This window comes from Dioscorea cayenensis, chromosome 19, assembly GCF_009730915.1.
Source record: "Dioscorea cayenensis subsp. rotundata cultivar TDr96_F1 chromosome 19, TDr96_F1_v2_PseudoChromosome.rev07_lg8_w22 25.fasta, whole genome shotgun sequence".
NCBI classification, from domain to species: domain Eukaryota; kingdom Viridiplantae; phylum Streptophyta; class Magnoliopsida; order Dioscoreales; family Dioscoreaceae; genus Dioscorea; species Dioscorea cayenensis.
This window is the reverse complement of record NC_052489.1, coordinates 31236793-31345178: the sequence shown is the minus strand read 5'-3', so window position 1 is coordinate 31345178 and position 108386 is coordinate 31236793. Positions and strand designations below refer to the sequence as shown.

The window sequence follows — 108386 nt, the reverse complement described above, 5'->3', positions numbered from 1 at the left end:
GATTACCAAGTTGGGTAATCATACGATTTTTTCCAATTATACCCCCACCATTTAATCTAATTCTTATTTAACTCCATAGTTTTTATTTTCCTTTATTATTTTTAATATTATAATTTAATTATTTATTTATCTAAATACTTTTAAATTAAGTTTTTCAAATTTTTATAATGAGGATATTTTGATAAATACAAATATATATTTTAAAAATTGTGAAAAAATTATCTTTTATATTTATAAATCTAATTATTTATTTATCTAAAATACCTTTAAATTAAGTCAAATTTTTATATGTAGGGGGTATTTTGGTAAATACAGATGGTATTTAAAATTGTATAATTTTGATATTATAATTTAAATTATTTATTTTATCCTAAATACTTGAAATTAAGTTGTTCAAATTTTTATACATAGGGGTATTTTGGTAAATACAAAGGTATTTAAAAATTGTACTAATTTTGATATTGTAATTTAAATTATTTATTTAGTTTAAATACTTTAAATTATATTTTTAAAAATTTTATACATAGGGGTATTTTTGATAAAATACAAAGGTATTTTTTAAAAATGTGAAAAATAATTTTTAATATTATAATTTAATTATTTATTTATCTAAAATACTTTAAATTATATTTTTCAAAATTTTATATGTAAGGGCGTATTTTGGTAAATTTGACATATTACATCGAGCGTGATTACTACTGACTAACCAAACATAGGTAATGAAGATTACCAGTAATATAAATTGTCAGCCAAACATGGTGAATCCTACATTTACTATAATCATTCCCAGAACGTATAATATTCCGATCATATTACTATGGTAATCTCATTACTACTAGTAATATATCATTACTGTGAACCAAACGCCCCCTTATAGTTAAGCGTCTTGACCACTTAACTGTTACCAAGGTGACTGCTGTAATTAATCACTAACCAATAACTTTTAGTAGTTAATACTGGTTTTTCTTTTCTTTCTCTTTGTTTTAATAAAATTTCTTTAGTGGTGTTGCATGATGTTTCTTTTAATATATTCATGATTTTATTATTATAAATATCAGTATTCATAAATTAAGTCTTATTAGTGAATCCAGGTCATTAGTTTGAGTACTCATGCATGGTGGTTTGTGCTCAGTGCTGGATAAAGTATGAACAGTTACTGCAAGTGCTGGGGACCATCTTTGGTGTTCCCAACCATATATAGTAGTATTTTTATTTACTATAACAAAGGTCTTGGGAAAGGATAACCCCACATGTGATTGGATTTGCTACTTTATGGCAGTGCCTAGCAGAAAGTCTCAAATTGGTGACTGTCTAATCGAGACCTTGGACGGATTAATGGAATAATAATGTGATAACATGCGCTTATCTTCCCGCCAATATATATATATATATATAAAAAGGTAGTAAATACAAAGGACGTAAGCTTGATAATATATATATATATATATATATATATATATATATATATCAATATTGTATGAGCGGGAGACACGGCGGTGATATGTCTCAATCAGGTCAGTAAAAATATAAATGTTTTTGGAAAAACAGAATAATTAAGCAGAAAAGATAAAATGAAAATGAAAAATGAAAATGGAGATGGAAGTGGTGTCGCGGTGTGAGTCGGTGGTCTGATGATGTGTAGTGTACTTGGGAGGGGTCGTGATGGAAATGATAGTGATGGGAGTAGAGAGCTGACGGGGCATATGGTTTGCACGTGAACAGCAGTCCTTTTTATCCTAAATGGCCTGGCATGCTTGTGATCCCATCTGCTGCTACTCGTCTACCTGTTCCTTTTTATCATTAACCTCTATGGGCCTCCTCCAGGCCCTCTTCCTTTTCCTGCATCATGCTGAATTTCTCAGTCAGTTAATAATCTCTCCTATCAAAAGACAAAAAAATAAATAAATAAATAAATAATTAATTAAAAATACTAATATGAATTTCTCGTGTACATGCAGAATAATGAAGGTTCAAATTATTGTTAAAAATTAACTCATAAGTAATTATATTCACCTCTCTTGACAGGTTCATTCGATACATTAATTCACACGAAATAGAAATACTAACAATTTTGATTGTTGTTTTTATATTTACTTTGTTTCCTGGATACTACTGTTGCTCAACGGATTAATCTTGTTATCCTGATTTTCTTTTCGGAACTACCTGTCGGTCTCGTTGGCCCATCTTTTTTTCGTTCGTAAAAATATTACATGGCAGTCGTCCTTGTATGCTCTGTGTGTGTGTGTGTGTGTGTGTGTGTGTGTGGCTACCATGTCCAATGATCTCACTTTCATCTCCTGTCTTTCTTTTTGTTTCAGCTCTCGTTCTCCCTCCTCAAGCTGTCATCAACAGCTCCAACAAGTACAAGAAGCAATAGCGGAAGAATTGAAGTGGGTGGATTAATTTATAATTATCAATCAATCGAGGCGAGGGGCCTGGGAAAATAAATCGCATCCTCAAGTGGGCTTTGTTTTTAATTGGTGCAGAGTATTATATTGTTGGTGTTGGTGTTGGTGGTGGTGCTGGCATAAAACTGCTGTTTTGTGATGGATTTTGTCGGCTGGGCAGTGAATTCATCGGGCACGGAGGAGGAGGTGCCTGTTTGCTCCACTCCTCTGCGCTCAGCGCCAGCGCCAGCGCCCTCACCCACACCTTCCACAATTCGCCAGGCCATACCTGTGGTCCTGACATCCTTTTCGCCGATCGAATGCTTTGCGAGGGCTTTGACGGTGTTTGATCTTGTTTCCTTTAGTATCACGGTTCCTATTTCCTAATTTAATTTTCTCAAGGAGGCAAGAGTGGGGTCAGGGATTCATTCTAAACTGTCTCCTTTTTACTCTCTTTCTCATACACTAGAGTTTCGTAGCTTTGCACCTGCTCTTTCTCTTTCTTTTTGATCCACCACTCCATTCCGTCTATCTTTGTTTTGGCCTTTGCTGCAAAAACCAGTGTTTTGTTTTCTAGAATGGAATTTCAGGTGGCTCTTTAAGATTGTTTGCCCTTTGAAAAGCTCTTTCGAACTTGTGGTGGGTTGTGTCGTTCTTCGGTTCTGCCTCTACTGGACTCTTTTTGAGGTATTTGTGTTTCTTCTCATCTTGGCTTTCTCTGCGTTTTAGGATTTAGACTACTTTTTCATTCTTGTACTTGCGCTGTTGATGAAAAAGGTGGTTTTTGACGCACAGGTCTTCCAACGATTGAAGTTCCTTACACCCTTTGCATCAAAAAGCTCTAACCTTTCTGTGATTAGCTCTTCCACAGTCGTTGATCGAGCGTTATCTTGCTCTGACCGGTGAGTTGTTGTTGTTGTAATCATGCTTCTCTTTTTCTTTTTATATGCCAGCCCTTTTGATTGATCATATGTTTGCAATTTCTGCTTTCAGTATACTTCTTAACATTTCTGATTTTCATGTACACCATTCGCAGTTGATGATGCTTGGTGTGTGTCAGTGCACTCTGATCCTGTGGAAATATATGAATTCTAACTTTGCTGCTCCTTTTATTCTATTCCTCGAGCTGCAGCCTCTCCTCTTTTGGCCTTTTTGTTCAAATTGTCTCCTTGCTAACTTCCTTCATTAGCTTTCTGATTCTATTGTTTATCCCGGCTGTTGCCACTTCTTCTTAGTGTGAAATAAAACTTGTTTCAAAACATCATCTCTTTCCTAGTTCCAGTATTTCAGTTTTCTTTGATTGTCCTCAACAAACAATGTCTTCCTCTCGACCTGCAAAATTCTTCATGCTAGTTCCAACAGAAGTAGACACAGCGCTAGAATCATAGCCCAGACAACGGTAGATGCCAAACTTGATGCAGAGTTTGAAGAGTTCGGCACCTCGTTTGATTATTCCCAGTCAATTGTGGCACACTAAGGGATCATCTCCTGACCCCAAGAAGTCGGAGAAAAGTCACTGCATACCTACAGCACATTCAGAAAGGGAAGCTAATCCAGCCGTTTGGCTGCTTTGTTAGCCCTTGATGAGAAGACATTTAAGGTCATAGCTTACTCTGAGAATTCCCCGAGATGCTCACCATGGTCAGTCATGCTGTGCCAAGCGTAGGAGAACACCCTTACGCTTGGTATCGGAACTGATGTGAGGAGCATTTTTACTTCTCCTAGTACTGCAGCACTGCAGAAGGCCTTAGGTTACCCGGAGGTCTCTCTTCTCAATCCTATTTTTAGTCCACTGTAAAAACATCTGGTAAGCCCTTCTATGCAATCATACATCGGGTGACTGCTTGTTTGATTGTTGATTTTGAGCCAGTGAAGCCTTCTGAGTTGCCCATGACCGCTGTGGGGGGCCCTTCAATCATATAAGCTCGCTGCTAAGCAATAGCCCGGTTGCAATCATTGCCTGGTGGTAGTATAGAGAGACTTTGTGAAACAGTGATTGAAGAAGTCTTTGAACTCACTGGCTAGTGACAGGGTAATGGTTTATAGGTTCCATGAAGATGACCATGGAGAGGTCTTCGAGAAATCACAAAGCCGGGATTGAGTCTTACCAAGGCCTGTATTATCCAGCTACAGATATTCCCCAGGCTGCTAGATTCCTTTTCCTGAAGAGCAAGATCCGGATGATTTGTGATTGTCGTGCGAGGCCTCATAAAGATTTATCAAGACGAGAAGCTGCCTTCTGATCTGACCTTCTGTGGTTCTACACTTAGAGCCCCCTCACAGTTGTCACTTGCAGTATATGGAGAACATGAACTCTATAGCATCTCTGGTTATGGCAGTGGTGGTGGAATGAAGGGGAGGAGGAATGTGAGAACTTGGAGTCTGGACAGTCCCAGCAGCAAAAAGAGGAAGAGACTTTGGGGGCCTTGTTGTTTGCCATCATGAAAGCCCAAGGTTTGTTCCTTCCCCTTAAGGTATGCCTGTGAATTCTTGATGCAGGTGTTTGCCATCCATGTCAACAAGGAATTTGATTTAGAGAATCAGCTCCGCGAGAAGAACATCCTGAAAAACCCAGACACTGCTGTGTGACATGTTGCTCAGAGATGCTACACCTGTAGGCATCATGACACAGAGTCCAAATGTTATGGATCTAGTGAAATGTGATGGTGCTGCCCTTTTGTACGAAAATGAGATTTTGGAGGCTTGGCTGGACCCCAACTGAAACTGAGATTAGAGACATTGCCTCACTGGCTTGAAGAGAATCATATGGATTCTACAGGTTTTGAGCACCGACAGTCTGCGTGATGCTGGATATCCTGCTGCTCTAACCCTTGGTGATGTAGTTTGTGGGATGGCAGCTGCCAGAATTACTTCCAAAAGACATCATGTTTTGTTTAGATCTCATACCGCTGCTGAAATCCGATGGGAGGTGCAAAAGCATGATCCCTTGGATAAAGATGATGGGAAGAGAATGCACCCAAGGTCTTCATTCAAAGCGTTCCTTGAAGCCGTAAAGATGAGGAGTGTTCCCTGGAAGGACTATGAGATGGATGCTATTCATTCCTTGCAGCTTATACTGCGAGGGACTTTTCAATGATTCTGAGAATTCCAAGAGGAAGGCATCACTGGATGCCTCGAATCAGTGACCTTAGAATTGAAGAAAATGGTAGAATTGCAAGCGGTGACCAATGAAATGGTACGGTTGATTGAGACAGCGACCGTGCCAATCTTTGGCGGTGGATGTCAATGGATTCATAAATGGGTGGAACCTGAAAATTGCTGAATTAACTGGGTCTCTCGGTAGATGAAGCCATGAGGGAAGCATTTTTGCTGTCCCTTGTAGAAGATTCTTCAGTGGAAGTTGTCAAGGAGATGCTTTTTGGCATTGCAGGGTAAGTATTGTGCTCCATCTCCATTTACTTGGTTCCTTGACTTCCAATTTCTATTTTGTGGTCCTTCATTCATTTATTTTTACAATTTACATGATATAGGGGCTGAGCTTAATTCAATTTTACAAACTTGTAAATTTAAGCTGGTACCTAATTATCTTATGTATCATACATGGTTAGGGAAGGAAAAGCAGAATGTGCAATTTCAGATGAAAACTCATGGCCTTCGGAGAGATGATGGTCCTGTTATCTTGATTGTCAATGCTTGTGCAAGCCGCGACATCAATGAGGAATGCAGTTGGAGTGTGCTTTGTGGCTCAAGATATGACTGGTCAAAAGATGGTCATGGACAAATTTATTCGGATTGAAGGAGATTACAAAGCTATAGTACAAAATCCTAGCCCGCTGATCCCACCTATATTTGGTGCAGATGAGTTTTGATTGGTGTTCTGAGTGGAATCCAGCCATGGCTAAGTTGTCTGGATGGAAGAGGGATGAAGTGATAGATAGGATGCTGTTGGGTGAGGTTTTCGGGAGCAGTGCAGCCTGTTGTCGTTTAAAGAACCAAGATGCATTTGTGAATCTTAGTGTGGTCATTAACAATGCCATAGCAGGGCCAAGAAAACAGAAAAAGACTCCCTTTGATTTTTATCAGTCGTAGTGGTAAGCATGTGGAATGCCTTCTCTCGGTGACCAAGAAAGTGGATGCAGAAGGTATAGTCACCGGAGTGTTTTGCTTCTTGCATACTGCTAGTCAGGAGCTGCAACAGGTTCTCCATGTCCAGCAGCTGTCAGAGCAAACGGCCATGAAGAAACTGAAAGCTTTGTTGTATATCAGGCATGAAATAAGAAATCCTCTTTCTGGAATACATTATTTCCGAAAAATGATTGAGGGCACTGATTTATCTGAGGAGCAAAAAGAGCTATTGACTTCCGAGGGGAGGTGCCACCAGCAGGTTAACAGAATTCTTGATGACCTGGAGCTTGAAAACATTACAGACAGGTATCGTATCCTCTTACTCAAAACTGATCACACTACATAAACTGATCCGAAATCTGAGAATAAGAGCCCTTGGTGCATCGAGCTTGCACTGAAACAGTGGATAGTCTGATCCGAAGGTGGTTTCGTTGATTGATTAGAGTGCTGGAGGTCCTTCTTTATGATAATCTCATATCTTCCTTCTCATAAAAATTTTTCTGGCAATTTGCTCTGCTGGTCCTTCAATCAATGTGCTTTCAGCATGTTTATGGAAGTCATTTCTGTTACTTGATTTTATTCCATACAAAACCAGAAGAATTCAATTAACCTATATTCTTCTATTTTCGGGTACTCTGTTTTATGCCAGAATTACATCCATGTGATCAAGTTTGTAGATGTTACTGATCCTTTACCATGCCAATTTTCTTCCAACAGATGTTCTTATTTCGTTTAACTTTAAAAATGATCATTATTTTTTGTATGCTGATAACGTTCTCTTGTCTATTATCTGCAGCTGTTTGGGTTTAGAAATGGTGGAGTTCATTCCACAGGATGTCTTGATTACTGCTGTGAGTCAAGTCATGATTGCGAGCAATGAAAAGGGTGTTCGAATAGTTAACAGTCTATCAGATAAATTCATGACTGAAGGCCTTTATGGGGATAATCTGAGGCTTCAACAGATCCTTGCTGATTTCCTGGTGGTGTCTGTGAAGTACTCTCCAAATGGAGGTCTGGTTGAAATCACTTCTGAAATAAATAAAGATCAACTGGGAAAAGATCTCCATCTAGTGCATCTGGAGCTCAGGTACCATTAACATGCTTCTTTGCAGTGCTTATGAGTTCAATGGGGGGCCAAGTGCTTCACCACAACCCTGGCTTACTAATTGATTGACTTGGCGAAAATTTTTAGCATTTGATATTGTTTTTTCAATAGCTATTTGTTCCACTGGCCGGGTCTTGCAGGTATTAATATAGTTTGATAGTCCACAGACACTTGGCAAGTCAGCAAAACAATTTACAATTGCCTTTTTCGTTTGCCATTCATTCATGCATGCATGCATAGTGCTTGTACCAATGTGCCAAGTGTAGCATTTCTCTTGAGCTTTATTGGTTTTTCTGAATTTTACTAACGCGTGGCTGGCCCTCTCACCCCTTGCAGGATAACACACATGGGTAGTGGAGTGCCAGAGGAATTGCTGTCTCAAATGTTTGGAAATGGTAGTGAGCTGTCGGAGGAGGGCATCAGTCTGCTTGTGTGTAGGAAATTGTTGAAGCTCATGAATGGTGATGTCCGTTATCTCAGGGAGGCAGGCAAGTCGGCTTTTTATCATCTACCTTGAGCTTGCTTCTGCCCCTGCCCCTGCCCCTGCCCCCTACCCCCGACAAGGCCAAAGGGACAGGCTACCCCTATGGTCTGAGCCAATGCCGCCAGCTAGTCACATCAATAATATATATATATATATATATATATGTTTTTAGTTAGCTAATGTGCATCAGTCTGCTTGTGTATTGATTAATAATGTACGTACTTCTTCAATAAGAAGAAAATCAATATCATGCGGCCTTTGCTGCGCTTGGGCTTCCCACTACTGTTTTTGTGAGCGTTGTACTTGTGCCTTATTTTTATTTTTCTTTTCTTTCATCTGCTGCCTGCTGTCAAACTAATATCTTGCTTTGTGACTCCAATATCACTCCTTGTGGTATGAGCAGTTCTTGTTGTAGTTAGTTGGTCTTTTGTTGTGAAAAAGTGGATAAACCACAAACATTAAATAGAAAGAGGGTCGAAGCTCTACATAGGGATAACCACGAGGTAGTAAGGGAAGAGAACAACAAAACAAAAAGCCGCAGAAAAGAAAAAACCCTAAAGGAGGAATCCTTTAGGGGGCTACAAAAACAAAGACCACGAGCTAGATCTCGCTGTGGGAGGCGGTCCGACGGCGAGGTGAACTGCGCCCGAGTCTCTTGAGCTCGGGGAAATCCAGGGCTCCTCTTGATCTTGGACACCTTTGGCTCATCGAGTCGCCTTCTTTTGACTCGGGAGTCGCATTGAACCAAGAAATTAACATGCATATAATTTTTTTAGGATAATGGAGACAAATGGGAGACAAATAGAATTGAAAAATCTGAGCATTTCTTTCGATCAGAGATATGCCAAATGATAGCTCTCTACAAGCAAGTCCCAAAAAGGAAGCGAGTTTTTAGGCAACTCGCTCCTCGGCTCTCCCAAAGGTCCTTGAGAGACCCTAGGAAGATAAAAATCCCAAAGAGTCACTCAAAGTAGCTCCAAATGTCACGAGGGAAAAAAGGGCAAAAGAGGAGGAGATGATCAGTGCTTTCTCACGCATGACACAACACACAAGTGGTAGAATGAAGCGAATTACATCTACGCAGGGCTAAGTTCTCGAGTGTCAGAATCTTGTTAGCCCAAGCTAACCAGTTGAAAAGATTGATTTTTTTTGGGCAAACCCCCCTCAGAATGACAGGTGTTTTGTTACACCGAAGACCTCCATCATTCAAGAAATTATAAAAGGCTTTAACACTGAATCTGCCATTTGCGGTGAGAGTCCAACGTTTTTCATCCATCCCATTGGATAAGCGCGCAACGGTGTTACTGACAAAGCTGTTCCAATCAGGGGAGTCACACAAAGGAAATCTATCCTGACTAAGGATAAAATCTCTGATCGTGACATCCTTAAATTGGACAAGATGGAACAGATTGGGCCAAATGTCCGCAGGAGCGCGTCCCTCAACCCAGTTTTCTAACCAAAAAAGTGTGGTCGCCCCGTTACAGACAAGAGAGGATAAATTTTTCCTAAAGGCAGGGAGGGCATGTAAGATGCCATTCCAAAAGAAAGATCGCCTACTGCTTTGCTTGTGATAAAGGTTCCACATTGGGGAAGAAAGGAAATAATTTTCATGAATAATGCCCTCCCCACACCAGTGAATCCCTGAGGCAATCTTCCACCACCATTTGCCCAGTAGGGCAGTGTTAAAGGTTTGTAAATTAAGAATACCCCACCCTCCTTGCTCTCTTGATCGACATAGTCTCCCCCAGGAAACAAGTCTGATCTTACTCTGGTGAATGTTAGGGCCTGACCAGAGGAAGTCTCTGCGTATCTTATCAATACTCTTAGCAACCCAAGAAGGGAGCCTGAATATTGACATCCAGTAGGTGGGGATAGCCGTCAGCACAGAGTTAACCAGAGTGAGCCTACCTCCTAAAGATATTAATTTAGTTTTCCAAGAGGCGAGCCTCGAACGAATTTTGTTGATTAGGATTTCCCAATCTTGTTTTCTTGGCCTTCCCCCGGAGATTGGGATGCCAAGATAGGTAATAGGAAGGGAACCCGTGTACATATGGATCGTTCTCGATCGGGAAAAGTGGGGTGTAAGATTTCTTTGGGAGGTGTAGAGGCAAGTTTTGTCCGAATTAACACTGAGACCCGATAATCCTTCAAAAATGTATAGAATCAGTTTGATGACACGCAAGTCCTCAACACCCCCATTTGTTAAAATGAGAAGATCATCGTATTCATGGGATGACACATCTTTTCCCTGAGTTACCAGGATCACTCCATGCGGAATATCGACGATTAAGTGCATTGTTAAACATTGTGCTAAGAACATCAACTGCTAGGGCAAAGAGGAGAGGTGAAAGAGGGTCCCCTTGTCTAAGACCTCTACGGTATCTAAGGTAACCACTTGGGCAACCGTTGATAAGGAACTTAGCTTTGGAAGAAACCAGAATAGCATTAATCCAACCAATCCATTTATCGCTAAAACCCCTAGCTTTTAAGAGTTCCAACAGGAAACCCCAATCCACCATGTCAAAAAGCTTTTTGCAAAATCAACTTTGAGAATTAAACCTGGGTGCCTATGTTTTTGCATGTTGAAGATGAGTTCATTAGCAGTGACAATGTTATCAGTGACACATCTCCCTTTTATGAATGCCGACTGGGTCTCATCAACCAGTGCATTGATCTTAGATCTCAATCTGTTGCTAAGATTTTTGGAGATGATTTTGAGGGAGGAATTAATCAAACTAATCGATCGAAAGTCGCGAGGGATTTTTCGGGACTAAGAATTTTTGGGGGATAAAGCGCAATGTAAGCCCAATTGATTCTCTCTAAATTAGCTCTTCCCCCAAAGAAATCATCACACAGTTTGAAAATGTCAGTCTTGACAATATCCCAATATTTTTGAAAGAAAAAGATAGGGAAACCATCCCGGACCGAGTGCTTTATCGACATTAAGATCAAAAAGCGCTCTTCTAATTTCCTCCTGAGAGAAGGGTGAGTCCAGTGAGGATAGATCATGATTGAATTTGGGACCCAAACATTGCTCCCAGTTAATTTTGAAACGGAAGTCCTGCGTAGCTCCACGAAGATTTTGATAAAAATTGGTGAAAGAGTCCCCAATACTTTTCAAATCACAGACCCTGATGTTATTATGGGTGATCCAAGGAATGAAATTTCTGTTACGTCTGCCATTGGCAACAGAATGGAAGAATCTAGTATTTTCGTCCCCCTCTTGTAGCCAGGTAACCCTAGCTCGCTGCTTCCAGTAAATCTCCTCATGTTTGAGAATTTGCGCTAAATCAGATCGCAAGGAAGAGTCCTTGGCCACTTCCTCTTCTGTGAGAGGATGCGAGTCTTTTTAAAATTTCTAAGCGGTCGATATCGTGTAGTAAAAGCTAGCTTTTGAGCTTTGATCGAGACCAAATTCCGTCTTGGCCCGAGTGCCTCGAAGGTTTCGAGGTTGGCAATCTTCTTGGCGAATAAAAAGCACCACAACCTTGGAAATGTGATGAGCTCCACCCGTGGCGACTCGCTCACGAAAATGTTCCACCGAACACCAAGTTCGATTCGAGAGTGGAGCAGACTGAACAGTGAAGATCCCTTAAAAAGTGATTGAGCTTGCCTGATATCATCCAAATTGGGGCCGCCATTAGACTTGTCTCCAGGGGAGAAAATGGAGTTGAAATCCCCACAGATGACCCACGGGACACCATTCCCAGGGAGGCAAAGTCTAATTTCTTTCCAAAATTCTGATTTTAACTGTCGCGAATTTGGACCATAGACAGTGGTACAAAACTAGCGGGTGTCATTAGATTTGCACCTAAATTCCACTGAAAGACAAAAAGTGCCTAGGAAAGCCAAACTGCCCTCATGCAAACTATTGTTCCACCCAATTAGCATCCCCCCCGCAGAACCTAGAGCAGGGGTGAAACAAAATTGATCTAGTCGGGAGCCACCAATCGACCTCTAGACGGAAGGATCAATCGAGCTTAGTTTTGATTCTTGTATGCAGCAAATATCAGCATGGTGAATGTTAAGAAAATCTTTAACTAGGAAGCGCTTGGAGGGACTTCCTAAACCTCTAACATTCCAGTTGATAATATTCATAAGGAAACTAATTAGAACTGGAGGCGGCCCCAAAACTAGAGGGTCCTGCAATAGGGTTCGGGGTGGACAATCTAGTTGATTCGAGCATGCGTAAATGTAACAAGCATTTATCTCTATGTTGCAAGGAATCAAAAGAAATGCCACAAGCTTTGCAATAATTAATTAACTGCAAGTCATTCCATTCATTTAAAAGAAGAGGGGTAGTCAGTAGTACCTTCCAGGGTCGAGCTAGTCGTCCCCTTCTTTTTTTAGGTGGATCTTGGTGGCTGTGGTATGAAACCGGCCTCCTCGTTCCATCTCGAGGAAGGGATTTTCCTCCGTTCACTTCTTCTTGTAGCCTGAGAAGGGTCTTCAGTTTGTCCAGATTGAAGCAATCTTTTAACTTTCTCTTCAAAGTCAGATTCTGAATCATCCCCTTCCTGACTGCCAAGACTTTCACAATCATGACGAGAACCATCTGACATCTGAGTAGAGGGCACAAGTATGTTATCCTTAACTGGGTTCCCTTCACCCCATATTTCCATGTTCTCCTGCTGGATAGACACATCATCTACCAGGGATCTAGAGGAAATTTCTTTAGAAAATTTGCCCGGCACAAGAGTCCAGAAGCCATGGAGATAAACCCACTCAAAATTCGGAGGGAGGGTGAAGTTTATAGGGGGATGTTCCGGGTTACAGAAGTTATCTGGGTCCACTGAGGTATCCCCACTTCCTAGCTGGGCTGGATTCTTGGTCTCAACTGTGTCGGGCCCCAACTGGGCCTTAGAAGAATGGCCCACTAATTCAGTCTCAGATGGGTAACAAGAAATCTTCTCCACAACTAGGCTTGGTTCCACCGCTGAAGGCCCACCAACCACAGCAAATGGGTCCTTAAGAGAGTGATCCAAGCCCAGCCTGTTCGGTGAGCCCAGGACAACATTAACCACGTCTCCCCGTTTGTCACGTGGGGAGATCAGAATTTCCGGAACTGCACTGACATGTGTCGCCACAACATTCGCTCCAACATCACTCTCAACTGCTTTGTCGGCCTGGAGAGGGGCAACCTCGTCTAATGGCTGATCGACAGCGTAATGGGTCTCTTGGGACGTGTGCAGCGATCGGGTTGAGCCATGCAACGTCGGGTTTTCCGATGGGTAAAACACGGGCGCCCGGATGGACCATCGGTCCGAGCGACTATCCGGGTTTGTGCCCATCCGGATCACCCCGTAGGCGTCGGAGATCCCGGGAGCGGAGCTCACCGGCCGGATCTCGAGTACAAAGTTTTGAGCCCCGGAACAGCGCTCTCCGGTCGGGTGAGGTTTGATGAACCGTCGAGACCCGGGAGCACCGCTCACCGAGCAGGGTCGAGCCGAGGTTTCAAGTTTTAAGTGTTCTTTGTGGTGGAGGGCCATGCTCATGGGGTCTGCTAGCAACTTTGTCTGGCACTTGGTCTTGATCTATCATCATCTCTTTTCCTTTATTATCACAGGCACGATCAGCATCAAGGCATTCAGGTTCTTGCACCTTCGTCAAAACTTGGTCCTCATGTCGGGGGGGAAGAACATACTTGTCAAGGTCTCGTCGGAAAGTAGGGAAAGGGAGATGGTTATCAGTGATGAGCACGATGAATTTGCGCATTCCAAAGCTCAGCATTATCTCATGAGGAATCACCACACGGTGGCGGCATCGGACGAGGACCGAGAGGAAGGACTTATGAGGCTTACTTGGTTGCGGAATAGCCACCAATTCTCCAATCGGCCGCAGGATATCCACCAGCACAGACCAGGTCCAAGCATGGAGAGGGAGATTCCAAATGAGAAGAACTTGAGCCTTCCCCGTCGCCGATCCCACCGACCCAATCTCGGCGGACCCAAGGTTTGATGGAGATAACACATGGTCCCATTTTTTTGAAGATAAGCTCAATTCCCCAATCTTGCTAGCCTTCATGGCTTCATTCTCACTCGCTAAGGGGTGGCCAAGTAAGAATTCCCTTTGAAATCGTAGTATCGCTCGACTGGGTGTGTTCAAAGCTCGGGAAGAAACTTCAGTAGAATATCTTCACTGGTCTGCCCCGAGATAACGTCAAGGACTACGATTTTTGTCAGCTCTTTTCGCAGTTTAGCTGTCTCCTGGTTTAGAGAGATGGATAGATGTGAGCGTTGCCAACCGGGATTAACAGATGAACTTCCATCAAGATTAGCACTGTCCTGAGAGGAGCTCGCTTTAGCCTTTGGCCAGGCCAGACGATGACGCGGAGACGGGGGGAGCTCCACCCTACAATTCATAGCCAAGTGACCTGCTCCACCACATCGCTTACAAGAGAGACGGTGGCGACATTCTGATGTATTGTGTGTATACTGAGGCGGTGATTGCAGCCTCGGTGAGACGAGATCGCTTGGTCCCCGCCATCGGGAGACGACCTTTTCGGTGAAGAAAAACGCACTTTTCGGTCCGCTCGGAGGTAGGGGCTATGTCTGTACTTACGAGGCGGACGGGTTTCCCAACCTTCACGGGGTTCCGCCATAGCACTTGCCAAAGTTTGTTGAGGTTCCACATCGCCTCTCGCTCACTGGAAGGACTAACCGCTGCTGCAAAGGTGGTGCCCTCTCTAACAAAAGTCGCCGAGGAGAGGATGGCCACTTCCTGATGCTCGGTTAGAACCCTGTTGACGGTTGTGGGAAAGGCTTTTACGTGACCATCCACCTCTCCCTCCCCCATTCCTACCATACCTTCCTCCATCGCGAGCTCCGCCAGAAGCGGATCGTCAGTCGGGAGCGAGTCGCCCATTCCTCAACTTATTTTTTTTCTTTAAGGTCTCTTGTTTTGCTCTAATGCAAGTAGTTTATTCATCTTATAAATTAATATCTTGCTTTGCGCCTGCTACTTCCGAGGTTTGTCCTCCCTGATAAGGTCCCTTCCAATCTTCCATGAAAGTTAAGTTGGGCAACCACAGCCAACAAAACAAAACAAGCTTGTTGAAAATGTGTCAACTTTATAAAAATCATTTTATAAATCAATTTTTATCTGTGATTGTAAAGTGCTGATCACGAGGCAAGTGGGTTGTGCTGTTCAGAAGAAAGAAACATATAATAAGGCTAATCTACATAATATCCCAATGGGATTGAGATATCATTTCAGATAGCGTTTCTGTTCTGTTATATCTCCCACCCACTAGACTCCCTCCTTGCGGCCCGGCCCTGCCCTGCCCTGCCCTGCCCTGCCTGCTGGAAAATTGTTGGCGCGCGCGCTCTTCTTCCCTTCCACCGACATCACGGGCCATGGCCATGTAGCATTGCCGAGCCCCCCAAGAGTCAATATCACCAGCAATAGCTGCACTACCATCATCCCTCTTTTACGAATGGATCTCCAAATCCTCTGCAACTCCACCCTCTCCCTCTCATTCTCTCATTCCTTGTATCGTTTTCACTCTCATCGTCATCTCCGCATCCCCAATCTCGGCCTCAGGACGATGCCATCTCCTCACAGAAACATGATTTTCACAAACGCAATCACAACCGACGCCGTTCCGCAGCCTAGAACTTCTCCGGTCCCTACCCACCAGGTCACCGTCCACGATCGTCGGCGCGGAGTTGTTCACCAATTCCTCGTGCCCGAGGTAACACTAACTCAGAGGCTACTCTCATAATGTTTCAGTCTTGGACCTTGGTTGATATATGAGGCTGTAGTGATGTGCTTTTGTTGCCGCTGCTGCAGGACCAGTACATACTACACACTGCCGAGTCACAGAACATCTCATTGCCTTTCGCTTGCAGGCACGGTAATCCCTATCTCCGCCTCTCCATGCCTTTCCCAATTTTCATAACTTCTCAAGTCTGTTTCCATTCTATAATTGACATCCCAGACATTATTATGTTCTCTCATAGCATTTAATGGAGGGAATACGATTGGTTTTTGTTCTAGAATTTTTAAGGATGTATTGCTTTCTTGTTCACTTTCAATAATTATCAGCCATCAAGTCACCCTTCTTTGTTCAAGTTTGTATTTCTGTTGAAGTTTTTCTATCATGCCAAAAGTTTATACTCGCCTCGGTAATATTGAGATCATCATCATTAATTTATCTTCCTTCCCCTTGTTTCTGAATATGAATATAAATATATATATATATATATATATATATTTTTGAAAAAGGCGATAAATCACACAAAAATATATTAGGAAAAATAAGACTGTCATATGCACATAAGACTGAATATTAATACTTCTCATAATTTTTATCTCACTTCTTTAGTATCTCATTTATCTTGGCCCATTGAAGTAAGGAGTATATATTTTATGTAACAGGTTGTTGTACTAGTTGTGCTGTTAGAGTAAAATCCGGGCAAATAAGGCAACCTGAGGCTCTCGGAATATCTGCTGAACTGAAGTCTAAGGTTTATTTGATTCATTTCTTTACAAGGCATTTGTTTTGCTCTTCTTGTAAAATTTGCTCCACTCTACCTTTTGCCTTGTGATCTCAAATGTTTTTCTTTCAGGTTGAATTTCATGTTATTCTTCATGATGCAAGGCTTATCAAATTCCTACTTATTTAAATGAAACGTTGTTGAACTCATGATTCATTTTAAAATCACGCATTATAATAATTTAAGGTTTTAAACTTTTAGTTGCAAAGTTTGGACCCTTTTACATGTGAGTCTAGAATGACGAATTTGGGAAGCCACTAATGAAGTATCTTGTTAGCTATGTGGTGGGAGCACTTAGAACGCAAAGTTTTCTGTGATCTATGCAAAACCTTTATTGTAAGAGAACAAATTACATATCACTTTCATCCCTCCATGTTAGCATTATCTTAAAAATGATCAGCGATAAATGACAATGACCTATTTCAGGCAGTTTCTATTATTACTGTTGTTGTTATTGTTACTGCTATTACTATTGTTACTGTTTTTGTTTTTGGTTCTGTTTCCTTTGTTAAATCTTGATTTTATTTTTTTATATATACTTTTTGACCTCTCCTTTTTCCTTCATATTTGTTTGATGGGTTCAACATGATGTGGAATTAATATTCTTTATCAAAGGCGAAATTATTGTTTTTATTACTTTCAGGGCTATGCATTACTCTGTGTAGGGTTCCCATCTTCTGATCTAGAAGTGGAAACACAAGACGAGGATGAGGTACCATGACACATGGAAGATGCATCCATGAATTTGTTTTATTTTTTATTTTTACTTTGAAAAGTGGGTAAATGACATTGCATTGAAATAATGCATCCCTTAATTTCTGCCTTGCAAGTCCTTAAAATTCTTCTGATAAAGCAAATATATGCATATATATATATATATACATATCCATGAAACCCTGACTGTCTTCTGTCTTCAGGTCTACTGGCTTCAATTTGGAAGATATTTTGCCCGAGGGCCTATTGTGAGTGTGTTGAACCTATGTGCTTGAGACATAAAATTATTACATTGAAAGAAGGCATGCATGCATGCTCCAAATTTTTACTTGTGCATGTTCAAAAGCTGTTCCTATATAGTACTTGCATTACAATTGCTTCATCTTTTCTAATTTATTTTAGCTAGAAAGTGGTGCAGTCAAAATGGAGATGATAACCAGGAATTAAATGAGTCCAATGTTGCGAGCCATCATGATAGTTGCTTCAGATGTTGCCTGTTTTGGTCTGTTGAATTTTTGTTCTTAGGGTGCAAAGATTAACATCATTGAGACTTCATGTTGCCTTGCAAATGACTAGGGCGGGTAAAATAATTCTTGTGTCCTTGCTGGTCTGAGATGTTCTGAAAATTATTGAAAGTAACTAGCGGCTCAAATTTGAAAACTGATCCCTTGAACAATCTGGACTGGGTGATTTTGTTTCATAGTCTACTAATATTTTTAAAATAGATCATATCACCATTTTTCTTCCCAGTTGTGTACCAGTTTTAAGTTGCTCCTGTGACTGCTGGCCATTAGTCTCTGAATTTATTATTATTATTTCCTTCTTGTTCTTCAGGAAAGGGATGACTATGCACTGGAGTTGGCCCTGGCTGATGAGTGATGCAAGCTCAGAACTGTAGACGGCTGAAATACTTGATTCCTTTCGAGACCAATTCTTATCTCAGCTTATAAGTATGTGTTGTCAGGCTTTGATTTCAGCAATTGTTTGTTTCCTTGTTGCCCAGAACATTTAGAGTTACATGATTATGCCTTGCTAGCCGGTAGTTGATGAATTCTGTATTACTGCTGCATGTAAATCACCGAGAGAGGCAACAGAATCTAAATATTTCACTTTGTTAATGGAATATGTTGTGGTGATCTCTGAACCTTTTGCTATTCCTGTATTGCATATGAAGGGACGCAGATAGTTTGTGGCCAAAATGCTGGTGTCTTGGGTTTTGGTCCCTTTGGATGAGTTATGATGGTAATATTAAAAATACAAAATAATTATATTCACAGGCATATACTTTGGCGCGCGCGCACATATACATAAATGATGATAATTTAAAACAAAAAAAGTTTCACAAATGAATTAGTTCAAATATTTATAAAATAAAAATTTCTGCAAAATAATAATAATAATAAATAAAAATAACAATTTCGAAATTCCATGGGCTATAGTGGAATGCATCGGTGAGGCCCAAACTTAAATAGATCTTATCCCGGGCAGGCGTGCCTTCTCCTCGTTCCCTCCTCTTCATCGTTGCTTTCTGTTGATTTTGTGAGGCCATTCCAATCCAGGACACCAATGCTTGCCAGAGCCACCCCTTTCTTTCTATGCTCCTCCTCTCACCTGGAAACCTTTCCATTTCCATTTCCATTTCCATTTCTTCTCAATTACCGCCGTAATGGAAGGAATTTGCCGGTGTGTCGGGTGGCTTACAAGCGCATTCCCATGGACACCCCGGGCGCCTATCAACTGATTGACGAGCATACTGGCGAGAAGTTCATCGTTTGGGGTGGATCCGACGACGGTGGAGATGACTCCATCCCTTCCGAACAAGTCCTCTCCTGGAAACCCGAAGCCGTCAAGTCAAGCGATTGTGAGTCATCATACATAGTGCCTGATGCTGCTCCCAAGCAAATGGGAGCCCAAAGGATTCAAAGTTTCTCATTACTTACATTCGTCTTTGTTGTTGGTTGCTTCAGCACTTGCTGATGATGACCGTGCTGCTAGGTCTCGCACCGGATTCAGCAAACTGAAAGCCTCGAAGATTAGAGGACTTATGATTAAGAGATCCTCTGCCAATCGTACTCTCGATTGTAAAGAAAATGCTCCAGCCACCTATCAAGAAGAACCTGACTTTGTCAGAGCTAGAACCGGATTCGGGCTGCTTCACGACAATGGAAGAGATGGTGATATTAAAGACGGAAGCTTTTCCAATGTAAGGCCTGATTTCGTGGGCGAGTCTTCTACTTCTCCAGGGAATGCTTCTTCTTCATTGAGAGGACGGGGATGGGGTAGTGCCAGCTCCTCTTTTTCCTCCGAGAGCAATACAACGGCTGCTGCACGGCTGCCGCAGCGAAGTAGAAAGTCGGCAAATGGTGGCTTTTTTAGCAACAAATCCTTTGAAAACTTGGGTTGTTCTCCGGACATGGTACAATCCCTGAAGGATTTGCAGTTTATCCGCCCGTCACATATCCAGGTCCTCTTTTTTGGATTAATATGCTAATGCTAGTCTGCAGAAGTTATGAGAGCCTTATTTCTCTGTATTTAGCTGCGCGCCTTGAACTCACAATTTTGTGAACCCCCTCAACTTCCAGGCAATGGCATATGGCCCAGTTTTAGAAGGTAAAAGCTGCATCATTGCTGATCAAAGTGGATCCGGTAAGACATTGGCCTATCTTGCCCCTACCATCCAACGTCTGAGGCAAGAAGAATTAGCCGGGCTTCACAAATCCTCAGCAAGGAGTCCGCGTGTCATAATATTGGCTCCCACTGCTGAATTGGCCTCTCAGGTCGGCATTGTCTGTCAAGATCATCGAGGAAATTCAAATAAGATTAAATGACCTCATTACTAGGATTATTAGGGAATTGTGTGGTTTCTGCAGGATAAATCCATCTCATGTTCTTCTGGTCTGCAGGTGCTTAATAACTGCAGATCAATATCAAAAGGTGGTGTCCCATTCAGGTCTATGGTTGCAACAGGGGGATTTCGGCAGAAAACTCAGTTAGACAATCTTCAACAAGAAATGGATGTGCTCATAGCTACACCTGGTCGATTAATTTACTTACTTCAAGAAGGCTTTCTGCTCTTAACTAACCTTAGATGGTAAGACTTGTTTAACTTTTTCAAATGTTTGTCTGGTGTTCCAACCGAAGATTTTGGTATTTTCCGAGAGTTCTTTGTCTGTGTGTGATATCAGTCATGCTCAAATTGTGTATCCGTTCCATCTTCAGAAATTAAAGATGGTTATGTGAATAATTTATTTAGCCATCAACACCAGATGCAAGAGGGGAATGAGGTTTGTAAAGAAAAGGAATTTTATTTATATAATCATCTATGCCATGGGAATCTCAAGTCAACATTATTTGATTCGCTTTTCTTTACCTAATCTTTCTTTTTGGAACAATGGGATATCTCTTCAATGGTAAAAAAATTTAAAAAAAAAAAGGTTAAATTTATCAAGTTTTAATGTCAATAAATTTTTTGTCTATTTATTATCTGTTTCATTTGCGTTTAGCAATTAGTATCATTATATAAGCATTAATCTGACAGAAACCTCTCAGTTTTCCTTTGATGCTTATATTTCCTTGTTTTCCAGTGTTATTTTAGATGAAGTAGACATCTTGTTTGGCGATGAAGGTTTCGAACAAGTTCTTCAAACCTTATCTAGCTCTGCACCCATGACATCACAGTATCTTTTTGTCACTGCAACTCTTCCTGTTGATATTTACAATAAATTGGTTGAGACCTTCCCTGATTGTGAAGTAATTATGGGACCAGGCCTTCACCGGATGAGCTCTAGGCTTGAAGAGGTAAATTCCTCCGCTTGTTTTTTCCCTTTTGCTCCTTGCATTGACTCATTTTCTTCTGTACAATTCAAATTTAAGAATTTTTCTTCTGGAGATGTTTGCAAAGGTAGATATTTTAGATATTGCTTAAGGCTATCTCTGTTATCTATTGTGGCCTGGCAAAGCCTGATTGCAGTTTGCAAGCATAGTTTTTGTTTTGAATTTCTTTCAAATGGTTGGTGTGTTAATTTTGGACATATATTTATTTACTTTATCAGAAAATTTCCTATGGAGGGATGTAATGAATGTTTACACAAGCAGTGCCATTTTCAAATATAAAAATGATTTTTGATGTCAGAAAGGTAATTTTTTTATGTAGTGCAAATACTATAGTTTTTTTATTGAGAAGGTGCAAGGGATGAAGATATCCTTTTATTTTTTTCTCTTCACTATGAAGTGTGAGCAGAGGAGGCTTGTAATGGCTTCTTCATGTGAAAAAATTATGAGAAAGCAGTTCACTATTCCTTTGAAGACTTTAACATGAAACATGACATCCATTCAGTCTCATATATCCATCCTTGCATATGTTTATGCTATGTTTTGAATGATGTATCATATAAGCCATGCCAAGTTGCAATGCTGAGGACAAACTTCATCAATGCTGTACCGATCCTCATGAGTAATGGATTTTGATTTCAGAAAGGCTATCAGTATAAGAATAACTAATTGTCCTATACCAGGCAATTTGATAAATATGGGCTGAATATTGAAGCTTATGTCTATCATCCTATGAGCTTAAGCTTTTGTGTTAAATCAGAGGTGGATGACATATTCGGTTTTGTATATAATCAAAGTTTTGATTTGTTTGGTTTTGCAATGTGTATAGTTAAAATAGACTAATACATATATCTGGGAGGCATATTAGAGTAACTAATATTCATACATCAGTTGATTTGATGAATATAAACTTGAATGTAAAGTCCGGGGTTTCGCATTCTATAAGCTTAAGCTTTTGAAAAGAATTGGGCTTGCTAACATATTTGCTTTGTATGTAACAATCACCATCAATGCAAGATCTGTTGCAAGGGGCAGTAAAAGCTTGCATTACTCACTTGCCTCGGAACTTTTGTGTGATTCACATTGTGAATTCATGTGTAGGTTCTTGTTGACTGCAGTGGCGATGTTGAAGGGGAAAAAAGTCCTGATACAGCTTTCACGAACAAGAGATCTGCTTTACTGCAGCTTGTTCAAGAATCTCTAGTTTCTAGAACTATTGTTTTCTGCAATAAGGTTAGTATTGTGATGATTTATGGTTACTTTTACTGTTCTAAATTTCAAGCATGACTGTTCCTCTTCTCATCTGATAAGTCAGTTTGTTATAGGACGAATTATGCCATGACGAAGCCCTTTAAATAACTTATGGTTTGGTTCCCATGTCTTTTCCTGTGTTACTTGGGCAGATTGAAACTTGCAGAAAGGTGGAGAATGCATTGAAACGCTTTGATCGGAAAGGAGTCCATGTTAAAGTCTTGCCATTCCATGCTGCTTTAGATCAAGAAACTCGTCTCTTCAACATGAAGGAGTTTCTCAACTTGAAGTCAACAGACAATTTATTCTTGATTTGCACTGACAGGTAAATGTGTTTTGTTGATGTCTCTATTATTCTGTTATGTTTTATGAGTGTGGTTGGTTTTTATACCCCATGTCTGTCACATCTTTTTGTATACATTCACTAGCCAGCCGACCCAAAAGCCATCTATGTTGCTAAATTGCCATCTATGTTGCTAAATTTTTGTTGTTTATATCTAGTTATTGTTAAGCTGATAAATTCCATAATCATGCATGCAACAGGGCATCGCGAGGCATTGACTTCACAAATGTTGATCATGTGGTGCTTTTTCGATTTTCCCCGTGATCCTAGTGAATATGTCCGTCGTGTTGGGAGGACTGGCTCGTGGTGCTATGGGAAATGGAAAGGCTTTTTGTGTTCGTGGTAGGCAAGCAAGTATCCCTTGCAAAGAGAATAATGGAAAGAAACAGAAAAGGGCATCCCCTGCATGATGTTCCTTCTGCTTATGAATTGGAGAGCTGAGCTGAAAAGTTTAGGATTGCTGTATCTGTATCACTGTATGCCAGGCCTGTTATGTTTGTTATGTAAATTTTGAATTGGTTGCAAAATTACTACTGTAATTAGATGACTTGAAGCGGATAGAGAGGAAACAAAAATAGAGCTGCTTTTTGGCTTGAAATGCTTAATTTCCTCATCCATGTCTGCAGTTCACTTGAATCATTCTGCTCAGCCCAGGTTCTGGATTTGTCTTTCACCAGACGCTGCTTTAAAATAAAAAAAAAATGCTGTTTTTTTTTTATTTAACTGAAATTATGTTTTTCTAGGGACAACCAATAAATAGTAAACACTCCTTGTGTGCCATGTGTGTGTGTGTGTGTGTGTGTGTGTGTGTATCTAGATACTGCATGAATTAGCTAGCATTGGAGAACTTGTTATAATACATTGTAAAAATAATTAAATATTAATACATAAATATATATAGTAACTGCATAAACGATTGGATAAGGTAAGAGAGGTCGACTGGGTTTGCTTTCTTCCGCTCTGCTGAGTGCTGAGAGAAATACCTGTGGAAAAAAAAACCAAACAAAAACGAGAGAGAGAGAGAGAATGTGTCCTGCCGCTGCCGCTTGTCTCTGGTCATCAACAGCACCCTTCTCCTCCTCCGTCTCTTTGAGAGGCACCCGTCTCATCCCCATTACCAATGTCACCCCTCTTCTTCAGTCGGCGGCAACCTTTCCCTGCATCGTTGCCAAGACCGTCACCCGCAAGAAGAACCGCGATGCTCGCCATCAGCGCGTGCGGAAGAAGGTCAGTCCTTCTCCTTCCTCCTAATCTTAATAATTTCTTACCAATCTGCGATTTTGTTTGAAGTTGATTGTTTGTCATCTTGCTTCTACCCCACTGTCGGTCATTGGTTGTTACCTGTGCTATTGTTATGTTTCCACTTTTCCAGTAGTAACACCACATCCAATCAATTGGTTGCTATCTGTTCAGGTAGAGGGTACACCGGAGAGGCCAAGGCTATCCGTTTTTCCGTTCCAACAAACACCTATATGTCCAAGTCATTGATGACACCAAGATGCACACTCTTGCTTCTGCTTCAACGATGCGAAGCCTATCTCTCAAGAATTTGATTACTCTTCTGCCCCCACCATTGTAAGTATTTCCATTTTAATGTTATTGTGTTGTATTCACACATTCTGTTCTTCCCTATCTGCTGTTTCTTTTGCATTCTTAGCTACTCTTGCCATAACAAATTGCAACTTTTTTTTTTTTTTTTTTAAATGTTAAAAGACTTACCACCTAACAAGAATTTGCTTTTCTAGTAAAGAAGGTTAATTTATTAGTTCAAATCATACTAGAAGGTTGACATTCCTTAGACGAGCATAGGAAATTCCTCTTACAGCATCACACTGATTATGATAGACATTTGCATATTTCTTTAGCTAACCCATCTCCCCTTGCTGACCACATGCGGACTACATGGCATATTTTGTGTTCTTCCCTTCAGCTGCTCTGTTACTCTCGCAGGTTTATTAAATTTTCAAATTCCAAATGTCAAGCAAAAGTTTGTTGTTTCCCTATCTGCTGTTTGTTCAGTACCACAGCTAGTGGTAGTTGTACTCTGTTCTATCATTTTTTAATGCATTGTGGTTTATCCACTTTTTCAAAAGTTTGTTCCCTACCAGTAGAGGTTGCTTTATGACTTAATCTATTAAACTGTACACTGAGCCCCTTACCCTTAGGGAACAATATCTTTCACAAATTCTGATAGCTACCCTTCAGGCTCCAAGTGCATAATAATCTATTCTGATGTTCATTTTCTAGGTCATCATGTAACAAGTTATGGGATCAAATGAAGCTATCCTCATCTTTGACCAAAGACTGACAAAAAGTTGTTTCGATATTTCACCAAACAGTAACAAAACAATCCAAATAATCTTCCATTTATCCTTCCCCTATCTCTCAAATTCACTTTGACTGAATTTTCGCCTATGATGCATAATCCTTTTGACATAACTTGTGTGAAATATAATATTTTGATTTTGTTGGTAAATAAGCTAAATGGTTAATTTGTTCACATTGTTGATCGGCATCTATGAAATCACAATAATGAAAGAGAAAAATGAAAGAGCAATTACATAAAGATAGAAAGTTATGCCATTTGGCAATTTTGTTCCTTTATGACAAAATACTAGGAATTCACAAGTTCAAGGATATAGATTTTTGTCATATGTGTAGGTTGTGAGTTAAATCATCATGGATTGGCAAGGCTCAAGTAATTGTTGCTTTCCATTTGCTCCTTGTTCATAAATTACAAGCACCTTCCCTTGCAATAACTGGAGTGCTTTGGGATTTGAAACATCTCTACCTTGAAAACTTCTATATCTTCCAAAATCATCATTTGGTTGATCAACTTTTCTTTAGCTCAAATAAAATAAGAAAATCCCCTTTGTTCAAATGGGAGAATTTTTGGATTATATTAACCTCTATCATAATATTATTTGCAAACTTTTGTGTAAGTTTGTCTTTGTTTTTTATGCATAAATTAATATTTTGCTCGGCGAAAGTGTAGCTTGATCTTTTGAGTTAGATGTTTCTACGGAAAGTGTATCTTGATCCTTTGAGTTATATTTGATAAAGTGGATAAACCACAACTTTGAGTTATATTCTGCAATCCAGTTTTTGACATGCTGTCAATTTAACAATTTTTAGTTACTAGGGAAGTGGCAAAGAAGGTGGGTGAAGCCATTGCAAAGTCTTGCTTGGAGAAAGGAATCTCAAAGGTTGCCTTTGACAGAGGTGGTTACCCTTTATCATGGCCGTATAGAAGCCTTGGCTAACTCTGCACGAGAGAATGGTCTTCAGTTCTGAACCCGGGGAGAAGTTGAGATGTGTATGAAATCAATCCTCTTTGTAGCTCATGTTTGATCGTAGAGATCAGTAATGATTCTTGCTCAGGTTTCCTTCCATAGACTGGATATGTATATTTTTATCCCATGACGAAGCCCTCTGGCTTGCGCCTTTGGATCTGAACTTTTATTTTTGTTTTCTCAATGTCAAGAAGATTTTGCAGGTATTATATCAGATGAATAATCCTAGTGTTGAAGGGACCTAATCCTTTCTTGCTTTTCTTTGCGCTTTTTGTTTGTTTTGATTGCCAGAAATGTGCAAGGAGGTTCTCAAGAGAAACTATGTGGATTGGTGGCATGTTATTGACTAATTGTCATTGACTTATTTGGTTCTTGGAGGTTTGGTTTTGGTTATCAGGTTTCTAATGTTTGCTAATGTTTCTTGCATGTTACTTTATTTATTTATTTTCTAGGGGTTCTGATCAGTGCATGGCATCTGAATACAGCAAAAGAGAATTATATATATATATATATATATCAATTAACATAAGGATGTTATGTATGAAATGAGCATGGAGAATGTGATGGATATCTTTAGGCTTTAGCAAATAGCAACCTATGGGTATGTAAGCCCCAGGCAACAAACCACGTGATGCTGACTCCCTCCTCCCCTTGTTGCAACTTGAATCTGCATTCACCAATTAACATAAGGAATTAAGGATGTTATGTATCAAATGGGATGGAGAATGTGATGGAGTCATGGAGGACATCTTTAGCAACCTAAGGGTAGGGTATATATATATATATATATATATACATACGTAACCCTAAAAGAAAGACCCACGCAACCACGTGATGCTCCTGGCTTCCTTGTTGCAACTTGAATCTACTTTCATGAACCTCTTTTTCCCATCTTGGCTTATTGCATGCGACTCCACTCCTCCCATACACTAGTACTAACATTATTTATTGTTGAAGCCCAAATTAAACAGGCATGTAAATTTTGGCAAAATTAGTAAGCTTATAGCTATGGTATTGGTATGGTATAAATTTATACCATAGCTATAATTTTGCATGGTTTGCTATGAGATTCTTCACAGAAATATATATATATATATATATAGCTATGGTAAGGTATAAATTCATTCATTGTTCCTATAATATGTGCAAATTCCAAATTTAGTCAGTGGATACCGTGTTTGTTACTTGACTTAATTACTCATTTTGAATGAGTACTTTAATTGTGAGGTCGTCCATTGAAAATCATAATTAATGCCATTGACTTCTTTCCAAAGCATATATATCATGTGTAAATATAACGGATATATGCACACAAACATTCTCTTCAGTTATACATCATCTCACATCAATCTTAATAGCAGCAGCAGCAGCAGCAGCAGCAGCAGCAGCAGCAGCAGCAGCAGATTAAGATGTTAATGATGATGAATATTGAGAAGAGGAGGATTTTGTGCATTACGCTGTTGGTAGTGGCCTTTACATTTGAGCGTCATGGCAAAACAAGGGTGCTGCAGGTGTATGGACAAGAAGAATTTGTAGAAGAAGAAGAAAAAGGCATCTCAATCTCATCAAGAAGTAATAGAGGTGGAGGTGGTGAGGATTTTGTGAAGGTGAGTGGCTTGCAATTTACTAGGAATGGGAGTACCTTCTACTTGAACGGTTTCAATGCTTACTGGATGATGCTGGTGGCATCTGACCCAACACAGAGGCTCAAGGTGGCCTCTGCCCTGAGACAAGCCTCAGTATATGGATTAACTCTTGCTAGAACTTGGGCTTTTAGCGATGGTACTGCCGCTTCTAATAAGCCCTTGCAATCAGCTCCTGGTTCTTACAACGAGGCTATGTTCCAAGTACACATAAAGTTTTTTTTTAACTAATTTATTAATTAGATTAATGATTTATTTTAACATTTTAAGTTTTCTTTAATTTGAATATATATAATTCGAGGTTTTAATTCAGCAGAATATATATATTTATTTGTATACATTATCTCATTCACTATTTTGATTTAATTACAGGGATTAGATTTCGTGGTTTCAGAAGCTCATAAAAATGGGATTTATCTGATAATGAGTCTGGTGAATTACTATTCGGATTTTGGAGGGAGAAAACAGTATGTCCAATGGGCAAGAGAGAAGGGCCAGAACGTGACCTCCACGGATGACTTTTACACTAACATCATGATCAAGGGCTTTTACAAGAACCATGTTAAGGTAGTGTAAGTAGCATTATATATATATATATATATGCGTCACGGCATACATAAAAATAAAAAAAGGTTGTATATATTGGCCCAGCACGGTTGGGGCAGCGACATTCCTTATATCTCTTATATCTCTGTTTTTGTTTTTTTGTTTTTTTATTATTTTTTTATTTCTGTGGTTTCATCATATATATAATATATTGAGGATAATTATATATTGAATTTATTTGATTGGGGATTCAGACAATACTGACCCGGAGGAACACTATTAACGGGATGATATACAAGGATGATCCCACCATCTTGGCATGGGAATTGATTAATGAGCCCCGTTGTGAAAGTGATCTCTCAGGCAAGATATTACAGGTATATATATATATATATATATATTCTCTTGAATGATATATATATCACACATTTTAGTTTACTCAAATTGTTTTTTTTTTTTTTAAATCTTTTGCATCGTATTTATATATTTTATTTGTATAGAACTGGATCACAGAGATGGCAACTTATGTGAAATCCATAGACAAGAAGCATCTGCTTGATGTGGGAATGGAAGGATTTTATGGAAATAGCACACCTGAAAAAAAGTATTTAAATCCTGGAGGTATTGTGTTTGGTACTGATTTCTTGATTCACAATCAGATTAAGGGGATCGACTTCGCTACATTTCATGCCTACCCAGATATATGGTATTAATTAATTAATCTCCATATATATGCATCAATGTGCATGTTTCTTTATTAAATTTTTCATGTCAATGATGATGATGCCTTTTTACATGCACTTGAAGGTTATCAGGCTCAGTTGATAAAGTCCAATTAGAATACATGAAGAATTGGACAGAGTCACATGTGCAGGATGCAGGCAGAATATTGAAAAAGCCAATCTTGATGGGTGAGTTTGGGAAATCTTTGAAGCCAAAAGGAGGCTCAATCAAGTCAAGGGATGCTTTAATGGTTATCACCTACACAATGATCCTCCACAGTGCTCGCAATAATGGCCCATTCGCTGGAGGCCTTTTTTGGCAACTTCTGGACCAAGCCTTGGGCCAGTTCCAAGATGGCTACGGCATCGTCTTGCCTGAATTCCCTTCCACCGCGGCTCTCATTGCCAGTCACTCTCGCACCTTATCTAACCTCAATCACCATCTTTAGTTAGTTTTCATTCCATGCATATATATATATATATATTGCTTTGAATGATATGATCAACATGATCGCGATTTGATGCTATATATTATAAATTTCATCTAAATATTATCTCATGTCAAGTCATGTGTGAATACACCTAGCTATAAGTATACATACTCTGTTTAAATTTTCTTGTCCTAGCTCCTTGATCATCTACCATCATTTCTGTCATGCTCTGAACCTAGTCCGGCGGCGGACAAATGGCCGCGCACCCACAGGACAAAAGCTCCGCAGGTACCCACGGCCTAAAACCTGACTCAGAGCAAAAAAAATGATCTAACAAAGCCACATATTACAAGTAACAAAACACAACAACTTCCGACTATAACTTCAAGGACTACAACAAGAGAATTTACAACTCAATTACACTGAGAAAAGATACTTGACCGCCCGCTAATTTACAACCCGGATCTTGCTCTTGATATGAAAAAGAGAAAACAACTATTTATGAGCTTGACAGCCCAGTAAGTATCCACTAAAATTATCGGGATTATAAACGTTTCAAAATTTCAAAACTTAAATAGGTATAATAAAATACAAGTTTATCAGAATAAAATTCAGAAGTTAAGTTTTTTAATAAAACATAACTGATCAAAAAGTCAAGCATATATGTCTCACAAATAAATATTGAAAAAATAAAATGTCAGAGGTCATATGTTTACCTTCGGTGACCCGAGCCAGAATATCAGAGGTCATAAGTTTACCCTCGGTGACCCGAGCCAGAATTATCAGAAGCCGTTATTCTTATTAAACATTAGTCGTGATTCAACATCTAAGATCCTCAAATTCTTTGATCAAGATTCATGCTTCCTGCAAAAATGTCATTGAGCATCACTATAGAAATCTGATCATATCTCATAAATTACAGGGCTAAAAATTCTAAAATTTGACAGAGTCAAATATAAAATCATCTTCTACAACTTTCTTATATAAATCTAAATATAAATCAGAACTTAAAATCATGAAATTAATCAAAAAATGTTCAAGGGTTGCACAGAAATCATGTCCGCGTCACATGTGTCTAAACTTATAATTTATAGGATACTTATGTAAAAATTCTGAAATTTTGCACGTACTTAGCCAACATCGAACTCTACAAGCTTCTTTTTGTGCCATTCTTGGAAGCTAACTACACAAGACTAACACCTTCTTGATTGAAGCCTACAGATAAGTAATATTCCTTGATTTGTAAAGGCAAGATGGCAGAACATTGATAACCTCCACTGTCAAATTTAATGTGTGCTCCTACAATTTTCTCATTGATGGGGGACTTCAATGCACGGTGTCACTCACTCTACTAGAAGTTTATGCCCAGGAAGATTAGTACATTAATTGGCTTGTTTGAGATAATAAGATTCTTATACTAGAAAATCTCTTTTCTAAGAGATGTAATAAGCTTCGCACAGCCACTGTGTTCTTTGCCACATAGCCATTGCGACAGCGAACCACCTGCTTGTTCATTCAGTGTCTTTTTTACAATGTTCATTGGGAATCATTTTGTTTGACCTTTAGACAACTACAAATGCCTCGGTCCTTAGAGGATCTTTGGGGTAACTCGCTCCAAAGACTTAATTTTCCAAGCGAAGTCTCATGGGATCGATCTCTTAGGTAGAACTGTCACATAGCATATTTGGCTTACGTAAAGTGAGTGTATTTTCAATTTTATGGCACTATTTCTTTTATCAGTTCTTTTGAAAATAAGGTACATGTTTTTTTTCTCTGTAGCTTTTTGCAATTTAAAAAGCAAAAAAATCGGAGTTCTTTACTGATGTTGTACAGTTTCCAAGGCAATTCTATATTATCATATGAGAACCAACTAATAAAAAGTATAATTCTATAAGGTAACATCGCTATAAAAAGGACTGTAAGTCTTGAGGTTTTATCCATGGTTAATTTGCCTGCATTATTGAGTAGGCAATTCTATATTGATTTTTCAAATAGTAGCATGCCCGTACTAAAGTGGCTAATGAGAATATAGAAATTTAAAAATAATAAATAAATAAACGAGTTGATTATAGATCAATAGATGAATTAACTTTAATTGGAATATTATTCAGTTCAATTATGGTTCGGGTGTCATTTCTTTGGTTCGAGTGTCATGTTTTTGAATAAAAAGTGGATAAAACCACCGATTTATTAAAATGAGAAACAATATAAAGTCGCTAAATCCTCCTCACCGTAAGTGAGGGAAAAAGACAAGAGGAGAAAGCAAAGAGAAAGTAGAGGGTTAATCGAAGTGAAGACACCATCCCGAGATCTCAGCCTAATTAAAGAAGTAGTAGAAGTAACTATGCGGAGCGAGTCTTGGTCGAGATCGCTCGAGGATCGGCGGCCCTAGCTGTAAAAAGTTGAGCGAACTGATTGATCGTGACTTTTGAGTGCTTTTGTCGACGCTCACGGTCATTGTCGGAACCGTGAAAGCAAGCATGTTAGCAGCTTTTATAAATAATATCGAGATGCTAAGATGCAATCAATCGAAAGACGCGAATATTTCTTTCAGCTGTATATTCCATAGTGATTGCACGGACGGGAGGTCCCAGAGGATTCGTGTCGAGGGGGCTAAGGATCGGATATCCAAATGGTCCACAGAGAGTGGATTGTCTCGGGCAAGAGAGTTTGCTTCTAGAATTTTAGTGAAAAAGAGTGCCCGACGCTTGTGAAAAATTCACAAATCGATGAAGAGGTGTCAAGATTTTCAGATGCATTGTGGCAAAGGACACAGGTGTCGGTGGAGTTTTGGAGAAAACAAATTAAATTTGTTTTCATACATGCACAAGCAAAGATTGTTCCAATTAAAGATGTTTGAATCAGTCTAGCTATTAGACCTACTAATCCATATAACCCAATGTAATTGAGCATTCTAAAAATTGAATTTTTAAAAAAAGTAAGAAAGTATTAAATTAATGCATGCTTGCTGCTGTGCTGCTTTTTTTTTTTTAATAAATTATGATTTATTAATTTTTTTTTAATGCATACTTAAATCGGTGCACTAAAAGCTAGAAAAGGTTGTATTATAATAAACCAGAATTATTGTCCTAGTGATGATATGGTGTCAGCAATTTCAACGAAACAAATTAAAAAGTTTGATTTGCTTGTAAAACTGTCAGACCACGAGAAAAAAATTGAAGAAAAAGTTTTTTTGGAGTACAAGTTTGAAGGAAGAAGGCGCGCTTTGCAGTGGGGGAATTAATTCCTCGTGTCGTGTTCCTTAATTTTTGTTCTAGTTGATGATGGGAACGACAGAGAAAGCGCGCGTTAATTTGCTTGCGTGTCCCAATATATATATCTAATTGACGATGCAATGCAGGCAGCATGATTAAAAGGTGGACTACGTACTTGTCATGCTTGATGCGCGCCAAAGTTGCTGCAGGAGTTACACTGCATGCCGGAGGAGCCAAAGTCCACTGGCTAGAGAGTAGAGATTCCTAGCTATCTCCCCGCTCCTCCCTCTTCAATCGGTTTTATTAATTACTAAAATCCTTTAGGCTAGCTAGAGATTCATTAATCAACCGCGCGTGATTGATGGAATCGGACATCTGACTGACTTCTTCTTCATAGAAATTAGTAGGGGAACTGAAGGGACCTATTACGTACAATACACCTTTTTCTTAATTTCATGACTTTACTTTCAACCCCGCGCGCGTGATTATCGAATTCATCGTTAGACCGACAAAATGGAATTAGAAGCCCATGGAATAACAAAAAACCGGAAGGATCACGTTCACACGTCTATATATATATATATATATAGATAACGAAGAAGCATCTAGGCAAGCTAAGCAATCTCTTAATTTATGTGTATTTCTTTATTTTTAATTTTCTATTCGTGATTATTTGATTTCTGTTTGGATCCATATATATATATATATATATATATATATATATGGCAAAGAAACAAATTGTGTGTGCGCTGTTGTGGGTTTCAGCTTTGGTTGGGCCTCAGCCAATAATAGAGCATGCATATGGATATGGCGGCGAAGCAGCGGCATCTGATTTTGTGAAAGCCGATGGCACTAGTTTCACGGTGAATGGACAGCTATTCTATCCGAATGGATTCAATGCTTACTGGCTTATGTCAAAAGCGTCGAAGCCTTCAGAGATGGACAAAGTATCGCGTGCTCTCCGCCAGGCTTCCTCCTACGGAATGACTGTCATCAGGACTTGGGCCTTCAAGGATGGCGGATACCGACCCTTGCAGTCCTCTCCCGGCGTCTACAATGAGGACATGTTCAAGGTACGTATAAATTATTAATTAATGCACACATTACATTACAATCATATATATATATATATATAGCACACATATAGCTAGCTAGCTAGCTTTCAGATGTGAATGAAATTATTTATTTATTCATATATATATATATATATATTAATTAGTTCTCTGATGATGTGTATGTTTGTATATATATGTGATCTGTGCATGCAGGGCCTTGATTTTGTGATTTCCGAAGCTAAGAAATATGGACTTTCTTTGATATTGAGTCTGGTTAATAATTTTTATGGAAAGAGACAGTACGTTGAATGGGCAATGCAGCGAGGGGAGAACTTGACCTCTGAAGATGACTTTTACACAAATTATCTCGTCAAAACATTTTATAAAAATCATGTCAAGGTAATAATAATAATAATAATAATAATAATAGAGATTGATGATGTACATACTATACGGTATGCACATGGCAAATATGGCATACAGTGTGTGCATGTACTGTTTAATTACATGCTAGTTAAATCTGCTCACTTATACATACATATTTAATTAATCATGACCTTGAAAATGAAATTCCATCTAGCTTATATTAATTGTATAATTCGTTTCGATTTAACACAGACAATTCTCTTAAGAAACAACACGAAGACAGGGGTGGTGTATAAAGATGATCCAAGCATCATGGCGTGGGAGCTGATAAATGAGGGCCGGTGCAAGAGTGACCTGTCTGGGCGAACCATGCAGGCATGGATTGAAGAGATGGCCGGGTATGTCAAAGCCATTGACAGCGAGCACTTGCTGGAAGTTGGCTTGGAAGGCTTCTTTGGTGGGCTAGATCAGGACCAGGAGGCCATCCAATATGACTCGTTTGCCTCCTCTCGTAACGTCGGCAGTGATTTTATATCCAACAACCAGATCCATGGAATCGACTTCGCCACCATTCACTTATATCCCAATCTATGGTACACCTAATTACCTTCTTTCTCGTGCATTGCTAATCAGTGATTGTTCATCTAAAAAAAAAACCTTAGAAGCCATGCAGTGCCAAAATAAAACAAATGCATCCCTACCCAACCCCACGTTTGTCCGTAATTAACAGCAGGCCAATTAAGACCTATATATATATATATGTAGTAATAAATTACACAACACTCCCGTGGTCGTTTTCAGGAAAGATATATTACATCACGAAATGCATTCAAGTTGGTTATTTAATTTTAAAAAAAAATTAAATACGGATATTTTTTATTAATTTGGTTTGACTAGCAGGATCCCTCACGCAGATGATGCGACCCAACTTAGCTTTTTGAGGGACTGGATACACTCTCACTCAAAAGCTGCAGATGAGATTCTAAGGAAGCCACTCCTGGTTACAGAATTCGGAAAAACCAGCCGGTTTGCGGGGTGCAATGGAGTTGATAAAGTAGCATTTTACCGCACAGCTTACGCTGTGATCTACAAGTTGATCCGGGCCAGGAGCGCCTGCGCAGGTGGTTTGTTTTGGCAGCTGCTTCTGCCGGGGATGGAAAATTTGAGTGATGGCTACGAGATCATTCTCTCTGACTGTCCATCTATAGCAAACATAATATCCCGACACTCTCGCTTGATCTCCAACCTTCATAGTCGTCATAGTTTGTGGGGGTTGACTTCGACCTACCGGTAGACTTAGACACATATAATTAAAAAGAAGGCATTGTTGAGGGGTAGCGAGCTGATAAAAAAAGAAAGGAATCCATCAGTTTTTTTTTCTGTTCAGGAATCCATATATCAGTTTGTTTTCTGTTCATGTACTCGGCCCAATATACTAATGAAAAGTCAAAACGACTCATGTAAAAGTATTTCTTGATTGGATTGTCTTTAATTGTACTCAGCCCCATACATTGAAACACATATGAAAAGTCAAAATGATCCGCGAATACCGATTTATTAGTTGTTCAAGTTCTCAACCATATGCACGCAAGCGTGTGTGCGCGTACGTGTGTGTATATATATAGATAGATATGACAGAGTTCGTTCTTTCAAGTTTTCAACGGTGGGAACCATTTCTTAATTTGCCCTTGCACTTATGGTTTATGAAAATAAATAAATAAATGAATAAAGATGAGATGTGCTCAAGAGAGAGTGTATGATCTTTTTGTAGACCACAGGATTCTTGGCAATGTATCATAGATTTATTGTTAAAAATTGTATGTGCTGTCCAGAGCGGCGCTAGGGGTGGGCGAAGGGGGACATGCCCCCGTAGGTTTTGTTTTTTTAAATAATATATATATACATATATATTATTATTAATGCATATATATATGTATAACATATATATTTATAAAGTATCAAATTAATGTATATAATATAAAAACCATTATTTTTAGAAAAAAAATTTGTAAAATTTTATTGTTTAGCTCTTTCATATTTTATTGTTCAATGAGTTGTTTTTATATATATAAATTAGCATATATAGTCTAAAATATTATAGTTTTAAACAATATATTTATAAAATTTTATTGTTTAGCTTTTGACATTTAATAAAGTGGTTATATTTTTTTTTAAATTTATTGTTTGACAACTTGATTTTCTAAGGAATAGTATATATATATGCTATTTAAAAAAGGTTTAGGAAAATATTTATAAAAATGAAATATTTGCTTCATTCAGCTTGTCCTCTAAAAAGATTTTTAGCTTTCTTTAAAAAAAAAATTTGGCCCATTTGGAAAAAATTTCTGGCCCCGCCCCTAGTGATGTAGTGCTGATAATGATCTGTTTGAGTCCAAGAGTAGGTGGGCAGAGAAATGCAGAAGAATCATGCATGTTGGTGTTCCGCCCACTATAACTGTTCACGTATATGCGGGCGCAAGTTGCCCACAAGGCTTTCTACCGATTCTATATGGACTTTTATCAATGCAGGGCACAAGGTGCCCGCGCGCAAGGTTTTCTTGCAATGTTATGTGGCCTCTATGCTGGTGAATGACTCCCTTAGGTCGAATACGACCCTTGAAAGTGCAAATCTAACCTCTCCTTGTGCTCTAGAATGAGATGATAAACTCTAAAGGCCGAAAAATGCAAACAATGATGCAAAGACATCAAATTTAGTATACAAACCCTTCAAATCGAAGAAAAAACCAAGGGATTATTTAAAGTAACTTGAAATGCATCCACTATGTCAACAATGGGCCGGGTTACATAGGTTTCTCTCTAGCTAATTAGAGGTTTACAAGCATAAAGACATTGACATTCAATGGGAGAAACTCACAATAAGCACACATTCATCGTCTTCACGAAGATGAAATTTATGACTTCAAGAAGAGATAAAAGAAAGATCAAACCGGTGGATTTGGAGATCTACTTGCAAGGATGAACTACCCGAAGTATAGATGTAATCCGGCACTAAATGCTCTTCGATTCTCTTGCAAATCCTCAAACCCTAGCCTCTTGGATCTCTTCTTCTCCTTGAGCTTTTTCTCTTCCTCGATTCGTGCTCCAGTATAGCAGAGTACTTTCTCATGCCATTCTCTTTCTCACTCTTTCTCATGCCATTCTCTTTCTCCTTCACCAATGAGGCCGGGATGATCCAAAATAACCCTTTCTATAAAGTTACTCTTTTGCCCATGCCTCTTCCAATGTTGACATGGTTTTTTTTTCGCGTGCCCAAGAAGGCTCAGATTGAACCACTTGTGAGAAGGTCGATGAGACACATCTTGCCCTACACAACCAAGAAGTTGTGGTCCTCGTCATGCTAGCAAGGCACGAAGTGTACATGCCCTCGAGGCAGCTTCAACATCTTGCCCACATACTTCCATTCTAAAATGAGCTAGAGAAATATTATTGCCGAAGGCATTCAGAAATGAGAATTATTTTGATTTCTATGCAATATAAATAAAAGTGAGAATCATTTGATTGATATCTTAAAATTAAAATTTTAAATCATAAAAATTAACATAATTTGTTTTTATATTTTTATTTAAAAATTGAAAATTTAAATTGTTTTATATATTTTTTCATGTTGATGCACATAATATAAAACAATTATATTTAGTAAAAAAAATTATGAAAATTTATTGTTTGGTTCCATTATATCTTACAAATTAATTTTTTATATTTAAAGTCTATTGATTGGCAACTCGAAAATTTTTACAAATTAGTACATATAGTATTAATAAGATTATAGATTGTAGTATATTTAATAAGATTATAGAGTAACAAATTTTATTGTTTAGTGGATTGGCATATTAACTGAATTTATCATGTATTTTTTTAGCAATAAAATATTCTTTGCTATATTTTAAAAATTAGAAAAAAAAATAATTATGATTTAATAAGATGATTAATTATACAAAATTTAATTAGGTTAATATTGAAATTGAGAAAAACTTTGAAATTTACTTGTGAAATTGTTTATTGTAAATCAAATATAAGACAATATAAAGAGTTTCAGAAGTAATTGTACAATAATTTGTCTTTGTAGAAATCAATCAAAGAACAGTACAAATTTTTTGTGTTGTCAATAAGTTATCAAACGAGGTACATCACAAGTAGTTGTGTTGTAACACAACTACTTGTTTTGTTCTGTACTGCTTGTGTTGTACTTAGTTACGCATCAAACGCACCCTAAAAGTGTGACACTAACATTAACACTAACAATAATCATCTTTTCACATGACTTTCAGAAACTTTTGACATGTCGGATCTGGGTGAAATTAAATACTTTCTTGGTTTGGAAATACATTAAATCAGTGAGGGTGTCTCTATCTCACAGAGGAGATACATTGAAGATCTTGTACCACTGATGAACATGAAATATAGTAGGCATGTAGAGACACCAATGGTAGTTAATGAAAGATTTTCACTTGAAGACAATGAAGAATTAGCAGATGCTACATTATACAGGAGCCTCATTGGCAAGTTGCTATACATTGCGCATACAAGACCTGATATATGCTATGCTGTAAACTTTCTTTCAAGGTTTATGAGTAAACCAAAGGTTGAACACCTCAATGCAACAAAAAGAGTTGTGAAGTATCTCTCAGGGACTGCAAGCTTTGGGTTGTTCTATCCTAGTGGTAGAGATAGTCGCTTAGAAGCGGTTCATAGACTCGATTGGGGAGGATCGCGAGTGACGTAAAAGAGCACTTTAGGCATGGTTTCGTCGAATTGGAAGATGTTCGCTTAGTTGGTCCTCGAAGAAGCAGGAAGTGGTGGCTCTATCAACAACTGAGGCCGAATATATAGCTGCAACTTCGGCTACTTGCCAACTGGTGTGGCTGAGAAGGATTCTGAGTGAGTGTGGAATAAAGAGTGAAGGTTCAGCTGTGATTTGGTGTGATAACCAGTCGACCATAGCTGTTGCAAAGAACCCGGCTTATCATGGGAGAACCAAACACATAGACGTGAGGTTTCATTTCATTCGGGGTTTTGTAACTGATGGTTCGATAATTCTAAAACATTGTAACACTGGTGATCAATTAGTTGATGTGTTCACCAAACCCCTGCCAACTGAGAAGCACCAGAGAATGAGAGCTGAATTAGGAGTGAAGATGCTTTTAATCAAGGGGAGTGTTGGTCTTTGAGTGGAGAAGTGATCGAAACATGGTGCTGAGTAGCTACATGCTCGGTCCTAGAAGGATGGTGAACATCATTGCTGAAGCATTAATGAAGAATACCCAGTATGGGGTGAAGAATGAAGCGTTTACTTAAGCTCAAGTGTTTGACTGGAGTAGAGAAAGTGTTTTGATTATGTAATATTTTATAGTATCATGTTTAAGGTTATGGGCCAATTAGGAGAAAGTTAGTGGATTATGTTGGCCAATGAAAAACAAGTTAAGTGAGTAACTTTTTTGTGTTTTACTTTTCTAGTATAAAGTAAGTGGAGAAGGCTGAGTGCTGGTTGGCTGTTTTATGCTAGTCAAGATTTTCTTCTCATTTTTGGTTTTTCTTCAGCTTTGTCTAGTTACTTCTTCTTTGTTCTTTGCTTCTCTGGTTCCTGTTCATTCTCTCATGTAGCTGCAGGTATTGGAGTGATCTCGCCGGTGTCGTGATCCTCAACATGTTAATTAGAGCACTTGCTAATGTGGAAACGGATGACTTTTTTTTTCACTTCTAAGAGAATGGTTAACCGATATGTTCTCAGTGCACTCTCCAGTTCATCAGTCATCGGCTCTTTTTATGCGAGTATGTAAATAATCCTGGCTCAATATTTTGGTGCAAGACTAGCCATGTATTACCATAAGAAACATGAAATAAGCCCTTAGATCAGATAATTTATTAAAAAAAAAAATTATTTATAAATTAATTAGCTACCTTGATGAAATTGTGCAAGATCATATGCGAATTTTTCCCTTATTATTTTATTTTTTTAGAAAAAATAAATAAACTACAAATTTATTAAAAAAAAAACAAATACACGCAAATAAACAAACAAACAAAAATCCAGAAAAAAACTACAAAAACTAGTGGCTCTCACCAAATGTGAAGCACACTTAAAGGAAAGGAAGAAATAAGTGGAAATACAAAGTAAAGGAAAGAAAAACAGTTAGACTGGCAAAGTCCATCGTCTGGTGTCTCAAGCCTCTGATCAAACTATCTAAAGTAGTCAACTACTTCCTATTTGTCTTGTGAATCATATTGTAAGTATTGGATGAAACTCTAGCTAGCGCTTATAAAATTCAAGGAATTATTAACCTTCTAAGAAGCTTCGATTGACGAGTGCTGGTGTGGAAGATTAAAACATGCTTAATATCGATCTTATTAACAATTGATAATAGGTAGCTGTCAACTCCACTAACTTTTTTTTTCTAAATAATAAATTAACTATAGTTTTATTAAAGAGAACTACACTAATTTTCCACATGATTTGCATGAAATAATTTGGAAAATGAATTACTACTAGACAATCAAGAAAAAATAATGTGGCCGATTTTCATTGGTGACAACGTAGGTTTACATTTTGACAAATCTCGGTTCAATTGTCAAAATTAATTTACTTCCTCAATAAATCATTTAAATAAATTAAATATTTATTTAGTTTATGTCCAACAACCTGGACTACGTACTGTATTAAAAAATGCTATTATTTGGCAATCAATAAAATTATATATTTTTTAAAAAAATAAAAATACACCTATAATCTTCTAATAAAATGTACCCTTAATACTTGGAAAATTGTACTTTAAAAAAGTGTTGGGTCATTTGGTTTATGGTAATTGTCATGCCCTGACCCACAGACCCATCTTACTCAATAACTGCTGCAATAACCTAAAAAGTGATACATCATTACTCTATCCTCCGGTCGTCGAAGGCTGACAAAATAATTGGAATCAACAACCCCAAAAACAAGTACAAAATAAAAAAAATTTAAAGGTACGCAAGGGAAGCATCAACAACATGACTTGATAGCTGAGTTCAAGAACTGTACTAATCACAAGTACAACGAAGTTTCCAATAAAATAAGACAAACATACAAACCATGCATAAAAAGTCTCAAACACAGTAATGGATCCATACTCTAATACAACATATTCATGATCAAAATCAAACATACAAGATACAAGAAATAGCTGTAGAAGGAAGGCTACTGAATACCCAGCACACCGCTTCATTGCCACCCTACTGTCTGCTAAAGCTTGGGAAGAAGAATGAGGGGTAAGCAATCTAAGTCATTCAGTGAGTGAGTTAGCACAAGTCTACAATAATATACCAAAATAGTAAACATAAATTACCAAAATAATGTTTCACCAATAATATAAGCAGTTTAGAACATAGTTACATATAATAGCGATCCTTAAAACCAATAACAAAAGATAGTGTCAAGAAACCTTCTTACCTTAGCTAGGGTTTACAACATCAACTCCACGAAATACAAAACTCGGGTTCAAACTATAAAATAAGTTGAACATCAAACCGAGCTTTTAAAATAAAGTATAAAGATTAGAACATTTCCACAAGTATACAACTATATAATATGAGTTTCAAGATAATTAAACACAATACTCGTGACCCATCGGTTCACCGTACGTATGGTGACTCTGGCTCCCCGATGACCATCCAAACAATGTCCTACGTCCCCTCTTGAATTGATAAAAAAAGGATCAGCTGGTTTTTCGCACTCCTCAAAAGGATCGCCTCTAGGACCGCCTATTGAAGAAGGGGTAACAACATCTAAGCCAAGTAATAATGATTTAACTTCCCTGAATGCTAATCCTCTGCTAGCTCCTTACCTCGAGCCAAAGTTTCATCTCCTTGCCAAAAAACAACAAAATACCAACAAGAATTATTAGCACAAAAACCAAACAACGAAACCCTAAGTTTCTCTAACAAACAACCCTAAATCGTTCCTAAGTTTTGCTCAAAACTAGGTTTTCAGGTTACCAAAGATTTCTTAAAGGTCATTCTAAACCAAAGAAACCAAAGAAACGACTAAAGTTCACTTGTGCTACAACTAAAACTCTTAGGGTACTTAGTAGCAAGGGAGAAAGAAGTTTCTAGTTTGGTTCGCCGGAAAAGATCACCGAATAAAATTTCTAAGAAAAGATAGTGTTCGGCCGAATGAGCTAAAGCAAGAAGAAGAAAGAACAAATGTAAAACTTGGGCTGCTACAGTACTAAGCTGCTACATTGTTGGGCTACAAAGCTACAGTAATGGACTGGTTTTAGCTACAGTACAAATTGGTTATAACAGTAATGTTTTCACATTACCGCTTGTTATGTAGTAATCCGAAATAATTATCACATTTGTATTTGTGGCGGTGGTAATATTGATGATAATTTGTAATAATCAACTTTCGAATATTACCAAAGAACTTGGTAATTCCATTACCACAAAAATAGATGGTTATGTTGAATTATTAAGTGGGTGGTAATTTGAAAATTTTTTTAGACAAATATGCCCTCTATTAAAAAAAAATTTAAAGACCACATACTTTACTCAATGGATAAAAAAAATAATTTTGGATTACGTTATTTCGAGAATATCTTCAACTTCGAAAAATTAATGCTTTGTATTATAATTAATTTTTTCATGTAAAAATTTTATTTTATCTTAGCTTTCAGCTTGCTCAAAATTTTAGATATATAGATATTTTGGAAAAATATGTAAAAATTAATTTTTGATGTTATAAATTAATTATTTTGATCCCAAATTTTTATTTTACTTTAAATTTAAATTTTCTCAAAATTATAAATATAAAAGTATTTTGGTAAATTTAGAACATTACTGAGTTGATCATTATGTAAAATAAATTCTCAACAAAACATGGTTGTCACAAATTATTACAACATTCTTGGACATATATATATATATATATATAGCATTTCCGATCTTATTACTGCGGTAATCTTATTACGTGATAATATATTATTACTTCGAACTAAATGGCCCCTATGTGAAAATTACTCCCTTTATTTACTCCATTTTGTAATAATTTCATTAATCAATATTAAATTAATAAGTTTTCATATAATCTATATATGTAATGGAAAACGTCCTGAGCCGCGTGATGGGCCACTCTGGCGAGGTTTCGAAAGCTAATGGTTGTAACTCGAACATCCACGGTGGCGATACCTCCAGACCTACAAAAGAAGATCTCCAGACCATCATTACCCCTGATGCAACTTCTGAAACACCTCAACCTCATCTGCAACCTTAGCTGAGGAGCGTTGTGAGGAGTGGCACCTCTTTTGCAATGGCGGTTTGTTCCCATCATCGCGCTGAGTCGTTGGATGACTCTCAATGGGTTACAGTGCAACCTCGATGACGCAACCCCCTGCTTTGTCAACAACCTACTCGAGCGTCGCAGGCATTAGTGAGCTGACAGAGTTCTAAACGGCATCGATCTCCTAGTGAGAGGCCTCCTTGCCTCAATTATCTTTGGGCGGATCACTCTGCAGCTGAATGTCGACATCAACTAACATGCCAGCAATGCTTCGGGAATGGTAATTTGGCATCTAGTTGCACCATCGCGGCCAGGGACGTCTGCTCGAGATCTCCTCATCGGAAGAGGATACGGACTAAGAAAACATCTCCTCCTCAAGTAAATGGCCTTCATCCTGTTGAGGCACCCTCCCATCCCATCTCCCTGCTCCTATTCCACGATCTTGCTGCTTTTTAATAAGGATATCCATCGGTCGAAAGAGCAAGGTTCGAGCTTCTCGGTGGCTTCTATTTGTGCCTTGAAAACTTTCGAAATTACTCTCTTTGAGGGTTCACCATCAACTTGCTTCCCCTTTCGCTTGCTCTTCAAAAGATTACAATCATTCCTCACATGACCTTATTTCTTACAATACCAACAAGTAACAACCCGGTCCCGTGACTTTGATCTTCTCTTTTCTTGTGACTTGCCCTTACTAGCCAAAACATCATCCCTTTGTTGAGACCTTCCTCTTTCACCGGCCGCTAGTGCTTGACTTGAATCACTAGACATTTGTGAAGAAGCCCTTCTAGTCTCCTCACTACTCAATGAAGAAACAACATCATTCAACTTAAACTTGTTCCCCATTGTATTTGCCACGGTAGTAACAATAGTATCCCAACTTGGAGGCAAATAGCTCAAAAGTAGCAAGCATAAGACCTCTTCATCAAGATTTACCTTTAGAGACTTTAATTGTGCCACAATAGAGTTAAACTCATTCACATGCTTTCGCACCGTGACACCATCCTTCATTTTCAAGAAAAATAACCTCTTCATGGCATGCATCTTATTAATACCCGATGGTTGCTCAAAAGATTGCTCCAAAGTACTCCAAAGTTCATGAGCGGTCTTACATTGATAAACATCAAACAAGATGGATGGTGAAATACATGGCCTTATTACCGACAAGCATTTTCGATCAAGAACCTTCCATTGTTCATCACTCATAGATGAGGGTTTAACATCATTCCCCAATAGTGGTAGATCCAACTTCTTATAGACAAGATGATCCTCCATCAATATCTTCCATATTGGCCAATTGTCCTCCTTGAGCTTTTCAAACTCCATTGCCTTATCCATTGCTATGAAATCACCTCTAATACAAGCCCCAATTCTTTCAATTGCAAGCTTAGACAACCTCCACAATCCTAGAACGAATCTCTGATACCAATTATTGCGTGTGAGGAATCACGGAACTAGTGTAGCAATTGGTTGAACACTTGGTGTGCAATATCACAATACCTAGCAATCACACAATGAATGGGCAATGCAAGGATAACATACAACCAATCTCACAAGAATAAAGTAATTATAATACAAATAAAAAAACACACTTATATATTGCTTAAAAAGTTATAATTTTAAAATTTGTGTTTTCATATTCAAATATATTCTTTAAAATTAATTTTTTAATAAATTAAAAAATTACATAATTTTTTTAAATAAAATTTGGGTTAAATTAAAAGTTTAGTAAATTTTAAAACACTAATAAATTTTTAAAAAAACCCAAGAATAAGACAATTTATTGATTATAAAACAATTCAGGGGTTAAAATGCAAAAATCACAATTTTTAATTTAAAACTGCTGAGTCAGCAACCCAGTCAGCGCTAACTCAGCGCCCAGTCAGCATGTTACATCATCCATGTGGGTGATGTGATGGTCCTAGGGCCATTTTGAAAATTAAAATGGCCCTAGGGCCATTTAGTTATATATATAAAAAAAAGAGGCCAAGCTATTAAAAAGCCCCAAATCATATTGGTCACATCATTTCAGTGGGTGGTAGGATTGAAAGGGTTGGTGAGATAGGGGTGGCCTTCTAAAATTACTTTCGTCTGCTCTTTAGATCTAAGAGAGGCTTCCGGTTGTTTGCTAATTGGATACATCTCTTCCACCTCAAACCTCAAGTTGAACTTAGTTCTTTGGAAGCCCCTTTTTCTATGGAGGAAATTAAAAGAGCGACTTTTGACTTGGGTGCATATAAGGCACCAGGGCCCAATGCCTTCCAGCTTTCTTTTTTTTAGGAACACTTTGACGTTTCCAAGAATGATATGCTCTGTCCCTACCACAATTTCTTCTCATGGTATGCGAACTTGGAATGCGTCAACTAGGCTAATATTGTCCTCATTCCGAAGAAGAATGGTGCTTATGAGGTTGGAGACTTGCTCCCAATTAGTCTCATCAACGCTCCTCTCAAAATCATCTACGTACAACATCTTGGCTTCCAGACTTAGCCTGATCAACTCTTTGGTTGACAATGTCCAGTCAGCCTTCATTAAGGGTCACACTATCTCGGAAAACATTCTTGCGGAGTAAGAATTAATCTTTAGCATCCAAAATGTAACCATCAAGGTCACATTTTTAAGGTTGACTTCACCAAAGCCTTTGATATGGTTGATGAAGAGTTCCTGTTTAACATTCTAGCTGCGAGGGGCTTTATGCCAAAGTGGATTTCTTGGGTACGTTCCATTCTTGAATCTTGCAAGGCAAATATATTGATCAATGGTTTACCTTTTGGATATGTCTGTTTCCGGCGTGGACTCTGTCGGGTGCCCCTCTTTCCCCCTTACGTTTTGTGGTATTTTCGGTTTTTTTCTTGTGTAGAGTGGTTTATTTCGGTCTTTTCTTCTATGTTGACTGGATGTTGATGGCTGTGCGCAGGACGCACAGCCCCACCTGAGGGTTGTGCCACCTCATGTGCGATCGCACAAGAGGTGGCACACCCCAGGCCACACGCGTGTAAAGTGCCTTTTTAGGCCTGTTTTAATGCCTTTTCTTGGGTTTTTTCTCCCTAACTCTCCCTACATCTCCTTCTCTCTTCTCTTGCCTTTCCTTGGAGGCAAATGCTCGCCTCGCGGGCGCAGGCTGCTTGACGGTGGCCCAACGTGTGCGAGCACGTGACTATGCCTTCGGTCCTAGCCATGAAGGCGAATACACACGCTCTCGCACAATCGTGCTAGACCAAAAATGGGTCGAACGCGCTCAAATGAACTCAGCCTCAGCTACTAAGTATAAACCAAAGAAACTCGAACAAAAGTTTAATTCTATGCGCACAAAAAGTAGAAACACCACATTTTTATTTGCAGACGTCTGCAGGTGATGTATTGCAATATATATATGAAAAGGTAAATAAACCATGCACTAGCATTAAAATAAAAACGAGTTCAACATAAAAAATGAAGACCTAAACACATCTTAACAGCAGAGTGTCCATAACAAGGAAACAGACTACATATGAATATATACATCTATACTTAGAAGATGCAATTAAAAAAACAGAAGATTTCAAAGTAGGTGACACCACCTCTATAGCAGGAGTGTTAGTCTTTGTTCTTCTCCTTAATTATATAAGTTGAGGGTTCGATCCATCGGCTCTCCATTTTCTAAAAAAAATTATGTAAATATTTTTACATCAATTGTCAATTGGTAATTAAACATGTTCCTTGTCATAAAAGTAACTAACAAGAAATTTAGAAATTTAAAATAATAAAACAAATAAATTACTTCATAGATTTATATCATTTCTATAAAATAATAATAATAATAAATAAATAAACAAAAATACATTTCCTTTCATGCATGGACAAACAAGGAATGTTCCAATTTCTCATAATTGAATCAATCAATTACATAAACTTACTTATCCGTGTAACCCAATGAAAGTGGGCATCCTAAAGAAAATTGAATTTTGATCATAAGTGTGAAGATAATGAATACAATGCGTGCTTAAATCTGTTTGATAAAAGAAAAGTTAGCGTTAATGGATAAGAATCACTGACTCAGACAATTTGGTGTTGCATAATTTCAATGAGACAAGTCAAGTTTTAATTGTTTGCAATACGGTCAAATTAACCAGCTGAAAGATGGAAAGGACCGAGGATGGTTTGATTTATTGGGTCTTTGATGTAAAGTTATTAAGGAAGACGCAAGGTGCAGTAGCGGTTTTCTCTTCTTGTATATGCTCCTTAATTTTGTTCAAGTGGATATTAATGAGAACGACAGAGAGACCGCGTGGTTGTTAGCCTGTCAGCCATGTGCCAATTGGCCATGTATGAATCAAGAGCATACTTGATCGGTGCACGTACGGAAGTGCATACAAAGTTCCTGAAGGCATTACACCGCGGTTCCAAGGTCGACTTGATAGAGATCCCACCCTCTTCAATTTGCAATCGGTTTTATTATTAACTAAAATATTCCTTAGAGATTAGTCAACTGTTATTGATGGAATCGGACATTTGACGTCATATATACAAATATGGGACGCGCAACATGCCTTTCGTTAACAAACCTTCTTCTTTGACTTTCCTTTCACCGTGACCAACCTTGTTCTGCCAACAAACTGCATTGCATCCAACAGTCTTCTCTGCCTTTCAATTCATCTTAGACCGACCAAAATGGCATTACGAGCAAATGGATCACGTCAAAAGAACTTGCTGCAAGCAATCCCCAAACTAATACCAAGTAGCAGAATCCACCTAGCTACCCGTTCTACACCAGTCCGTCGGGTTCACACAGTTCCACATCTAGATATATATATATATATATATATATATACATATATTCCTCCAAATTAAGCCCAAGAGGTACAAGTGGATAGATTTCCTCTTTATGTATATCTTTATTTTTAATTTCTATTCGTGATTATTTAATTTCTGTTTGGACATGGCAAACAAACAACTTGTGTGTGCGCTGTTGTGGGTTTTAGCTTTGATTGGGTCAATAATAGAGCATGGCGAAGCGGCATCTGATTTTGTGAAGGCCGATGGCACTAGTTTCGCGGTGAATGGAGAGTCATTCTACCCGAATGGATTCAATGCTTACTGGCTCATGTCGAAAGGGTCGAAGCCGTCAGAGATGGACAAAGTGTCGCGTGCTCTCTGCCAGGCACCCTCCTACGGAATGACTGTTGTCAGGACCTGGGCCTTCAAGGATGGCGGATACCGACCCTTGCAGTCCTCTCCTGGCGTCTACAATGAGGACATGTTCAAGGTAACGCACACATTACATACAATTATATTATATATATATACACTACAATAAGCTTCTCAATTAGAAACAGTAATTTATCAACGGATTTATTTTGTTGTTAATTAATAATTAATTAGAAACGGATAATCCACTGTTTTATTTTTAGAAACAAAATTTACAAATGTTGTTAATTCGTTTTAATTTTGGAAACGGATCCTAACTCTGTTTGTAAATTAAAAAACTAATATTAGAAACTGAACATAATTCTATTTGTAAATTTATATTTTATTAAAAAAATATTATTTATTTGAAAAAAAATATTTTTTAAGATGATTTTGACAAAATAATAAATAACTATTGTTTATAGGATTAGAATTTAATGAATATTAGATCAATATTTTAAAATTTTGATTATATTTTTTTGAAAAAAAATTATTGCTTGAAATCAATGTAAATAATTATAAAAATTTTAGATGTATTCATGAAATATTAATTTATAATTATTAATTAAAATTTAAAATATATAATTTTTATAAAGATATCAACTTCTTTTAATATAATTTTTATAGATTATTCACTCTTTTTATGAAATGGGTGCCATGTCTCTAAATAATTGATTCCCCCTCCTTCACTTTATCATCGAGGATATATTTTATTAGGATAAAAGTTATTTGGAAATTTTTTAAATGACTTATATATAAACAAAGCTAATAATTTTTTTAAAATAATATATATATATATATATATATCATTAAAATTGATATGATAATAACAAAGTTTACAATATTTAAAATTCTTAATATATTGACTATTTTGAGATAAAATAAATTTTTAAAAATAATATATATATATATAATTAAAAAATAAAATTATAAACAAATACGAGGATGTGTTTCTGATTTTATAAACAGAGATCATTTTGTAATGTTATGAATAGGGGGGAGTTATTTGTAAATTTACAAACGGATATGGGCAACTGTTTGTAATATTACAAATAGACGAAGGATTTTTTTATATAACTAGTTTTCATAAGTCAATGAAATTATATATTCGATTATTTTAGTTGTCTGATGATCTGAATATATGCGATCTGGATGCAGGGCCTTGATTTTGTGATTTCCGAAGCTAAGAAATATGGACTTCGTTTGATTTTGAGTATGGTTAATAATTTTAAAGGAAAGAGGCAGTACGTTGAATGGGCAAAGCAGAGAGGGGAAAATTTGACCTCTGAAGATGACTTTTACACAAATTATCTCGTTAAGACATTTTATAAAAATCATGTCAAGGTAATAATAATAATTAATTATAGTAAGATATACACTTAGTGATGATATACATACGGCACGTACGCTGCATACGCTCATGACTAACATGGCATACAATGTGCATGTACTGTTTAATTACATGCTACTTAAACGTGTCCAAGTATGCATAAATATTTATTTATTTATTTATTTATTTGAATAAAGTGGATAAGTGTGCATAAATATTTAGGTAATCATGACTTGAAAAAAAAAATTCCATCTAATAAATCTATTGTATAATTCGTTTCGATTTAACACAGACAATTCTCTTAAGAAACAACACGAAGACAGGGGTAGTGTATAAAGATGATCCAAGCATCATGGCGTGGGAGCTGATAAATGAGGGCCGGTGCAAGAGTGACCTGTCTGGGCGAACCATGCAGGCATGGATTGAAGAGATGGCCGGGTATGTCAAAGCCATTGACAGCGAGCACTTGCTGGAAGTTGGCTTGGAAGGCTTCTTTGGTGGGCTAGATCAGGACCAGGAGGCCATCCAATATGACTCGTTTGCCTCCTCTCGTAACGTCGGCAGTGATTTTATATCCAACAACCAGATCCATGGAATCGACTTCGCCACCATTCACTTATATCCCAATCTATGGTACACCTAATTACCTTCTTTCTCGTGCATTGCTAATCAGTGATTGTTCATCTAAAAAAAAACCTTAGAAGCCATGCAGTGCCAAAATAAAACAAATGCATCCCTACCCAACCCCACGTTTATCCGTAATTAACAGCAGGCCAATTAAGACCTATATATATATATATGTAGTAATAAATTACACAACACTCCCGTGGTCGTTTTCAGGAAAGATATATTACATCACGAAATGCATTCAAGTTGGTTATTTAATTTTTAAAAATTAAATACGGATATTTTTATTAATTTGGTTTGACTAGCAGGATCCCTCACGCAGATGATGCGACCCAACTTAGCTTTTTTTGAGGGACTGGATACACTCTCACTCAAACGCTGCAGATGAGATTCTAAGGAAGCCACTCCTGGTTACAGAATTCGGAAAAACCAGCCGGTTTGCGGGGTGCAATGGAGTTGATAAAGTAGCATTTTACCGCACAGCTTACGCTGTGATCTACAAGTTGATCCGGGCCAGGAGCGCCTGCGCAGGTGGTTTGTTTTGGCAGCTGCTTCTGCCGGGGATGGAAAATTTGAGTGATGGCTACGAGATCATTCTCTCTGACTGTCCATCTATAGCTAACATAATATCCCGACACTCTCGCTTGATCTCCAGCCTTAACGGTCCTAGCTTGCGCGGGTTGACTTCGACCTATCAGTAGCCTAGACAGTAGTCAAAACAATCCATTCATAACGATTAGTTTGTTTGCTGTTCATGTACTCAGCCCCATATACAAATGAAAATTAAGTCAAACCGATTCAATCATTTCATTGTCTCTGTACACAGATGAAAAGTCAAAATCATCTGTGTATACCCATTCATTGGTTGGTCATTAGTTGGTCATGTACTCAATGATAAAATGTATAAATTTCTTATTTCAGGAATCAAAATTTATTTTTATATATGGTTCAGAGATTATTGTGCACTTTCACCTTTACGTTAAGATAATTATTGATGAAGTGGCAACAAGTGCGACATCCATCTACTATGGACACTACACCAATTCATAGTTTTAGAAACACTTTTATAGAGGTGGTTATTACAAACCGTCTCCATATTGTTTTGTTATTTATTTATTTTTATTTTTTTTGCCGTCTCCATATTGTGTTATAATTTTTTTAAAAAAATAAATTACAGCCCCCACAAAACAAAAAACAACTCTCTCTCTCTCTCTCTCCATTCACTCACTCACACATATTTTCTCTCTCTCGCACGATCTTCGTCGCCCCGCCCCGCCCCGCCCCGCCGCACCGCTGCACCGACGATCGCCGCACTGCACCGCCGCACCGACGATCACCGCACCGTACCACACCGCCACACCACCGCTGGTGAATTCCAACCATCGCACCGACGATCACCTCCACTGATAACGGAGTTGGTTATGTTAGAATTTTCCGTTACGGAGTTGTTTAAGTGGACTCCTTCGCGGTGGTCGTGCTAGCTCTTCATCCCCCCATTTCTCCATCTCTCTCTCTTTCCAGGGTTTCAAGTGATCTTAATTCCCAGAGATGTTTTGCTAATTTTCATGCCATTTCTTGCTTTTGATCATTATCAATTAGAGCTTTGCTAATTTTAGATTCGATCAAACCCTTCCATTCATGACCTTCATCGGAGCTCAAGAGCCCACTGGTCGTTCTTGGTGAGATCCCGATCCTTCTCTTTTTCATTCAATCGGTTTTGGAACCTCCTCAGCAATGGTTGAGTTTTGATCGCTTTCGAGGTCCATGAATCCATTTATTTTCTCCACTCGTAGGGTTTTAGGAATTTTTTGATTTGATCTCAGGATTTAATGAGAAATTGCTGAATTTCTGTAGATGTATGTGTTCCAAATTATTATTGGGATTATGGAGATCAGTTTTTCAATTTGCTTAATTTTTATTGGCTTCATCTTCCAGTAATTCCTTTTGCGTTTGGTGGGGAATTGGGAGCAATGTGAATGTTCGTGTCTTAGCAAATCCAGTATTAAGGTTAGGGTTTTACGGAAACACCTCGAGTTGCATCAGTTTGTTTCGAATTTTTGAGTATTTTCTTTAACTACATGAATGGCTTCTTGACAGTGCACGAGATGGGGATATTGGGCCATGCTCTGGCTGCTTTTTTGAGTAGGTTCTATATGGCAATCGAAGTTGCATCCAGAAGTAGAGAACATGTTGGCCTGCATAAATGCATCCTTTATTTGTTTGCCTTCTCAATGTCTAGTTCAAAGTATGATTTTTCCTGTTTTTTTCTGCCGAGTTTTGACATCCATTGAGCATTCTAATTAGATACTTCTGTCTACTTTGTTTCTACCAACCCAGAATCATCCTTTAATCCACTCTCAAAGGATGTCAAATAAAGAATTTATTAATGGTTTATATTGGTATTTGTTTCTTATTTAAAGAATAAGATATCCTTAAAGCTATACAGCTTGTATTTTACTTGTGTTATTTTGAATGTCTTCTGCATGAGGAGAGAATCAGTATCATGATTTTAGGCAAAGTGTGAATTGCAAGATTAACTAAACTATAACACAAGCTTGAAATGGAATTATTAGAGTTGGTACTCTAGGAGAGCAAATCAAGCTATTTGGACGGTAATTCAGTAACTAGGCACTTCTAATAATTATTAAGAAAATTGAGTGAGAAGGTAGCTTGTAACTTATGGATTGAAAATAGTTGTTTCATTACTTTTGCTGGCATTGCTTTTATAGCATGCTAAGTTGTAATTAATTAGTTTTTGTTTGTCACAGGTTTTCGGTGGCCTTTTTTTGAAGATGGAGAGTGCTACTAGATTACTTCAAACATAAAAGGCAATTCAAATATAGCCAAATTGTTATCTTTTAAACTGCGATATGTTTTTCTTGTTTCTTAGCTACTTATATTTATTCATCCTTTCTAAATCCTGAAAAGATATGTTTATTGTTAAATATTGAACCATGCATGTGAAATTTAGACAGAAATTGCGTTTTAGTCATGCAAAAATGGGTTTGTTTATTATTATTATTATTATTCCATATTTTATCAAATAAAGCTTTTGCTGAATGAAATATATATTTTTGAAAAAAATATAAATTTGATCCAAAAGAAAAATGCCACGAAAGACATGTGCAAATCTATTCTTTCAATAGATTCCTGCCTGATGGTCTGAAAATGAAGGCCATATACCATGTTTTTAATATTGACTTGAGCTGGTCCAGTGCACGCAATAAATGCTCCCCTTTTCCAACTGCTGATTCACCTGATAGCATTGTCATCAACAGTTTTCAGCCTAACTCTCCTTCTGCTGTCACCAGTGGTGGGCCAAGTTATAAGTGTTTGCACACTTGGTCACCTGAGTTCTTCTGATAGATGACATCTATCTCAAGTTGAGACAATCAAAATAACGGCCAGGTAAATGCTTAATAGGAGTAGGAGATTAATAAATATGGGATAAAAGGATCAGCAATAACACATCATTTTATCCTTTTGTTAAGTGGATGAAATATGATGACCTTTTAACCTAAATTTTCACATAGCTTGAGTGCAAATGCTAATTTTCTGTACATTATGCTTTGGATTTCACTATTTTTCGAGTATTTCTGTCCTCAATGAGCATGTATTATTGGCAGTATATGTATCTGTACCCAATTTTACCTTGGTTGATTTTCCATGGGCAGCTGAATTATTGTTGTTTGTGCAAATGTTGGCATTACCGTTTTGCAATGAGGTTATCTTCCTTTCATCACTAAAATACTCACAGTCATGATTTCCTTTGGTTGCATACCAACAAAATGCAGCTTTTGGTTTTGACCAAAGCTTTTTCGATAGCTACTGCAGTTTGAGAGTATCCAAGCAATTCTATATATCAAGGTTGGCTCTAATATGTGATGTTTCAATTGTTAGACTCCTCTGATAAATTATTTCTGAAAATAACATTTGATTTCACTCTTCTGTTATCTTCTAAGTTTTGTACAAATGTTAGACATTCAAAATTTTGAATGCACAATCAATTTTAGTAGCTAGTTATATGCAGTACAGAATGGTGAGTGTGTACATTATCCAAGGTGTTTGGATATAGATTATACCTTTTTGGATGGTTTCATGTTTATATGATGCCCACGTATAGATGATGTGAGATCATGTTCTTTAACAGATGATAATGCAATAGAAAGATAAGAAATTATTCAAAAACTCAAAAATGAAGGAAACAGTGTAGGCTAACAATCATGTAGTAGTTAAGATTCTTACTAAAAAAACTAAAAAAACTAAAAATCTGAATTCAAAAATCAAATGTTTGCATCATGAAGGGTGAATCTTCCATTTTTTTTATTTAGTCCAAAAACATACTTCAGATGTTAGGGAAATTGTTTGAGAGGTCAACTGAAATCATAGAGCCAATGAATTGTTCTTTGTATATGTCAACTAACCCACAAATTCGATGTGATATCTATATCTATACACACAGATATATATAGGTTTAAAGTTGGTTTGGTTTTGAACAAGGTACCTGCACATCAGAATTTTAGTTTGTGCTTGGTGACTATGTTCATCTCTGTGAGTCTGTTGTAACTCTTTTTTATTTAAATTTGTTTCCATCTAATCTCATTGTCAGCAGAAAAAATGTAGATGATTAGGATGATGGTAGGATTTATAATAGTATGATTGATTACACAAGTGTTCTTGAATGAAACTTTTTGATACAATTAACCTTTTTCCATTATATATATTTTTGTAATAACTACATCATGCATGCATATCAACTATCTTGAAAATGATCAAGGTACCCTTACTAATGATCTTTCATCCACATTTTCTAATCCTCGTTGTGTAGGGCTGTTGGTACATGAGATGGGTTATTAGAAGCATGGTAGACGGAAGTTGGCCAGACCCTTCAGGAAGCAACACAAACAATGGAACTCGTCTTGTTAGAGCAATCCAGAATTTCCAAATCAAATTAAATTCCAAGCTCCAAGAGCTGAGGAAAGGCCTAGTAATGAAGGTTCTTTTTCTTCTTACTAGGTTTTTTTATTAGTCGTGACGCATTTGCAACAGTTATAGGGCAAACAGGTGACTGGGACATTCTCTTTGCTGGCATTGCTGTCGTTGTGGTCAAGGCCATTGGTGCTCTCATGTACAGAGCTTCTTTCCATATACTGGACAAACTCAAAAGCCTCATCGCATTTTTCAACTATTGGAAGGCAGATCTTTCCCTGGGGTTGTTCTTAGATGCGTTCAAGTATGAAGTGGATACTTTCTTTGAATCTTACAGCCCATTTCAAATCCAATTTGATATATACTCCAATTTCTGCAGGTACATCTTCCAGCCCATTTAAAATCCAATTTGAATTGCTTGAGGAAGATGAGCAGATAATGGACTTCATTACGAATGGCTGCAAATTTTTGCTTGACATCTCTTCATCAGGTTCACATTTTTTTACTGCAATACTACTAATTTCCTCATGATAACACTTTTTTTGAAATATTATCAAGTATCTCGTTATGATTTTTCAGCCAATTCTGGGTTGCACGTTTTTTATTTCTTGGCCAATTCTATACTGAATGAAGTTCTTTTGTCAATTCAAAAGGGGAAACCCGGGGCATTCTCACCTAAAAGACCTACAAAGTTTCTAAAGAACTATAAAACAAGCATGTTGTTCTTGGACTATCTTGAAGGTATTTTTCAATTCACACTGAAATCAGATTTCTTGTTCTTTTTAGAATGTTCTAGTACCATTTTTTCAATAGTTTAATTCATGAATTTGAGCTTTGTAAGATTTTTGGGGTAATTTAGGATATACTAAATTTCTCCTGTCTCATTGTTATGAAACTCAATTAGGCTAAACAATGCTGGTATGTGATAGTTGTCAAAGTGATTTCTTCCATTAGGCTGTAAATGAGTCGAGCTTAATTGGCTTAAGGTCAGCTCAAGCTCGGTCAAAATTGGTTACATTGTGCTTTTTTTTTAATATTCAATTCTAACTTCAATAACTTGACTTTGGGTTGGTTTAGCTTGAAATTGAGATGAGTTCAAGCTTGCCAAGCCAAAAGCTCATTTAAAGCTGGACTTATGTATTAAACAATAAATATTATGCTTCATGCACTATTTGCAGTTTTTGTTTCCTAACATTAAATTATCTGTGAAGGTTAGTGTACATCCAGATCAGCAGTTACTAAATTTCGGTCAGCACCTATATATGTAGACTTTATGAGGCAGTGGAATGTTGGTGTTTATTTCTCACTGAGGTACTTATATGGAACATAGTTGTAGAGAGAGTTCCCTTTCAGTGGCCTGCATCAATTGATTCAATTATACCAGTTTTTAGGAAATTGCGGGCACTCTGGTTTCTGTCCTTACAGTTGGTAGTATTACGTTTGTTGATGATTTAAATGACATTGGAGGGAAAGACCATAAGCTCCTGATGAGGCAAAGCGTTGCCTTGATGGAAAGCTTGAGATCCTGCTGGAATGAAAATGTGATTGTTTTTTCTTCTACTGATAAGTTCCTTAGATTGTCTTTGCAACTTATTTCGAGGTCAGTGGTGCTGCATTGTTAGCTTCATATTTTCGAATATGTAAAATTCTTAATTAAATATATGAACTTACTGTATTTGAAAACAGGCTCTCAAGTTGGTTGTCTTCTGGTCTGGAAGCTCGGAAAGCACACCATTTGAGCTCAAATTCTACAACAAACTCGGCACATGGCAAGCTGAGCCTGGCGTTGTTGGTCAGGCTGTCATCACTGCTGTCAAGGTCTCTACATCTGTTTTCTATCTATTAATTTTTTGGATGATCTTAAAATGTGATTCTTCTTGTTATTGAATGAAATTGTCTGTTTTTTCCTCTTCTTTTACTTGAATGCAGGCAGGCTACAGGCATATTGATTGTGCACAGACTTATGGAAATGAGAGTGAGGTATATTAATAATATGTTTATGTGTGGATTATTTTCTTAATTATATATAACCATGATGGTTTTGAGTGACTAGCTTGACAGTTGAGCCTAAAGTTTTTAATGAAGGCATTTATTTAGTCATTTGAGCTTAGATATTCTTTGATATGATTTATGGTGATCTTAGATTGGTTTGGCTTTAAAAAAGCTGTTTGATGATGGAGTGGTGAAACGTGAAGTACTATTTATAACCTCCAAACTTCGGTTTGTTTCTTCCCATGCTCATAAATTCATTTGATCGTATGCAAGTTCATGTAATAGCATCAAGATTAGTTTGCAGGTGTGGTGATCATGATCCAGAAGATGTACCAGAGGCACCAGAAGCAACCTTGAAAGACTTACGACTTGACTATCTAGATCTTTATCTGGTACTACTTTCTCAATAGCCAGAACTTTTGGTTTTGCATAATTGATCAACAACATTTAGCTATGAAGATTCATGTTATTAATGTATATATGTTATATTGCCATCATAAGCCATCCAGAGTTGATATAGTTTTTTTCCCTTAATTAATTCTTTGACCATTGTTTAACCACAGCATGCTGCCATAGTGATCTATACGATGAGATAGTTACAAACATGACCTTTTTGACTTCGATGAAGATATTCCTTGTATCATATGATGAGATTATCTGATCTTGAAAGTAATTAATTTTCTTAATGTGGTTTACATGTTCTTGGTCAATCTTTTTGCTTTAAAGAGCTGTTCTTTCTCGCAGGTTTGATAGTGTAAGCTCCAACATGCACATTGACAAGGTCTAATTTGATGATCCACTCATGTTGGTGAGAGATTTATACTAAATGCAGTGCACTACTCTTACTGCCACATTCTGTTTTCAAGCTGGAGTTGCTACTAACTACATCCATGTGGATAACATTTTGAGGTGTTTTGCTTCATATGTGAAAATTTTATATGTATTACATTATATAGGCAATAAAAGAGTTGTGTTTGATTATCAGAAACTCTGCTGAGTTGATGAAATACAAATTTCAAATAAATTATTTTTCTCTTTTGATGTTGTTGCTAAAGGTGTTAGAAATGATCAAGTGAAACTTGGTTGCCTGTCAATTTTTTTTTTTTTTGTTTTTGTTTTTGTTTTTGTTTTGTTTGTTTTGTTTGTTTTTTGTGAAAAATGGAATTTAATTAAAATGTGAGTTTTTTAAATGATTAAAAAGTGAAGCAGTTTATTGTCAGGAGTTTTAAAACCGACCTACACTATGTTTTATATTAAACTATATACAACCGGTTTACAAAACTCAAATTAAAAACCCTCTCTCTCTCTCACACTTACACGCCGCCGGGTGTTGATTCGCAGCACCGCCGCGCGCTGCCGAGCACCTCACTCACACGATCGCCGCCAGGCGCCAATCTTCGACGCCCTGAAGCACCGCCGCCAGTGAGTCCTAAACCCCCAGTCTTCCTTCATTCCTCCGGTCTCCGGCCGATGTTGAGGCGCCGGAATTGGTTTTCCTTTGCCCTTAGATTTCTAGGTCATATACCTTTCTCGGCCTTTTGGCTAAGATCAAGTGTAGTGATTCTAGGTTTTAGATTATGGATAGATATGAATGTGAGTTCTGCATCTGCTTCACACTGCCGTTGACCCTTCAGCACCTCGCCACCGGAGCTTGATCTGAGGGAAAACCTGCTGAGCCACGATCGGGATCTCTCTCCTCGAGAAATCTAAGCTCGAGGAATTTTTTCAGGTTTTCTTGAAATTATTTTGATAATGGGGATATTTATTTTTATTTTGAGGAGATCTAAGCTCGTTTTGTAGAGCCTCCCATTTGTTTGAAAAATTTTAGCTAGCACTGTGGTGTATCTAATTATGGGGTTTTTCCTTAATGGGATCTTCTTTGTTGATTTTTTATTTTATTTTTGTTTTTTAAATAGTGATTCCACTCTATTTTGATGCATTTTGGTTTCCATTTTTGGGGGAGTTGTTTAAAAGTTTATCTTGTAATTGAGTGATGTAGTCCCTGATTTAGTTTTTGAAGGTCTCATGCATGGACCTATTGTTAGATCTATGCTTTTGATATGATTTTGTAATTGAGTGATGTAGTCCCTGATTTAGTTTTTTTAATACAGACTTGATTACATTTCTGATCCAGTTGTCAGATATACAAAATTACCCATTTCTTGAATCTAATGCTAAGTACCTATTTTACTATCTTGAATATGTATAATCTTTTTAACATGCTTGGTCTTTGTTCTCCTTGCTTGTTAAAGAACTTCATTAATTTTCCAGGTTTTTCCCAAAATTGACATAAAGAGGTGATCATCAATCTAGACCTTAAAAGCTAAATAGAATTTAGGAATAAGTGAAGAATCTGAGAAGTTGGCCATTAGTTGTCAGATACAAAGATTACCCATTTCTTTTTAATCTAATGCTTAGTGCCAATTTACTACTTTCACCGTCTTGAATATGATTTAGAATAACATAGTTTTGTCTCTGTTTACTATTTCTAATTGCTTATTGAATAACTTCATTAATTTTGATGGTTCCTGAAATTGTCACAAAGATATGATCATCATTCTAAACCCTTAATGTAAAGGAATTTAGCACTCAGATGAAGAATCTAAAAGCTGGCCATTATAGAAGTCATCTATGTATAAAAGGTAATTTTTGGGTTCCACGTCCATCTACGTCGGAAATGCTAATAAATGAGGTGGTCCTGTAAAGGTTCTATGAGATCGGCTTTTTTCTTTATATACAAATGTGATCAATTCTCATTGGTGGTATGTTTTGTTTATTAAATTAATCAAGGCATCTCTAGCACTAACTGGGTTTTTAGATTTTGTGTCTAAAGAACAAGCAAATTGATCTCCATGTTCTCTTTTCCTGTCTGTCAACCACTTGTCATCTAGTTTTTGCTTGCCCTGCGACATCGTCATACAAGACTCAACATGTTTGAAGTTGAAACAGATTCTATTTTGACCATATGATTTGCAACACTAGTAACAGAACAATCAAAAATCTAAGTTCTCTTTTTGATTTGGATTTATTAAAGTGTTCTCCAATTCAACAAATTGCACAAGAACAAGTACGTGATGGATTGTATGGTTACTAATGAAGAACTTTCGCTGTTTTGCTTTCTTTTCTATCATGGAAGAATACTAAAAGATTAATTTAAAGGCAACAAATGTATCCAAAGAGTGGCCTGTAAGTTGTGCAAAAGTGTTCTAATTCCAAGAGTGAGATTCAGATTTAATACTTATTTGAATTGAGGGTTCTAATGTGCTCTGCCCATATAATGAAAAATATTTCAGGATCATGGAGAGTGGAAAGTTTTGGAGCGTAATGACATTTTACTTGATGAAATTTTATCTGGTCTCATATCTTCTCCAGCTTTTTATATCTCTCAACATCATTATTACAATAGTCAAGCAGCAAAAATTTTGTGAAGCTTTGGGGACTATATTGATAGATGTTATTTTACCAATCTTATTGCAAAATATTGTAGAGATAATGTCGCTCATTTTCTTCACCTATGGTTTGGAAAGGTACTACAGAGAAGAGAATGAGGTTCATATCCTTGCTATCACAGAGTTGTCTTCGCTTTCTTTTCCTGCTTCTATAACTCCTGTTGGTGTGCTGCTGCTGCTATCATAGATTTTTGCTTTCTGTGTGTGTTTGTGGAGACATAGAATTCTTTATCATTGGGTTAGTAAGCGCATGTGAAACCTCAAACCGCCAAGTCAGCTATTGGTTTATGTAATTTATTGATTTAAAAACACCTGGTCACATTGCATTTTCCTATGGGAGCTTTGAAAACTTTCGTAAAGCAAAAATAATCTTTGATAGTTGAGGGTTTTCATAGGGCACTCAGCCAAAGGGGTTTTGAATGATAGGCAATCATCGGCAGTTTTAGTAGCAGCTCAAATACTCTTCAGGTACCTAAGTTCATTCTGCTAACTTCACTATCATTTGTTGACTTTGACACATCCAGGGAGTAATATCTCAATTATAGATTTTGCTTGCAAAGTTTGTTATGGTCTCTCTCTCTCTCTCTCTATGTATTTACAAGTTTATTTCAATGCTACAAATGATAGGTCAGATGGTTGATAGCTTCTCAAATATCAAAAGGTAAGTATTAGACACAAAATGTGTCATATGCTTTAAGAGAATACTTTGATTATGAGAAAATTCTCTGTTCTCTGCCACATGTATACTAAAAGTGAATTTCTTTATAACTGATAAGCTCCTTATGATTTGAATATCCAGTTACTAATAAATAGTTGTTGGGTATACTCACCTCCATTGTTAAATTTCAACAGTTGATGAAGAGTGTGGATCATTTCCCTTCTGAGGTGAATGTCTCCAGCAGCAAACAGAAGTGAAAGCTTAGATTACTGTTGATTTCTGATATATTCCAGTTCTCATTGAGATACCAATGTGCCTATTTCGGTTATAAAATTGTATTGCTAAATTTTCCATCAATTTGTAGATTGGAGGAGAGAGAAATATTAAACAAATTTGTTGTCATGATTTGCGTGTTTTATCTATATAGAAATTTGTGCTGATCTGTTTGAGTAAATTATACTATGCTACAGCCAGTAGATCAGAAAAGGTGAAAACTTACCTGTGAACAACCATCAAGTTGCAGATTTAGAAGAGATGAACATTCAAGGACAACATCTGGTTTCACCACTTGCAGGTTTGTCATGTATAGCCATACATTTTCACCATGCAGCAGCATTATATTCAAAACTCCTGCTGGCTGAAAATTAAATTTAATGACAGCTAGTGAGCATTCAGAATAATATTGATGTATCTTCACCACCAAATGTTAATTCAGGAGAAATGAAAAGGTACAATTTCTCTAAATCTTCAGAGCCTGATTTGCATAATATGATGTTTGGAGATCCCCAAATCTAAATCTTCAATGCTTTCTGAATTCACTCTTGTTCAGTTCTTTTTCTTTTCACCTTTCTTATGAGTTGGAATGGGTACTCAGGTAGTGACCCGCAATACTCAAAAATTCAAGTTTTTAGTTGAATGGATAATGCTTTTTGCAGATTTTGGAGAATTATGGTATAAAAGATCAAGAGGGTTGAAGATGTGAAGATACATGAAAGCAACTTTTACTTGTGTAATTAACTCGAAAAATATTTTGTAATGAAAGTACATAAATAGTGTAAACCTCTTATATTTTGTTATTACTCAAAAAACATTGCACTTTAACTCATAACATGTCAATCAAAGGCTCAATGAAATTGAATTTAGGATATTTTTGAATGTAATGAAAAATTTATGTTTTTTTGATTTACAGGTTCAACAAATTTATTTATTATTACTAGGATTAAAAATTGAATTCAATAACAAATTTAGAGATGGTTATAACCACCCTAAAAAGTATAAACATGGAAGAAATTATAGAGGCGGTTATAACCCGCCTCTTCCACTTATAATAGAGGTGGCATATCACTATTCAGAATTAATGAAAATTTAGTAGATATAGAGGCGGTTATAACCGCTTCTTCTACCATTTATAATTTTAGAGGTGATTGTAACCGCCTCTAAAGCTATTAAAAGAAATAATGAAACTTAGCAGTTACAGAGGTGGTTATAACCGCCTCTAAAACTATTGAAGGGTAATGAAAACTTAGTAGAGGCGGGTGTAAATCACTCTACTCTTCTTAATAAAAACCGTCTTCCGTAAATAAAACTTTATACTCCCAACGTAAGTTGATATAGAAACCCGCCTCCTAAAGTATAGAGCTTCGGGCTTGATCAGTATGCAAGTAGGCGTGGTAAAACCAACACTATATCTATAGAGGCGATGTCATAGCACCGCCCATAGGGCGCTTTGAAACCGCCTCTCACACTGGTGTAGTGGACGCACTAAGAGATGAAACGAGCCCCATCGTGGCTGCCGCTGTTGAGTTTGCCCTCAAGTGAAGGTTAGGCATCGTTTTGCCTTTACGTGCCATATATCATTCCCAAAAGATAGTGTGATTGAAGTGCGAGATATGCTGGTTCAAATTTGGATGGCTCAAGTGGGTTTTATTCCATCTCTCAAAGCGTCAGAAACGATATAGAAGTTGAAAGGCCATGGAGATTTTGCAGTGAATTGATAGGAGATCTCTTCCGCAAAATGTTACTCGATGGAATTGAGTGGTGTCACCATTATTATACCTCTAATGACGGGAAGTCCTTCCCGAGGTCAGTAGAGCACCGATGGTAAGATGCATGCAGATCTCATTCATGACCTTGGCTCTTTCACTTGCTACCGGAGATGAGTGCTCCACATTGCCTCAAAGAAATGAATTCATGAAAATTTTAAAAGGACCCGCTCATTTCTTATTAAATCATGATGTAGGATATGATATGGGTGATTCGTCCCTAGTGTTACCGCATTATCAGCTCGGAATGGAACTATCATTTGGCTCAAAGTTGAAGTTGCTTTCAGAGTGTTGCAGGTTGGTCGAGAAGCAAATGTTGACGGAGCCTACTTACAGAATATTTGCACCATCTAAGATATCTCCAATCTTTCTCGAGCCCGACATAAAGAGAACTACCCAGGAATCAGACTAGCTTGTTAATTTGCGGACATTGAATTTGAGTCTGTATTCCATCTTACTAAACTTCCCAGTATAGTATACATGAAGAGTCTTAGACATCTTCATCTTAGTAATTGTCATACACTAGAAAATCATGCCATCTGTCCTAAGTCAATTGCCTTGCTTGAAAACATTAACAAAATACATTGTCCTCGAGGATGCGGGGAACAAGATAGAGCCTACATTGGGATCTTGAGGTGAACATGTGTGTATGACCTCCACAAGGTGCGAATGCGGATGAGGGGCAAAAGAAGCTATATGAGTAGCAAAACAAAAACATTAAGTCATTGTACCGTCTTGGGGTAGAGAGCATCGGTGGAAAATGCATGCGAAACCTCACTTGTTGCATTAAAAGAGCTCGATGCAATATTATCCAGGGCGCAGTTTTCAATGTGGATTAGAGACGAGCGACAACTTGACATCTCGTTGGATCCGTCTCGCATGGTGCGGAAGATGTAGACAACTCGGCCCCGGAGCAATTACCCTTATCTTGAAGATCTCACTATTTGTGAAATGCATGGCATCAAACACCAATTAACACCATAGCTCGCCATCGAGCAATGCATCATCATCATTCCTGTATGAGGAGACTTTGGCTCAGTCGAATATGGCTAACCCCGGAGGGTAGTGTTTGGAGGAGGATAGAGCGCTCACACTTGTTTTCCATGCCCTGTTGAGTTGGTTATTTATGAATGCCGCAGTTGACAACCATGCCACAAATTCCAACTCTCAAAGAGTTACACATATCGAGAATCATACTTTGCGGGACACAAAGTACGCTCTCATGGCCAGCGGAGGGGTTCTTCAAGCATTTGAAATCTCTTGACGAGGTTGTGGCTAAGGCGATGTGAGGAGTTGGCTTCTGTCATGGAAGACAAGGAGGAGACAATACCCTTAAGTTCATCACTTCATTTTATGAGGTATTAATGATTGCGATCAGGTTCTCATTATCAGTGACTTTTGCAGAACCTTACCTCCTCGAGATGTCTCGATATGTCTCATTTTTGAAGACCTACTGTCTGGCCGATGAGATGTTGAGAGATTCGGAGTCCCTCAAATACTCGAATTTAAATTTTTGCAAGAATTTGATAAGTGCATCATCACAAGGAGATTGTGGTCTCTTGTTTCTAACGGATCTTATGGGTTTACGATTGTGATGCTGTCGATAGAATTACCAAGTGCCTACCGCATCTCTCGATAGCTTGTCCGTTAGCAATTGTCCAAGCATCATGTCTTTGTATTCAGATATGGGACACCTCACTTCATTAATCTTTTTATCATTATCTAAATTACCCAAGTCGGTGTCTCCTGTCAAAAGGGTTGCAAGGCCTCACTTTCCTTAAATATCTATATATATGAAGATTGTCGATCACAAGTCATTCTCTGAAGGCCTCCAACAGAGGCTTCCTACTCTTCAAGGCTTAAAATTAGTGGATGCCCCTAAGCCGAGAGGCGATGTAGGCCGGGAGGAGACTATTTCCATCTTGTCTCTAGCATCTCAGAAAGATCCATAAAAAGCAGCCCTAGAAGGACTCTATTAGCACCTTGTCTCTAACATCATGGAAGCATAAATAGTGAGCACTGTTACTGCTCAAAACATAACTACTCTCTTTACAAGTTATGAATCAATGCATTGCAACAAATTCCGCCTTTTTGGTGGCGATTTTCATCAGTCGTTTTGCTTGTTTGCTTGATACATTTTTATTTCAACAAGCATGTTTTATATGGTGCCATCTTCTCCCTGCTCTTTTTATGTTATTTCTCTCTTTTATTTCTTTTGTTTATCAAAAATATAATTATTATCACTTTTCTGTTTCTGCTTCATTTTCTGTGTGTTGTGACCTACAAAAGCAATATTTTCTGCTTCCTTGACTAATTTTTAAAACCAGAAATATTAAGACCACATTTGGCAATCAAGAGGCGACACCGATTAGGGATCGAGTATAAATTGTAACTCGTGAATATATGGAATCACCGTAATTAGTTCGGTTAGGGAAGTGTGATCTTTGGGTGTCTTAGCTATTAATATGTTCATTATTATTGCCTCAAGATCACAATCAAAATTGCAGGTATTCTGAGTTAATAAAAATCCAGTTGTATTTGTTATTCATGCAAGCTTGATTTGTGCCTTTGTTTTTCTGATCCATGTTCATTGTGCTTGCTATTGTTAATGAACACTTATTCTTGTTATCATATCATGGCACAGGAAAATAGAGGAAAAAAATGCATCTTTCCCAGTGATCTCATGTCTTTCAATGTACATAACTCTCGTGGTGTTCTCTTGCTAGTTCTCATTTATGCAGCTTCCCTGAATTGATCTCTTTGTCTAAACCAGCTTCCAATCATTTTATCAGTGACTATATTGCACCAAGTGATAATGTATTAATCTTAATAGTTCATGTGACTTGGTTACAGATTTTAGGAGGTGGAGGATGTTTTGTTATTGGTAAATCGTTCTGAGCAGGTACCACAGTTCATTCTCAGGAGGGTGTATTGTTTTGCAAAAGAATTTGGAGTTTTTCCCTTCAAAGATATGGACTTGTATTAGCTTGAATCTATAATATGATTGTCGCATATTTGATGCAATCTATGACTAGGCAAATTACCGAAGGTTATAAGACTCATCATGTTGAAGATAAAATCCCCTCAGAGAAACCAATTAATTGGCTTGTTTTTCCTGATTGAACTTTTAGGAGGGATTTGGAGTTACTGGTGGTTATTTCTTGGCAACAAGGGGGAAAGACTGGAAAGTTCATTTTGTTATAGATGGATCTTCAGTCGTTGTTAGCTACCATCAGCAATTAGCTCATTACTTGGAGAATCAAAGCCATAGTTACATGTTTTTACCCACAAAATAGTTAGGATGCAAAAATCAACCCTTTGTTTTTTTGCTGTGATTTCAGAATCAATTATAAAACTTGTGTATTGTTGGTTCTGCTAGCATTTCTCTATTCATTTTCTCCCTGCTCTTGTCAAGTTATAATCTTTTTTGTTTTAATTTCTATCATTTGTTTCTTTTGTTTGTTTTAAATATAATCCATTAGATTGAGCTCTTCTATTAAATAACCGTTGCCTTTGTGAAACGATTTCATCTAGGACCTATGGTTATTTGTTTCCAGCATCATTCTTATGTGCTTTAAATATATAAGATGGCTAGCAAGATTCATTTATTTATTTATTTATTTATTTATTTTTTTGAGTTTAAATGTGGATAAACCACGAAATTTATTGAAATAAAAAGTAGAAGTACAAGGGTAGAGTCATCTCTCACCAAAGGTGAGGAAGTACAAAGAAACAACAAAGGAGAAACAGAAGTACAGGAGAAATAACAGAAAAGGGTAAAGTAGACGGAAGACACTCGTCCCCGACATCTCGAGACTCGCTAGACGGACGTAGGGGACACCTACTCACGTGCAAAGACCGCTGCGTCGGGATCGCCAACTGAGGTAGATTTTCTAGAGCTAAGGAAGTTGAAAGAGCACTTAATTTTCTATGAGGCTTCATTGAGTGATTGCTGGTGCTTATGAGCAACTGTTGAGAACCAAGAGAGAAGCATATTAACAGTTTTAGAAATAATATTGTAATGCGGTAAAGCATTCATTTGAAAAATATGAGAATTTCTTTCAATCCAGATAATCCACAAGACAAACTGGGAAATGAGGTCCCAAAGTATTTGGGTGGTGAGAGATAAGGGATGGTAAACTGGGAGGTCCAAAGTAAGGGATTGACTCTGGAAGAGGATTGAGGTCTAAGGCTTGAGTAAAAGAAATCCCGGATACGCTTTAGAAAAACACAATTGAGGAAAAGGTGATTCGATTTTTCGATAGCATTGTGACGAGAACAGTGTATCCGAGGTGTAGTGAGATAAACACCCTTTCTTGAAAAAGATTTGCAAGAGTAATGATCTTGTCCTCCCCATCGAACCGACAAAAAGGTAATTTTATTAGGGGCAACGGATTTTCCGAAATAGGGTAATGCGAACTTCGCAATCCACATCAATAAGAAATTTGTAGAATTATTTTTACTCGTGAAATTTCCGCTTTTTTTCTCGAGCCCAAGAAGTAATGTCATCCTGGTTAAGAGAACAATCAGGAATGATCTTTAGAATTGAAGATAATATATCAAGAGAGTCAGAGGAGAAAACAATCTCCGGGTTATTTAGAAGTTGAGAAAATTGTCTGATAGTAATCCATGGAGAAATGCATTGAGAAAAAAAGGAACGCCGAGATCTTTGAGAAGGAGCCTAGTATGCCAACGATCGAACCGGAGAAAAAGTGTTAGATCCCACTTATGATAGATTTGATAAGGCGAGAATGGAATCGCAGGTTAAATGGAGATCTCTCGCCCAAAAAGAAAGATTTATTTCTAGGTGGGGAGTGAAACAAGAGTCCATTAGGATCACTGATGGAATAGTTAGACTGAATGATTTTAGCCAAAACAACCTGCTTTGGACAACGGGTGATAATTTCCACCATCATTTCCCTAGCAAAGCTTTGTTGAATTCCCCGGAGGTTGAGAATTCCCTTATCCTCCCATGTCATGAGGTCTAGAGATCCTATTCCAAGCAATCAACTCGATACCTTTGGGGCCCGGTCGGATCTTTCCAAAGGAATTTATACAAATTTTATCAATTTCATTGATCACCCAAATAGGGAGTTTGAAAACCCGACATCCAAGAACCGGGATGGTGGAGAGGGACGAATTGATGAGAGTAAGACGGCCTCCAAGAGAAAGGTAATTTCTTTCCAGGGTGTGAGTTTAGCACGGACCATATCAGTGAGTTTAGCCCAGTCTAAACGTCTTGGTCTCCGTCCAGAAAGTGGGATCCCAAGGTAAGTGATAGGAAGATAGTTCCTGGAGCAGTTTAGGATTCTAGCAGAGGAAATGATGTGGTTAGAAGCCGTAGTTTGTAGAGTATAAACAGTTTTTGAATAATTAATGGATAAAACCAAAAAGACCCCTCAAAAAGGTAAAGGATTAGTTTGATGATTTGGAGATCGCTCTTATCCTCCAACGAGAAAAGATAAGAAGGTCATCGACGATATTAGAAATGACTGATGTTAACCGATCGCTTTAAAGGGACATCGATAAGAACTTTGGATCTAAGTGCATGAGAGAACATAGCACTTAGGACATCGGCAGCAAGAGCGAAAAGTATATGGGATAAGGGATCACCTTGTCTCAAGCCCCTTGTGCATCCGACATATCCCCGAGTAGTTCGTTAATGATGAATTGGGTTTCGCTGAGTGCTAAGAATAGCATGGACCCAAGAAAGCCATTTAGGTATAAAAGCCTCTAGCGCACGTAACATCAAGGAGAAAGTTCCAATCTAAGGTGTCAAAGGCTTTTGCAAAGTCTACTTTGAAGACATAACCAAGAGTTTTCCATTTCTGCAAGTTGAAGATAACTTCATGGGCACCAATAATGTTGTCCATAATACATCTACCTTTAATAAAGCCAGATTGAGACTCATCCACTAGGGCGCTGATGACAGTGCTTAGCAGATTAGCAAGGATCTTAGAAATAATTTTACAGGTAGAATTGATAAGACTAATGGGCCTAAAGTCCGCAACCTCACCATGCGTATGACTCTTAGCAATGAGAGCAATATTGATCCAGTTAATATGCTCAAGGTTTAAAGAGCCCTTAAAAAAGTCCCCATAAAGTTTAATTAAGGAGTTTTGAAGAAGGGTCCAATGTTTCTGAAAAAAGAGAATAGGAAAGCTGTCTGGACCTAGGGCTTTATTGGGATTAAGGTCAAAAACAGCTTGTTTAATTTCATCAATGGTAAAAGGTATTTCAAGCTGGTAAAGATCAACTCTATCTTTGTAATCAAAAAGGAATTGCCAGTCGAAAATGAATCTGTTAGGGATGGGGTTCCAAAGAGAGAGCGGAAGTGTTCAATGAAGATCCTACCAATTTGATCAATACTATCGAACCAATGATCATTGTGGAGAATGCGAGAGATTTGATTTAAGTTTTTTCTACCATTAACAACTTGATGGAAAAATTTTGTGTTGGAATCTCCTTCTACGAGCCGGGTGATTCCGGATCGTGCTTTCCAAGAATTTCCTCTGCTTTAAGAATATTAAAAAGCTCGGAGCAGACTTGGGAGAGTCGCGTCGATTCATCCTCGAGAAAGAAGTCCGCTTTCTCCATTAATGTGAATAGAATTTAGTTCGGGAGAGCGGACAAAAAGTTTAAGAATTTTAGAGGCGCCAAAAGTATTCTTGAACCAAAGATGAAGTTTGGATTTCATATAAGCTAATTTCTTGGAGATGATAAAGGCTCACAACCAGAGCATGATTAATTTCCATCCACCGGCCTTGAATAAGAGAATTAATACGGGATCAAAGGTACTGTAATTTCTCAAATTTGAATAGATCGGGAGCATTTTAAAAATGGTCTCCAAATTCGAGACAAATGGGGGAGTGATCCAAACCAAATCTGGGGAGAATGTATTAAGTTGATCTGGGAAAGGAAGAAGTCCAATTATGGGAATAAAGAAAATGGTCAAGTCTAACTCAAATAGGGTTAGATTGACCGCTGGTCCAGTAAATCTTCGCCCACTAATAGGCGGATCAATAAGATCGAGATCGCTAAGAATACATTGAGGGCGGAGATATCATTTGGTTAAAAATCCCGTTATTTTTGTCATCAAAGGAAAACACAGTGTTGAAATCTCCGTAGATAACCCAAGGAAGGGATATGAGGGTTCGTAAAGTTCAAAGTTCATTCCAAAATTCAAGTCTAATGGAGTGAGAATTTGGACCATAAACACTAGTGCAAGCCCAACAGCAGTTGTTAAGGCGATTAGTGAATCCAATGGACATGAAGAAGGATCCCTTATGAATTAAGTTACCAAAGAGTTTAGAACCATCCCAAGCAATAATAATACCTCCCGCAGAACCCTGTGCCGGCAGGTATTCAAAGGTATCAATGTGTTTGCCTCCAATTGAGTGCCAGTAAGAATTATGAATATCTTGTAATTTTGATTCTTGAAAACAAACAATGTCCGGAAATGAATTTAGAATAACATCCTTGACAAGATGACATTTAGAGGGTCTGCCTAAACCTCTAACATTCCAGCATAAAATTTTCATGGAAAATAGTTTAAGATCTAGGCATAGATTTCGATGGAGATCCGGGGAAATGAGGGCCCTTAGAGGCTCTAACAGTTTCAAGAGACCGAATTTTTTCTAGACATTTAGACTTATGAGAAGGTGATCCTAGGAATTTAATGCCACAGGAATTACTGTAATTAAGCAGCTGAGCATCAGTACAGGTAGAAAAAACAGAATTAACAGGAAAAGGTGTACCTTCTCTTGGGTCATCAGGGATTTTTTTTCTTGGTGGAACGTGAAGGGAGAGGGACAAATCCTGCTTCTTCAGTCCAACGCTCAAAAGGTTTCTTGGGCCTATCGCTTCTTCTAATTTGCTTAGTGTAAGGGGGAGGATTTCTAGGTAAATTTTGTTGAGGGACAATTATAGTAGTGGAGGAATATTGGATGATATCATTCATTTGAACATTAGCAAGTTCAGTTGGGACTGGATCTTGTTCAGATAGATTGAGGCAATCATCATCAAGGAAAAGATCATCTTCTGCCATTTCATTTCCTAAAATTTCCTCATCTTCACCCCAGTCAAGAAGTTCTTCATCAGAAGGGTCTTCTAATGAAGAGTTCTGGGGTATAGGATCAAGGGCATGGAATTTATCAGAATTAATGCTTAGGACCAAAATCCAACATCCATAAACAAATATCCAATTATATCCATCAGGAATAGCGAATGACGGGGGGAGAGGTTTGAGATGTCTTTCAGTAAGTTCCACAGTCAATAGCCACGAGCAGTGATTCCTGACGGTTATTGGATACAAATTTAGAGGCTGTAAAGTTATCATCACGAGGTGATACATCCTTAGGGAAATGAGGAATAGTGGGATCAGATTGCTGATTATCTTGAGGAATTAAATCAACATCTAATGGTGGATCGAGGCGCATGGACTTTTGAGGCGAGCCCAGACTTGGAGATGGAGGTGTGGAAGAGTGTTTATCTTAAGGCGCATGATCAAGATTAAAGGCAAGAGTAGGCGGATCCCCGATCATGATGATGTGAGCATCCGTGGGAGGTCTCATCTCGAGGCAATAATTGGGAGACGAGTCTTGCGGGAATCTTGGGAGATACGATCCTGGTGCATGGAGCCAAAGAGAATAGGGGAATTCTCATCCCGTGGAAAATCAGTGGCTTAGGAGCATCCATCCATTACGTTGCCACTGCATGGCAACAATATGTCACCATTCTTAGAAATCTCCCGAGAAAACGCCAGGATCTCAGGCTTTCCGGCAATCTGCCGGTCAGCAGGAGGAGGGAGAACATTTCCGTGAGATTCATTTTTTTATTTCAATCGCTATTGATGCTTTTTATCATGATGAATGCATAAATTTGTTTTTAATAATTTGATTCATGTAAACAAACTTGAAGGCAGACTGCCTTTTTATTATTATCAAGTACTCTTTTTGTGTGGTATAATAAAGCAAGAAACATGAATGGAACATCCTGGAGTAAGTCATTGGTACTGCCTTTTCCTTAATGCGGTAGTAAGAAGACCACAAGCTTTGTTGGTTTCAATAATTTCACAATGTCTTCGATTTTGCTGAGGTTATTATAAGTACACCACTAACTACATTATTGTCTTCTTTCCAATGTCTTCTATTGATTTTTTTTTCTTTTCAATCGTTTTGGTTGAAACTTGAGCTAGATTTTTGTCGGACATATAAAAGCACTCTTATCAAATTGTGGCTGTATCCACTCAAGTGTTGGGGGTTTTCCGGTTTTAGAAACAGTGAAAAACTGCGGAAATCACTATAGCAATTGATTGTTCACTGACACTGTACACTATTACTGTTCACGTGCGGCTGGTATGCGGGTGCACACTTGCCCGTGAACCTCACTGCAAATCCTGTGCGGGTGCAAACTTGCCCATGAGCCTTTCCGTCTACCAGGGGCATTGTAGCAAGTTACTGTTCATGATACTGTTTATCGCATTGTAGTAAAAATCACTGTTCATGTGCCGGTCTCATGCTGTCGCAAAACGTCCGTGAACATAACTGGCAAACATGTGCGGCCTGTATATAGCCCTCATAAACTGCAAACAACCTTGAATTGCTTCCTTGAGGCTTCAAAGGTCTTCCCAAGGCTTCTACAATGCACCAATGCTTCAAACCAAGCATAAAACACTACCAAACCCCTCAATTCTTGTTAGAGTGAGATGAACAAACATACAACCATGCAAGAACACAATTTTAGCATTGAATACCCTTCGAATCAAGGGAAAACCCACGGGACTCCTTAGAGCCTCTTAAACATGCATCCACTATGTCAACAATGGGTTACAATGGTTCCTCTCTAGCTTACGAGAGGTTTACATGCATGAGGGGAACAATATTCATAAGAGAGGAGTTCTCATTGACAAACATCATCATCATCATCAAGATGGATAACAAACAACAAGTAGGGGTAAAAGGAATGATCAAACCTAATCAACAGGTAGTGCTTCTTGCTGTTAGATACATGTATATATGTGTATGTATATCTTGAGTATAGACCATGTACACTATACATACACATGACACTTCATCATCTATTTATACATGAGCTTGTCCATTGAGATCAATGGTTCAAGCATTTCTCTCTTCCTCTCACTCTCTAACATGGTATCAAATTAGCTAGGTTGCAGTGGCGTCGAACCCCGCCACTCGCTTCTCCGGCGACCGCCGCCCGTCCGCCTCCGCCGTGCCTATCTCCGACCACGTCGTCCCTGGCGCTCGCGCAAGCGCCTGCGCCCACCCGCTTGCTGCGCTGCCGCTCGGCGCCCGACGCCAGCACGCCCATGCGCCCGCGCACGCCGCTGCAGCGCCCGCGCCACGCGCCTCGCGCCCGCGCCGCGCCCCGCGCCCGCCGCGCCCGCCGCTGCTCGCGCCCTGCCCTGCTGCCGCGCGCTCTCGCGCTGCGCCCCGAGCCTACCGCCGCGCGCCCGCCTCGAGCGCTCCCTCGCGGCGGATCCGGTCGATCGACCATATCCCCTTTTTCCTCTCTTTTTTATTTTATTGTTTTTGGTGTTATTCTCTTGTTTGAGAATTGTTTTATTTTTTATTTTTTTTTTATTTCTTTTGTCTGATTCCCTTCGTCTTCCCTCTTCAGACAGGTCTGCTTCTCATTGTTATGCTGCTACTATATCACATCATCTGTGGCATCATCGTCTTGGTCATTTGTGTCAGTCTCGTATGTCTTCTCTTGTCAGTCAGGGTGTCCTAGGAGCAGTCTCTCCTCCTTCTGATGTTGTTTGTTTTGGCTGTAAACTTGGCAAACAGTTACAATGTCCCTATCCATTGAGTCAGTCTCAAACTAGTGCCCCTTTTGACCTCATTCACTCTGATGTTTGGGGTCCTGCTCCTTTTGTATCTAAAGGTGGCAATCGATATTATGTTATTTTTATTGATGATAACACACTATTTACCTGGGTTTATCTTATGCATCATCGCAGTCAGCTTTTATCTATATATCGCTCTTTTACTACTATGGTGCACACTCAGTTCTCTGCCTCTATAAAGACCTTTAGGTCTGATTCTGGCGGAGAATACACCTCCCATGCTTTTTCGTACCCATTTGTCTTCCCGAGGGGCACCTTGCCTCAACTATCACGTCCGGGGCTCATCCTCGAGAATGGGGTCGCCGGCGCAAGCACCGCCACATTTTAGAGACAGCTCGAGCTCTCCTGCTTGGTGCATCTCTTCCTCCTCACTTGGGCGATGCCTGTTCCACCTGCCGTCTACCTTGTAATCTCGCAACCATCATCCGATCTTGATGGTCGTGAGTCCGGGTGAGTCCCTACATGGAACTCCCCTCGCTATGATCACCTTCGTGCTTTTTGGTTGTCGTTGCTTTTGCCTTACTCTCACCTCGGGAGCGGACAAAACTCACCACCCAGTCGGTTCTTTGTGTTTTTCTGGGGTATAGTCTTGAACACAAAGGTTATCGTTGTTATGACCCAGTCACTCGTCGCTTTCGCATCTCTCGAGATGTCACATTTGATGAGACCACTCCTTTTTATGCTTCCCCCCCTTCTACTACATCTACTTCTCCCACTGTTCCTCTTTCCTTCCTTTTTCCTCTCTCATCCACTCGAGGATACTCCCCAGCTTCCACTACTTCTCTACCACGTCCTCCTTCTCCGAGCTTCTCTCTCATTCATCCCCTATTCCATCCCCTTCCTTATCGTCGATTCCTCCTTACTTCCCTTGGTTTATCCTCCTATTTCGTTATACTTATCATCGTCGAGAACCCGCAACATCTTTCACCTCCGAGCGGTCCTCTCTCGACACTCCTTCTCACGGTGATCCACGATCCCGAGGTACCCTCTCACACTTACATTCTACGTGATCGATCCACTTTCCATCCTCCTAACCGTTATGCTCACGCTAGCACTGAGTGTTTCGAGATGTCCATGGCTGTACCTGCTGCAGAGGCGAGTACCACTGCGTGGTTTCCACGAGAGCATGGTCGTGACTATGAGGAGACCTTTGCCCCTGTAGCCCACATGCATACTGTACGTACGTTGATTGCTGTTGCGGCTGCTCGAGAGTGGACCCTACATCAGCTTGATGTGAAGAATGCGTTTCTTCATGGTGACTTAAAGGAGGAAGTTTATATGACTCCTCCTCCTGGTCTTCGGGTGCCTCCAGGGACTGTTTGTCGACTTCGCCGTGCTCTTTATGGTCTTAAACAGGCTCCACGGGCCTGGTTTGAGCGATTCAGTACTGTTATTGAGGCGGCTGGTTTCACTTCGAGCATCCATGATTCGGCAGTCTTTGTTCATTCCTCACATCGCGGCCGCACTATTCTTCTCCTCTATGTGGATGACATGATTCTTCTTGGAGATGATCCCGCTCACATTGCCTTTGTGAAGCGTAGAACTCCGTGAGACATTCTTGATGACCTATTTGGGTCCACTGTCTACTTTCTTGGGTATTGAGATCACTTCTCAGTCTGATGGCTTCCGTCTTACTCAGCAGCGATATACTCTTGACCTTCTTGCTCGCTCTAGCTTGACTGATACTCGCACTGCTGCTACACCCATGGAGCTTCACTTGCAGCTCCGAGCTTCTGATGGGACTCCTTTACCTGATCCCTCTCGATATCGACATCTTGTTGGCAGCTTGGTTTACTTGGCTGTCACCCGTCCTGACATTTCTCATGCAGTCCATATTCTGAGTCAGTTTGTTGCAGCTCCTACTTCTCATTATGTACATCTTCTCCGAGTGTTCGCGCTATCTTCGTGGTACCGCATCTCGTGGTCCTGTTCTATTCACGTCATTCCACTCTTCAGCTACAGGCCTATTCGGATGCTACTTGGGCTAGTTCCCCTGATGATCGCTTTTCTCATATCAGTTCATCGTATCTTTCTTGGATCTTCTCTCATTGTTTGGAAAACTAAGAAACAGCATACAATAGCCAAGTCCAGATCTCGAGGTCGAGGTTCGTGCTTTTAGCTTCTCACTGCTCAGAGATGCTTTGGCTTCGCTCGATCCCTACGAGGACTTTGGGATACTGCAGACCTCCCCTATTCCTCTTCACTGGGATAGCACTCTGGGGCCCCTTCGATTGCTGTCCCGACCCGGTCAAGCATGAGTCGACCAAACACATTGGAGTGGATGCCCATTTCACTCGATGTCATGTTCGTTCTCGAGACAGGTGTCTCTTCATTACCTTCCCACGAGAGGTTCGGTAGTCGACTTTCTTTCACCAAAGCGCAGACTCGCGATCAAGCATCTTTTCATGTTATCCAAACTCCGGACGTATGATCCGGCCTTGAGTTTGAGGAGAGGGTGTTAGATACATGTATATATGTGTATGTATATCCCGAGTATAGACCATGTACACTATACTGCACTGCATCACTTCATCATCTATTTATACATGAGCTTGTCCATTGAGATCAATGGTTCAAGCATTTCTCTCTTCCTCTCACTCTCTAACACTTGCAAGGAGTCTCCTCCCGGAGTTTGAGTGAGATCCAGCGATATTTGGCCGTCCGATCTCCTTGCCCTAGCTCTCTCTTCCCTTTCTCCCTCTCTTCCTCTCTCTTTTTCACGATGAACCCCAAAAAGCACCCTCACCAGGATGTCACATTCTCATTCCCAATAAATGAGAGAATTTCACCCTGTGAAATTACCTTCTTGCCCTCCACTTCTTCATTATTGACATATCTTCATTTTTCTTTTTCATTTTTAACTTGGGCCAAGCCCAAGCATTATTTCTCTTTGTTGGTAGCCCACCAAATGGGCTGAAACCCAACACCAAGAAGGAAAAAACAAGGACCTGAATGTCTGGAATCCAAATGACAAAGATGAGTATTTTTCTAATTTTCAATAAGCAGGCTTGATGCAGGGTGTCCTACATGTGAACATGTTTTTCTATATTGCTGCCTCAATATATATCACCAGGACTTGAAAAGACATGCATGATCAGTGATGACAATTGAAGTAGGCATGGTGTTCTTAATTAATAGCTCATAACCATCTGATTTTCTTTTCTTTATATTCTAATAATTATTTGTGAGTTACTTTTATCCTATTAATAAACCTTCCACTTTGTTATCACCATGCATCTTCATGCAGGAAAGCACCATCTTTGTTATCAATTTATGGAACTCTTGTGGTGTACAATGATGTTGGTTTCTATTGATAGAACTTCTCTTAATTGATCTGACTATTCAAGCACTCTAATCATTTTATCAAAGAATATACTCCCAATGGTTGAAATTGTAATAATACCAAGGTAAGAGCTCAGGAGGTGCAGGTTTTTTGTTTTTTTACAAGTGTTTGATGCTAGTAAATTATTCTATGCAGGAACCAAAGTTCATATTTGATTGGTGATATGCAGCTGATTCCTGTGAATTTGGAATTTTCTTTTTTCCATTGATGATATGGACCTGTATTAGCTGATTCTTGTATGAGCAAATGTCGCAATTCTGCTAGAGCTTCTTTTAACAAGGAGTTAAAGTTGAGTACAATAATTTGTGGCTGACAAACAGAAGTTCATTCAATTGCATGGGTCTCACCTCTTGTACTGGATTGAGAATGTCAAAATTCAACATGGTTCACTTGCTCTTCAGGTTATTAAATCAATCACAGAAATTTTATACTGTTGATTCTGCCTGACATTGTTTCCATGCGTTTTATGGGAATTTGGTTTCTACTCTTTTATCAGAAATGCACAGAACACTCAACTGACACTATCAATCAGAGGATGTTCAGAGCTGGAGAAGCAGTGTAATCCAGGAGATTATTGCCAGCGTCTATTCTGATACCTGTTTTGAAGAGGGCCTATCTTAGTAAAAAAATGAGGGCCCGAGGCGAAGTTGTAATAATATTAAATCATAGATTATACAATAAAAAAAAGGAGCCCATTGACATTAGGCATGTGAGCCTTAGTGGCCTGTGCCTAAAGCTGCCAATACTTATGAACAAGCACCTTGTATTTAATCAATTGCCAAATAAAATAAATTTCACTCTAGGAGCCACCTTCAATCTCCAAATTTGGCCCATCCATGCCAATTGGTTGCATTATAACAAGAAGAATATGATAACAGGCTAATCTCACTGGGACTAAGAAAGGACACCATAGGAGGGGGATTTCATGGAAAAAAAAAATCCTAAAAATGATCTGGAGGGAAATTTCCACCAAGTCATTTTGCCCAACATCACAATGCATTCTGGATGAACTAATTTGATTCACAAAATGATTTGCTTTTAAAAGTGAATAAAATGACAAACAATGATGACCTAAGAATAAGTAGATTAACAAAAATAAAAAAGTAATGAAGGAAATAAAAATGAGTGGGAGAATCGCTTAACCTCCATAGAGAATGTTGAACATTAATCCTCAAAACTAGAGCAAACTACACATGTGAATCCTTACTATAGTTTTCTTCATTATGTGATCAATATAAGTTATGTTTTTATATAAGCTCATCAACCAAACAGTTTCTTGCTCCCTTAACTATAACCATTAAATCATATATTTTAATTTATCAATCATCAAACAAAATGCTTTAAATTTTTTATTAGTACCAATGCACCTTTACCTCACCGCAGGATGCACTTTTGTTTGTAAAAAAACTCATAACTCATTAGGAATAAGACAATGTCATCATCCGCTAAGAATAAACATTGAACAACATAAAACAAACACATTTAGTGGTCTTGTTGTTTTATCATGTTGATCATTATATTGCTATTTTTATATGAATTAATAACTCCTTCCTTTTTAACATGAAAATATTAAAAACTATGTGAACTTGCTCTATACTATGTAGCTTAATTAACCTCTATTTTGCCTAATTTTATTAGTTTATTTCTTCATGTTTATTTAAGCATGGCCTCTACTTCTTTTTAAAATTACCTATATAATTACCTCCTATTATGTTAAATTCTAAGCTTTTACTTCTTCATACATACACATTGGCGCAACTGATATATGTTTTTTTTAAGAATATTGATTTGTGGTTCAGTTATGCTTTGTCTAAGTTCACCTAATTTTAGTGAAATATTTATACCAATTATTTCTGTAGCTTTTAATTTATATTAGTTTGGAAAGATGCTATGGTCTACTAATTATCCTAAACTGTTCGTCTTTTCTATTGTAAATCTTAGCTAATTTACATGTATCCAAAAATAAATGAACTTGTATTGATATATCATTCATCAAGTACGTTAAAATTACTTTTTGTTTTGTTTCGTTTTGTTTTGTTATTTTTGAAAAAGTAGATAAACCACATTTATTAAAAGTAAAGGAGCGTACAAACAAAGTCCACTAGCTGTGGAAACTAACAAGGAACATAAAAAAGAGAAACAAACCACCAAGAACAAGCACAAAGAAGATGAAAAAACACCCGAATCAAACACGTGACTGGGGTCATAGGAGAGAACAGCTAAATGGTCTCGTCTTCACCTGAAGCGGTCTACCCTGAGAGAAAGTCTAAGCTACATCTAGCTGAAGTAGCTGGATCTTCTAGTCTTGCTCTCTTTGACTCTGGCAAAAGTATGCATGTGGCAGAGTTTTTCTATATCTTCATTAAAAAAATAGATTAGTGACCCCTCCTTTGATATTAGTGAGTTCTTAATGTTAATCCTTTCTTCTTTGTAGTGTATTTAGATGAATAAATTTGAACAGTGTATATTTTTGGTTAGTCTAATGCATGGGGGGGGGTGGGGGGAATGTAGGAGTGCTAGCTTGAAAGGGCGGGGTCTTCCCCTTTTTTTGTGACTAATTCATTTCCAGCCGGGGGATTCCCCAACCTAGCAAGTAATCGATCAAGTGCCTTCCTCTCCCTCAAGAAAGTCAAATGCCCTAGATTCTGGTTAAATTGACTCGGGGATCAACCCACGGGACTTGACTTCTTGAATTTATTATGTAGTTAACATTAGACTCATTAGCTCTACAAAAGAGTAATATGTCATCAGCATAAGCCACATGAGTGAGGGTCCCGTTGTCACCGAACCCCCTCGCCTGTAGGATTTGAAAGAGAGTAATATGTTATCATATGCCTTCAGAAAATCTAGCTTGAGGATGAGTGACTCCCTACTCTCTAATTTGCAGGTATGCACATCCATTATGTGGAAGTTGGGTCACATCGTGGATGTACACAATTTGAGACTGATCTCCTCCTCGCAAGACTTTTTTTTAAAGTGGACTTAGAAACTTGATCTAACTGTCTTCACTAGCTGGAAAGAATTACCTATACAGGCTAACAGATTCCACTTTTTATTTCACAGTCCGACCTGCTCTTGCCTGTCTGTTTCTAACCTGCTCCCAGCCGAAATTCATCTACAGTCTTCTGGCCGAGGCTAGCAAAAGGTGGCTTAGTCATGCCAAAATTCCTTGTCTCAGGGGACAGTAGGAAGTCCCCTCACTTTCATCAACTGTACATACGATACCTTCCATTATCTTAGCGAAGATTTCAACGTACTCCTACGTGCCGGGAAGTTTCTTCCTTAGCCTAGAAAGCCAGTCTTCTTTGAAGTGTATTTAGATGAATAAATCTGAACAGTGTATATTTCTGGTTAGTCTAATGCATGGGAAGGATGATTGTTTCAAGGAGTTCTTGGTGTGGTCCTAGGTTGTTACTGTACAAGTTGGGTGTAGGTTGTTACTGTACAAGTTGGGTGTTTTATATGATTTGCTTTCTCATTTATGCACTGCTCGGTTCACAAAATAGAAGCAATAGCAACAAATTGTTCACCCAACCTTGAAATTATAGGCATCAAGTTGTTAAAATATATATATATATATATAAATAATGTTTATGCTAAGTAATTTAATTTCAAACTCAGATGTTTATGGTAAATAATCCGTCAGATGTTAACACTTTGAACATGCCTCAGGATTTGAATTCTGTTGATTTCATTTCAAACTCAGATGTTAACACTTTGAATTTACCTCAGGATTTGAATTGTGCTAATTTAATTTCAACTTCATATGTTAACTCACTGAACTTTCCTCGGGATTTGAATTCTGCTAATTTTATTTTAAATTCAGATGTTAACTCTTTGAACTTGCCTCGGGATTTGAATTCTGCTAATTTAATTTCAAAACCAGATGTTCACATATTGAACTTGCCTCGGGATTTGAATTCTGCTGATTTAATTCCAAACTCATCTTAAGACAAGGCTATCCTTGATGATATTATTCTAAATTCATCTTGGCCTTTGTTTGTGCCTCAGGATATGGATTCTACAAAGGATCATCCTCATTCAATGCCCATACCAGTTTCTTTCTCCTTTGCCATGTCATTTAAGATCTCTTGCTCCTCCTATGGAGATCCCTGAGGGTTACAAATTGGTGATCTTATATGGGGGTTGGACTCTTATCCCATGTTATAACTTAGAGAAATTCATCCCCCCAGATCCAATTTTGCACAATCCTCCACAGGAAGATCCTTCAGATGAGGAATTGTTAGACTGGGGTGATGATGATGATCAAGACTACATGATAGAAGATTTCGTAGATGAGGATACTATCCTTGAAGCATAAGATCTCCCTATAGAAGTGATAGAAGAGAACCAACCAGCAAATACGGGAATCCCCCATTCGAAGCTCATTGCTTTGATACTATTGAGACAAATAAAGGAATTTAGGAGCAGATTCTTGTGAACCACAATTGGACCTTCACCAAGGGCGTCCTCCCAAGTTGGCACAAGCCCCCACTCCAATCAGAAGGAGTGACAGAGCGAAGAAACCCTCCACTCACTGGAATGAAGAAGCTGGATTCCTTCCACAACCTCCCAAATCTACCAAGAAAAAAACACCGAAGTACCCGAAGAAAGCTTCTTCTTCTTTTAGCCCTTCTACTCTTAAGTCCTGGTTTGATGCTCAAATTCTTAATTATAGCATGTCTTGTGGTGTTAAATTCTTGTGTTCTCCTAATCATAAGTCTAAATGCATAAATATAATATGTAATCTTGAAGCGGGAAAGATCTTCTCACTTTCACTCATCTGTGGAGACCTTTTTGAGGTCCGTTGATCAGACCACCACTCACTCTTTATGAAAATCCTAACCTGGAATGTTAGAGGTTTAGGAAGTCCTTCTGAATGTTTCTTAATCAAGGAGTTTCTCTCATATTCCAGAGCAAGGGTAATTTGTCTGCAAGAGACTAAACTTCGTGAATGTGCACCTGCTCTTTTGGAGATCGATTGGTAGCCGTCCCCTAGACATTTTTGAATTTTTACCTTCCTCTAGTACTACTAGAGGTATAATTATGGCTTGGGACAACACCCAAGTTAGTGGCGCCCTTTTACACATGGGCTCGTTCTCCCTCTCAGTGATCTTCACCAACCGAGTAGACAATTTTGTCTTGTTATGTACCTAATACTCATTCACTCGGGAAAGATTTTTGGACTGAACTTTTCTTAATCAAAGGTTGTGTTCCTCTCCCTTGGTCCTTTGTGGCGACTTCAATGTGATCTTCTCTCCACAAGATAAAAATAAAGGCTTTCCAAATTTAGGGGACATTCTTAGTTCTCAAAATCTTCTTCAAAACCTTAATCTAATTGATCCTCTTCTTCATGAAAGATGTTACACATGGACCAATGGTCAGTTGGAACCATTGTGGGTACGTTTAGATCATTTCTTACTTTCCCTCACCTAGACTTAAGCTTTCCTGAGACCATACTAATTCTCTTTTCCCAGATTAGGATTTGATCACTCCTTATCTGGTTAGGCTGTGGCATTCACACTTCTAGAACTAAGATCTTTCGCTTTGAGAAATCTTGTTACTCGAATTACCAATTGGGTTCTTTAATTCATGATTGGTGGGATGAAATTAATCCTAAGGGATCTGGAGACTTTATCTTTTCAAAAAAAAAATTCCCACATGTAATCCAAGTTTTGAAGGTGGGCCTCTGAGACCTTTAGATCCTTTAACCTGACTAAAAGATCCTTACTTCTGGAGATTGATTCACTAGATACCTCTAGTGAAAGTCAACCACTTTCCACTGCCGAGTCACAATGTCTGTCTTAAGCCCGATTGAATCTATTTTCTCTTCATTGTTAGGGGAAAAGTTTTTGGAAACAATGATCCAGAATCACGTGGCTCAAGAAGGTGACTCGAATACTATATTCTTCCACTCAATGGCTAATGGTAGGAGCAACAAAAACCTCATCCTTAGTATTTGTCAAGATGGGAGTTAGATTGAAGGTGAATAGGAGTTGGGCAAGATTTTTACAGATCATTATTGTGTGTTACTTGGTTCCTCTAGACCTTACAATTTTCTCCTGGATTGGCAAGCCCTATTTGCCCATAAAGAGAGAATGGATCTCTCATCTCTTGAGATATCGTTTACTCTAGATGAAATTAAACAAGCAATGTTTGCTTTGGATGCGGACAAAGTAGCCGAACCAGATGGGTTTCCTATCCTCTTCTTCCAGAAACATTGGTCCGTGATCCAAGAAGATCTTGTCAAACTTTGTGTGGATTTTTTTTTAGGGTAGAGCCAACCTAGAGTGGCTGAACTAGGTTAATATTGCCCTTATTGCTAAGAAAAACACACCTGAAGTCATTTATGACTTCAGACCCATCAATTCGATTAATTCTTCTTGCAAAATCATTTCCAAATAGCTAGCTAATAGATTAAGCTGAGTCATAGATGTTTTAGTTGATGATTTCCAGTTAGCTTTCTTTAAAGGAAGATGCATAGTGGATAACATAGTTGTAGCGCAAGAGCTTATCTTCAGTCTTCAAAAGTGCAAACTACCAAAGTTAGCTTTTAAGGTTGATTTTGCAAAAGCTTTTGACTCCCTAGATTGAAATTTTCTCTTGGAGTTATTAGCTGCTCATCGGTTTAGCACTAGATGGATTTCTTGGATAAGTATTATCCTTGGTTCTACCAAAGCCCAGGTCTTAATCAATGGATCTCTACATGGTTATATCCATTGTCAACATAGCCTACGTCAAGGTGACCCCTTATCCCCCTGTTATTTGCCGTAGTGGCAGATTCTCTAAGTGCAATGTTTACACGCGCTCGGCCTAGAGTTTTATTGGGGTTCCCTTGATCGCTTTTGGGGAATATATGCCATCTTCAATATCGCGATGATCTACTCATTTTTCTAGCAGTGGATAGGAGGATCTTCAAATTATTAAACTAATCCTTTATATTTTGGAAGGATCTTCAGGACTCACTATCAACTTCTCTAAAAGTTGTCTATATTCTACCAATTTTGGCTTCCATTCAAAATGAAATAGTAGTCTGTAACTCTTAATTCTTTGTAGGGATTGTCTTCCACTTACCTACATGGGTGTCCCGCTCTCGGAAGAAGACCAAGATGTCAAGATTAGTTAAAACTTATCTTGATGGTTTCCTCCAAACTTACTTCCTAGAAAATGAATTATCTTTCTTTAGGCGGACGTCTCACTCTTCTAAACTCTGTCTTATCTTTAGTTCCAACTTACTGGATGTCAATGTTCAAATTATTGGTCTGGGTCTCAAATGAGATCGATAGAATCCGTAGAGACTTTCTTTGGAAAAGACCAGATCTTGGCCACAAAGGGATAGGACTTGTCACTTAGAAAAGGATTTGCAGACCTCGTGCCATGGGTGGATGGGGTATCCTAAACATTCAAGACTTCAATAAGGCTCTCCTAGGAAAGTGGTGGTGGAAAATCACTTCCGATAGTAATTACTATTGGCTCAAAATCATTAACATCAATTATTTGTGTAAAGATTCATTGGGGCTATTATTCTACATAGCATTGAGGAACAAATCTCTCTTCTGGGCTGGAATTGCATCCTTGTTACCTTCTTTTAAATTTTATTCTTGGAAGATTGTCAAGAATGGTGCTTCTACCTACTGTGGCATGATAAATGGCTAAACGGTAGAGCACCTAGAGATTTATGGCCCGACCTTTACAATAACTGTCATTCAACTTGGTTGACTATAAGGTCTTTCTCTAGTGAACTTCAGTCTCCTGATAGGTTGTTCCAAACAGCCTCGCCTGATGAAATCTCACCCTTCCTATCTATAATTCAATATTTTCAAAGTGATTTAGAGGATGTGTGAACCTGGTTTTTGGATAACACTAGAAAATTTTCAGTAAAATCCTTCTATCATTTTCTGGTGAACGGTGGTACCCGTAGTCCCCTCTACTCTCATTTTTGGAAAGTGGGTTGCCCCAACAAAATAACCCTTTTCTATTGGCTCACTTGGGATGACAAAATCGTTACTTTTTTTAATCTAGCCAGAAAAGGTTGCAATTTCCAATGTGCAACGAACACCTGTGTTTTGTGCCATAGAAATTCAAAATTGGTGGAACACCTCTTGCTCGAGTGTGTTTTTTCCAACCGCATCTGGCACTTCTTTAAGCAAGTCCTAGGTTTGTACTCTCTCCCTTGGACCTTTGCTGAGGTATGGACTTCCTGGATCCCATCCTTACAAGTCCAACTTCGTTCCTTTTGGGGTCTTCTTTCTGGGGCCATCTTCTAGACTTTATGGCTTGAACGAAATAATCATGTCTTTAACTTGCATGCTCGTGACTACTTTTCTGTTATTTCCAATATTATTCATTTGTTACTTTCTTGGCACTCTGCAGCTAAAGACCCCAACCAATGTTTCTCGAAGGACTCCATTTAGAACCTGAGGCACTCACTTGACTTTTTGGCGCTGGATGAGAAAAGCACACCAGAGCGTCGACCACACTTTCCGCTCAGGAGTGTTCCACTCCTACTGTCAACTGAGGATGCCTCGGATACCATTGGGTGGACCTTGCTTTCTCAGTTGTTCCTCATTCTTGTGTTTGTTATTTGTGAGTTTCGTGTGCTTGTTTGTGTAACTGTCCTTGTTCTTGCTTCACCTCTGATGACTGCTTTCAGTTTCTCGTAAAATTTGTAGCTCTTTCTTTCTGTCTTTTGTTTGTTCTAGGGTTTATTTTTTTCATTTTTTGTTCTTTTTAATAAAACGGTGGTTTATACATTTTATTAAAAAAAAGTGTTCAACAAATTTATTTCGATGATAACCAGATGGTAACTAAAATCAACTAAAATTTGCCTATTTATGTTCTAGGAAGGATGCATGCTTAGTGGGATTTGGTACGCCTAGCAATGGAACTTCAAGATTGACTTTATTTAAGAGATTGTGCTAACATCCTGCACAGTGTAAATACTAGGAAATGTGATAATACCTAAAGAGTGAACCAATATGAACCAAGCCTCAAATAAATCCTATAAACTGATGGATCTTAGCTAGTCTTAATTAATTGCTTGAGATTGGAATTGTATCGTTGACAAGTTGGATACTGAAGGCAGAATAGTTCATGCCCTTTTTCTTTATCATCAAGGCATGGACCTCCCAAGGTGATTGATGAAGCAATCTGATTATGAAGGATTCCATTTTTAATTTTGTATTGTATTGTATTGTGGGCTCTATCAAACAGTTGTTACCGTAATGTTGTCATTCAAGTTTCATGTTTAATAAAATAGATACTATTTAGAAGCTCCTATATCACAAAATAATAATAATAATAACAATAATTATTATTATTATTATTATCCTTCATATTCTTATATTTATGGATTTGAATTTACATACTATTAATTAAATTTTGAAAATCATTATTTCTCCTATAACATAGTGATAACTTATTTTCTTCTCAAATGTTTTGAGAGTTCAACTCCCTCTCATAATAATAATTGAAAGCTATGGCTTATCAATATTTATAAATAAAAAAATTAAATCTAATTTCATTATCTATAAGTTCATGAGATCTTCTTAAGTCTCGGTGGTTGGGCATCAATAGTGGTGATAATTAAAGCCTCCATATAGAGCATAATTAGAATTTATTTCTTTTATTGTGAAGGAAATTTTCATATAAATTCTTATGAAAATAAGTTCTATGATACAATTTTTTTTTTTTAACAACGACTGGATAGTGCAGTGGAATGTTATATTGAATGGTGAATGGACAGACCAAGGGTCAAATCATGGGTCAGCAATACTATGCACAAAGTATAGCCGAGTTTATCGTATATGTTTGTTCCTTGATAACACAACATTTGCCACCTTTTATCAAAAAATAAAAAATAATAATTCATGGCTTACTCATTCTACTTTATGAGTAACCACTCATGATGAATCATGCTAAAAGAGGTAATAAGTTCTTTGAAACTTTCAACTTCATTTTTAGCTAAATTGATGAAAAAAATTTTGCTCATTTTTAAAATATTACAGTTTTACCAATTGAACAAGTTTATGAAAAAAATCTATTGTACCATTTTTATTATAAATGAGTCAGAATGAATGATGGAACACAATTTTATAGAAAGTTATGCAAGAAGATAAGCTAAGTGCATGCAAATAACATGTAAGCAAATATGACATTATTAATTTTTCGGTTGGATTTCATCCGGCTAACTGCTTTTTGGTTTTTTTCATTGATTATACCCGTCTTGTCCCAAGTTCTCAAACCCTATTTTAGGCTTAATTCATTAAACCTGATTTTTTTCCTTGATAAATTGGCGATAAGCACATTTTTATTTTTTTCCATTATGTTTTGAGATGTTTCAAACTCGAGACCTCTCAACACAAATAAGATAGAAAAACAACTAGGCTATGCCTTGGTTCCTTAAACCCGATTGTCACTTCCTTTTTTTATATGAGCCATGGATTTTTCAAATTTCCCTAGCCTTTAAACCCACTTATCTAAATATGGATTTAGATCTTCAGCATCACATATATCAGATTTTACCCTTCACATCCACTGGAATCTTCATTCTCTTAAAATTGTTTTTGAGACAATTTAAACTATCCAATCTTCAGATATGGAGCAATTGATCCAAATGGCCTTCACTAATGGGTATGGTTTACAAATTCTCAAAGTCATAGTACTTCTGCAATGGTTTATAAAAAACTTAATTACAATACTAGCTTCTGTGATTTTTGAATTGGATGGAGGAAATTCTCGAGTCTAAAAGTGGCCCCAAGAGCAAAACATTTTACTTGGTTACTTCTCCAGGGCAAATCAAGAAGTATGATTTCCTCCATTCCTTGAATTTAGGTCCCCAATCTCTCTGTTTCTTTTGTTGCCTGTATTTTGAAAATACAGAGCGTATTATGTCTAGCTGCTCCAAATCTCAGGTCATTTGGTCTTTGATTAGTGATTTAATTGGCAAAGTTATTTCCTTTCCTATTGGCCTCCTTAATGGTCTTTGGCTGGATATCAATCTTAGCATTAATTCTGGCTTTGTTAATGATGTTATTGTTGCCACTGTCATTCATTTGGAAGGCCAGACACAATTTTATCTTCAAGAATGAACCTCCAGACCCCCAACTCCATTGCTAGAAGCGCCTAAGTTTACCCTAAAGAATATGCCTCTAATTTCAATCCCCAATGTGGTAAGAATATCTTGTTATAAAATTTTTTGGATGAAGATGGTATGTTCTTGTTCTCGAAGGCATTCTGGAATAGAAACGCTCCTTTGGGAGGAGTAGGTTTTTATGTTTATAATTCTAACTACTCTATCCTTTGTTCAAGTAATTGCCACATTCCTGTTTGAGTTTGAATTAGAAGCTGAAGCATAAGCTAACCCCTCATAATAGCTCTACATACTGTTAATGACAACAATCTTAACATACAACACATCTATGTAGCCAACATCGACCTTCATTCTACAATCAGCAGTAGACATCCACATCATAATTGGAGAGTTATTCAGTAGCTTAACCTTCTAAGAAACCTGATCAACACTTTAGGAGCTCCTAATGTTCATCTCATTCCGAAACTAGAAAAAGGTTGCCTCTAGACTTTCTACTCATGCGTAGCTTGCATTGCCTGTTATTGTTTAATTTCATTAGGGGCAAAAGATCTTCCAAGGTGGTTAATTAAGACTCTTCAAATGAATAGCCATTCTTGACAATAATCAGTTGTACATTTCTTTTTTTTTTTCTATTGTTGTTTTATTTTCTCCTTTTTCTGGTTTTGTTTTGGTTTTGTTTCAGAACTTTGTTTTTATCCTTGTCCCATTTTTTTGTTGCTTAATAAATTTCAGATTATCATCTCTCATTCTATTTCAAATCCAAATTTAATACAAAAAGCTTACCAAAACAAGATAAATCTATCATATATTCAATGCATTAAAGATAAAAAAAAATCATATATAAAATGCAACTTACTTTAAATCTAGCAGAGGATTTTAGCATAGAGCGATTGAGATATTATAGAGAACTAGCACCTACCAATATCTTTTTGAAGGTGTAAGGTTGATGAGCTCCAAGGAAAAAGGGTATAGGAATTGTACAAGTGATGGGTATTTCAAAAATCTCTTAAAAAATTTATAAATATTTGAGTTTTTATTTTATTTTTTTAAAAAAATAAAAATCTTCATTACCATTCCCTACCCATTGAAAAAGTAGGAATGAATGTTGTAATTCCCATTTTTAGTTTATAAATTTGCAAACATGGGAATGGGAATGTGTGTTTTAGGTCAAAAATGCCCTTTTATCTTTTTATTTTTATTTTTTTTATAAAAAGGGTGGATAACCCACTTAAATTAAAAAAGGAACCACAAGTACAAGGCCCTTTTTAATTTTCTTCCATTCCTCCTACCAAACAACATATTGATGTGAAAAATGATCATTCTTTTTAATAAGTGGGGATTGGTTATTCTTGCATTCCGGTAAGAGTGGAATTTATTATTAAAAATAAATAAAAAATCAGAAATATTTTTTTTCCTTTCAATAGACTTCTAAAATACCCATCAAGTGCGCAACTCACATAAGCAATATTTCTCTTGAGCATATTAAATTTTTTATTTAAAATGCAATTATGTTTTAGTAAAACTATATATTAGAATTTTTAATGAAATATAGTTATTTTTTTAATTATTTATTAAATTTTTTTGAATCATCACATAATTATATTTTTTTATAATTACATATTAAATTAAATATATTAGAAATTTATATAGACAATCTATTGTAACATATTTCATTAAACAACCACACAATTTAAGGTTGTCATTCTATGCTTAGATCTTATTTCATCATTCATTCTCATCCCACCTTGTTTAATTCACATTTACCAAACAGCAGGTAGCTGTGAACCTTGTAATGAACTTGTATCCATCCTTGTAATGGGCTTGAATGCCAACCTTGTAACAGTTGTACATGTAAAACCAAACACTTTACTTTATGAAGATTTTTCAGTTGCTTCAGACCTTTGGTGCACCACATGGTATGAAGCATGTATTTGTGTAATTGTTAGTTGTGGTCCTATCATTCTCCATTTTTCTTGACTTGTATATGTGTTTAAGGTTTCTAGAATTTGTGTATATGTTAGTTGTGGTCCTATCATTCTCCATTTTCCTTAACTTGTATATGTGTTTTTAAGGCTTGCAACATGCTTGATGTTCATAGCCATGGTTTATCTGCTAATAGGTGGATTAATTTTTTGATAGGTCACTAAGTTTTGAACTTATTTCTTTCCGGTTACTAAGTTTTAATTTGTATCGTAAAGGTTACTCAAGTTTGATTTCATTTTACCAGGAGGTTACCCGCGAGCAACCACATCCATGCTGCTGATGTGGATGCCGGAAAAAACACAGTCAGCACAGCTCACCACGTTATCAGCCTGAGATGGAGCCTCCATATTAGCCAGCCTGTCCAAGTCAGCAGACTTATCCACGTCAGGAAAGTTGGCAACCATTTTGATACTAAATGAAAACTAGTTTTCATTTAGTATCAAAATGGTTGCCAACTTTGCTGACGTGGATAAGTCTGCTGACGTGGACAGTCCGGCTGACGTGGAGGCTCCATCTCAGACTGAGGACATGGCAAGTTGTGCTGACTGTGTTTTTTTAGGCATCCACGTCAGCAGCATGGATGTGGTTACTCGCGGGTAACCTCCTGGTGAAACGAAAACAAACTTGAGTAACCTTTATGATACAAATTAAAACTTTGTAACCGGAAAGAAATAAGTTCAAAACTCAGTGACCTATCAAAAAATTAATCCGCTCATAGGTAGTTGCTATTGGTTCTACAATTATGTAAAGCATCCATATTTTTCATTGTGGATTTCATTAAGTCACTAGTCTCAAAAAATATTTTCTTGATTAATCTTCCCTTCCAAATAGTCTTGATAAAATTTGTTTATGAAACAAGAAGGAAGCAGAATAAATCCTTATAATGGCCCCTTTCTAAATCATAAATGGCTTGAATTTTAATGTTTGTGATTTGCCCCTTACCTTAGTTTGATGCCATTTCAACACCTTGAATGACTTCGTCTTGGACTTAAGTCTTAAGATTTGGATTCTCTAATTCTATTGATCAGCAACTATGACTTGCTCATTTTTCATAGTTCAAAATGCTTACTGTGTTAACTAAATCAATTTATATGTAGTTAGAGAAGGGTGCCAGATGCACAGTGGAAATTCCTGGGATCCTGCCATGTGCAGACTAGGGCGCATTATGTTTTGTTAGACTTTTTTTCAGATTAACCTATAGTTCATGTGTAATGGGAACATATCCAAGTATTTTTCTGAACTTTAGATGTTCAATTATTCTAATAAACTAATCTATCTCAGGGACCGAGCATATATCGAACAGTCAAATCCCTTCCCGCGAGATGGAAAGCAGGTTTTTGCTAAAACTTGTCTCTGACAGAACACAACTTGCACATTTTGGTCTTTAAATAGATCTCTATTATTCTAATCAAATAGATGTTAAATTTTGTTTGTAAGGTTAAGAAAAAGTAATCATGTGATGTTTTTGAAACTAGTTTTCATAAACAATCATGGATGTACATGACATGGCATGATTTTATTATGATTTTTACTGAGAAATATCTTTTAGATACATAGCCCATCGGTGGATCTGTAGCTATACAATTGACTTGGATCAAATAACGTTGCCATTGTCAGCCTTATTTAGCTAAAGGTCATTAATCTATAATAGGATCTCTCTTTACAAATGCTCTCTCTTGCAGTTGTGTTTATTGCTGTATTTTCCACTGTTTTATGCAGGGATGGTGGAGTGGAGGATATACATATGGATTGTGGATTGGTGTTCTAATTGCACCAGGATTTTCAATTGTGCCAGTGATATCACATGAATGGAAAAATCATTATGAACTCTCTCGAAGCTCTTCTAGTAAGGTTTGTGGAAGTGCAATTGTTTACTCACCTTTATGTACAATGATGTATTGTTGACTCATGGTTTTGAGGTAGCTGAGGGTACATAGCTATGTCTATATCAGATCATACTGGCTATCTTCTGTGACTGGTAGTTCTTGAAATGATGAACTGTGATTGATCCGTTCTGTTTATCGAGAAATCATTTTTGAATTATGGCATCTGCTCATCTTTAGAAGATGTTGCCAATTGCTTCCATTATAGTGTTGAAGTTGACTATAATCCATTGCTTTGGTGTTGAAGTTGTTAGATACATGTATATATATGTATGTATATCCTGAGTATAGACTATGTACACTTCGTCATCTATTTATACATGAGCTTGTCCATTGAGATCAATGGTTCAAGCATTTCTCTCTTCCTCTCACTCTCTAACATGGTATCGATTAGCCTAGGGTTGCGGTGGTGTCGAACCCCGCCACTCCTTCTCCGGGCGATCCTTCTCCGGCGATCACCGCTGCCTGTCTCGGCCATGCTCTTTTCCGACCACGCCCGCCTCGATGCACTCGCGTCGCACCTGCCGGCCCCGCCTCGCCGCTACGCTCGCATCCTCGCCTCCCGCTGGCCACGGGCATGCGCACTTGCCGCCACGCCCCTCATGCGCTCGCCTACGCCAGCGCAGCGACACTGCGCACAGCGCTCACGCCTCGGCACACGCATGACTCACGCCAAGCGCCCTGCTGACCGCGCCAGCGCCCCAGCGCCCGGCCTCGCCACGCTTCCACGCTCACCTGCAAGCGCTCGGCATGCTCGCCTCCAGGTCACCCCTGATCTCGGGCTCGCGCGATCCGTGATCCCGATCCTCATTTTCAGCCTTGCTTTATGTTTTTAATTGGTTGCCTTTGGTTTTATTCTCTTGTTTGAGAATTATTTTTTTTATTTTTTATTTTTTTTTTCGTTTTGTTTTTGTAATTTAATTTCAACATTCATATGGAACTCAGACGGACTCGGTGGAGTTCTTCCCGATGTCCGTCACCGCAAGATCTCCCACTCGATGTGGTGCTTGATGGCACCAATTATATTCCATGGCGACTTACTCCCGAAGCCCATTCTTGATGGCATTCGTGTTCTTTCCCATGTTGAGCGGTACTTTCATCGCTCCAGACATCCGGACATCACCCGATTCTGCCATTTTCAAAGCTTATGAGCAACAGCTTGAGAAGTGGATTGTCGATGATTCTACGACGCGGATGATTATTTGTCAGACTGTTACCATTGATATTCGCACCCATATTGCGGATCTACCCTACGCTGCGATGCGATGTGGAGCTACTCGGAGCGTCGTTCATCGTGGTTCCCACTCGAGCACGGATCTATACCTTATATCGGGGCCCTCGACACTCTGCATCAAGGGAGGATCGCTGATCACTACTATAGTAGATTCGTGGGTTGTGGCGCAGTTGATGCCCTTACACCCTCTCCTCACCGCCCTACCCACACCGCTTTCGACTCCTTACTTTTTATCGATGAGGCATGCACCGCTCGCCGTCGCCATGAGGAGTCACGGCGATGTGCGCGTTCATTATGCGCTCACGTCCCCGAGTTTGAGTCGACCCGGGCCCAAATACATGCCCCTACCACACACTCTTAGATGAGGCATTCACTATTGTTCGTGTTGAGGAGACTCTGTCTCGGGGCTTCCTTCCAGTGTGCAGCACTTGTCGCTACTCGTCCTCCTCGCTCCTTCACCGCCTACTCCGGCCCCTTCTTACTTTTGTTGCTTTCCCGGTCTTCTCAGCGGCCGAAGAAGACTGTGACTTGCCACTATTGTGGCAATGTGGGACACTTTGAGCGTGACTGCCGGAAGAAGCGGCGAGGCCTTCCCCACATGACTTCATCACCGACTCCTCCACTCCTTCCCACACCTCCTTCGCGGGACGCACTCGAAAGCTCGACCTCCACTATCTCTCTCTCTCCCTCGATCGGCAGCAGCCTATTGGTGATGCTTCGGCTCGGCGATCACATCCGGGCGACATCTCTACTGGTCAGGCACGTTCGGCTCAGGTTACTCCACCCACTCCAGGTAGTTCATGTCCTCTTTGGCTTCTTGACTCTGGTGCTAGCTTTCACATGACACATGATGCCACTCATCTTCACCATTCTCATCCTTCTTCCCTTCATACTCGTGTTCGCATTCTTTGATGGCACACTTTTTACTGTCTCTTCCATTGGTCATCTCTCCACTAGTGCTTTCTCTGTCCCTTCTGTATCTCATGTCCCTCATCTATCCATGTAACCTTATGTCTATTAGTCAACTCATCGATTATAAGCATCAGGTCATTTTTGCGACCGGACCTCATGTCGTCCTGGGATCACGAGTGGAGCGGTGATTGGGCTGCCGCCGCCATAGTGGAGTATATGCGCTGGATTCCCTCTGCCTTCCCTCTTGATGCAGTCTGCTTCTCATTATTATCTCGCTACTATATCACATCATCCGTGGCATCATCGCCTTGGTCATTTGTGTCGGTCTCAGTATGTCTTCTCTATGTGCGCGGTATCCTAGGAGCGATCTCTCCTCCTCGATGTTGTTTGTTTTGGTCAGTAACTTGGAAAACGATGCCATGACGTCCCTATCCATTGAGTCGTCTCAAACTAGTGCCCCTTTTGACCTCATTCACTCACGTGTTTGGGGTCACCGCTCCTTTTGTATCTAAAGGTGGCAAGTCGATATTATGTTATTTTTATCGATGATCACACACGATTTACTCCGGGTTTATCTTATGCATCATCGCTGAGTCGCCTTTTATCTATATATCGCTCTTTTACTACTATGGTGCACACTCGCGTTCCGCCTCATAAAGACCTTCTAGGTCCGACTACGCGGAGAATACATCTCCCATGCTTTTCGTACCCTATATGTCTTCGAGGGCACCTTGCCTCAACTATCACTGCGGGCTCATCCTCGCACGGGGTCGCCGAGCGCAAAGCACCGCCACATTTCTAGAGACGAATCGAGCTCTCCGCTTGGTGCATCTCTTCCTCCTACGGGCCGCATGTCGCTCACACCGTCGTCTCACCTTATTAATCTGCAACCATCATCCGATCTTCAGGTCGTAGTCGCGTGAGATCCCTACATGGGACTCCCCTCGCTATGATCACCTTCGTGCTTTTTGGTTGTCGTTGCTTTGCCTTACTCCTCACCTCGAGGCGGACAAAACTCACCACCCGACCGGTTCTTTGTGTTTTTCCGGGGTATAGTCTCGAACACAAAGGTTATCGTTACTATGACACCTGATCACTCGTCGCTTTCGCATCTCTCGAGATGTCACATTTGATGAGACCACTCCTTTTTATGCTTCCCCCCCTTCTACTACATCTACTTCTCCCATCGTCCTCTTTCCTTCCTTTTTCCTCTCTCATCCGACGAGATACTCCCAGCTTCCACTACTTCTCTACCACGTCCTCCTTCTCCAGAGCTTCTCTCTCATTCATCCCTATTCCATCCCCTTCCTTATCTGTCGATTCCTCCTTACTTCCTTCGGTTTATCCTCCTATTCGTTATACTTATCATCGTCGGGAACCTGCAGCATCTTCACCTCCGGCGGTCCTCTCTGACACTCCTTCTACTGGTGATCCTGATCCTGAGGTACCCTCTCACACTTACATTCTACGTGATCGATCCACTTTACATCCTCCTAACCGTTATGCTACTGCTAGCACTAGTGTTTCAGATGTCCATGAGCCAGGTACCTACAGAGAGGCGGTACAGTCACCTGCGTGGCGTACTGCCATGGCTGAGGAGCTTGATGCATTGTCTCAGACTCATACTTGGGATTTAGTTCCCCTTCCTTCTCATGCTACTCCGATTACATGCCGCTGGATTTACAGGGTGAAGACTCGTTCTGATGGGTCTCTCGGAGCTTATAAGGAGCGCTTGGTTGCCTCGTGGTTTTCCAGCGGGAGCATGGTCGTGACTATGAGGAGACCTCTGCCCCAGAGTCTCACATGCATACTATACGTACGCTGATTGTTGTTGGTGCGCTCGAGAGTGGACCCCTACATCGACTGATGTGAAGAATGCGTGCTTCTTCATGGTGACTTAAAGGAGGAAGTTTATATGACTCCTCCTCCTGGTCTTCGGGTGCCTCCAGGGACTGCTTTGTCGACTGCAGTGCTCTTTTATGGTCTCTCACAGGGCTCCACCGGCCTGGTTTGAGCGATTCAAGATCGTTATTGAGGCTACGGTGCTCACTTTCGAGCATCCATGATCTGGCATGCCTTTGTTCATTCCTCACATCGCAGCACTATTCTTCTCCCCTATGTGGATGACATGATTCTTACTCGGAGATGATCCCCGCTCACATTGCCTTTGTGAAGCGTAAACTTTAGTGAGACATTCTTGATGACCGATTTGGGTCCGCCGTTGCATTTCTTGGGTATGAGATCACTTCAGCTCGATGGCTACCGTCTTACTCAGCGATATATACTTGACCTTCTTACTCGCTCTAGCTTGACCGACACTGCATTGTGCTACACCCATGGAGCTTCACTTGCTACTCGAGCCTCGATGGGGATTCCTTTACCCGATCCTCTCGACATCGACATCTTGTTAGCGGCTTGGTTTATTTGGTCGTCACTCGTCCCGACATTTCTCATGCGTCCATATTCTCGAGTCGGGCTTTGTTGCATCTCCTACTGCTCATTATGCACATCTTCCCGAGTACTGCGCTATCTCGTGGTATCGCATCTCGTGGTTCCGTTCTATTCACGCACATTCCACTCTTCACTACGTGCCCTATTCCGATGCTACTTGGGCTAGTTCCCCGATGATCGCTTCTCACGTCAGCGTTTCATCGTATCTTTCTTGGATCTTCTCTCATTGTTTGGAAGACTAAGAAACAACATACAGTGAGCTCAAAGTCCGAGGCCGAGGGTCGAGGTTCGTGCTTTAGCTTCACTGTTCAGAGGTACTTTGGCCCTCGATCCTGCTGGACTTTGGGATACCGCAGACTCCCCTATTCCTCTTCACTCGTGATAGCACCTTTCGGGGCCCTTCAGATCATTGACCCGGCCAAGCATGAGTCGACCAAACACATTGGAGTGGATGCCCATTTCACTAGATGTCATGTTCGCTCTCGACAGTGTCTCTTCATTACCTTCCCACGAGGTTCAAAGGGTTGTCGACTTTTTCACCAAAGCGCATCATGCGATCAAAGATCTTTTCATGTTATCCAAACCCGCACGTATGATCCGTCTTTGAGTTTGAGGAGGGGTGTTAGATACATGTATATATATGTATGTATATCCTGAGTATAGACTATGTACACTATATGTACTTGTACACTTCATCATCTATTTATACATGAGCTTGTCCATTGAGATCAATGGTTCAAGCATTTCTCTCTTCCTCTCACTCTCTAACAGAAGTCATTCAAGTATTTTAGCCTTTCTGGATTTTGCTGGATTATTCGCATTGAAAATTCCATTCACCATAGTATGTATGAAAAATGAATCTCGATAAAGAGTTTGCTCTTTTTATTTGAGGCATAGTTCAAGAGGTCATGTTTTCTTTTTATTGGAGGCATAGCTGAAGAAGTTCATTTTGTCTTTTTTATTTGGAGGCGTTGTTTCTTGTATTTAGTTCATTATTGTCATAATCTTTATTCTGTTATCTCTGACTTATTAATCCATTCCTTTTGTTTTACTTCAAGAGTTAACTTACTAACCCTAGATGATAGCCAGAGATTTCTTTTAATTGTAAAGAAGTTTTGGCAGGATGATAGCAGGGAGGTTGCTTCTGCTCTATTCCCATCTTTGAGCCATCAATTAAAGAGGAAGAAAGATCATGGTATATATTGTCAACAAATTCTCCCAAAACTAGTTTACATTGTAGTACACCTGAATAAACATGCTTCTTCATGGAGTATTACCGCATCTTTGCTTTCCGTGTCGAAATGAGTCTTTCTTCTTATTGCGCATATGGAAGAAGCCTTATAGAATGATTGGACCCAGTTGATTCTAATGGTTCTCACATATCTTCCCGACTAGTTCAATTAACGATCACAAAAAGAAGGTAGTTTAAAACTTCTGAGAAAGCATTTACTAGCTTAGCATAAGTTTTTCTCGATTTTGTTTTCACATCAACCAGTTCATTTCCTTTGCTTATTCTGCCACTTGGCTGGAAACCAAAGAGGACCGCCTCGAAGATTCTCAAGATTAGATTTACAATGTGCCTTTTGTAAATGTCATTTTAAGATATGTTATCCCCCAGAATGTACCACTAGGAATTTCTGTGTCTCTAGATTGAGTGTCTATATAACTTGCATTCAAAGATGTATATCATTTCTTTTTCCTTGTGTTGTTTTACCTCCAAAAATTATTGCTAAAAAGACAATTTGTTGTGGAATATAAATCAATCTCTCAAATTAAGAGAAATGGTGCTTTGGTGTGTGTATCATGATCTTTCCCATAAGCTTGGTCTCATTTGGGAATGTTTACATGTATGGCAGGATTCCTTTCCAATGGCAAACGAAAGCAAAGGAGATGAAGTGCCTTAGTGGTATGAATCAGCCAACTCTGCTTAATGTTGCAAATGCTATCCGTAACCATAAAGAATGCATTTTAATAATAACTCGCCAATATATTTGAGTAATTTGAGATGAAATCGGCCTTCTATTTCACTTTGCAGTCCCATGGAGGTAGCAAAAGCGGGTGTCTCTCTCAAGGTCACTTGTCTCGGTGGAAGTCCTTGTACTAATTATTTTGAATACTAAGCAAAGACTAAGCTTTATTTAAAAGCGCAGGATCGGATCTCAAGCTCCAGCTCGGGGCTCGGGAAAAGCAATGGCCATGGAGCAAATCTTTCTTCTACCTTGTACTTATTGTCAACTTAATAGCACCTTTGTGTTCCTATGATGTCTTGGCCCTATTTATCGTAATGCGTAGAACATATTGGGCAAGGTCAATACATGTTCTAGTGGTCAATGGAGGTTAGAGCTCTAGGTTTGCTGCTTCTGCAAGGTGTACAACTTCTCTTTTTTAACTCTACTCTTTTTCATCAAGCTTGAGAACAAGCTTAAGATGCACAAGTTTGATCTCAAGGTTCATAATCTTCCTCAGGTTCAAAAAACCGCACCATAGACTCACTTATCTGGAATCAAACCATATGTGATTGCAAAGGTGAAGATAAGTTGAAAATACCTGAATGCTCCTTAGTCGATCATTTTCATTTGAGAGAAATGGCGGTGTTTTTATATTGTTGATATTGCGGCTTAGCAACGCTACCCTCCCTGTTATTCTTAAATTCTTCTGAGCTATTGATTTTCCCTTATCGTGTAACATCTCGAGCATTCTCTTTCCCGCAGGCCTCACTTAGTTTTGAGGCTGAGCTTGGGGTTTGTTTGTATCCTAACAATCGCAGTGATGTCGAACCACATTATGCTAGAGTGCAAATCAATAATAAGGAATTGGTTACGCCTAAACTCTGATGCTTGACAAACTCTCTTTGTTGATCTTAATTATTGCTTTGATTTATGTTAATTGCATGTTTTGAGGCTCACTAGCATATCTATTTTCAAACAAAAGTATTAAGAAACTTAGGAAAGTTTGATGCATTTAGAGATACGTGAACGACGAGACTAAGGGTATCCGCTTACAAGTGTCAAAGTCAACTTTGCTAGTCTTCCCTATGACCTTAAATGATTCATATGTTATTTTTGCAATATTGGTTTAATATAAATGAAGGGAAATGAAAGTGCCATATAGATCACAATGGGTGAATGGTAGATGTTTTGATGACCGTAGTATTTCTACCCATATTCGGCTCATCATTGCTATTATTTGAAGTGCTTGATAATGTTAAGTTGTTGGACGTACATATTTATTTTTAATGCAATCGCTATGAAAAATTGTAATCTATTTCGAGTACCTCTTCTTGCTAAGTGATAGGTTGATTATTAGTGGAGTAATCATCATATTTTTATCTTCCGCCTCTTTATAGCTTGAGTTAAAGTTTTAGATATTTCTTTTCATCTTTAACTTCTAAATTGGCTATTTTACTAATATCAAGAATGTTATGCAGAGTTTTTGATTGCTTTTTACTATGGGAAGAGTGTTATTGTGGTTGTCTTATTTCTCGGTTGTTAAGCTTCGGTAAACCATCTCATGGACATTTTTAGGCCTTCGATTCTTCATCGTAAAATATTGCATAGTGATTTATTTGTTTCATACCACGCTAAAATTATAAATGGATTGATTGTTAATGTCTCGTGATCCATTGTTTGTTTTCCCTGCTTTGGTGCTACCTCACTACCTTGGTTGGGCTTGGCTTGATACTCATTTGAATTTTCTTGAGTTATTGATAAGAAATAGAGCTATTGTCATTGTTCTCTTTTCAAAATAACTAGATGTGTTTGATAACAATGCTCATTTTTGACAAAAACCCATATATCATATGCATAAGCCCAAATTCCAACCCTATTGCAAATTATTTAGGTGTTGAGTGTTAACAAGAGCTGTTGTGTTAGCTTTTTAGAGCAGAGCAGAGTCACTCAATATTTTCCTCTCAACTCACTCTGATTGCGATCATATATTTGAGTTGTTGCTTTCGAATAGAAACCTATTCCTTACCCGAGTGATAGCCGGAGGGTTGTTTCTCATTCCAATGAATTTTTGAGCGTGATGATAGCAGGAAGCTACCTTTTGTTATTCTCATTGTTGAGTTTTCAACTTAAGAGGAAGAAAGTCATGGTATCCGGCCTTCAACTTCTTTGCACCGTGATTTAGTTCTTGTCCCCCGGCCACTCATTTCAGATGTTACATTGTATACCGTAATTAGTACCAGATCCGATGCTAAAAATTGAGCTAGCTTGTCCCACTGCAAGACTACTCGAAGTGGTCTTCCAAAACATATTTTTCAAGTGTCTCGCCTATTTAGTTCATCGAGCAAAGAAGAGCAGCTCAAAAACTTTCCAAAGAGACAAGTAAATAGTCGACGCATTATTAGATTTGCAATATACCTCTTGTAAATGTTGTTTGAAGATCCATTGTGCAATGAATTTTTACCGCCATCAAGAATCTCTCGTCTTTCATATTTTTGTCTCATATTATTTGCATTCAATACTAATCACAAAAATTTTTCCCTCGAGCAGATTGATTTTGCTTCCTTTCCTCATATTCATAGTGGGTTTAGGACATCAATATATATATATATATATATATATGTAATTCATGAATGAAAACCGCACGATCATGTATGATCGTGAGTAAATCCGGGCAGCCTTTCAACAACTATAAGCTGACTCTCTCAAACCGCACATGGAGCCCTGTTTGAGACCATAAAGAGACGCGAAGAAGAGCAGACAGATCCCTGGAGGCACCCGAAGGCCGGGGAGGAGGAGTCATGTAGACCTCCTCCTTTAGGTCCCCATGAAGAAAGGCATTCTTCACATCGATCGAAGAACCCACTACTGAACAAATGTGAATAAAGAGACTAATGTACACACAGATGCATGTGAGCTACTGGGGAAAAAGTCTCCTCATAGTCGCGTCCCATACCCCAACGAAACCACCAGCAACAAGTCACACTTATAGCGCCGAGAAACCCATCGAATCGGGTCTCACCCTGAGATCCAGATAGTAATGGGAATGGAATGGCAAGGAAGAGGAACTATCATCCCATGTGAGAGTCCGAGACAGCATCAAGCTCCCTACCATGGCAGCCCTCGCCACTCGGGGAGCTAATCGCTTCCTCAGAGGTACCGCCTCAATGACATCTCGAGACATCGTGCTAGCAGGTAGACAACGAACACGAGGATGTAAAGTGAGCGATCTCGTAAAAGAGTAAAGATGAGGAGGATACCTCAGAGCCGGATCATGACAGGGTGAGAGAGTCAAAGAGGTCCCGCGCTAGTGGAGCCACCGCGGGATCCCAATGATGGTAAAATAAATGAACTCAAGCGGGTGAGCTGGGGAGTGAAGGGGGTAGATACAACAAGAGACTCAGAGATAGAAGAAGGGTCACTAAAGGAGTGACTAAGAAGCTCCGGAGGAGGAGGATCGGAGAAGAGGAAGGCACAAGGAAGTACTCGTGAGAAGTGGCGGGGATAAGGAAAGATGGGGAGGAACCAAGGAGAGGGAGACTCGGGTAGAAGAGGAGAAGTATAGAGGGGTAGCCTCATCAAACGTGACATCACGAGAGATACGAATACTGACGGTGCAATGTGGATCATAGCAATGATAACCTTTATGCTCAAGGCTATATCCCGACGTAAGAAACAGGATCAGTGTGAGCTTGGTCCGTCTCGAGTGCGAGCAAAGACAAAGCAATGACAACGAAAACACTAAGGATGATCATAGCAAGGGAGGTGTTCCAAGAAGACACTGCCGACCACTGACCATGAAGATGAGAGGAAGGTTGAAGGTTGATTAGATAGATAGTTGTACTCACGGCATCAACCCAGAAATGAGGAGGAAGAAAAACACCAAGAAGAAGAGCACGCATCAGCTCTCTAAGATATCGACGATGCTTGTGTTCAAGTGACCCCATTCCGAGGATGAGCCCCAGACAAGAATAAATCGAGGTAAGCACCCTCAGAGATGAAAGGCATGAAAAGCTCGAGAAGTGAATTCGCCACCGGAGACTCGAAAGTTCTTTGATCGAAAAGAATTGAGTGTGGACAATAGCTATAAATGATCGATAGATTGACAACAACTGACTACGATGATGCATAAAATAGATCCAAGTGTAGCGTAGTATAATCATCAATAAAGATAACATAATAACGGTTTCCTCCTTTAGAAACAAAAAAGAGCGAGACCCCAAACATCGAATGAATAAGTTCAAAAAGGAGTAGTGGTTTTTAGATACACTCAAAAGGATAAGGGCGTCAGAAGTTGCTTACCGCTTTATAGCCACCACGTGATAACATCGAGGAATGAGAGACAGCCTCCTAAAACACCAAGACGAACAAGAGATGATAAAACGCAGATGGACACAAAATGACCCTAGTCGATTGATACCAAAGATGATGAGGTAAACCGTAGCATGACAATGATGAACGGACCCAGCAGAAGATGGGAGGTGAAGGGTATCCAACCATAAACTCCACTATGGCGGTGGCTGACCCAATCACCTTTCCACTGCGATCCTGCACATGACACGATGTACGATAAAAAATAACCTGACAATCATAATCGCGTAAGCTAATCGCGTAACATAAAGTTCACGGGATAAAGCGAGGAACATGAGGGAGATGTAGGAACGAAAAAGAATTAGATGAAATATGACCAAAGAGATAAAAAGCAGAAGTAGTGTGGAATCGCAAAGGCGCAACACATGTGATACGTAATGATGGGACAAGAATGATGAAGATGAGTGGCATCGGGGAGTCATGTGAAGTGAAGCACTCAGAATCAAGCCGAGAGGGCCGGTGAACTACCGAACAGAGGGAGGAACTCCGAGCCGACCACACATGGCGCTGGAGTCGCCTAAGTGAGACTGCTGAATTGTTGGAACATCGTCAATATGCCGCCGATCGGTAACAAACAGCTGGAGCGTAAGATGGTGAAGTAAGAGAAGATGTAGCATGATAAGTCTCAGACTTTTGAATGTGCTTGAGGAGAGCGAGGCAAGTGGAAGAAGAGGTGGAGCGGGTGTAGATGTACCATGGGATGGAGCACGTGGAAAGGCCATGCTACTTCTTCCGCAATCACGCTCAAGATGACCAAGTACGCCATAATAGTGACAAGTCATAGTCTGCTTTAGCCGAGAAAAGAACCGAGACGAGGTGAGAGGTAGCCGTGAGGTCGAGCAGGAGGAGCAGGTCAAGAGACCAGGGCAGGCAGAGACAGAGCATTACCTCCTGTGGAGGAAGCTCGGAGGCGAGTTTCCTCCACAGGAGGGGGTAGTGATCTTGTTGTCTCAAAGACGAACAAAAGCTAAGGCCTCATCCAAAGAATAAGTTGATGGAGCATGAAGTCACCGAGCCCGAGTCGGGCTCAAACTCGGGTCAAGACGACAATGAACTCATACATACGCCCAGTGTCTCATCATGGCTACGCGAGCAGAGCAAGACTCGGAACAAGTGAGAACTCGAGCAAAGACGAGCATAATATGGAGGAGCGAGGGCATCAACTCGACGCCAAAGGGCACAATACCTACTGTAGAACTGATCGACTGTGTCCTCGCCCTGCTGGAGACTAGTGAGAGCCCTGTATAGAGAGTCGTGGGCTGATCGGAACCACAGAATGGCGCTGTGGATATTCCTACATCTCACGAGCTGGGAAGATCGCCCGAATCCGGTATGAATCTCAAGAATGATCGCTCTCGACAAATCATCATCTTAGCCATAGAATCATTAGCACTTACTTCTCAACCCTATTGCTCAAATGCCGAGGAGAGCGAGGCCTCGAGGAGAGGCACGATAGTGTCGGGATAGTGGGAGGCGCAGGCGAGCAGACAGTACCATCAACATGTCAAGAACACGGACACCATCCCGGAATCCGGGCTGAGGTGAGTCGCCGAGCCGTGGATGTAGTTGTAGCTCGACCACGTTCGCTCGTTCCGCCGTTCGGCTCAAAACCGCCGTTCCGGTTTTAGACTATAGAACCGGAACCCGAACCATAGTCATAAGGTCTCGGGTTCTCTGCTCGGTCTCCAATATGGTTCCGGCTCCTAGCTCGGCTCCTAAATAATTTAATTCCACTAATTAAAAATATAAAAATTATATTATATATATATTTCATTTAAAAATTAAAGGACAGAACGAACCGCTGGTTCCGGCTCCGGTTCGGTTCAGGTTCCGGCTTTTTAATCTCTAAGATCCTTAACGAACCTTAAAGTTCCTGTTGAAAGTCTGGTCGAACCGAAACCTTTATACGGTTCCTGCTCGGTTTCTATAATAGCCAGTTCCGTTTGGTTTCACTGTTCGAACCGAACTCGCTGTCAGTTCTATGTAGTGAGATAGCCATCAAGCACCACATCGGAATGGTGAAGATTGCGGTGACGCGTCTCCGGTAACATTCCACTAAGACCATATTCCATTTCTTTTTTTAAATCAACATCAATGTTTTTGTCTTAGGAGACAAAAACTCACAGGTTAACAGTAATAATTATGCTATTGTTGGCCAGACAAGCTGTCACATGTGAGAATGCCTTGGAACTTAGGGAATGCCTTTGGAACTTGGGGGATGGGATTGATGGTGATGTCCAACTGGGTGATAATGATGGTGGTGGTGGCCAGAGAGGGCTGCGGTGGCCGGCCGGTAGATGAGGATGATGGTTGTGGCTAGAGAGGTCGCCGGTTGCGGTGAAGATGATGGTGGCCGTTAGCGTGAGGATGATGGGTGATGGTAGCCGGTGACGAGGAGGATATGGTGATGGTGATGATGGCCGGTGACGAGAAGAATGATGGTGATGGTGATGGTTATGGTGGCCGTTGGCGATGAGGGTGTTGGTGGCCGGTGGCGTAGAGAATGATGGTGATGGTAGTCGGTGACGAGGAGGATATGGTGATGGTGATGATGGCCGGTGACTAGAGAATGATGGTGATGGTGGCTGTTGGCGATGAGGGTGTTGGTGGCCGGTGCTGTAGAGAATGATGGTGGCTGGTGGTGTCTAGGATAATGGTGATGGTGATGGTGGCCTGGCTGTGAAAAATGGTGGACGAGTAGTGAAGGTTTGCTCGCTGTTTTGATAAAATGCTATGAAGACTGAGACTGGAGGCAAGGAGGCAGTTAGAAGATAGAGAATGATGATGGTAGTTGAAAGAGGAGCACCAAAGAGAGGATTGGAAAAGTTGACCAGAGTAAATGACCGGAATAGGTGGCCAGAATAGGATAACCGAACCTAGTATGATACCATGATAGAAGATGAAGAATAGAGAAAATATATTCTCATTCAATGCATGTGAAACAAGTATGACCTTGGGTCTTCATATAGAAGCCAAGTATACAAATATACCATACTGTTACTGTACATACATACATATAGACATACATACATCTAACACTTTCATGGCCGAGATTTAACTTATGTTTCCAAATCCTCGGTCCTGATAAGCTTTTGTTAATTTTTGAAATTAAAGAGTAATGTTTCAATTTTTAAATTCAAGTGTTACATTTTTGGGACATAGACATGCTTTTTATGGCTGAGTTTTAACTCTGTTTCTAAATCCTCAGTCTTTATAAGCTTGGTTAATTTTTAAAAATTTTAAGAGTTATGTTTCAACTTTCAGATTCCAAAGTTATGTTCAGTTGGCAGAGAAGAAATTTAGCTGCTAATGTTACTGTATCCCAAGTTAGAAACACACTAAAACTTACTTTTAAGAAATGGTTGAGATGAAATTGGTCTAACAGCTTCATTTGGCTCACTTGATAGTAACAGGTAAGTACCATGGTATTCTAAGTTCAAATCTAGTGGAAACTTCAACTTTCTGTCATGATTGGTGTTGACAAATATCTATCCATTGGAAAGAAGATTCCTAAAATACACAACCAGTTTTGAGGCTTTCAGCTTCAGGTTCAGCCATTCAGGGGAGAATCAACAATGGCTGTGGAAGCAATTCTTTCTTCCACCTTGTCACTGATTGTCAAGTTATCAGCGTCACATGTCCTTGAATGTCTTAGCCCTGTATGGGCTGGTATTGATGAGGAACTTCATAAGCTCCGCAGAGCCTTGCTTGGTGTCCACGCTACTATGAGAGATGCAGAAGAGAGGCAGCTCAAGGACAAAGCTGTCCAGGAATGGTTGAATGAGCTCAAACGTGCTTCATATGATGTAGATGACCTATTGGATGAGGCTAATTCACATGTCAAACTTATCCAGCTTAAGTCAGAACGCAGGGTCACAAGATGAGTGGGTTATCTCTCTTGATAACCCACTCTTTTTTCGGCTGAAGCTTGGGAACAAGCTTAAAAGCATCACCCGGTGAATAGATGGAATCATGGAGGATATGTGCAAGTTCAATTTCAAGGTTGATGCTCTGCCTCTGGCTCAAAGGACCAGACCACAGACTCACTCTTTTGTAATTGAATCAGAGGTGATTGGCAGAGATGAAGACAAGGAGAAAATAGTAGAGATGCTCATTAGTCACCATTTTGATGAGAAAGTGGCAATGTTTGCTATCGTTGGCATGGGGGGCTTAGGAAAGACAACACTGGCTCAGTTAGTCTACAATGATGAGTGGATGGAAAAACATTTCGACCGACGTATATTGGTATGTGTGTCTGATGATTTTGATGTGGCAAAGCTTACTGCAAAATTATTCATACAAGCATTGGGGAATCTTGTGATCATAGAAATATGGAGGTGTTACAGTGGAAATTACGGGAAGTATTAAGGAAAAAGAGATATTTGCTAGTTTATGATGATGTCTGGAATGAAAATTTCGAAAAGTGGGACATGTTAAGAAGGTTATTGATATTTGGTGGTGAAGGAAGTCGAGTTATTGTAACCGCACGACTTGAGAAGTGTTGTATGGTAATGAGTGCTCAGATAATTTATCTGTCTGACATGCTTATCTGAAGATAGTTCTTACGATTTATTTGAACAAAGAGTATTTGCAAGAGATATACTATAAAATCCAAATGTGGTCACAATTAGCAAAACAATTGTTGCAATATGCAGAGGATTACCCCTTGCTATAAAGGCATTAGGGGGCTTAATGCGCTCTAAGAGTGAGGAAAGGTATTGGTGGTCTGTGATGGAAAGTGAATTTGGCGTCTACAACATGTTGAAGATGAAATCAGGCCTGAATTGTGGCTTAGCTATGCTGAATTCGAGCACTGACCTAGGCGATTTCTAGTAGCTCATGAGTAGAGGGTTTATCTTAGTAAAAATGAGGACCT

General features: G+C 38.8%; 6 protein-coding genes, 1 long non-coding RNA gene and 3 pseudogenes across 9 annotated transcripts; all 10 read left to right on the top strand.

Moving 5' to 3' along the window:
- The first annotated feature begins 2210 nt into the window (after window positions 1-2210).
- Window positions 2211-11291, top strand: LOC120249392 (annotated as a pseudogene).
- Window positions 11292-15268: 3977 nt separating this feature from the next.
- LOC120249507 (ferredoxin C 2, chloroplastic-like) lies at window positions 15269-18418 on the top strand. The gene is made up of 6 exons (XM_039258037.1): window positions 15269-15755; window positions 15854-15917; window positions 16442-16530; window positions 17204-17272; window positions 17478-17522; window positions 18109-18418. Exons 1-6 carry the CDS (start codon window positions 15498-15500, stop codon window positions 18151-18153), a joined length of 570 nt encoding a protein of 189 aa, XP_039113971.1. The 5' UTR covers window positions 15269-15497; the 3' UTR covers window positions 18154-18418.
- Window positions 18419-18760: 342 nt separating this feature from the next.
- LOC120249506 lies at window positions 18761-23204 on the top strand (annotated as a pseudogene).
- A 422-nt stretch (window positions 23205-23626) lies between these two features.
- On the top strand, window positions 23627-24222 carry LOC120249508 (50S ribosomal protein L18, chloroplastic-like). The gene is made up of 2 exons (XM_039258038.1): window positions 23627-23926; window positions 24113-24222. The coding sequence occupies exons 1-2, from the start codon at window positions 23726-23728 to the stop codon at window positions 24185-24187; spliced, it is 276 nt and encodes a 91-aa protein (XP_039113972.1). The 5' UTR covers window positions 23627-23725; the 3' UTR covers window positions 24188-24222.
- A 3428-nt stretch (window positions 24223-27650) lies between these two features.
- On the top strand, window positions 27651-29352 carry LOC120249391 (mannan endo-1,4-beta-mannosidase 1-like). The gene is made up of 5 exons (XM_039257883.1): window positions 27651-27839; window positions 28008-28202; window positions 28436-28558; window positions 28682-28887; window positions 28989-29352. The coding sequence occupies exons 1-5, from the start codon at window positions 27666-27668 to the stop codon at window positions 29350-29352; spliced, it is 1062 nt and encodes a 353-aa protein (XP_039113817.1). The 5' UTR covers window positions 27651-27665.
- A 3943-nt stretch (window positions 29353-33295) lies between these two features.
- On the top strand, window positions 33296-35417 carry LOC120283463 (putative mannan endo-1,4-beta-mannosidase 9). Its single transcript, XM_039290160.1, has 4 exons — window positions 33296-33622; window positions 33818-34003; window positions 34223-34563; window positions 34871-35417. Exons 1-4 carry the CDS (start codon window positions 33461-33463, stop codon window positions 35262-35264), a joined length of 1083 nt encoding a protein of 360 aa, XP_039146094.1. The 5' UTR covers window positions 33296-33460; the 3' UTR covers window positions 35265-35417.
- Window positions 35418-48064: 12647 nt separating this feature from the next.
- On the top strand, window positions 48065-51163 carry LOC120283462 (mannan endo-1,4-beta-mannosidase 4-like). 2 transcript variants are annotated; one of them, XM_039290157.1, is made up of 4 exons: window positions 48065-48480; window positions 49560-49745; window positions 50024-50364; window positions 50667-51163. In XM_039290157.1, exons 1-4 carry the CDS (start codon window positions 48154-48156, stop codon window positions 50707-50709), a joined length of 897 nt encoding a protein of 298 aa, XP_039146091.1. In that variant the 5' UTR covers window positions 48065-48153; the 3' UTR covers window positions 50710-51163. The 2 variants fall into 2 exon arrangements, with proteins under 2 accessions (XP_039146091.1, XP_039146093.1); XM_039290159.1 differs by having other exon boundaries at window positions 50681-50695.
- Window positions 51164-51679: 516 nt separating this feature from the next.
- On the top strand, window positions 51680-53183 carry LOC120250092. Of its 2 annotated transcripts, XR_005532938.1 has the most exons (4): window positions 51680-52037; window positions 52294-52365; window positions 52456-52500; window positions 53127-53183. It is a non-coding gene; the product is annotated as an uncharacterized LOC120250092 (long non-coding RNA). The 2 variants fall into 2 exon arrangements; XR_005532937.1 differs by lacking the exon at window positions 53127-53183 and having other exon boundaries at window positions 51685-52037; window positions 52456-53120.
- Window positions 53184-55399: 2216 nt separating this feature from the next.
- On the top strand, window positions 55400-58313 carry LOC120250187 (annotated as a pseudogene).
- Window positions 58314-75856: 17543 nt separating this feature from the next.
- On the top strand, window positions 75857-78231 carry LOC120249390 (uncharacterized mitochondrial protein AtMg00810-like). The gene is made up of 3 exons (XM_039257882.1): window positions 75857-76400; window positions 77919-78039; window positions 78135-78231. Exons 1-3 carry the CDS (start codon window positions 75857-75859, stop codon window positions 78229-78231), a joined length of 762 nt encoding a protein of 253 aa, XP_039113816.1.
- Window positions 78232-108386: the final 30155 nt, after the last annotated feature.

Bases quoted from the DNA above. Each gene is read 5' to 3' on its own strand.
- LOC120249507 (XM_039258037.1), top strand. From the start codon at position 15,498: ATGGATCTCCAAATCCTCTGCAACTCCACCCTCTCCCTCTCATTCTCT. The intron at 15,756-15,853 runs GTAACACTAACT...CCGCTGCTGCAG, and splicing joins ACCAATTCCTCGTGCCCGAG to GACCAGTACATACTACACAC. The intron at 17,523-18,108 runs GTGAGTGTGTTG...CTTGTTCTTCAG, and splicing joins ATTTTGCCCGAGGGCCTATT to GAAAGGGATGACTATGCACT.
- LOC120249508 (XM_039258038.1), top strand. From the start codon at position 23,726: ATGTGTCCTGCCGCTGCCGCTTGTCTCTGGTCATCAACAGCACCCTTC. The intron at 23,927-24,112 runs GTCAGTCCTTCT...CTATCTGTTCAG, and splicing joins ATCAGCGCGTGCGGAAGAAG to GTAGAGGGTACACCGGAGAG.
- LOC120249391 (XM_039257883.1), top strand. From the start codon at position 27,666: ATGATGCTGGTGGCATCTGACCCAACACAGAGGCTCAAGGTGGCCTCT. The intron at 28,559-28,681 runs GTATATATATAT...TTATTTGTATAG, and splicing joins TCTCAGGCAAGATATTACAG to AACTGGATCACAGAGATGGC. The intron at 28,888-28,988 runs GTATTAATTAAT...ATGCACTTGAAG, and splicing joins CATGCCTACCCAGATATATG to GTTATCAGGCTCAGTTGATA.
- LOC120283463 (XM_039290160.1), top strand. From the start codon at position 33,461: ATGTCAAAAGCGTCGAAGCCTTCAGAGATGGACAAAGTATCGCGTGCT. The intron at 34,004-34,222 runs GTAATAATAATA...GATTTAACACAG, and splicing joins TTTATAAAAATCATGTCAAG to ACAATTCTCTTAAGAAACAA. The intron at 34,564-34,870 runs GTACACCTAATT...TTTGACTAGCAG, and splicing joins CACTTATATCCCAATCTATG to GATCCCTCACGCAGATGATG.
- LOC120283462 (XM_039290157.1), top strand. From the start codon at position 48,154: ATGGCAAACAAACAACTTGTGTGTGCGCTGTTGTGGGTTTTAGCTTTG. The intron at 49,746-50,023 runs GTAATAATAATA...GATTTAACACAG, and splicing joins TTTATAAAAATCATGTCAAG to ACAATTCTCTTAAGAAACAA. The intron at 50,365-50,666 runs GTACACCTAATT...TTTGACTAGCAG, and splicing joins CACTTATATCCCAATCTATG to GATCCCTCACGCAGATGATG.
- LOC120249390 (XM_039257882.1), top strand. From the start codon at position 75,857: ATGACCTATTTGGGTCCACTGTCTACTTTCTTGGGTATTGAGATCACT. The intron at 76,401-77,918 runs GTTCGTGCTTTT...TCTTTTAACAAG, and splicing joins GTCCAGATCTCGAGGTCGAG to GAGTTAAAGTTGAGTACAAT. The intron at 78,040-78,134 runs GTTATTAAATCA...CTCTTTTATCAG, and splicing joins ATGGTTCACTTGCTCTTCAG to AAATGCACAGAACACTCAAC.